The sequence below is a fragment of the Vigna umbellata genome, chromosome 4 (genome assembly GCF_029865625.1).
Source record: "Vigna umbellata cultivar VRB3 chromosome 4, Vumbellata_1.0, whole genome shotgun sequence".
NCBI lineage: Eukaryota > Viridiplantae > Streptophyta > Magnoliopsida > Fabales > Fabaceae > Vigna > Vigna umbellata.
Genome location: NC_142168.1, coordinates 40,929,035 through 41,068,785, shown reverse-complemented (window position 1 = coordinate 41,068,785; position 139,751 = coordinate 40,929,035). Strand labels below are relative to the sequence as shown.

The 139,751-nt window shown below is 36.0% G+C and overlaps 8 protein-coding genes and 1 pseudogene across 9 annotated transcripts; 2 read left to right on the top strand and 7 right to left on the bottom strand.

The window, feature by feature from the left end:
• Positions 1 to 36,217: 36,217 nt before the first annotated feature.
• On the bottom strand, positions 36,218 to 38,236 carry LOC124843522 (protein VAPYRIN-like). The gene is made up of 2 exons (XM_047320280.2): positions 37,288 to 38,236; positions 36,218 to 37,205 (listed from the first exon to the last, which is right to left on the bottom strand). The coding sequence occupies exons 1-2, from the start codon at positions 38,195 to 38,197 to the stop codon at positions 36,499 to 36,501; spliced, it is 1,617 nt and encodes a 538-aa protein (XP_047176236.2). The 5' UTR covers positions 38,198 to 38,236; the 3' UTR covers positions 36,218 to 36,498.
• Positions 38,237 to 40,253: 2,017 nt separating this feature from the next.
• Positions 40,254 to 40,674, bottom strand: LOC124834205 (uncharacterized). Its single transcript, XM_047308849.2, has one exon. The coding sequence runs from the start codon at positions 40,629 to 40,631 to the stop codon at positions 40,269 to 40,271; it is 363 nt and encodes a 120-aa protein (XP_047164805.2). The 5' UTR covers positions 40,632 to 40,674; the 3' UTR covers positions 40,254 to 40,268.
• Positions 40,675 to 44,470: 3,796 nt separating this feature from the next.
• LOC148200212 (cleavage stimulation factor subunit 77-like) lies at positions 44,471 to 95,360 on the bottom strand. Of its 2 annotated transcripts, XM_088112119.1 has the most exons (23): positions 95,201 to 95,355; positions 95,047 to 95,112; positions 94,910 to 94,972; positions 94,667 to 94,776; positions 93,752 to 93,852; positions 92,008 to 92,069; positions 91,771 to 91,911; positions 91,549 to 91,677; positions 83,462 to 83,508; positions 79,734 to 79,797; positions 78,317 to 78,437; positions 74,745 to 74,803; positions 74,477 to 74,545; positions 73,934 to 74,074; positions 73,152 to 73,216; positions 71,281 to 71,377; positions 67,403 to 67,462; positions 62,418 to 62,564; positions 60,852 to 60,918; positions 60,681 to 60,776; positions 49,714 to 49,800; positions 48,888 to 49,139; positions 44,471 to 45,095 (listed from the first exon to the last, which is right to left on the bottom strand). In XM_088112119.1, the coding sequence occupies exons 1-23, from the start codon at positions 95,201 to 95,203 to the stop codon at positions 44,932 to 44,934; spliced, it is 2,211 nt and encodes a 736-aa protein (XP_087968245.1). In that variant the 5' UTR covers positions 95,204 to 95,355; the 3' UTR covers positions 44,471 to 44,931. The 2 variants fall into 2 exon arrangements, with proteins under 2 accessions (XP_087968245.1, XP_087968246.1); XM_088112120.1 differs by lacking the exon at positions 44,471 to 45,095 and having other exon boundaries at positions 48,954 to 49,167; positions 95,201 to 95,360.
• LOC148200213 (uncharacterized) lies at positions 88,542 to 89,954 on the bottom strand (annotated as a pseudogene).
• A 6,293-nt stretch (positions 95,361 to 101,653) lies between the features above and the next one.
• On the top strand, positions 101,654 to 106,842 carry LOC148200211 (membrane steroid-binding protein 2-like). The gene is made up of 2 exons (XM_088114639.1): positions 101,654 to 102,135; positions 106,184 to 106,842. The coding sequence occupies exons 1-2, from the start codon at positions 101,816 to 101,818 to the stop codon at positions 106,458 to 106,460; spliced, it is 597 nt and encodes a 198-aa protein (XP_087970765.1). The 5' UTR covers positions 101,654 to 101,815; the 3' UTR covers positions 106,461 to 106,842.
• A 7,769-nt stretch (positions 106,843 to 114,611) lies between these two features.
• LOC148200210 (chaperone protein dnaJ 72-like) lies at positions 114,612 to 119,579 on the bottom strand. The gene is made up of 3 exons (XM_088111306.1): positions 118,976 to 119,579; positions 117,684 to 117,753; positions 114,612 to 114,938 (listed from the first exon to the last, which is right to left on the bottom strand). The coding sequence occupies exons 1-3, from the start codon at positions 119,371 to 119,373 to the stop codon at positions 114,861 to 114,863; spliced, it is 546 nt and encodes a 181-aa protein (XP_087967432.1). The 5' UTR covers positions 119,374 to 119,579; the 3' UTR covers positions 114,612 to 114,860.
• A 9,059-nt stretch (positions 119,580 to 128,638) lies between these two features.
• On the bottom strand, positions 128,639 to 130,521 carry LOC148200209 (cation/calcium exchanger 1-like). The gene has a single exon (XM_088112060.1). The coding sequence runs from the start codon at positions 130,469 to 130,471 to the stop codon at positions 128,729 to 128,731; it is 1,743 nt and encodes a 580-aa protein (XP_087968186.1). The 5' UTR covers positions 130,472 to 130,521; the 3' UTR covers positions 128,639 to 128,728.
• A 6,162-nt stretch (positions 130,522 to 136,683) lies between these two features.
• LOC148200208 (uncharacterized) lies at positions 136,684 to 137,749 on the top strand. The gene is made up of 3 exons (XM_088112864.1): positions 136,684 to 136,844; positions 136,916 to 137,173; positions 137,254 to 137,749. Exons 1-3 carry the CDS (start codon positions 136,684 to 136,686, stop codon positions 137,747 to 137,749), a joined length of 915 nt encoding a protein of 304 aa, XP_087968990.1.
• A 963-nt stretch (positions 137,750 to 138,712) lies between these two features.
• On the bottom strand, positions 138,713 to 139,253 carry LOC148200207 (uncharacterized). Its single transcript, XM_088112330.1, has 2 exons — positions 139,062 to 139,253; positions 138,713 to 138,985 (listed from the first exon to the last, which is right to left on the bottom strand). Exons 1-2 carry the CDS (start codon positions 139,251 to 139,253, stop codon positions 138,713 to 138,715), a joined length of 465 nt encoding a protein of 154 aa, XP_087968456.1.
• Between the last annotated feature and the right edge of the window lie 498 nt (positions 139,254 to 139,751).

Below are 139,751 nucleotides of genomic sequence, written 5' to 3'. Positions count from 1 at the left end.
ATAAATACCTTCAGGAGTACATCTTTACCCGAAACTATGCAGACCCACGTAATTTCCTTTAACCCCCATTGTTATAAACCAATAAAGTTGGAACATTTCGATCTGGATAGTTTAGGATACAATCTGTAGATATTATCTTAACAAATTTTGTTGCAGGATATTTTCTTGCGTCACCATAAGAAACATGACCCTAAAAAACTATAGATTATAGAATCAAAGAAATTCCAAAATCAAATCATACCCATCCTTGTAAAGGATGACAACCACCCAAACATCAGATGGAGCCTGTGACACCTCTCGAACAAAATCAGAAATAGGAATCACAGATCCAAACCTAAGTACTTTAGCTGCCTCTTGAATCTCAGCCAACCTCTTCTTCCTGTCACAACAAAATGATTCAATTAAGAACATGTAGAATAAACACACACGCAAGTAAACCAAATTTTGCTTTCTCATAATCTCATTTATTCCTATTTTTCAAGTAAGTTCAATGCAAAAAAAGCCATAAACAAGAGCGAAAATAGGCTCTTAAGCTTTAATTCACCATAAAATATTAATCCATAAAACTAACAAAATCGTATTGATAACATACAAAATATAGAACAAAAGGGTAATTAAACAGACTCCCTAAGCATTAATTTGCTCTAAAATATCAAATCCACAACAATTCCCAACCAAGTTGTACTCATCAACAAATAAAATAAACACACAAATACAAGTCTCATACACTTGTTCTCAAGCAAACAATACAAAGAGTCCCATCAACAAAATCCTTATAAGCTTCAAATTTTGTTCAATCTCGACCACCTTAGAGAAAAACAAAACCAACACACGAAAGAAAAACCTTGAAAAAACCAAAAAGGTGAAGGAGAATCTATATTCTTGGAGGAATCGATCATCGTCGAGGTCGTCTTCGAGGTCTTCGAGTTCTTCGGAGGTTTTGGAATCGATCTAGGTTTTGTCTTTGGTTGGTCATCAGAGGAAGGGGTGAAAGGTGGGGGCTTGAAAGCGGGTGGCTTTTCGGTCAAATTTCCAAGCTTTCTCTGGATATCGTCCCATTGAGTAGAGGCTCCTTCTACGTCCTTGTACACGAAATGGTAATCGCCCATTCTTCTAGCTTTTCTTTCAATCTGGATTTTGATTACAGAACCAATTTGGGTGCCTCGATGTCTTTCTTTTAAATCATGCCCAATGCAATATGCAATCTAAAGACCATGAATTTTTGTTATAAAATCAATTAAAAATTTCAAGACAAACAACTAAACTATTAATTTCAAAATTATTAGTGTGAATTTATTTTTTATGGGTAGGTTGTTTATTTAATCGAGGCTTAATAGCACTAATTGGATCAATTTTTTAGGTTTATTCAGAATTATCCTAATTTTTTTAAATGTACGTCCTAAATAATATAGTCCTAAAAAATATAATTTATATTTAATTTAGTTTTTTTTAAAAAAAGAATAAATCGTTAACCGTGTCTTGTGTAATTAGTGAATGAGATATTATTTATTGGCCGACTTGGAGACTTCAAAAGATACACTGAAGTGGATTTATGTTTTTTGAAAATGTATTTCTGTATTAGGATTTTTCAACGCCACTGCAAGGTTTCCACACCCGCCACTGCTAAGGTTTTCCATCTTCCATGCTGTCAACACCATCAAATGGTCAGAGATTGAAGGTCGAAGCCGTATTTTTTATAAAAAATGAAAAAAAATCATTTTTGAAAAAAAAAAGGAGACACCGTCAAATTAAAATAATGATTTTAAAAAAAAAATAACCGCAATAAGATATATTCTGAAGGCTTTGGAAAACCCTTTGAAGGTGGTGAGGGAAGAAAATTCCAGTTCTATGCGGCTCAGAGCAACCTCTTCCAGAGGTTCTTGGAACGCTCCTACTTTGTTTGGGAATTGGCGTCAGAGTTCTGGTGCACATGTACACCGAAGTAAAACGCTTAGTTATTTGATAGCCCTTCTTGTGTCATTGCTGAAGAACCACGTTGCTGCTGTGATAAAGTTTGCCATCTTCTTCTCCATCTACTAATCTCCAAAACAATTGAACTTTCACTCATCACAACACCAAGCCCGGCAAATGTAGCAAGAAGGATTGACAAAACCGCATGCTTAGTGTAACATCCCATAAAAACAGTAAAACCATATAATAGAATTAATTACATTAAAGGATAAATCAATTCAATTTTATATTAAACAAGCGAACGCTCTTGGCTGAACGGCCTTACATAGAGTTGTCAAAAATAAACTGTACAAGATTAAAGAAAACATGACCGAACGACTTACAAAAGTCCAAATACCGATCGGTCAAATAACAAAAGGGAAAGAAAGTGACCGAATGGTCACTTCGTACTAAACTACTAACTACAATCGAACGTCTTACTGTTCGGCCTTCACTTCCACATCTATGAGGTTTGTGTCCTCCAAAACTTCTTCCAGCGCCTCTTCAAGAAGTGCGTCTCCCTCTGCTCACATCCACATGGATGATCATCGCAATGACAAGACGAACGTACAGGACACCGTCCGGACTGTATGAAAACTGTGTAGCTACGACGTTCGTGCACCCGGGTGATGTAGTAACTGGAATTCTCATCAGCTGCCACCCGAGGTTAGTCCTATCTGTCCACAGTACCCCTAAGGACTAGGACCTCCTGCCGTTCCCACACATGACATACCCCCTCTACGTGAGGACGAGTATTCACGGAACATCAGGATGAATCGACAGCTTAGCATTGCCACAGTCATACTTTTACAATATCAATATTCATCCAAGAGTCGTTCCTCCCTGGAACGCTCGTTCAACTTCACATCATTTCATTCATATCACATTCCCTTCTTATTTCATACATAATCATTCTCAATTCCATCTTTCATTATCACTTTTCTCAAATTCATCTTTTATAATCTTTCACTTTAATATCATTTCCATCATCCATTCCAAGGACATAAAATACAGAACGTTCAGCCCTCTTCATAATGAGGACGAACGTAGGAACGAGACCAATAAATCTCACGTTCCAGAATAGAATAAGATCGATTACATCAATATACCCTATATGACGAACGTTATTTACCACGTGAATCAGTTGAATGAACTGACTCTCGTGAGTTCAGACCCACACTCAAAGAATAGAGTAAGTACGTAGGCTCTAGGCCGATCCAAATGAATGTAGACACATCAAGACCTTAAAGAATCATATTTAGAATAATTCAATTATAGAAACCTAATACCCGTCAATGACCGAACACGGTAAAAGGATTTACTGAATTTGGACGAACGCTATTTTTCATCAATATAGATTATATAAGAAACGAATACGAGCGCTTAGTGTAAGACCGAGCACTACTCAGTACGAGCGCTAGGTGTAAGATCGAGCACTACTTAGTACGAGCGCTAGGTGTAAGACCGAGCACTACTTAGTGTTAGAATCGCTGCAGCGGAATTATTAGCGTGGTAACAAACCAAGAGGGGGGGGTGAATTGGTTATATACTTTTATTTTGCCTTTTTAATATTTTTCTCTTAATTCTTTCTTACTAAGCAGATAATTGAATGTAAATAACAGAGTAAGGGAAAGAGAAAAATTGCACAGGTGATTTTATCCTGGTTCAGATCACTAGGATCCTACGTCCAGTCGCTTATCTCAAACGAGATAAACCTTTTTCACTATCACAAAACAGTTACAAATATTAGTCACACAGAAAAACAATTTGTAATAGTTTAGAAATTACCACCTCTCTTGAAACCACAAGAGATGAACTTACACCTCCTTTGAATCTTCACAAAGGATGACCACCTCCTTCGAATGCTTCACGAAGGATGAATCTCTTCCAGACACTTCCTCAGACACACCAAGGATGAACAAGCTATTCCTCTGTCACCACAGTACCACTTCAGAACTTTGCAGACAAGAGTTTCCTTAGCTTCAGCAAATTCACAGAGTTCTCAAAGAATTCAGAGATCTTTAGCACAAGGGAAGAGTTGTTTATGAGAGAAAAAGTGAGCCAATTTATAGACTCAGCCTAATACCCTTCCATTCTTCGAAAACGGGCCATCTAACGCATTTAATCAATTAACATAAGTATTAATCGATTAAAATGAGTACAACGGCTAGTTTTTCAAATCTGAAATCCCCAACGGTCAGTGTTAATCGATTATTCTCAAGATTAATCGATTAGCTAATCGATTATTATACACTTTAATCGATTATTCCAGTGGCACTTGGGTTTTCAGGGCCAGCCTCGGTTTTAATCGATTAAAACTAGGTTTAATCGATTAAAACAGAATGAGGACGAAACTCAACAACATTTAAATGTAAATTACAATAATCGGTCCTAATACATTTGTGAGTACTACTTCATCAACTTTGATTATTACAAAAGCTTTATAAAAATACATAAATCTTCAATTTGTCTTGACTTGTGCAACTCTGTTCATCATCAAAACTTCATAGTTGATTTTTGCCAACACTTAGTACGAGCACTTGGTATGAGACCGAGCACTGTTCAATACGAGAGCTTGGTATAAGACCGAGCACTTACGAACGACGAAATTATACCATTATATATATATATATATATATATATATATATATATATATATAACTTTATCAAGGGATATTCGGATACAACTATGCTTGGCCGAACGCTCAAACATAGTATTACCACACGAGGACGCTCGTCCTCAACTAGGGTTCTCTCCAAATGGAAGAATCCCATTTTTACTATGTTTACCAGGAAAACCGAACGGTCAATGACCGTTCAGTGACGAACGTACTTTTTCATATGAGACTTTCATACCAGAATTATTTCTTTCCAACAATCATTTCTTAATATATATATACTTTCATAACTTTATACATTCCTATCAGATTCAACTTTCATACTTCAAACAATTCATATCACATAAATCTCATATAACTCATACATCATACATAACTCAACCATATTTCATTTCCACTCATTAAATAAACGAACGTTCATGAAATCCATTCATTTTCAATAAGCGTACAATAACATTCAATTAAATTAGATAAGCTTCCCTTACCTCTAGTGTGAACGGACGTCCTACGGTTTGCAGATTCGGTTTGCAAGAGAACTAATATTCCTTCTACCCTTAACAGCTCAACTACTCTACGAACCAAAATCAAATAACAGATCAACAATGATTCAGAATTAAACTAAGGACTCATGAAACCAGAACTTGGTTTGCATGTTGACAAGAACGAACGGTGTTAAGGAAAAGAAACTTACCAGTTTCAGAACGCGGAAATGATCGGTTCAAACCAAAGCTTATATCGCCGGGAACACTTCTACGGTTTCTGAAATGTGATCGGTCAAGAAGAAGGGTGAGTTTTCTTAGAGAGAAGGTAGGGTTTCTAGAGAGAAGGAGGAGAAAATGAGAATGTCGGAGTATGGGAAGAAGGTTGCATGCAGAAGAGAGTGGGACGAAAGCGTTCAGAAAAATCAGTTTTCTTCCCACGTCAAAACGAGCGTTCGCTCTTCTGCTGACACCTGCATCCCACTACCTGATTTCTGATCCTCGTTGCTTGACACCTGGCGTCTGCTCAGAGGGATTTCTAAGTGCGTTTTTAATGAGTCTGAGCAGAGGGTTTTTGGGTGCATTTTCCGAGGTCTGACATTCCCCCTAACTACAAAAATTTTTGTTCGCGAAAATTAAAACTTACCCGCAAACAGATGGGGATACAAGTCCCTCATGGCATCTTCCACTTCCCACGTAGAGTCGCCCGTCTTCTCGTCCCACACCACCTTCACCAATCTGATCGCTTTCCTTTTATAGTACTTGGTGCGGTTGTCTTCAATGCGGACCGGCTGCATCTCCAGTGTTTGGTCTTGACGAAGACGAACGTCTTCCAGCTCCAGTATGAGAGGGGTCGGCTATGTACTTCCGGAGTTGGGAAACGTGGAAGACTGGATGGAGGTTGGACAGTTGAGGAGGCAGTGATAGTTCGTACGCCACTGGTCCGATCTTCCTTAAAATTTGGTAAGGTCCGACGAACTTGGGAGATAACTTCTTGGGTCGAACAGCTCTTCCTACTCCGGTAGTTGGGTTCAGTCTCAGAAACACATGGTCTCCCGCAGCGAACTCTAAAGGCCTTCTTCTCTTGTCAGCGTAGGATTTCTGCTTGCTTCGAGACGTTTTCAACCTTTTTTGTATCAACTTCACCTTCTCGGTCGTCTGTTGGATAAGCTCCAGTCCGGTCAATACCTTCTCCCCTTCTTGGAACCAACACAGTGGCGTTCGGCACTTCCTTCCATAGAGAGATTCGAAAGGAGCCATCCCAATGCTGGACTGGAAACTGTTATTGTAGGTGAACTCCACCAAAGGCAAGACTTCATCCCAGACGCCCATGTGATCCAGGACGCACGTCCTCAGTAAGTCTTCAAGCGTCTGGATGGTTCTCTCGGATTGACCGTCCGTCTGGGGGTGATACGCCGAACTCATCTGTAGTTTGCTACCGAGCTCGCCTTGAAGGGATTGCCAAAACCGAGAAGTGAACCTTGTGTCTCGATCCGAGATGATGCTAGAAGGTACTCCATGTAACCGTACGATATCTCTGATATAAAGCTTAGCTAGGTTGGTCATAGACATCTTCAGGTTGACCGCTAGGAAGTGAGCACTCTTTGTTAAACGATCCACTATAACCCAGATGGAGTCGTGATTCTTGACCGTACGCGGTAGGTGGGTCACGAAATCCATGGAAATGCTGTCCCACTTCCATTCAGGAATCTCAAGCTGTTTCAGTAAACCGCCTGGCCTTTGGTGTTCAGCCTTCGCTCGCTGACAAGTTAAGCATGATGCTACAAAACGAGCGACATCATTCTTCATTCCCGGCCACCAGAAGGACTTCCTGAGATCTTGATACATCTTAGTCATGCCAGGGTGCATACTAAGACGACTTTGGTGCCCTTCCTCCAGGATAATCCTCTTCAGTTCTCCATCTTTTGGAACGCACGCCCTGTCCATATAACGTAAGAGGTCGTCCGTTCCAGTGTTGAATTGTTTGGCCTGATCCGTACCAAGCGCGCTCAAAATCTTCACCAGATCTTCATCCTCGGATTGCTTCTCCCTGATTCGGTCAAATACATCACTGGAGATTCTAAGGTTACAGCATCTAATAACGTTCGGTCCTAAGTCGAACTGCAACCTTAGGTCTCTAAAACTTTCCACCAAGCTCAGCTTTTTGACCATCATTGCCGAGACACGAACTGCTTTTCGGCTTAAGGCGTCCGCCACCACATTAGCCTTCCCGGGATGATACAGCAGTTCAAACTCATAATCCTTCAAGAACTCAAGCCACCTCCTTTGTCTCATGTTCAACTCCTTCTGATCAAAGAGGTACTTGAGACTCTTGTGATCACTGAAAACTTGGAACGTAGATCCATACAGGTAATGCCTCCAAATCTTCAGTGCAAAGGCGACTGCTGCCAACTCCAAGTCGTGCGTCAGGTAGTTCTTCTTATGGATCTTCAGCTGCCGAGAAGCGTACGCCACCGCCCTCTTCTCTTGCATAAGGACGCAGCCCAAACCTTGATGAGAAGCATCGCAGTAGACTTCGAACGGTTTGGCTGTGTCCGGAATAACCAACACTGGAGCGCTCGTCAACTTCCGCTTCAGTTCTTGGAAACTCGCTTCACACCGATCGGTCCAAGCGAACGGGTGATCTTTTCTGGTCAGTTGAGTTAGCGGAGCTACTATCTTAGAAAATCCTTCAATGAAACGCCTATAGTAGCCCGCGAGTCCCACGAAACTTCGAACTTCAGTGACCGAACGTGGACTCTCCCATTCCACAACTGCTCGCACCTTGGCCGGATCCACCAAGATGCCTTCAGCTGAAACTACATGCCCCAAGAACTGCACGCTCTTCATCCAAAATTCACACTTGAGTAACTTGGCGTACAACTCCTTTTCTCTCAAGACGCCAAGTACGACTGATGAGTCGATATTTGATTCACTCCACTTAGTTTATTGTGCTAGAATTAACCAGGGAATTGTGCTTAAATGTCCGTTATTTTCCCGTTTTTACTAATTGTGCTTAAATGGCCCAGAAATTCTTATTTTGTCTAATTTGAATGATTTGAGCTAATTATTTGCATTATTAATTACAGGAAAAATTTGGAAATACATTTTGGGACAAAAGGAGTATTTTATTTTGTCTTTGGAAAAGTGGACTTCAAGTGGTGTGTTTAGAGAAAAGGGCAGTGCAACAAGAAATAAAATGGAAGAAAACAACAATTGGATTAAGAGGAACTTTCGGACCAGCAAGCTAGGCATGGAGGGGGGTGTGCAATCGGAAGAAAATCAAATTAGGTGCTGCCACGGTTCACATTGGACAATTGGGCTTTGGCAATTTAAGGAAGCAGCTACTGATTCACTTGAGCTTGGGAGGGTGCACTCGGTCCAAACAGCTGATGCTTGTCCAGCTTAGTGAAGCCACGGTCCAACACAAGATCACGCATCCAGCACCAAGGCAATGAGGCCCACGGAAGAAGGGAATGTATCACTCCAGCCGAAGAGAAAACAGAAGAAAGCAAGAAGTGGTGTACACGTGATGTGGAGCTGGACACGGTGCATTCCATTTTGGAACAAGAAGCACACTACACGTTGGAGGCAGCAGCAGACACTCAAGGAAGCATGGAAGATATTATTTTCTTTGGTTCAACTGGAAGACGCATGGCCTGCACACTGACGCCCCAAGAGAATAACAGGCACATCCAGCATGGTTCGGAAGAAGAAAATAGAAAAGAAAGTTACACGCTTGCTGCCACTACATGGGAAACGTCTCTTGTTCAGGATTTCTCTGAAAAGAGGTGTGGAACATTTATTTTTGAAAGAAAAGGTGGACAGCCTAGAGCAGAGGAGGTTCTCTGACATCCAGCTAAAGAAAATCTGCACATGTGAAGGGACGGATTGGCACCGAGAGTTTGGTAAAAAAGGAAGGCCTTTTTAAGTCTAGCTGAGTGGTTGAAGAGGGTTGTTCGTCCAGAAAGCAGCACACGGACGCAGAGGTGAAGAGATGGATCACGGATGAATGGAGAGCTTACATCAAGCTGCCAAGTCTGGACACATGACTTTCGGTTGCATCCAGCTGCCAACTTGGAGGCAAACGTTCACTAGCCACCACCAAAGGAAGAACACGGACAACTAGAGGAGAAAAATGGTGGCAGTTTGCAGGGAGAAACAGAGCAGCAGTTACATCATTCCTGGTTTGCTGGTCCTTTAGAAATTCATTTCTTCTATTTGCTTAAGCAGTGTACACGGTTTGGGTTTTGCTCATGCTGGACCTAGAAGGATTCATGTACCCCACATGTTAGCTCACTCATGTTGTTTTACTTCATTTAAGTGTTTGCCTTTACTGCCATTTTGCTGCAACGTGTTTGACTTATTATAGTAGCTTGAATGTTGTATTTTAATTCTTGAACTGCTGGAATGTACTGCTATTTTACTGGTTCATCACTGAAGATTTACTAGCATTAGCTTATCTTTGCAACTTAAGTTCTTTACACAAGCATGATTCAAATTTGGTTCTCTTTGATTTACTGTGTTGCAATTTAATCTGTGCTGTTGATTGTGCAATTTAATTTTTCCGTTCGTTCGTACTAATGTTTATTTATGTCTGCACGTTTACTTTTACTGTCATACCGTTCGGTCTGTTACAGACCGAACGGTTCCTTCATTTTTTTTACCTCTACCGTTCGGTCTGATAGAGACCGAACAACTTATGCGTGTCGGTTTTCCCACTTCATTTTATTAGTTTGCTTTGAACCATTCGGTGCTCTCATTTTATTCTTATTACCGCTCGGTCAAAAAAGTTCGTTTTTTTTTAGGTTTCGTTTTCAATATCATTTTCCAGTTTGTCTTTTCGGTCACCTATTACCGTTAGTCTTTTCCCTTAGCTGTTTAATCTGCTTTTAACGTTCGGCTTTATTGTGCGCATTTCTGTTTTACTGCTGGAACCGATCGGTCCTCACCTTCAACGTTCGGTTTTGGACGAACCGATCGGTTTTCGACACGTTAGTTGTCAAAACCGATCGGCACTGTTAAAAGAACCGTGCTTGTTTTGCTTCTTGTTAGGACGCTCGGTATTTAGCGTTTGCTCGTTTGTTGTTGTAAAGCTCGGTATTACCGTTCGGCTTGTCAATGTGTATGACCGAACGTTTAGTTTTCCATCTCATTCTCAATGTGTATGACCGTTCGGTTTGTTTGTTGTTGTAAACGATCGTTCGCCGCATGTCAGGACGTTCGGCCATTTCTCTGTTTTGCTTTTTATTATTGTTGCTCTGTGACGTTCGGCTTATCTTGTTCCTTGTTAGGACGCTCGGTCTTTATCGACCGTTCGTTCAATTTCCTTTTCAGAGACCGTTCGGTCTCAATGTTATTACCGCTCGTTTTGTTTTACTTCTGTGCAATGTGCACCGTTCGGTCTGTGCTTTAGACCGTTCGGTCTTTGATATTACCGTTCGGTTTTTCTGCTTTCAGCTTTTAATTTTGTTAATGGTTTTTAACTTTTAATTTTTATTTAATTTTAATTTAATTTTCTGCCCAAAACAAAACATTTCAAAACCCCCCTTTTTCGTGTGTGATTTGAGACTGAACCGCAATATTGGTCCTTGAGAGACGACCTAGGAGTCACTTCCTAGTATCTATACTGCATTATTTATCTGTATCAAATTTGTATGACCGTGACAGTCGTATCAACGACCCTCAAGTGTTCCTCATGTTCTTCATGGCTCTTGAAGTAGATGAGGATGTCGTCAATGAACACCACTACGAACTTGTCCAGATATGGCCTGAAGATACGATTCATGTAGTCCATGAAAATTGTTGGTGCGTTCGTTACACCGAACGACATCACTACATATTCGTAGTGTCCGTAGTGAGACCGAAATGCCATCTTCTGGATATCTTCTTCCTTCACCCGAATCTGGTGATATCCCGATCGTAAATCAATCTTGGAAAATACGGTCGCTCCGTGTAGCTGATCCAACAGATCGTCAATTCGAGGTAACAGATACTTGTTCTTGATGGTTAGCTTGTTTAACTGACGGTAGTCAATACAAAGCCGAGAGCTGCCATCTTTCTTCTTCGCCAATAGCACAGGCGTTCCCTAAGGTGATGCGCTCGGTCGGATGAACTGCTTATCCATCAAATCTTCAATTTGCTTCTTGAGTTCAGCTAACTCCGCAGGCTACATACGATAGGGCGCAACAGAAATGGGGCCTGCTGTTGACACCAAATCCATCGTGAACTCAACCTCGCGAGGAGGAGGTAGTTCTGGTACTTCATCCAGAAAGACATCCGGGAATTCATCTGCAACCGATCGTCCTTCACTCAGCTTGCCACTAGACGACCGCTCATGACGCAGATCTTCAAACTCTTCGTCCGCATGCGTCATAATCAGAAAACAGCTTGCGCCCTCCATGATATCCTCCTTCAGTTGACCGAGCGTCACCGTTAATTCTTCTTCTTCTTCATCCGAAAATACCAACTTCTTCTCCCCGCAATCTGAGAATGCGATTGGTAGCTAACCAATCCATTCCTAAAATCACTTCTATCTCCTTGAGAGGTAAACAGATGAGGTTTACCTTATATCTACGCCCTTCTACTTCAATAGGACATCTAACACACATAGTAGACGTCCTAACCTCACCAGCCGCTGGGGTTGACACCACCAGGTCGAACTACATCTCGCTCTCATCTAACCCCAGCTTCTCAACGCACGCCTTCGAGATGAAGGAGTGAGTTGCCCCCGAGTCATACAATACACAACAAGGCAATCCATGCAATAAGTAGTTGCTGGTGATAAGTGTACCTGAGCTTGCTGGTGATAAACCAATTCAGTTTTATATTAAACAAGCGAACGCTCTTGGTCGAACGGCCTTACATAGAGTTGCCAAAAATAAACTGTACAAGATTAAAGGAAAACATGACCGAACGGCTTACAAAAGTCCAAATATCGATCGGTCAAATAACAAAAGGGAAAGGAAGTGACCGAACGGTCACTTCGTACTAAACTACTAACTACAACCAAACGTCCTACTGTTCGGCCTTCACTTCCACATCTATGAGGTTCGCGTCCTCCAAAACTTCTTCTTCCACGCCTCTTCAAGAAGTGCGTCTCCCTCTGCTCACATCCACATGGATGATCATCGCAATGACAAGACGAACGTACAGGACACCGTCCGGACTGTATGAAAACTGTGTAGCTACGACGTTCGTGCACCCGGGTGATGTAGTAACTGGAATTCTCATCAGCTGCCACCCGAGGTTAGTCCTATCTGTCCACAGTACCCCTAAGGACTAGGACCTCCTGCCGTTCCCACACATGACATACCCCCTCTACGTGAGGACGAGTATTCACGGAACATCAGGATGAATCGACAGCTTAGCATTGCCACAGTCATACTTTTACAATATCAATATTCATCCAAGAGTCGTTCCTCCCTGGAACGCTCGTTCAACTTCACATCATTTCATTCATATCACATTCCCTTCTTATTTCATACATAATCATTCTCAATTCCATCTTTCATTATCACTTTTCTCAAATTCATCTTTTATAATCTTTCACTTTAATATCATTTCCATCATCCATTCCAAGGACATAAAATACAGAACGTTCAGCCCTCTTCATAATGAGGACGAACGTAGGAACGAGACCAATAAATCTCACGTTCCAGAATAGAATAAGATCGATTACATCAATATACCCTATATGACGAACGTTATTTACCACGTGAATCAGTTGAATGAACTGACTCTCGTGAGTTCAGACCCACACTCAAAGAATAGAGTAAGTACGTAGGCTCTAGGCCGGATCCAAATGAATGTAGACACATCAAGACCTTAAAGAATCATATTTAGAATAATTCAATTATAGAAACCTAATACCCGTCAATGACCGAACACGGTAAAAGGATTTACTGAATTTGGACGAACGCTATTTTTCATCAATATAGATTATATAAGAAACGAATACGAGCGCTTGGTGTAAGACCGAGCACTACTCAGTACGAGCGCTAGGTGTAAGATCGAGCACTACTTAGTACGAGCGCTAGGTGTAAGACCGACCACTACTTAGTACGAGCACTTGGTATGAGACCGAGCACTGTTCAATACGAGAGCTTGGTATAAGACCGAGCACTTACGAACGACGAAATTATACCATTATATATATATATATATATATATATTACTTTATCAAGGGATATTCGGATACAACTATGCTTGGCCGAACGCTCAAACATAGTATTACCACACGAAGACGCTCGTCCTCAACTAGGGTTCTCTCCAAATGGAAGAATCCCATTTTTACTATGTTTACCAGGAAAACCGAACGGTCAATGACCGTTCAGTGACGAATGTACTTTTTCATATGAGACTTTCATACCAGAATTATTTCTTTCCAACAATCATTTCTTAATATATATATACTTTCATAACTTTATACATTCCTATCAGATTCAACTTTCATACTTCAAACAATTCATATCACATAAATCTCATATAACTCATACATCATACATAACTCAACCATATTTCATTTCCACTCATTAAATAAACGAACGTTCATGAAATCCATTCATTTTCAACAAGCGTACAATAACATTGAATTAAATTAGATAAGCTTCCCTTACCTCTAGTGTGAACGAACGTCCTACGGTTTGCAGATTCGGTTTGCAAGAGAACTAATATTCCTTCTACCCTTAACAGCTCAACTACTCTACGAACCAAAATCAAATAACAGATCAACAATGATTCAAAATTAAACTAAGGACTCATGAAACCAGAACTTGGTTTGCATGTTGACAAGAACGAACGGTGTTAAGGAAAAGAAACTTACCAGTTTCAGAACGCGGAAATGATCGGTTCAAACCAAAGCTTATATCGCCGGGAACACTTCTACGGTTTCTGAAATGTGATCGGTCAAGAAGAAGGGTGAGTTTTCTTAGAGAGAAGGTAGGGTTTCTAGAGAGAAGGAGGAGAAAATGAGAATGTCGGAGTATGGGAAGAAGGTTGCATGCAGAAGAGAGTGGGACGGAAGCGTTCAGAAAAATCAGTTTTCTTCCCACGTCAAAACGAGCGTTCGCTCTTCTGCTGACACCTGCATCCCACTACCTGATTTCTGATCCTCGTTGCTTGACACCTGGCGTCCGCTCAGAGGGGTTTCTAAGTGCGTTTTTAATGAGTCTAAGCAAAGGGTTTTTGGGTGCATTTTCCGAGGTCTGACACTTACCAACCTGAAGTTCACACATCAAATTAACATCTGAACCAACCCTCAATTTAACTATTTACTTCCCAAAATAATGTCACCAATATTTTTTTTACTGTGAAAATTTAGCAGTAAGAATTTTGCAGGTATCAAAATCTTTTAACCTGACGAAAATGGCGCTAATGTATGTTCACATAAATGTCCATAAAACAACTTATAAATACAAAGCCAGGACCGCAAGGCCAGGTAAGTCCTATTCACGCTCATATTTACATCAATAGATTGTTTACAGCCAAAAAGTATTCAATCAAGAACTACGGTTCGTTTAAAATTCGCCTAACTTGAGCGTCGGAGTACCTTTGCAGTACCTCCCCCCTCGGTTGGAGATTGGAAAGTTGCTGAACTATCGAAGTGCAGAAGGAGCGAGCGTTAAAAGATAAAGGACCACCGAATGATCAGAAATACGGAGAGAGCGAGCGTCCGGTTCAGTGTCAAAGTTGCATCTGCCAGGTTAGTATCTCGGTCCCACTAAATTCATACCGAAACAACTACTGTTCTTGATGTTATGTGTTGTATGTTTGGTGACTCTGTAATCTTGATTTTTTTCCTTTAATTCTGTGTTCTTGATCGATGATGTGCGAGCATTTCTTGTGTGTGTTGATTTGAAAATGAGTTGAACTCGTAGCTCTGCATATTGTAATTCCTTTTTGGAATTAAACGACCCCAAGGTGGGCATGCATGACCGAGATGTCTTCTCGAGTCAGAGTTTTAGGTCAACGATTAAAAAAAATATTGTTTTTACATTTTGTAAATTCTTAAAAAAATCTGATTTAGACTATGTGACTCCACATAGTTGATATTCCTTAGGGAATTACATGACTCCATAGTGAGCATGACATACTGAGATTTCTTCTTGAGTTTGGAGATGAGTCTAATGAAAGAAAAAAAAAATATTGTATGTTTTAGAGTAGATTGCATATGTTAGTAAGTTTCCATCTCTGACATTGATTAGAAGCATGAATTGGATTTAGATTCATTGTGATTTGGATGAACTGAGTGATGATTATTGACCCTGTGATGGGCTTATTTTACCAGGATGTCTTCCTGATATATGATCAATCACTCTGTACACTGAATCTATATAAATTTGATTCCAGTTCTTGAATCTAACCAATTTTCCTTGCTGATTCTTTGATTTTTAAGATTCCTTTTGATTTTAATGTTCTGCTAGTTGATTTGCATCTATGATAGTTTGATTTGGTATTGTTTTAAATCTGCATATTTCATTTAGTTGTTGATTTCAGTTTTAGTTTATAGTAATAGCATGATTGTTTTGATTAATTCTGTTTAGAGTATAGGATTTGATGTTTACTTTAGATTTTAGGTCTTACCTTTTGATTCAGATTTTATGCTTAGTTTAGGTGTATCTCTTGATTGTTAATTCATTCTTTTAGAATTAGGTTTAGCTTCTGTTATGCAGTTTTGCTTCAAAGAGTTTCTTTCCTTATTTTTTTAGCATTTGAGTTCTGTTTAGATTGTATGATATTTGTTCTGTTTAGATTGTAGGAAGTTGTAGTAACTAGATTTTGTTGTTGTTTTGATAGTGTAATTTTCTTCTATTTCATTACATTTCAAATTCTTTATTCTTTTAAGCAGATGTTAGTTTAGATTAGTTTCAATTCTTTTATTTTAGTTTCATTCATTTAAAATGTCTCCACCTGTTTAGTAGTAAGTAAATAATTAGTAAATAACTACAAGACCTTAACCATACACTTTAATCATAATTAGCAGAGTTCTAGGATTCATACCTAGGTTGTCCCTATACTTCATTAGTGGGAAACTTAGTTTGTTCTGATTTTGTGCGACCAAATATCAGTTTAACAAATGACGCCGTTGCCGGGGCTCGACGAGTTAAGTTTTAGAGTGTTAGGTTAGTCTTATCTAGTTTGTTTCTTTTTTTTTTGATAGATTTTTGCTTGAGTTCTGTATTAGAAATTTTAGAGGTGGATTGGTGTTCTTCCATTGAGCCTTTGGTAAGCATGAATTACTACTCTGCATATGATAATTGCTATTTACCTTATAATGCTCAACCACCACAATTTATCTTGTTCTGTGAGCCTTTTTGTGAGTAACCTCCCTGCTTTCAACCTTATTGTGAGCAGCCACCCTGGCCTGTTCAACAAGAGTTGTCTCATTGGGACCAGTATGCTGAACCTGAGCAGGAGAATTATCAGTCGCTGCAGCCATGGCAGGACCAACTCTGTGACCAATTGTAGCAGGGAAATCCAGCTGCTGAACTTCAAGGGATGACCAATCAAGTGGCTCAGTTGGTAGCTGCTGTCCACAAGCTGACAGGGAGATCTGAAGAGGAAGAGGGCACACTTGCTGCTATTGAGTTTCAAACTTTTGAGAGTCAAACCACTTCAGTCATTGTGAGCTCCACACCACAGTTTTATCAAGACTCAGGTCAACCTTGGCAACCTCAATTTGGTGAATCAGAGCAACAAGATGCATACTCTCCAAATTGTATGGCACACATGTGGAAGGTAGCAGCAAAGTTTGCTAGGAATGAACCTGAAAAGGTAGCTGGTGAATCAAGAAAACAGGTTTTCTCTGAACTGAATATTCAAATTAATATTGATGAGGTTCAAATTCATTTTAATGCTTTTGATCTAGTTAAAGTTGAACCCATAAAACCTGCCATTGATACTACTGTTTTGATGCCTGCACACACTCACATTTTAGATTCAGTCTTTCACGTAGAACACATTGATATACCTAATGTTGTTTATGATGTGTGCACTGAGCTTGATCATAGTTTTGATGATAATTTTGTGCAATGTGCTGACTCAATTGATTTCGTTGTTGTTGCTGAAGACAATTTCTATGAGTCAATACAGGTTTATTCTAACCTTGAAACTCCCACTGCCACATCTGAATTTCCTATGTCATTTAATGCATTTGATTGTATGTGCTTAGATCTTATAGAGCCTGTTGTTAACACTGCTGAACTTATTGCCTCTAAGGTTATTAAAGCAGCATTTGAAATTGAGCATATTGATGTGTCTATTGCTGTTACAGAGTTATACACTGATTTTGACACTATTTCAATTGATGGTAGCTGTGCAAAATGTGATGTTGTGGCCACTGAATCCTCTCATACTGGTGAGGTTGTCTTTGATGAATTAGTCCAGGTTAACTCTGAATTTGATATTGCTACTGGTATAGCTGAAATGCACACTATTTTTAATCCTTTGCTTGAGTTACCTGTTGTGCCTGATGCTCCTTATAATTCTGAATTGGTAGAAATAATATTTGCTGTGAGTTATACAAATGCATCTACTGATGGGTGCTTTGATTCTGATGCTTATATTCCGGATGATTTGTTAAATGATTCTGATTTTTCCTGTGACAGTTTTGCACAATGGGATGATTCAATTGTTCATATTAACTTTGATCTGGATGTTGCTGATGATATACTTAGTGCAGGTACTGATATTGAGGAGGTTGCATACACTGAAGGCACAAAGGTTATGTTAGGACTTGGAGGGTTTATGAGAGGCGAAAGGTGCTTGGAGGGTTTATGAGAGGCGAAAGGTGAGGCAGAGTACTTAACTGTAAACAGTTAAGTGGGGCGGGAAAAAGGTCTCTATAAAAGGACCTCTGTTATTGTTTTCAGTTAGACAGTTTTTTACTCTTGAGTTACAGACCAGTTTAGACTTGGTGAGGGAGGTTAAGCTCCTGGTTTCCCAATTGTATTCTTGATTCTTTGATGTGAATACAAATCATTTCTTTTACAATTGCTTTGTGTTAGAGACTGAGGTGTGAGAGTAAGGGAGATAGATAGGATTCTTACAAAGGTTCCTAACAAAGTGGTCCGACCTGCCGGATCCAAATCGAAGAGAGAACGCGATGGAAGGGAAGTTACATGCTCTGGAGAACAGAATTGAAGGAAAAATGAACGTAGTTGAAGGACGAATGGAACACCTAGAGATGGCAGTAGACGGGTTGAAGGCGGAGTCAGCGGCAAACCGGCAAGACTCGATAGCGATGCGTAAAGACATCCAAGAACTGTTACGGTTGATGGGTGTGCGAAGCAAGCCAAACGGGGAGAGCTCTGACGGAAGCCATGGGTCAGTCAATGATAATGGGGGTGGCCGGCGCGATGAAGCCGAAGGAGAAAGAGAAGGGGAACGATCAGAGAACCAACCAAGTTAGAGGCGACGAGTGGAGTTATCAGCATTTGAAGGAGCCGATCCTTTGAATTGGATTAATAGAGCCGAAAAATTCTTTGAGATAAAGAAGGTGGCGGAGGCGGAGAAGATCGAACTGGCTCACATCAGTATGGAGGGAAGCGCCGGTTATTGGTTTAAATTTTGGAAGGAAGAGGCGAGCGGCCGAACATGGGAGGGGCTCAAGGAAGTGTTGTTGATCAGATTCGAGAGTCGATACCGGGGCGGCATTTTTGAGAGGATGGCGGCGATCAAGCAAACAGCCACGGTGGAGGAATATGTGAAGGAATTTGAAGCTCTGGCCGGACAGACGAAAGCGTTTTCGGACGACCAGTTGTTGGGATACTTCCTAGCGGGCTTACGGGAGGAATTGCGATGCCAGGTGAGACCCCACGACCCACGAAACTTGATGACGGCAATGAAACTAGCGCGGGACGTCGAAGAGGCTCTACGCGGGCTAGGTCTGATGGGGTGGACGACATCCAAGAATCCCCCATCATGGGGACGAACGACAGGAGGAGGAGCAGAGGTGGTAAGAACCGATCCGCCGAGGAGCCAGTCGATGCGAACCACCCCGACCGAGAGCGTCGGGTCCGTCAGACGTGACAGTGGTACGGGAGGCGGTCTGGTGAGAGGCAGAATGCACGGAGGAAGTGATAGCCGTAGAAGAAGTTCAAGAAACCTGCCTTACCCGGAGTTTCTGAAACGCAGAGAAGAAGGAAGGTGTTTCCGATGTGGGGGGCCATTTAGCCCAGGGCACCAGTGCCCGGAGAAGAGTTTACGGGTGGTGATACTGGCCGAAGACGAAGAAGAGGATGTTGAAGGGGAAGAGGTAGAGTTGGAGCCCCCCTGCATGGAGTTATCGGCGTTCTCGGCCGGTGGGTTGACGCAACCTAAAACATTGAAGTTGTAGGGGAAAGTGGGAGGAAAAGACGTGCTAATATTGGTGGACAGCGGCGCAAGCCACAACTTCATCAGTAAGAAATTGGTGAAGGAACTGAAGCTCGGAATGGAAGACACTCTTCCATATCACGTAAGCTTAAGGGACGGTCATAAGAAGAAGACCCGAGGATGTTGTCCGAGGGTGGTGGTCGACATGGGGGGAGTTGAGATTGAAGAAAAGTTCTATTTGTTTGAGTTGGGAGGAGTAGACATGATCCTCGGAGTTGAGTGGTTGGCCAAATTGGGGGAGATCACGCTGGATTGGGGGAAATCCACCATGTCAATCCGACAAGCAGGGAAGAAGATTGTCATAAAAGGGGATCCGACGTTGGAGAGAAGGGTGATTGAACCCGAAAAGTTGTTGAAAATAAATGAGGCCGAGACATGAGCTCTAGTTTGGAGCTTGGAAGGTAGACAAGCGGGACGAGAGGAGGATAGAGAGGAAGAGGGGCTGACGGTGGAACAGAAGGAGGAAATGACGAGCGTATTGAAGCAGTATGAGGGGGTATTTAAGGAACCCCGCGGACTGCCTCCTGACAGGGACGAGCGACATCAGATCATTTTAAAAGATGGGGCCGACCCTGTCAACGTACGTCCATACCGCTATCCACATGTCATGAAAGAGGAGATCGAACGCCAGGTGGCAGAAATGTTGCATGCAGGGATTATTCGACCAAGTACAAGTCCCTACTCCAGCCCAGTGATTCTCGTAAATAAGAAAGACGGAAGCTGGCGATTCTGCATAGATTACCGAGCGCTCAACCGAGCGACCGTCCCCAACAAGTTTCCCATGGTGTTTTTGTGTTTCAAGTAGGTGATGGTGGCGCAGTGTGGCCTGAAATGGTGGGGCCAAAGAAGAAGTTGATGAAGAAGAGGTTGGTGAGACCCACTATGGCGTCGTCAATAGCGACTCTATCGCCGTCAAACTCTGGCGTGTTGCAGTGGACGGAGGAGAGTAGTGATGGAGGAAGGAGCTCGTCGTCTTCATCAACTAGGTCGTGTGGGAGCAGTAACGGTGGTTTCTCATTGTTCTTTGGCAAATTCATGACTTCACTTATGAAAATCGATTTTTAACTTGTTTCAATTAATGAAACTACTGTTTTCATGAGATTTCAACTTTGAATATTGTCCTGGATTGTAGCGTAGTCCTGTATCTCAACTTTCTGTATATCTTGTATAGTTATTTGATCTCTTGGGAATTATTTATCTTAAGTTGTCTTCAAGTAGTATGAACAAAATAGCTCAATGGTTATCCGTTTCTATTCCTCTGTGTATCTATCCATCTATCTACACACACACACACATATATATATATATAAAGATTAAGGCAGAGCACAGTAGCACCTTGGATTCTCTGATTCAATAATACCATCTCACCATTAGACATCATATGGTAGGCAAAGTACAGATAGAAAGTATAACATCCCAAAATATAGTAATAACCATAAATTAGAATTAATCACATTACATAATTAAACAGCGCAGTCTTAAATTAAAGTCAGCTATCAAAAGCCGAACGTCGCTAAAGTCAGAGTTAATAATTTAATACAGAAGTAACAAAGGTTCAAGACGAACAGTTTTACAAAACCAACAACCGAACGTCATAAAATAAAACTAAACGACTGACAACTACAAGTATAACGAGCGCTCTAAGGCTCGGCTTTGACTTCTACTTCTACTAAATTCGCGTCTTCCAAATTTTCTTCTTCCAGTATTTCTTCAAGTGACGCACCACCATCTGCTCACATCCACACGGATGATCATTGCGTTGACAGGACGGACGTACAGATACAACACAACACAAGGAAAGAACACAGGGTAAGCTTATATAACTTAATTCATGCGTCATTCATACAAATCAACATATCAACATTTATAAGAATATCTCAACACATATAATCATAAAATAAGTCTCATAAGACAGACCGTCCGGACTGTATGAATCTATGTATCTACAGGCGTTCCTGCACCCGGGTGATGTAGTAACTGGGAAACACTCAACAGCTGCCACCCGAGGTTAGCCCTATCAGTCCAAAGTACTCCTAAGGACTAGGACCTCCTGCCGTTCCCACACATAACCTACCCTCCTCTATGTGAGGACGAGCACTCACGGAACATCAGGATGAACTGCCATCAGTAGCTTTACCATAGTCATACTATACAAATTCCAATATTCAATACATGAGTCGTTCCTCCCCGGAACGCTCGTTCAAAATCCACAACCATAGTTTCACCTCATATACTGTTCATTCTTAATAACTTTCCAACTTAACATCATTTTCATATTCCGTTCTAGTTTCATAAAAAAGATGAGCATTCAACCCTCTTCATAATGAGGACGAACGTTAAAGACGAAACCAAGAAAGACTCATTTACGGGTAGAATAAAGCCGACACATGTGATTTGACGAACGTCGTTACCACTTGAATCATTTAAATGAACTGACTCGAACATGATCCGAATAATACTTAGAATATGTTAAGTACAAGACTCTAGGCCGAATCCAAAAGATATAAGCACCACTAGACGAATAAAGAACTATACCGAGATCAACTCGCTTAAGAAAACCGACTGCCAGTCAATGACCGAACGCGGTAATATGTATTTATTGAAGTTTTGGACGAACGCTACTGAACTTTTGGACTAACTCTATTTGCACTCGTTTGTTGATTCAAGATAAGAACGAGCGTTCGGTATAGGACCGAGCGCTACTCATAACGTACGCTTTGGGTCGAGACCCATCGCTGTTTCAAAATTAAAGAAAAAGGGATTTATATAAGACGAGACGGTAAAGTTATATTTTTAACAAAATGACTATGTGTCCGAATGTGTATTTTCAAGCTTCTCAATTTCTCACACAACACTCAGGATATCTACGTTTGGCCGAACGCTCAAACGTAAGACTAATATAAGAGGGCGCTCATCCTCAATAAGTATTCTTTCCAAATGAAAGAATTCTGTTTTTCAAAGGAATTACTAAGACTACCGAACGGTCAAGGACCGTTCGATAACGAACGTTCATTATCATAGAATTTCATATTCAAAATCTCACTTACAGTAAACTCATTTTTCAGTATAAACTTTCATACATTTAACTACTCATATCATAGCACATTTCATAATTCTCATACATCATCTCATAATCACAATCATATACCAAAGATCAAATAATACAGATTTCATGCTTCATAAAAATCATATAACGTTATACAACACAAAACATTCACAAGAATTAAACTTAATAAGCTTCCCTTACCTCTTAAAGTGAACGCACGTTCTCAGATATATGCTAGGGTTCTTCTTCTAACAGAGGTCTCAACGAACAACAACACCCTCTACAAACTATAACCAACATAGACTAGACAACTACTCAGAATGCTAGACCCAACTCATGAAACCGAAAATCTGGGTTTGCATGTTACAGAGAAAGGCACGAGTGGAGAGAGGATGAACTTACCAGTTGAGAATCTTAAACTGATCGGTTCAAACGATCGTCCTCTACGCCGGGAGTGTAGAACTGGTGCCTGAATGATGATCGGAGAAGAAGAATGGTGAGTTTTCTTAGAGAGAAGGTAGGGTTTCTAGAGAGAAGGTGGAGGAATTGGAAAGTCAGAATTTTGGGGAAGAAGAAGAAGCATGCAGAAGAGTGGGAAGAGGGTTTTCTGAAAAAATCATTTTCCCTTCCCACGTAGAACGAGCGTCCATTCTCCTACTGCCACTTGTATTCCACTAACTGATTTTCGAATGTTCCAAATTGACACTTGGCAGCTGCATGCAGAGTGTGTGAGTGCGTTTTAATGGCACTGAGCGTGTGACGTGGGTGCATTTAATTGTGATTAGACGGTGGGGTTTGGGTGCATAATTACGAGGCTTGACAGAAAGGTAACTATATCTTTCTTTAAAGGGTGTTACTCCCTTCACCACCACACCTTTCTCCCTCCACCTCCCCAATTTATTTTAATTCCAATTATATCCTCATATTAAAATTTTTTACTTTTACTATTTTAATTTATTTCAAACCTAGTTCTCCTACTTTATTCCTGCACCCAATCTTTCCATCTCTCATTTTCGTTTAATAATTTGTCTTTCGTTTTACTCTACAACCCAATCTGTCTTCTCCGTTTCACTTCTCCTCCTCCGTTTCTTTCTTCTTCATTTTCCTTACATTATTAAAATACATTAAAAATATATTCAAAAATAATAAATCAAAACATTTAAATTAAATTATTAAAATATTTCCAAAATAAAGAATAAACTAATAAAAGAAACCCTAAAATAAAAAACGTAACTTTTAAATGGAGGTGACATCCTTCAACGGATGTCAACATCCGTTTAAGGAAAAACGGATGTCGACATCCATTTTACCTTAAACGGATGTTGACATCCGTTGAAGGATGTCACCTCCGTTGAAGGATGTTGACATCCGTTGAAGGATGTTGACATCCGTTGAAGGATGTTGACATCCGTTGAAGGATGTTGACATCCGTTGAAGGATGTCTTAAAGGTTATGTTTTTTATTTTAGGGTTTTATTTGAAGGTTTATTTGAATACGCACCTTGAGGAAGCAACACACACTGCACCACTCCACACACTGCACTATGATAGCGACACTACACCACGAGAGGAAGATTGCTTGATAACTCTTTCCACCACCACCAACCTTTGCAACTTGTAAAAGAAAGAGAAAGAGAGGAAGAAATATAATGTTAAAATGAAAGAAAAATATTTTACTCATGTACGGGACACTAGAATAGGTTATTAGTGGAATAAGTTGTGAATGAGTAAAATTAAAGAATAACCTTAAAAATAAAATTTTACTTAAGGGCAAAATAGTAAATGGGAGGTGGAGGGAGAAAGGTGTGGTGGTGGAGGGAGTAACACCCATCACATATTTGAGTCAGATTTGGTTAATTTTTTTTTATAAATTTTAGTATAGGCTTAGTATAGATCCAATCCATTAAGAATCTCACTGGCTTGAATTGAATTCATAATGAATCGGGTTGAGTCACCAATTCGAATATAAAAAAACTCACATCATTCTTAACTTAATCGTCTTGCCCAAAACACAAACAAACTTTTTTTTTTTGAAATTTTGAGGGACATAGGCTCCCGTCCATGACACTTCATTCACTATCTGTCTTTCATTAATCATTTTTTTTTCTTACCGTAATAAGGTATAATCTAGATTTTATTTAGAATTATGATTTAGTTGTTGGGATGAATGATTTATTTATTTTCTAAAATAAAAAAAACAAATTTTTAAAATAGGTTTGAACTTTTTGGATTATAGTTACATATTAAAAAAGGTTTAAAATAGGTTTTAACTTACTAATAAGTGAACTATATTGAATTGACGAGAGTTGCTTCCTCCACCATCCCAAGTGCTCCTTACACCTCCCCAATATTTTTTTATTCCAAAAATACCCTACATTAATTTAACTTTTACCATTTTATTTTATTTACCTTTTTTAAAACCCTAAATCTCTCAACACCCCTACACGTCCACGCTCTTACACACGTCCACGCTCTTACACCTACATATACTGCAGAAGGGAGTTCCACTCCGCCCAAGCTCTCGACGGCCACATGAACGTCCACTGCCGCGACCGTGCACGCCTCAACCAACCCCCTCATCCCTCCACCGCTGTAAGACCCGTGTTTGTGGGGGACATGGTGTGACATGGTGGTCACCCACCATTTCTTATTTTCGGGTGGTTTATTGGGGTACAATTATTGGAGGTGCTGATTGCAGGGAGCTTAGCAAGGTGGGGGGAAGGTTTTCATTATTGGCATGTGAGAGGGAGAGAGGGAGAGCAGCGGAGGGAAGGAACTCTTCTCCTATTTCCAGCCGCCCAAAGAGCACCCAAGGGAAGCAATTCAAATTTTACAGGAGGTGAGAGGAAGGCTAGGAGGAAGCAACAATCAGAAAGAGAAAGGGAGAAAGAAAAAGAGAAAAATGGAGCCAGAGGAGAAGGAGGATTCCACTGGAGAAGGATCGGAACCTGTGGGGGAAGATCAAGTTCTTAATGGAAGTCTTCAAGAGGTAAGGGGAATTAGATTTTTCGTTTTGATTGTTGAATTATGCTGTGTTTGATGCAAATCTGGGAATTTTGGGGATGAAAATGGGTTTCTGCGTTTTCTGGAAAACTGTTTGCGATTCTGCAGAATTCTGCAGAAACGCCGTTCGTCCAATTTGATTTCAAATTGGACGTTCGTCCAAAATAGCTAACGTTCGTCCAAAATGGATGAACGTTCGTCAAGGTGAAATTGGACGTTCGTCCAAATTGTTCGGTGGTCGTGAGCGTTCATCCTAAACTTAGTATTTTAGTGGGACGTTCTTGAACGTTCGGCCTTGGTCTCAAGACGAACGTCCATAGGTTGTAAGTATAGCGTTCGACCCTTGAGTTTTAGTGAACGTTCGGCTTTTTAGTGTTAGTGAGCGTTCGGCTTTTGACTATTAATGAGCGTTCGTCCATAAGTGATATAGTGAGCGTTCGTCCATAAGTGATATAGTGAGCGTTCGTCCATAAGTGATAGCTTGAGCGTTCGTCCATAAGTGATAAAGTGAACGTTCGTCCATATAGTGAGCGTTCGTCCATAAGTGATATAGTGAGCGTTCGTCCATAAAGTGATATAGTGAACGTCCGTCCATATAGTGAGCGTTCGTTCAAATAGTGTTCGGACTTGATCCTTGAGCGCTCGGTCAAACAGTGTTTAATTCAATAGGGTATTCGATGGTTTAGCGTTCGGCCTGATGGTGTAGGATTTGATAACGTTCGCCCAAACAGTGTTCGGCCTGTTGTTTGTTAATTAGCGTTCGTCCAATGGTGTTAGGTGTATAACGTTCGTTCTAAGGGTGTTAGTGTTCGTTCAGATAGCGTCCGTCCAGAAGCATCCGTCCAAATGGTTTAGATGACGTTCGTCCAAAGCATTTTGCTGACGTTCGACGAAATAGTGTTTGGATGAATAGTGTTCGGATGAATAGTGTTCGGATGAATAGTGTTAGGATGAATAGTGTTAGGATGAATAATGTTCTGTATAATGTTGGATTCTAAGTTCCTTTCGTCTTGAGTTGGATTATGTGTACCAATGGGTTGAATATTGTTTGTGATATGATTTATTTGATAATATGTGAATATATGAGGTATGTTGAATTTACTGTGATAATATGGTGGTATTTGTTTATTTATGATTTGGGATGAGGTTTAATGTAACAGCATGATTCATGGACGTAATTCCATGATCCTCAAGGAGAGGATACATGGTGGTGTTTTGGGGTTGTATAGAATGATTACATGGTAGCTCAGTTTTGGGGGTCATCCTGAAACTTCAATGGTCTTTCTTCTCATGTAGAGAGGATTGAATCATGTGGTGAGGAGTAGCAGGAGGTCCTAGTCTTGGGTGTTTCCATATGATCCAAGGTGAGTTATAACGGATTAACCTCGTGACTGTGGCCGGGCGGTAGTGCCCAAAGTTCCACCAGGCGGTAGTGCTAGAGCGGTAGTGCTCAAGTTCCATAAAGCCACCACGAGTGCAAGACCCGCCATAGCTCGGTAATCATTCTAGTCCGGACGAGTCGGGATATAAAGTAACAAGTCTTGTGATGTCAGTTGATCATGTTTGGATGACTTTTGCATGTCGTATGAGTGGATGAATTGTGATTTAATAAGTATGCTCTAATTGTTCTTTTATACGAATCTAAGTATGATAACATTGAATTAACTGTGCTATATGTATAACATGCTTTTATATCTAGCTCACCCTTGCATTGTTTTATGTTGTGTGCTGTTGGGTATGTTTCTTTGGCGATGATCATCCACTTGGATGGGAGCAGATGTTGTCGCGGAGTTTCCCTTGGAGCAAGAGCTGGAGGTTGCTGATATTGCAGAATAGTCTTCTTAGAGTTTCCTGATTGAACACTTGTAGTGTTTAATCCTTTCAACTGTTCAAGTTTAAATTTTCAGTTTCTTTTATTTCTGGATGACTGTAATTTCACATTTAATTACACGTCATACTCCGACTGTTCTCTATATTTGGATGTTAACGTCTTTATTATATAATATTGGTTATTATATAATCGGGATGTTACAACCGCCACCTCTTCTCTTCCCACTTCTTCACCCTACATCATCAAAAGGGAAATATTCAGAATAAAAAATCTCTGTTGGCTGTTTGTGATTATTTCAGTATATAAAGAAACACATGACTCTTCTATGACAAGCTACCATTATCCTCAGCACAAAGTGAGTAACAACAAGAAGCTGTTCTTGGTGGAAAGAATGTGATGGATTTGATAACTTTTGATAGATCATAGAAACTAGCTTTTGTCATGTGTTTTTAATTGGATTAAAAAAATGAAGCGGATTGAATGTGATTTTTGGAGAAGAGTGTGATGCTTATTGGCTAGTTTTCTCTTTAGATATGGATCTGATGGGATTTTGTGGATGCAGGTTGGAAAGAGAACATTATGTTGAGGAATGGATGATTTGAAAACCATGGTGCTTTGGGATATTAGAATGAGGGGGTATAACACACAAGTGATGATGAAAGGAGCGGAAACATGCTTACACGAATACATATTTCATTTTTGAACATTCAAGCAAGGGCAAATATCTCATATAAACGGTTTTTGCACGAAAGTAGGCAAATATGCCCTATTTATTACCAAAATGGGCAAATTTTGACCCAAAGTGAAGTCGTGGGGGGCCAAAACGACTTCAATTGAAGAAGTCGTGCCCCCCTGCACGACTTCACACTGTTCATATGTACAGTGTTGAAGTCGTGCACCCCAAAAATGACTTCTGGGTCTTGTAATCGATTACATTGATTTGGTAATCGATTACAGAGTGTTGAAATCATGACCCCTGCAGGACTTGAAATGAGTAGGCAGAAAACGTACTGGTAATCGATTACGACATTTCGGTAATCGATTACCAGGTTTGTTGTGTTGCAAGAAGCGTTCGGTCTTGATGATGTTTATTCTCAGTTAGTGATCGTTCATAGGGAACGTTCGTTCTCGATGATGTTTATCCTCAGGAAGTACTCGTCAAAGGTAGTGTTCGGACTTGATGAGGCTTGATCTTTGAGCGTTCACCCAAACAGTAGTCGATTCAATATGATGTTCAGTTTTAGCGTTCGGCCTAATAGTATTTAATCCAAGATGGTGTTCGATTTTGGCGTTTGGCCTAATAGTGTTGAATTCAATATGGTGCTCGGTTTTAGCGTTCGGCCTAATAGCGTTGAATCCAATATAGTGCTCGGTTATAGCGTTCGGCAAATAGTGTTCGACCGAATAGTGTTTGGCCAAGTAGTGATCGCCCAAATAGTGTGTTGAGTCTCTGCGGATACTGAGGTTCGAGTGTGATGGTAATCGATTACACAAGTCTGGTAATCGATTACCAGTGCGATTTTGGCATACTGATTTGAAGTCGTGCAGGGGGGTCACGATTTCAACACTCTGTAATCAATTACCATTACATTGTAATCGATTACGGTCATCAAAAGTCGTTTTTGGGGTGCACGACTTCACCACTGTAGATATGAACAGTGTGAAGTCGTGCAGGGGGGGCACGACTTCTTCAATTGAAGTCGTTTGGGCCCCCCACGACTTTCCCATTTTCGTAATTTTGGTTGAATTTGCCCATTTTGGTAATATTAAAGGCAAATATGCCTAGTTTGGTGCAAAAACCCATATAAACAATATCACAACATTCTGTTCAGCATGTCATACATGCAGCTAATTTCATTTACATATTAAAACCAGATATCCAAGCGTGTATGAAGAGTGTTACTTACCTTTTGAAGCTTTCTTTTCATTTTCCCTCTGATCCAGACTTCCCTTTTATTGTTCCAGACTCTTGTTTTCCTCCCCCCTCATTCCATATTCTTTCTCTGATTTTCTTTTTCTTTTGCTTTGCTTTTTCTGTAGCTTTGCTTTTTCTGTAGCTTCTTCTCTTCCCTTACTGTTGCCCTCATTGTGTCAATGCTTCCTTTTTCCTTTTCTCCTCCGTTTTCCAGTTCCCCTTCCCATCTGTTCTCTTAGTTTTTTATTTTAATCAATTTTCCAAAATGAGTCTGTGTAGCTCGTGGTTCTTCAATTTGGATGCTCGTGATCTTCTTTCCAGCCAAGCCAAGGAATAAAATAAGTAAAAAATGTTACATTGTGGTGAAGTGATTGATGATATGTGGGCTGTGATAGTACATGTGGCTGAACGGATGTCAACATCTGTGGACCCTCGATTCTTAAACGGATGTCAACATCCATGGACGGATATTGACATTCGTTTGTCCTTTAACGGATGTCGATATCCTTCTATGAATGTTGACATCCGTTTAAAAATACGGCAAAAAAGGGATGAAGAGATGTAGGGAGCAGTGGTGATGGAGGGTGTAACAAACCCACTTGACAAATTACACATTTTGATAGCTCTACTTGATAATACCATTATAAAAATGCACAACACATAATAAGACTAAGGTGAAAATATATTTTAAGATTTTTAAGAAAATAATGTGAAAATACGAAATATTTAGTGAAAGAAAATGTCAAATTATTGATTTCAGAAAATTTTGAAGATCTTATTCATATGAACAAAATATAAATACATATAATTATGAATTATAGAAAAACAAATAATACAGCATATATCAAACATATAAAAAATACATTAAACATAAAATAAATACTTTAATATAAATATACAAACAAATATTAAAAACATATATATAAAAATTTAAAATTTTTATGAATATGGAGCGTAAAACTAGTTGTTACTGGGTTTTCAAATGTTTAGAGTAAGAAGTGAGTAATTAAAAAAAATACAAAAAAGCATTGCCTTATTATATACCAAAAAATAAGAAAAAAAATTATTACAGGGATCTTTGACTTTTGCAATGGAAAGAAGTGATTTGAGGGTAATGAAACGAAAAAAATGGGAGAATATATAACGATAACGACACAACGACAAGGAAATGAAAAAGAAAATGAGAGGATGAAAGGAAAATGGGGAATGTAGAATGAAAAAGGAAGGGAAGAGAGAGGAGAAAGAAGAGTGTCCGAAGTGTGGAGGAAGCAGCGCCAACTGTTGCAATCAGTGATGAACAATGTAGAAGATGTTCAAAAATGGTGTTGCAAAGAGAACAATAATGACTTTGTAAAAAAATTTCATCTAAATTTACCTTAACAAATTTTGACTCCAATTATTTATAAAATCAAAGTAATAATACCTCTATAGCTTCAGTTTTATTAACTTTTGTGAACAAAATAAAAAAGTATTAATTTCTTTGACAAATTTGAAAATTTCTTTAAGTCTCGGTTCTGAAAAAAAATAAAATTTCTTGCAACTGAGGTGAAATTCCTTTTCTTAGATAAAATATTTAAATAAAAGAGTGTTAATTTTGAAAATTTCTTCGACTTTTTTATTTTGGGTCTAGAAAAAATTCAAGCCGTAAAGGTATATGACTTCATTTTTTTGGCTTTTGAGACCAAATTCCCCTTTTCCAATAAAATATTTAAATAAAATGGACTGACAATTTTAAAATTTTATTCAATTTTTTTATTTTAGATCTGCAAATATCGAAACTGTAGAGGTATATTGTAAGGCCCTGAAAAATAACGTACAAGTACGCGTGGCAGCCGGAGAGCGAAACACCTCAGCAACGCACGTGGCGACCGCAGAGCGAGGCACTTCACCAACGGACACTAGGTGTCACGCTGCATGGAGTCTGGAGTGACGAGCGCAGTGCAGTCCGCGTGTCACTCGGAGAACGTGACTTTTCATTTACGAACGCCAGGTGTCATGCCGAGGGGAGTTGGAAATCGGTAGTGGAAAGCACGTGTCCGCCAAAGAGAGGACGTTCGTTCGGCGCTGGAAGCAAAACTGAAATTCTCAGAAAAACACTCCACTCTCTGCACGCAACCCCTTTTTCCGATTCTGAAGAGAACTTTTCTCTCCTACTTCTCTCTGCGTTTTCTTAACCTTCTCTCTAAGAAAACACCCGTTTCATCTACTCCGATCACCGTTCAAGCATCGTGGAAGCATTTCCGGCACCTCAAGCTTCATCTTGATCCGATTGAATATCCAGTTTGAACTGGTAATTATTCTCCCCTTAGTCATTAGTTTTTTTTGTTACATGCAAACCACGTTTTGGTTTCATTCGAGGGTGTAGTCTAAGTTATTTTGGCTTCTTACTGATTGGTTTAGTTTGGAAGAGTTTGGTTGAGCATTGAGAGTAGAAGAAATCTTAAGACTGTGAAGTGAGATTTATTCTGAAGGACGTACGTTCACACTAGAGGTAAGGGAAGCTTATTTGATTTAATTCATATGCTATGCTTTGTATGAACGTTCGTCTGAGTTGATTAAATGAATATGATGCATGCTGATTGACATGTATGATGATGTTTGAGATGTATGAATGCGAATATGAGTTATCACTATGAAGTATGAGTTATTAATGTTGAATTCTGTAAAGTATGTAAATTGATATTGATATGAAGTTATAAGATATGAATTGATGGTTAAAATGTGAGTTGAAAAGTAGATGAAAAATCTGAATATGACATTCTTACTATGATAATGTACGCTCGTCATCGAACGGTCCTCTACCGTTCGATTTTCTAGTAAACTGTTTGAAATGGAATTCTTTCATTTGGAAAGAACTTTGGTCGAGAACGAGTGTCCTCCTGTGAAATGCTATGTCTGAGCGTTCGGTTCAGCCTAGCGGTATCCGAGTCTCTGAAATGAAATAATAATATTTATACCCTTATACTTTAAAATTAGTAACGCTCGATCTTATACCTAGCGTTCGTCATAAGTAGCGCTCGGTCGTATACCTAGCGTTCGTCCTAATGAGCTCTCGGTCTTATACCTTGCGTTCGTTGTAAGTAGCGCTCGGTCGTATACCTAACGTTCGTCCTAAGTAGTGTTCGGTCTTATACCGTACGCTCGTCCTTACCTTTGATTACCAAACGGACGTAAATAGCGTTCGTCCAAATATTTTAGAAAATGAGTATTACCACGTTCGGTCATTGACTGGCATTCGGATTCTTGATGTAAATTTAAATAAGCTAAATATTCATAAACGTTCGGTTTTTTCATGCAAATGCTTCTAAGTATTATTATTGGATTGTCATAAAGTGTCGTTGGTTCCAGCATAGAGTCGTAGCCTTTGGCGAGATCTTTTCAGCGTTCGTTTAGAGTCAATTCACATAAATGAATCCTCACTACAAGGAACGTTCGGTTCATTCGTTCCCTGCTATATCTATTACGTTCAGTCTTCCCTCAAAACGACCGTAAACCTCTCGGTCTCATTCTATTTTGGAACTGGAGATCTCTATGTCTCATTCCATGCGTTCGTCCTCGTCCTGAGTGAGGATATAACGTTTGATATTTGGTGTCGTCTTAAACTTTTGAACAAAGATGAAATTTAACTTATTGGTAATAAAGATGAATTTGAGAATAATGATAATGAAAGATGGAATTGAGAATGATTATGAATGAAATAAGAAGAGATTGTGATGATGTGAATGAAATGATGTGAATTTGAACGAGCGTTCCGGGGAGGAACGACTCTTGAATGAATATTGGAATTTGTAAAGTATGACTGTAGGCATGCTAATGCTGGCTGTTCATCCTGATGTTTCGTGGGTACTCGTCCTTACGTAGAGGAGGGTAGGTCATGTGTGGAAACGACAGGAGGTCTCGTCCTTAGGGGTACTTTGGATGAATAGGACTAACCTCGGGTGGCAGCTGATGAGAGTATTCTAGTTACTACATCACCCGGGTGCATGAACGCCTGTAGCTACACAGATTCATACAGTCCAGACAGTCAGTCTAGTAATAGGTTTTGAATGATATGTTTGATGAAATATACCTTGTTTTGTTGGATTGTTTGAAATACATGTTTATACTTGAATTAAATTACATAAGCTTACCCTTCGTTTTTCCTTGTGTTGTCCCTCGTCCTTGTACGTCTGTCTTGTCTTCGCGATGATCATTCGTGTGGATGGGAGCAGATGGAAGTGAGCTACTTGAAGAGGCGCTGGAAGAAGAAAATTTGGAAGATGCGAGCCTCGTAGATGTGGAAGTAAAGGCCGAGCCCTAGCGCGCTCGTTTGTTTAGTTTTGAATTGTTTAGTCTTATTAGTGAACTTTCGGTTATTTGGTTTTGTAAAACCGTTCGTCCCTGACTCTTCTTATCTCTGCTGTAGTGTATTTTGGTTTCTGTATTTTAAGCCGTTCGGCTTTTTGAACCCAGTTTTAATGTAAGACTGCTTTGTTTAATTGATTAATGTAATTAAATTCTAATTTATGGTGATTACTGTATTTTGGAATGTTACACATATGGCCTTAGTTTTATAATAATCAAAGCCATATTACATCGTCTCAGTTATTTAAAAATCGAAGCCAAATCTCATCTCTTTTGATAAAATAATTAAAAAAATATAAAAAAATTAAATTTTTTTGCATACATTTCCATTTTGATTCTGAAATAACTGAAACAAAAAGATATATAGACTTCGAATTCAAAATTGTCTTTATATATTTTGGTTTTTTCTAAACCGAAACATATAATCGTAAATAACTATTAAGAAGAACATATTAATAATATGATAAAAATGCCAAACATCATGGTATTCCTAATACATATATGTACATCGAGCATAATATCACATTAAAAAGCTACGGTGAAGGCAAAGAGTGCACTGTTTTCCCATTCAAGACGTAGACTCCTCCTTTCTGGAAACATACTAGTTATTCTTCATTTCGATTCTGGCACAAAAATTGTGGGTTAAATCAGTATTAAAATGTGGTTATATAACTTGTACAATTGGTTAAAGAATCATATGGCCTTGGATAAGTACTACGACTTGCATAACAATATCTATAAATCTTTCAATTTCATAATAGTTGATTGGTTACCAAATGATTGAGTGTTTCTATAAACACACAATTATAAATCTTGATTTAGATTCGTGCACAAAATGGTGGGTGAAATCAATTAAAAAAGCTGGTTATGGTTATTTACCTGGTTACATGTTATTTATCTCTAAAATTAGTTGTTATTTAATGATTTTCTTTCTGTATATGTTCTAAGTCTTATTTGTAGATTCATGGAATGTCCAAAAGTGTTAGTGGCCAAGATTAAAAGAAAATAAATTCATTATCTTTAAGATAGGATCAAAAGTTGTGCTACAAGCTCTATTTTTTTTATGATAGAGTGACAACTAATTGCATACATGTTTAAACAAAAAACTCTCCGACTTGCATTATTTCAAAAGTTGAGGCAGATACATGTAGTTAACAAGATACAAAATTCTAAGTTTAAAACTAATATTAAAAAGTAATGTGAGTTTATGAGATCGTTATTAAGATATTTTCAGATTTGTTATGATTGATGTCATACAAGAATAGTTAGTATTTTTCATGTCTTTTTTTTACAAAAGTAGACAAATATGAAAAGAAACTTACATGAATATAGACAAATTTTAAAAAAGTTATGAAAATAGTGAAGTTGTATAGTCTCGTATAATTTCAAACGAAGAAGTCGTATATTTTTACAAAGACTTTTGTTTTTGTGCCGGTCAACATGCATTCAATTTTGGAAGTTGTCAAACCTCTCAACGATTTTTAATTACATTTTATGAAAGTCATCCAAGAATAATTTATAACCTAGCTAATCTTAATATATAACCGAATTATCATAATTCTAGGTGAAATACATATTGTAACCGAGCTGATCTCATGGAGCTCGAAAAAAGATAGAGAGAGTTCGATGAAACATGTGAATGGAAAGCTCAACCATGTGGAGAGAGCTCAACCGAACTCTTCACATGCTCCACCAAACTTTCCATATCCCTTTTCACATTTCATGAAGTAAGCTGAATTATAATATATATTCCACTTGGATTCATGATAACTCAGTTACATGATGTTAGTTCGATTATAAGTTATCCCAAGAAGATTTCATAAAATATAAATTATAACTTAAATTCATTGGAAGACTTAATTACTACCAAATAACTACGTATTGATCGAAACCGAAATAAAAGTCCAAATGTATAACTTCTTCATTTCAAATCATCATTAAAATCATATAGAACTATCTATTCTCATTATTTTTTTTTAAATTTGTCTGTAATTTTCCTATTAGATTTGCCTACTTTTATTAAAAAAGAAAACCCCCTTCCTATTTGTTCGTGCAGCATTTATAAGACTTTTCCTTATTGAATAAAAGCATAGTGTATAGTATGATATATAGGCCGAACGATTAGCATCCAAGACCGATCGATCTATCTACTGTAGCAGCGCTCATCAACTCTATTGTAGCAGCGCTCGTCAACAAACCAGGTTAAATGATGTTGGGCCACAACGCTCGTCAACCAGGTTAAAAGGTGTTGAGCCACAATTGGACCAACATTTAAGTTATTGGATAAAATATCTGATTAAAGATATTCATAAAGTTGTTTATGAGCAACTGAATTTGAAGGTAAGTCTGTTTATATTTTATTAGGCTTGTCATAACCTATAAATACAGGACCAAGGCTAAAAGCCAGGTACGTTCCACTTACACTAAACCCATGCTCTATTGAGTTCATAATACTCAATTACATTAATATTCATTTGTGAGCGACAAGACGCCTAACCACGACATCCAGAATCCAACCGAACGACATCCAGAGTCCAAGCGAGCGGAGCACTCGATTCCAGCATCGGAAAACAGAAAAGCCACGTCAACAAAAGTTCATCTTTCGGTCCGAGAAAATATCTACCAAATATCTATCAAACACATAGTATTTTCCCAAGCAATTTTTCTTTCATTTTTCATTTCTACTGTTCATATAACACTTTCTGCACAACGAGGATCAATGATATTAACCATTTTAAAATTTAAGAAACTAACATTTTGTCTTAAACTAACAATTCCATTGCCAAGCTTAAAATCACAGCCATGCAAAACCCAAAACCAGTCCCAAATGCTTCTCTATCAAACGAGCCAAAGCCGAAAATCGGTCTCAATTCCTCTCATTCTAATGTACCAAATCACTAGCAAGAAAGCACCATTAATGAATCAGCATCTCTGTCATTAGAGCACAGCCAGAGCCAATGAGCGACCAAAACCAGCACCATTATTCAACCCTCTGATATTACCTCTGTCACCACCCCTCCTCTTCTTAACAACACCCCCACCTTCCATTATCTTACTCCCAAAAGCAATTGCACCAAACGCAGCGACTCTATCAGAATTTTCCCTACTAGCCCCACCGTTAACAAGAACCCTCGTGATCCCCACGTAGTTCAACGACTCTGTTATCTGCAACGCGCTCACGCCCTTCCTAGTCCTCGCCTCAACGTCCGCACCTTTCTTCACCAAAAACTCCGTCACGTCTGCGTGCCCCGCCTCCGCCGCACAGTGCAGTGCCGTGTACCCTTCTTCGTCCTTCGCGTCCACCTCCACCCCTCTCTCCACCAGAACCTTCACCACGTCGATTCGCCCTTTGAACGAGGCCCGGTGCAGCGCGGTCCAACCGTGCTGGTCCCTCCCGTTAAGGTCCGCGCCGTTCTCCAGAAGCTTCTGGATGGTTCTCACTTCGCCTTTCTTTGCAGCCGTGCACAGCTTGTCGCCCAGACTCAGGGCGTCAAAGAGGCGCTCGTGGCCGTTCTCCACCGCGACGTCGTAGGCGGTTTTTCCTTGTGCGTTTCGAACGTCCTTATTGGCATTGCCCTTTTGCAGCAGGAGCTTCACCATGCTCTCGTCTCCTGCTGCTGCTGCCGTATGCAAAGGGGTGTCACCTGTTAGACATGATTATCATTAGAAATTATAATATCAAAAGATGAAGGGTTAAGTTTATAATGAATTATCAACATTAATTACCTTCTCTTGCGTTCTTAAGGTCAGTTCTGGCACCGTTGGCTAGAAGAAGTCTAACACAGTCTCTTCGACGCTCCTCAACTGCAACGTGCAAAGCAGTGTTGCCGTCTTTCGTGAGCGAGTCCACTTTGGCGCCTTTGAGCAAGAGCAGTCTCAGGACCTCCACGTGTCCTCCTCTAGCCGCCTGATGAATCGGCCCAAACACGGCCATTTCAGCTCGCTCCGTGTTGGCCCTGCGAGCCAGAAGAAGCTCCACGATCAATGTTTCGTTACACGATGCTGCAGCCTCAAGTGGGGTCAACCCAGAACGGTTTGTTGCCTCGGTATCGGCCTCGAACTCCAGAAGCAGCTGAACGAGGTCAGCTCTTCCCTGTGCGACCGCCAAGTGGAGCAATGTCTGGCCATGTGGGTCGGTGCTGTTTACAATTCCCCATGAAGGGTCGCTTCTCTCCAGAGCTTCCCTAACCTCATCGATTTCGCCGAGCGAGACCAAGTGGGCCAGAATGTGTGACCCTAAAAACATGACCCTTATGCCGCTGTCGACGAAGACTTGTTTTTTCTTAAACCAGTCGGAGGGAACAGCGTCGAACATGGAGGAGGGTTCTCTGATGGCGGCTCCTGGAACCAAGACACTGTGTAGGAGGAAGGAGTCGTTGGAGTGAGGGAAGGAATGGGGGAGGGTGGTGGTGGAGGGTGTATGATAGGTGATTTCTACAGTGAGCGTGGCTAAGGGGGAGATAATACCTGAGTGGGGCTTAACTACGTAACGAGTTTTGATGAGGGGTTGAAGCCTGAAGGCCACCGGCATTGTGTGCATGACGTTGTGTAAGGTGATTTTGCCTTGGCACTTTTGGCCTGGTTCTACTCTTATTACGACTGTGTTTGAAGGCTCTAACTTTATGAGCCTGTCCATGTTGTTTTCTTTGGGGTGGATTGGTGAGGAAGGAAAAGCATAAGCATGAGGAATTAAATGAAAGTGAAGGTTTGGTGGTAGGTTTTTAATTTATGGGAGAAAGTGGGGAGGAGGGGCCGGCTGAATTAGAGTATGCCAAGTGGTGGTGGAAAGAACAATGGGACTTGTTCTATTCGGTGTTTGAAACTCGCAAAACATATAGTTCTTGAACAAGGCAAAGGATCATAAATCAATACAAATGTTCCTTCCCTTATTTTACAATATAAGTTGGTACGGTTTAAACTTTATTATAAAAACAATGTTAAACGTATAATATTAATCTATTAATGTCAATGACCATAACTTACATCTTATAGTATTTTCAATATGCTTAATAAGTTATGTTTTTAGAAATATTTTTTTATTAAGTATTTATATATTTATATTTTTTATTTGAATCTTTATAGCTAAATTTTATCACTAATTGGAGTGAAATAATTGTTATTTTATATAGTTGTTCTTGTCGAAATTAATTTTATATAGAATACTCATTCATAATCAAACTATTTCATCCACTTCACATTTCAAATTCTCTCATACTTTATCATCCATATATTCAAATGAAATAAGATCATATGTTCTTATCATAGTCCAAGTACGACTGGAATAACGCTTCTTAGAAACTAACATGACTGAGCGCTACTCATCATTTCAATAAACAGACACCTAAGAGTTCAAAGTGGACGCCACGAAGCCTAGGACGAGTACTAAGGCTCTAGGCCGAACACCTTTTAAAGACCAACACTGTTTGACACTAAATACTAATACTGATAAGAAACTATGAAGTAACGAACACTATCGAGTTTGAATGGAGACTCTTATTCTAAGAACGATAATAATATATTACAGAAAACAAGACCCAACACTTGGTTTAAGATCGAGCCTTGTAGAAACTGAACACTATTGAACGAGCGTTGGTCCAAGTCCTAGTACTTATCAGGAACGAGCGCTACTGAAATCGAACACTTGGTTCAAGACTGAGCACTAATAAACTTCCATAAAACGAAAGAATATATATATATATACACACACACACACACACAATTGCGCCACACTTATTTTTAATGAAAAAGAACGATAACGTCAATGACCTCAGTATATAATACATTAACTAAACTGTTTAGGAAACCTAAGGAAAGACTACACTTTGGCCGAACACTCATATATACATATCTAATATTATAACACGATCTTCATTAACGAAATCCTTTCTAGAAGAACTTAATCTGGACAGACGTTCAAAGGAAAAACTGAACTTTTAATACGATTTCTCGGTCACAGTTTACCTAATTCTATATAGTATTACATAAAGACTCTTAGACATTATCCCTAAAGCATGAGAAATCAGGTAAGACCATGCACTCCCAAGAAGAACCGAACTCTCGCTAATGACGCTCGACCATACTATCACCTTTACTAATAACACTACAGTTTGAAGATCAAGCCCTTTTTCAACTCGATTCACAACATGTATCAGTCATCCATCGACACGTCCAAACAAGTAGTACACGCATATTTCATATTCATCACATAATCAAACAACGTATCATGCAAACATACCAACATTCAAAAAGAAATTTAAATCAAATTATATAAGCTTCCCTTACCTCTATACGTAAACGAATGCTCAACGAGGCAGAATAGAGCTCCCCACTACCACAGTTTTAAAATAAATCCTCTTAAGATTTAAAATAATTATACACAGCAGCATGATAAAGAGAAAAAATTACAAATATAAAAAAGAAAATGCAATTAAAAAAATATGAGAAATATTACAGTAAATGATGTTACAAATTTCTGAACAATTGAATAAAGTAATGATGAAATTTAAAAGAGCAAACACAAAGATTACCTTAACAATTAGAATAATGATATACATTTACATTTGACACAATTAATAATAATAAAATAATCATAAAAAAGTGAATTTTTATAATTAAAAAAAATGAAAAGTAAGAAAAAAATAGTATAAAATGAATGTATAAAAATTATATATGTATCTTAAAGTATATTTTTGTAACATATATTATATCTAATCGCTGTCACTGCTGCTACTACCGTCACCATGTTTTTCATGTCCATGCTCATGCTTCTTCTTGTCCTTCTTCTTTTTCTTGTTCTCACCCTTGTCATGTTCATCACCATGGAACTTGCCTTTCATCTTGTCCATAAATCCTTCTTTGTGTCCTTCTTCGTGCCCTTCTTTGTGCCCTTCTTTGTGACCCTTGTTATGCTCATCACCATGCAATTTGTCTTTCATCTTGTCCATAAAGCCCTCTTGCTTGTGTTCGCCTTTGTGTTCACCTTTGTGTTCATCATGGGGGTTTCCTTTGTGTTCCTCATCTTTTTTGTGCCCTCCAAAGCTCTCTTCAATCTTGTGCATGATTCCAGACATGGTTTCTTTCTCACTCTTTTTTTAGGCCTTTTGCTTCGGTTTGTTTGTGATATCAGACAATGAAAGAATGTGAAATAAGTGTATTTATAAGGCTAGAAAGGGAGGATAATGACACAAGATTATCTGGTTTTGGCTGGAATTTCGGGAGTGTTCGTGTTCGTGATCGTCAACGCTGTGCTATTGATTAGAGAATTTTGGTTTCAAAAATAGATGAGGGGAAAAAATGGTGTTGGTCTTGTTTGTGGGGAAAACGTATGTGTTCATTATTTTCTGTGTGCGTGACACGTTTGTGTTTGTAGATGAAACTTGAGGAATTTGTGGTCAACTCATTGTGACGAGGTGATGCAATTATTATATTACCATTTTAATATTTTAATTTACTTAAAAAATTTTAGACTAAATTTTACTTATAGTTTTCTTTCTTTTTTTAGAAAATTTATCATTTTCATAAAATATTGGTTTTATATAATTACTTTTATATTTTAATCAATTAATTAATATGTTTTCTTATTTAAAATAAATATGTTAAATCTAAAGTTGAATTGGATAAATAATAAGTGACAAAAAATTTCAGAAATTAGAGAGAAATAAATAATTTATTCAAATATTTACTATTTTAAATTTCTGAAAAAAATATTTTGTTTATGTTATTTATTTATTAGTTTCTGATTTACATATTAAATTCATATATATATATATATATATATATATATATATATATATATATATATATATATATATATATATATATATATATATATATATGGTTCGCTAACTCAATAACATTTGAAATTTATATTGTTGAATGACTAAAATGGAAAGAAGAGATAATGTAAAAGAAACAATGTATAAAGCAATATCAAGAACTTCGAAAGCAAAGAAGAATGAGAATATTTGAAGATATGAAGATATACAAAATTAACTCTACATCGACTATGTGTGATACAAGTGCAACTTATAAATCAAGATCTAGATGAAGAAAAAGTAAAAGACAAGATAAAATGAAGAAGTGTTGAAATATTGTCAAATTCATTATTGAAGAGAAAAGATAGAAACACTTTGAAAGATTATATTGACATATTCATCTTTATTAGATAGTGTTATTGGGTTGAGTGTAATCATGATAAACCCTTCAATGTGTGAAGTAAATCTTATCAGCTTTATTGTGATTTTCCTACTTGCGTGAGAGAATTATCATTATTGTAATTATGAGTCTTGATCTTAAAGGAGACTAAGAGAGGATACCTAAAGATGTTAGGCATAGGTACGAGTATACTTTTTACCTAGTAGGAATGAGAATGAAACAAAAGTCTCATACCCATTAGGTATGAAGATGAAGATGTGTATGAATTTTTACTTTGCATATGGGAATGAGATAAAAAAAACTCATCCCCACCCTACTGTTTCCATCCTTAAATACAAATGAGTATTGTTAGAAACTTCATCATTCTTGGCTAAAGAAAAAATATTATTTAGATTCATAACTACTCCTAACTAAAAAGTCAAATACTGTTTGAAACACAATAACTCTTAACAAAAACTCAAGTATGTGGTTATAAAAGTTTGTGATAAAAAAATTATTAGCTTGCTAACTAAAATAGGTGTTATGTGCTTATATAAATACAAGTTAAGCTTCACTAATTTAGGTTCCCTATAAACAAAGCAATGTTATTTACAAAACTTTAAGACAGAGAGAGATTTTTGCTTAGAGATTTGATATCACACATTATTGTTGCTTTTAACCATTCATCATTAAGAAATCTTGTATATGTAGAGATTTAAAGAAAGTAGTAATTGCAAATCCTTTTTCTCTATAGAGAAATTTTTGAGAATATCTTACTTTTTAGCTCATGTTTATTCATGCATAAATAAGATGTATTAAATGTTTTTCATTAAACATTAAATGCTCTACATGCATCATTAAATGATTACCTTCTTTTCTTGGACCGGTATTCCTCTTCTTGATCCCTTGTACCACACACAAGAATACATGGAATGATAGATATATGAAATAACATGTTAATGAACTTTTAAAACAACTAAGTTCCTTGACTACTAGGAGCATAATTAGAAGGGGTGCCTCTACTTTAGCTACTTCTTTGACTTTATTTAGTATTTCTCTTTGTCTTGTTGTGTTTACTTTGTTTTATAAACTTTGATCTTAGCACCTTGTTGGGAGATATACGCCCACTTAGAGAGAAGAGGGCTAAGTTTAGCCCAAGAAGAGTGGAGCAACCAAGAGAGCTTTTAAGAGGCATGGTTATCATATAGAAGATCAATTCGCATGAATAACTTGGATAACAAGAAGTCTTTTATGCCACCTTTGACTCTCACGATGACCTACTTTCTAAAAGTTTTTCGTATATTTGCTAAAAGATCCTTCCCATTACTAACCTCTACCTCTAGGAAAGGGATTAAATATGAATGTTTATATATGTTTAATATAATAAAAACTATGTATGATATTAATCTCTTTTGTATTAAAAATACATATAAGATACTCTATTCATAATAAAATAAATATAAACTAAATTCAAAATACAAATAAAAAATAATAATAAATTAATTAAAAATAAAATAAAGATAAATATATCATATATAAAATTATACATATATTTGTCCAAAAGCATAGTTCTCTTCTTCAATGTCTTCTTCTCGAGTTTTATCTTAAGTTTTTAGATTCAAGTGTTGATATTACCACTTTTCTTGGGTGACTCAGTAACCCAAGCAGTGTGATCACCTTTTCTTCCCTTCTCCCCTCTTTTACTCCATTTCATTTTATGTTCTAGTTTATTTTATGTTTTGTGTTTCACACTCGTATTCTTTAGTTCTTTATTTATGATTTCATATTGCTTAATTAAATTCTCTTCTTTCCTTTAAATTGTTGAAAGTGCACGTTAATTTATTTCTAGATAACTATTTGATTATATGTCTAATGGAAGTCTTCGTTGAATTTTCTTCACTTAAATATCATATTAAGAAAAGCTAAAATGAGTCTACATCATCAATAAATAACAGTGTCTAACGCTCTCAATTTTAACATGTCTAATCATTGTAAATTCACCTATCGTCTGCTTTATGCATTTTACATATAACATCTACCTTTAACACACCTCTCGTCTAACACTCGTCTACACAACACCGACACTACATAATCTACCCAATTCAAGTACACATCGTCTATGTGTATTTGCACCTAACATCTACTACACAACTAGAATACCCCACTTTTAACTACATTACACCTTTTAAATAAATAATCCAAAACATGAACCAAAAAAGAGATAGCAAAATATAAAAAAATACATAAAATATAGTTATTTCACAATTTTGAAATTCCTTTCTATAAGTTCTAGAATAAGTGTTTCAAATTGGTCAGAGTAGTGTGGTTTTCTTGCATAATCCAATTTAAAAAGATCACCCATATAAGAATGAATTATACCATCCCAAGTGCAATTTTTCCATTTTGATTATACAATTCGTAATTTTAAAAATTATCACTTACGACAGTTATGAATTGCCCTACTATCCAAACACTACTCAATAGTTATACTCAAGAATTCTTTACCACCATTAACGCACAAGGACACTAATGGATGTTTTAGAGGTTGACTGAATTATAAAAACACAGGGCAAAATAGGTATCTTCAAATATATTGGGGGTGTAGAAAGAGAATAACGGGATGAAGGAAGATCCTATTTTAAATGGAGAATAAGAAATTGGGTTTTAATCTTCAGCATCTTATCATGCTCTATGCAAAGAAAGTGTTTCAAATCTGTGATCCTAATTAATTTGCAAGATGCAAGATTACAGTATGGTGCTAATCATGCTCATAAAATAAACATAGAAAAATGGCCATGAACTGGCACAAATTTTAATATCGACATATTGTAAAATCATGATACTAAAAGTTGAATCCTTCTGTTGTATAGCAAAATAAAAGTGCATATAGTAAATCTTATTTTAGATGACCTAGTTTCATCCCTGCAAGGGGAAAATAGTTTCAGAAGACCAATCTCTACTCTGGCAATTATTGACAAGTATCATCCTTCCTTGCAAGTTCATGTTGTTTCGAAGTATCAAACCTCCCAAAAGCTGCGCTTATACTCATGCAAAGATGGTAGTCCTTTTGCGTTGTCAGATTTTAGTAAACATGACAATGGACGAGGCATGAACCCTGAATATACATCATGTTCATAACTTATACATTACGCTATAAGCAAAAGGATAGTGATATATGAGTTCATGGAAGGTCTTTTAATTTACAACAGCCTCCAATAAATGCTTAAAAATATTTTATCAACCAGTGCTGCCAGATAAATCGCCAGAAAATGCACTTCCATATGAAACTGATCCCGTTTGAGAAGCACTGCTGGCTCGAGCTTTCTGATACTGTCGTATCCTGAAAGCATCTCGAGGAAGTGGTTGACTTTGGACAGTAGTGGTATCATCATCCTCTTGCCCTAAACATTTTTACAATAACATATATAAGAGGAGGGAAACTTAACTTTAGAGTAAAAACATAAAGAAAGCTCTAACAGTACAAGTATACACACATTAGAAAAATAGGACAATGAAATTTACAACCACCAGCATTTAAGTATTCTTGGTGGTTTGGTGTTTACATGTACTGTGAACAATATACACGGTTAAATCTAGGCACAAAAGAAAACAATGGCCCAAAAAGATGGAGGATTATGAGTAAGCTCATTAAATTTCTGTAAATCTTTCTATATGGTATCATATTACAATTCCTTGCCTTTCGTTACTTGCAAATGGCTCTCAAGTTTAAGTTTGAGGCACCGGTCAAATCCCTCTGCTACTAGGGTGATGGAATTCTTATCTCCCGTTACTTAATCAACTGCATGCTCTAATCTGTCCTCCAATTGCAACATGACTTCGTACTCAATTTTGTACTCTCACAATTTAGGGTAGAATCTTATATTATTATTATGTTGAGAATACAATCCATATATACAAGGCTAGGAAGCTATTTTAGGAAGCAATAATAACTCTTAGACAACCAGATCCCTATGATTCAGGGATATCTCCATTATTCACAATAATTATAATCTGTTAAATAAGGAAAAAAAAAATACCTAATAACAAAACAATAATTCTAACATAAATAAATCAGATTCTAACATGTACAAACACACATGACCCCTCAATCTTGTCCATCTTTATTTATTCAATTGCACTTATTTTATTCATGATCTTACTCCAGGTAAAGATAAACTTTTTACCGAGTTTCTCAAATGTATATTTCTTAGTTACCACCTTTGGCAATCTCAGACTACCCATAGGTAAAGGGGGAGAGGGGCATGTTTTGAAGGGAAATCCTACGTTAAAGAAATCTTAATCCACTTTGAAGACATTATGGAACGATTTCAAACAAGAGGCAAGTTTTGTTCTCAAATGGGCCGTAATTAAGGAACTTGGGACCACCTCAAATTCTGGAAATGCTGGATGCCCATGAAGAAGTTGTCCAAGATTTAGCATTGTTACCACCTACCAAACCTCTTGATCACTCCATACACCTACAACAGGGGGCTTCTATTCCTAATTTGATGTCCTAGAAGTATTCCCACCAACAAAAGAATGAGATTGAGTGCTTGGTTCAAGAAATGTTACAAGGGGGCATTATCCGACCAAGCATCAGCCCTTATCCCAACACAATTATCTTGGTCAAGAAGAAAGATGGGGGATGGAGATTTTGTGTGGATTGTAGGGCTTTAAACAAGGTAACTATTCCTAATAAATTTCCTATTGCAGTCATATAGGAATTATTGATAAATTGGTAGAAGCAACCATGTTTTCCAAACTAGACTTAAAATCAGGATACCATCAAATTTTGATGCGGTAACAAGACACTGAGAACACAACTTTCTGCACCACGAAGGCCATTATGAGTTTCTGGTTATACTTTTTGGCTTGACCAATGCTCCAACCACTTTTCAAGCCTTAATGAATCGAATGCCTTTTCTACAAAAATTTGTCCTGGTTTTTTATTTTTATGATATAACTATTTATAGCCCATATTTAGATGTCCATATCAACCATCTGGCAAAGGTGCTAAGGGTGCTGCATCAGAACAAATTGAAACTCAACAAGAAGTGTGTTTTTGGCCAACAACAGTTGGAATATTTGGGCCATATCATATCTGTTAAGAAGTGGACTTTAAGCCTAACTCAACCCCAAAAAACCGGCTTGTAAGGGGAGGTTTATACCCACTTATATACTATAAATTGACCTTATCTCTAATCGATGTGGGACTTCCAGCACACACCCTCACATTGAGGTATATACATCTCGAGCGTGAAACTAGACATTTATGGGTGGTCCGATATTGGCCCAATTGCGGGTGGAACAATATGTCCAACAAACAAAAAATATTGCTAGGTCTAATGGAAACATTATCTTATGGGCAGCCATTTTATCATTCTCACAGACTAGCAAAGTCTAAAATTCCTCACGGATCAAAGATTGTTGACAGAGGAACATTTCATATGGGCCTCCAAACTCATTGGATTCGACTTTGAGATTCGTTTCAGACCTGGAAAGGGACGCCCTCTCTCATAGAAACTATTTTATGGCCATTTCTGTCCTACAACCAGAACAATGGGACTCTTGGGAAGTGGAATCTAAACAGGATGCAAGCATGGTTTCTATGATAAACCCTACATCCCATGAAAGGTATGAGCTCCGACAAGGTCATTTGTTTTGCAAGGGAAAATTGGTGTTACCGAAAGGATCTTCGAGCTTAGTAGCAATTATTAAGGAAATGCATGAGCCCCTACAGGAGGCCATAGTGGTTATTTTCGCACCTTTAAGCACATAGTTAGGGTCCATTACTGGAGGGAATGAAGAGGGACATTAAGGAATGGGTCCGACAATGTGAGGTGTGTCAGAAGAACAAATTTGAAACCCCCGCTCCAACAAGCTTGTTACAGGCTTTACCTATTCCTACACAGGTTTGGTCTGACATTTCTATGGATTTCATCAGTGGCGTACCTAAAGTCCATGGGAAAGACAATTCTGGTGGGGGTAGATCGATTAACCAAATATGCCCACTTTCTTGCACATTTGTTCATCAGAGAAATTGTGTTGCTCCATGACTTTCCCTTTACCATTGTATCCGATAGAGACAACATTTTACTTAGTAATTTTTGGAGAGAGTTGGTTGGCACAAAACTCAAATTCAGCATAGCCTACCATCCCCAATCAGATGGCCAAATAGAGGTAGTGAATCACTGTCTCAAAACCTATTTACGTTGCATGACAGGCTCACATCATAGGAAATGGTCACAATGGTTACCTTGGGCAGAATTATGGTTTAATACTAACTACAGTGCTTCTACACGAATGTCCCCTTTTAAAGCTCTTTGCCAGGACCCTCCAATGTTGTTAAAGGATACTACAATTCCATCCAAGGTACATAGTGTGAATCAGTTACAACAGGTTTTGTTGTCTCAAACTTTTATAAAAGTCTGTGTAGGCGGTTGTTTTGGAAGTTTTTTCTATGCTTTAGTAAATTCTGAAAAGAATAGGAGGAATGGAGAGTCTGATTCTTTCGAAAAAGCAGAAGTTGAATGTGTGTTGTAATTAGAGAAGATATCTTTAGAATCTTCCTAATTAGAGAAAATAGATATATAATCTTCTATTTTATTTTGTTTACCTAGTTTTCCTATTTTCCTTTTTAGGAGAATTGGATTGTTACAAATAGAGGATATGAGAATGTATTTTTTATGATTGAGAATATAATAAAATCAGTCCTTTTTTCAACTATGTGTTTGATTTCTTCACATTGGAGGAAACCTGGTGTATTGTTGGAATAAAGATCTACAGTTTCTAAAGCTTATTTCGTTATAGGTCTGAATAACTATCACATATATTGGTTGCAATGGTTGTCATCTATTGTTGACTACTTTACCAACTAGACATTAAGAATGCCTTCTCACATGGAGAGTTGCAACAAGAGGTTTATGGAACAACCTCCAAGTTTCACCATCTTTGACTAATCTCACCTTGTATGTGGCCTTTGACAATTTCTATATGGATTCAAATAGTGTTAAGCATTCATAGTACATGTTCCAATATTGAGAGTAAGGTTATTCCATATTGAAGAGATGTTCCAATAGTCCCACCGCATGGCTCACATACACACAACTCTACATAAGTATATTGCACACATATAAATTAAAATGAACAAACAAGAATGTATCTATAAGATCCTAAATAGATGATGCACATACTGTCTGACTCCTTCCTTTTCCCATATTGCCTATTACTTCCCGGTTTCAAAGACACGCCACTTGCAACAGGGTGAGACTTGCTTGAACCAGAAAGTTCACTAGTAGCAGGAGCATAACCTCCTGGCAACTGTGATGGAATCCCCACTTTCCCAGTTTGCACTTGTGTTGAAATCCCTGTTTTTGTACTTTGTCCTGTTGGTAGATCACTCTGCAAGCAAATTGATAGCACAATATCCACATTTGGTGTTGGGCCTGGAAAATTTAAAACCATATTTTTCAACTGCATTCAAATACAAATAATAAGGAAACAATTTAGTTGTGGTGGTAAGCCCAGAAAAGTAGGTTCGTATATAATTTTTTTCCTTAACCAAGCACTTAGCTTCCACCATTCTGTAATCCATCAAAACTATATTATTTTATGAACACCCTTCTTAAAAACCATGAGAATTCATGGAACATTCATCAAAGCTTATCAAATAAAATCCTGCAGGAAAAACTTCAGTGGCAGTTTCAGTAGATAGCACTATGTATTGACAATCTAAGAATGAAATGGTCCATGGTTGCAGAAACTCCAGAAATGCATTGCTTAAACTCTGTAATAATAATATTCTTAGGGAAATAGACAATATGGATGAAAGAAGAAATAAATTAAAGAACCAAAGAAAAAAAAAAGAGCATTAACATAAACTACCTCTTCATATTGGCTAGTCAAGTAAAACTCACCCTAGTTGGCTTTTCACCAAATGATGACAGATTACATATAAAATTTCAGGAAATACATACAGTAAAATGGATAAGAAATCACTTAAAGAAATTTGTAAAGTACCTTCAACGGCTGGTAGATTTGCCAAAAATGCTACCAAGGCAGGTGGTGTAGCTTTCAGAATTTCATCAAATGCATTAGTTCCTGCACCTGCATCAGTCCAGGTGTAGTAGCATATAGGAAAATTAACTAGCTACCTTTTTCCAAATTGTTAAGTGAGGAAAATGAAATAATATGGAATTAAAAAAAAAAAAAAAAAAACAGGAAACAATACTTTGAGGATTTGTCATTTCATTTCTCCATTGTCATATAGGACACATGTCATTTGACATTCTTAAGTCTATGTTTCATTTATTTTCGAAAGAGATTGTTGAGTTATTCAAGTGCGATGCATGTTAGTTTCATCATGCCATATTTATTTGCTTCATTATGATGTATGAGCATGTCCAACAAATTCTAGCGCATCTAGTACTAAATGGTCTGTCTCTTTATTCATGATTGCACTCATGTGACAAGGATTTTCCTCACAAAAGAAAAATCTAAAGTGTTGTTAGTAGGATATTAAGTGTGTGTTCTACTAGAAGTTGTTAGACGTTGCTAGAAGCTATTAGAAGGTTCTAGAGATCTTTTTGTAATTATTACTTTAAGGTTAGAGTTCTCTATATATTGCCGTTGATGTACTATTTCAAATTAATCAATTTTGAATAAAATCTTCTTTCTTTTTGACCCTAGTTGGTGTCAGAGCTCCGATCTTGAGAGTACTGCTTCTTCATTTTTTCTTTGTCATGTTAGTTATAGTTCTTTTTAGGGTTGCCTAAAGTGTACCCATTTCCTTTAACTGTTATCGTTGTTGTGCCCCATCAGCTGTCTGTTGGAGCCACTGCCAAACCTTTGCTCAAGCAATTGCTGGACTTTTCACGAAGTCGATGTCGGATCTATTGCCATTCTCGTCGCAATGTCTCTACTGTTGTCATTGCCACCACTGGAACTTGTCATATTACCAAGGAATCCCCATTATTTATTTAAGCATGACAGCTCCACCAAGCAATGTTAATGTTCTAACTTTAGAAATACGTATACTACATGCTGAAATTGAACCTTTGAAATCTCTTAAGGAGGCTATCAATAAGTCACCTTCTAGTATTTGTTCTCTAGCCATGTTGAAAGACTCAATTGTTTTGTTTCATTGTATTAATCATTATGAGAACATAGGATTAACTTTTTCTTACACTACTATATTATTTCTTGTTTCCTACAAATTCTCAAAAATCTAATAAGTTGCGACACTCATAGTGATGTTGGACAAGTGTGGATGAAACATCAATGAACTTGAGGAGGATCCATGAGACAGAATGGAAACAATGTTGAACATGGAGATTGGGAAACGAATATAAACCATCAACCCCAATAGTGCCTTTGAGATGGATTTCATGGGTGGCGTGAGATTTAACACTACAATAGTGAGGATAAAATTCAAATGGCATTTATCAGGGGCAAACTTACTGTCACAAGGGAGATATTTGGTAGTTGTTGGAAGTCCCACATTGCCTAGTGCTAGTTTACTTGAATGGATGCAATCCTCACCTTACAAGCCGGTTTTGTGAGGTTGAGTTAGGCTTAAAATTCACTTCTTAACACGGTATCAAAGCCATGGGTTTAAACTTATCCTAACAAGATTTGTTATTTGTTGGGTTAATTATTCCACCTGCTATCTAACCATCAATTAATGTCTAGTCACATGTTCGAGATGTATATTAGCATGAGGGGGGATGTTTTGGAAGTCCCACATTGACTAGTGTCAGTTTACCATATATAAGTGGATGCAAACCTCACCTTACAAGTTAGTTTTGTGTGATTGAATTAGACTTAAAGTTCACTTCTTAACAATAGTGATAGAAAGAAAAATTTGAGTTGGTAGGATGGCTAAAACACGTAGAAGTAGAACTAAGAACATTCAAACCTTTACCATTGCCAATGTAAATTTGATCAAATTGCTTGAACTGTTGAATATTTTGAGAGTCTCCAATAACATGGAAGAAGGCTCTAGAATCAGGGATCCAAGTAGTAGCAGGATCAGGAGTGGAGGCAAGACAGGCAGAACAAGGAGCTAGCACGAGTGGCCAAAAAAGGGGATTGAGATGAAGGATTGGAGGTTGTGGCCGAGATGTGGAAAGGTTGATTAGTGGCTCAATCATAGAGAATCAAAGATTCATAGGGTTGATACACTAAATCAAAACAAAAAAATCATACATTAGAAGTGTGACCATATTTGAGGCAGATCTAACATTGAAAGTTAGTGAGACAACCACCATGACCATATCCACGAGAACTATGGGCACCACCGAGTAATGGATTGAAGGAGGAAAAAGGTTTTTCCAGTGTTGCTTGGTGGATAACTTATGAGCAAGGAGAGCCTCCACCTCAATGATCAAAGGTGTTTCAAACTTAATTTCAAAAACTGAAATGACTACAACATATTTTGGTAGAAGACCTTCAAGAATAGAATCAACATATTCATCAGGTTTTACTAGTCACCAATGCCAGCATGAGTTGACCCAAAAACTCCGACTTGGACTTGTTCTTAAGGGACTTGTTCAACCTGCTAGGTAATTGGATTCATCTAATTTAATACCATAGAAATTGGAAAAAAACTGGGTGGGGATGGGAGGGAATTTGGATCAGCAATTATGTACAACAACTGGATCTCAATACCATTTTAGAGTTTGATCACAAAGAGGAAATGCATAATCTGGAATCCATGAATAGTCAGTCTTGTGACTGCAAATATACAAAAAATTAAGTGTAGTACATTGTCATTGAAAAGGAATTACATGCTATTGATGAAGTGGCACTTACTGACGGTTAATAAACATCTATTGATGGTTACGAAACAGTGTAACCTACTAATAACTACAACAACTAAAAATAAAGTATGGAGCAGTCCAGAGCAGTGATGAAGTGGCACAACCATTACAAGGTTAAAAAATAAAATCTAACTTAGATATAGCACTAATAAAGTGCACATTGACACAGATTATGCAGGGTTTGTTACAGATAGGAAATTGTTAGACCATTAAAAGTGTATATGAGGAGGAATAAAAGAAGAGAGAGTTAGTGGCGGGTAGAGGGGAAATCAGTTAGAGGAGAGAGGGTGAGTTTGTTAGAAGAGAGAGAGAGTATAAATAACAAATGGTTTGAGAGAGGTAGGGGATTTTTGGATTTTGGAATTAAGACTGGACCTCTTGGCCAGTGGAGGAAGGGAGGCTTCCTTGGGGGAGAGTGAGATACCTGTATTCATCTTTTCTTATCATTACAGAGGAAATATCAATACATATACATACATATTTCTTATACTGTTGAGTGTGTGTGAGTATTATTTGCTGCTGTTCGATTCCTTGCATAAAGGAACCTAACAGATTTGGTCCGACCTGCCGGATCATTTCGGAGGGAAGAGGAGTGCGCGTGATCGGAGAAGAATGGAGGGGCGAATGGTGGCTGTGGAGTCGACAATGGAGGAGTTGAAGGCAAAAATGCGAGCGATGACTCTCGAGTTTCGACGAGCCCTCGGAAGACGTTCTGGAACCCGCGATAGGAGTTCTGAGGGGAGTCGAAATTCCGTCCAGGGTGATCGAGAACGAAGGTCGACAGAGAGCTCTGATGAAGAATCGGAGGAGGACCGGAACGACGTACAACGCAGTTGGATGAAGCGAGTTGAGCTTCCAACTTTTGAAGGTACTGATCCAACGGGATGGATAGCGAAGGCTGAGAAATTTTTTGACATCCAAGGAGTGACGGAGAAAGAGAAGATGAAGTTAGTGTATATCTGCATGGACGGAAGCGCTAACTACTGGTTCCGCTTCTGGCGGAAGAAAACCCGACATCCAACATGGAAGGCATTCACGGAGGCGTTGACGAGGAGGTTCGACGGATTAATTAGGGGAACCGTCTTTGAGAAGTTGGCCGCGGTGCGACAGAGAGGGGGCGTCGATGAGTATATCCAGGAGTTTGAGGTACTCGTGGCGCAGGCGACCGGAGTAACCGAAGACCAATTGCTGGGATATTTTTTCGCGGGTTTGCAAGAGGGATTACGAAACGCTGTGAGACCGCATGACCCACGCGATTTGTTGACGGCGATGGAGAGAGCTAGGGACATCGAACAAGTGGGATGGACGTCGCGAGGAAGTAGTGGAGTGGGAGGAAGAGGCGGAGCGACGTGGGGAAGATATTCCGCGAGTTCAGGGACGGTGGCAAGGACAGAAACGTTTCGCGGACCGTCAGAGGGAACGGTGAATGGCGGCGGAGGGCAAGGAATGAAGAAGGACGCTAGTGTGAATACTATGGCTTTGAAGGCTGGTAACAGTGGAGGAGGAACCGCGGGACGAGGCATTCGGACCCTGCCTTATCAAGAATACATGAAGCGGCGAGAAGAAGGACGTTGTTTCCACTGCGGCGGACCTTACAATCCAGGTCATCGTTGCGCTGAACGGAGCATGCGGGTGATGATATTGGCGGAGGAGGATGAAGATGAAGAAGCGGAGGCAAGTGTCGAAGTAGAACATAAGGCTATGGAGTTGTCGGGATTGTCCGCGGGTGGCCTCTCGCAATCGAACACGATGAAACTGCAAGGTTGGGTGCAGGGGAAGAGAGTTCTGGTGCTTATTGACAGTGGAGCTACCCATAGTTTTATATCCACCCGATTGGTGGAAGAGCTGGGTCTGGAATGCACCGACACACGCCCTTATAAAGTGTGTTTAGGGGATGGACAAAGGAAAGAAACCAGCGGGTATTGCACAGGAGTCTCGGTGTTATTAGAAAACTTAGAAGTTAGAGATAAGTTATATCTCTTTGAATTAGGCGGTGTGGACATAATATTGGGAATGACCTGGTTATCCTCCCTAGGAGAGATCAAAGTAGATTGGGGACAGCTCATCATGAAGGTGGCGCATGGAGGAAGAGAAGTGGAGGTAAAGGGGGATCCATCATTGACACGTAGGGTGGTGACTCCTGAAGCTCTTATAAAAGAAAAAGGGATTGAAATGCTGTCTTTAGTATGGAGCTTAAGCCAAACAGAATTGGTGAATGAGAAGACGGAAGAGAGTGGCTTAATGCAAGAGGAGGAGGTAGAGCTGGAACAAATTCTGAGTGCTTTTGAAGGGGTATTCCGAGACCCCCAAGGCCTCCCACCCGAGAGGAGAGTGGATCATAGAATCCCTTTAAAAGAGGGTAGTGAGGCCGTCAATGTGAGGCCATACAGGTACCCCCATGGAATGAAAGCTGAGATAGAGCGTCAGGTGGAAGAGATGTTGAATTTGGGCATTATTAGGCCCAGTAACAGTCCCTACTCTAGTCATGTGATATTGGTAAAAAAGAAGGATGGAAGTTGGAGGTTTTGTGTGGATTATAGGGCATTAAACAGAGTAACAGTGGCTGATAAATATCCCATTCCAGCCATTGAGGAGCTGCTGGATGAACTTCAAGGTGCGTCATATTTTTCTAAAATTGATTTAAAGGCTGGGTATCATCAGATAAGAATGAAGAGGGAAGACATTCCAAAAACTGCTTTTCGGACACATCAAGGGCATTATGAATTCCTTGTGATGCCCTTTGGATTAACAAATGCACCAGCCACATTCCAGGACATGATGAATTCAATTTTAAGGCCGCTATTGAGGAGGTTCGTGTTAGTATTTTTTGACGATATACTTATCTATAGCAAGACTTGGGAGGAGCATTCTCAACACCTCACTCAAGCCTTAAAAGTCTTGGCTGAACATGAACTTTTTGCAAACAAAAAAAAGTGTGAATTTGGGAGAAGACAAGTGAGATATTTGGGGCACAAGATATCGGCAGCAGGGGTGGAGATGGACAGGGAGAAGGTGGCAGCTGTCTTGGAATGGCGAGAACCCAGAAACATCAAGGAGTTAAGAGGGTTCCTTGGATTAACTGGGTATTATCGCAGGTTCATTAGAGATTATGGAAAAATGGCTAAACCCCTTACTGATTTGTTGAAAAAAGGAATGTTTAAATGGTCTAAAGAGGGGGCCATGGCACTGCAGAAGCTTAAAGAGGCAGTGACTACAGCTCCAGTGTTGATTCTCCCTGATTTTGAGCAACCCTTTGTTGTAGAATGTGATGCTTCGGGTACAGACGTTGGGGCTGTTTTGTCCCAGAAAAACAGACCCATAGCCTTCTTTAGTAAGGCGTTATCTGACTCTTCTTAACCAAGTCCATTTATGAGAAGGAATTAATGGCACTTGTGCTTGCTATACAACATTGGAGGCCGTATCTATTGGGTCAGAAGTTTGTTGTTTTTACTGATCAGAAGAGTTTGCGTTATTTACTGGAACAACGCATCACAACTCAAAGTCAACAAAATTGGCTAGCTAAACTTTTGGGGTACAAATTTGAAATCAAATATAGGACAGGTGCTTCCAATCATGTGGCGGATGGGTTATCCAGAAAAGGCATGGAGGAGGAGGAAACAGATAAGATGCTACGGATGATATCACGACCATATTGGCTTGAATTTCAAGAGCTCATGGAGGAGGTGGAAAAAGATGAGAGTTTGCAGAAAGTGTTGGAGGAATTAAGGGTAGACCCTAACTCTCATCCAGCTTATACGTTGGAACATGGAAGATTACATTACAAGGGGAGACTTGTATTATCAGCAAAATCTGTTTGGATCCCTCGCTTGTTGGCTGAATTCCATAGTAGTGTCACGGGAGGGCATTCTGGGGTTTACAGAACCTATAGACGGGTGGCCCAATCTTTGCATTGGATAGGAATGAAGAAAACTGTTACAGATTTTGTGGCTGCATGTCTCATATGCCAACAACATAAATACTTGGCAGCTTCTCCCCAAGGATTGTTGCAGCCTTTGCCAATACCCAAAGCCATTTGGGAGGAGATTAGTATGGATTTCATTGTAAAATTACCCAAATCTCAGGGGTTTGATACTATATTGGTGGTAGTGGACAGACTTAGTAAATATGGCCATTTCATCCCAGTCAAACACCCTTATACAGCCAGATCCATCGCTGCATTGTTGGTGAAGGAAGTGATTCGGCTTCACGGGATACCCATGACCATTGTAAGTGATCGCGACTCAACATTCATGAGTGTTTTTTGGCAGGAGATTTTCCGCCTGCAGGGAACTCAGTTGAACATGAGTACTGCTTATCATCCAGAGTCAGATGGCCAAACGGAGGTGCTGAATAGGGTGCTGGGAACGTATTTGCGTTGCTTTAGTTCTGAACAACCAAAAAATTGGAGTATAGTCTTGCCTTGGGCGGAATATTGGTACAATACTAGTTACCAAGGAGCTTCAAAATGCACACCTTTTGAAACTGTGTATGGAAGACCCCCTCCAACTCTCACACGTTTCATTCCTGGTGAAACAGTGGTGGAAGTCGTTGCACAAGACTTACAAACAAGAGATGAGGCTTTGACACAACTTAAATATCATCTGGCCAGAGCTCAAGATCAGATGACCCACTATGCCAACAGGAAGAGAATGGACACCAAGATTAAGGAGGGAGATTGGGTATTCTTGAAAATCCAGCCTCATAGACAAACTTCTATGCCCACACGCTTACACCCAAAACTTTCTGCACGGTATTATGGACCATTTTTGGTGGAGAAACAATTAGGACCAGTTGTTTTTCGCTTGCAGTTACCTACAACATCAAGAATCCACCCTGTTTTTCATGTTTCCCAATTGAAGCTAGCTATAGGGGATCATTCGGTGGAAGGGCAGCTTCCCACTGAACTGCAGGTTGACAACCCTATGTACACACCTCTAAAGGTATTAGAGCGCAGAAACCAGCTGCAACAAGGAGAGGAAATTCCCCAAGTTCTAATACAATGGCAAGACGGTGGGTTGGATGGAGCTACTTGGGAAGAGGAACAATACATTCGACAGCAGTTCCCTGATTTCAACCTTGAGGACAAGGTTGATCTTGGGGAGGAGGGTAATGTTAGACCATTAAAAGTGTATATGAGGAGGAATAAAAGAAGAGAGAGTTAGTGGCGGGTAGAGGGGAAATCAGTTAGAGGAGAGAGGGTGAGTTTGTTAGAAGAGAGAGAGAGTATAAATAACAAATGGTTTGAGAGAGGTAGGGGATTTTTGGATTTTGGAATTAAGACTGGACCTCTTGGCCAGTGGAGGAAGGGAGGCTTCCTTGGGGGAGAGTGAGATACCTGTATTCATCTTTTCTTATCATTACAGAGGAAATATCAATACATATACATACATATTTCTTATACTGTTGAGTGTGTGTGAGTATTATTTGCTGCTGTTCGGTTCCTTGCATAAAGGAACCTAACAGAAATCCACCTCAGGATATTCAGTAACTTGGAGAAGAAATAAAATGTCATTGCAAGGTCTTGTGCAAAGACTAGATTTTGAGCTATGGTACATGTAGTGTGTGAATTATGGTTGATAAATATTCTAAATGATCTTAAAGTTGCATCAGCTATTAGCATTACTCACAATCCAGTTCAACATGATATGACCAAACACAAAGATAGATTGACACTTTATTCAAAAGAACTTCAATAGTGAATCTTCATTGACTCATCACTCTGTTAGATTCTGGCATTTTCATCTTTGTCTTGTTTTCGCATTCTTCTTTGATTTTTTTTATTTATGCTATGGGAGGAATCAAATTGATAAATGATCAAACTCTATTCTGGATAGGATTGTATCATATGGACAACTATCAACTGCACTGAGGTCGCCTCCTTCTCCTCTTTCAGTATTCGTGCTTATTGCCTTGATGGGAGAACCTTGGTTTTTTAGGGTTTTTTTTCTCTCTCCATGGCTTCTTCCTCTGCCTCTTCTAATAGCAGAGACCAATTTGCTCTTTTCAATGAATTTCTCAAATGGTATAAGGATCATCAAAACTATAGTTCCACTATTTCTATTGCACGCCCAAGTATATCTTTTGTTGGCCTAACTCAAACTTCTTCTCTTGAACCTTGGGTTCTTAACTCAAGTTCCACAGATCATATACTGGTAACAAATCTTTGTTTTCTTCTTAATCCTCTTCGGATAATTTACCTAAGGTTACAATGGTCGATGGGTCTAAGGTCTTATCTCGTGGTGTTGGTATTGTTAATCTTTTTTCATCTTTAACCATTGATAATGTTTTTTATGTCCCTAGGTCCCCCTTTAACTTATTATCCATTAGTTGTCTAACCCGTTCTCTTGATTGTGTTATTTCTTTCACCAAAAATTTTGTTTGTTTATAGGACCGGAGTTCAATATAGATAATTTGCATCGAATGTGAGTCTCATGGCCTTTATCATCTTCATCCTTCTACATATGTTGGCACAGTTATGGAGTCTCCATCCTTTCATACTTTGTTAGGTCATCCTAGTCTTGCCAGATTGTAGCAACTTGTTCCAAGTTTGTCAAATTTATCTAATTTATTATGAATCATGTTAGTTAGGGAAACATAGTCGTAATTCCTTTTCTCGGAGTGCCTCATAACATGCTTCGTCACCTTTTGCATTAGTTCACTCTAACATTTGGGGACCTAGTCGTACTAAGTCTAATTTAGATTTTCAGTATTTTATTACTTTTTATTGATGATTATTCCATATACACTTTGTTGTTTTTGATGAAAAATTGTTCTAAATTATTTTTTACATTTTAATCCTTTTATAACGAAATTAAAACTCAGATTGAAATCTCTATTCAAACTTTGTGAAGTGATAATGGTAGTGAGTACATTTCTCATTCTTTTAAACATTTTATGACTTCTTATGGCATTTTTCATCAAACTTCATGCGCTTATACACCTCAACAAAATGGGGTGGCTAAGCGCAAAAATAGATATCTTGTTGAAACAACTCGCACATTTTAATTCATGGTGAGGTTGCTTAATTTTTTGGGGTGATGTTATTCTTACTACATGTTACCTTTAATCTTGGTCTTGATAAGTTATCTCCTAGATCACACAAATGTGATTTTTTTGGATTTACTCAATCAAAAATAGGATATAGGTGGTTCTCTCTTTCTCTTAACCACTATTTTATTTCCACAGTTGCCACCTTCAATGAGTCTTCTTTTTAATTTAAGGATCCTTCTCCTTCTTCTGATGTGTTTGCATCCACTACGGTTAATATTCCTATTGTCTGGGATCCTCCAGTTGTGCTTAGTCCACCATCAAATTCTCCTCCACTACTACTTCAGGTTTATAGTTGAAGATATCATTCCCAACAACCACCAAGTGACTCACTTCAAGTACCAACTATTTTGTCCTCCATAAAGATATACGTTTTACTCATAATCACTCTCCACATTATATTGCTTTGAGTTACCATAAATTATCTTCACCTTTTTATACATGCCTTTCATTATTTCTTTTGTGTCCATTCCTAAATCTATGAGTGGTGCCTTACCATTTCTAATTAGTGTCAAGCCTTGCTAGATGAACTAAGTGCTCTTCAAAATAGTGGAACTTGAGAGCTCGTCCTATTTGGAAAAGTTGTTGTTGGTTGCAAGTGGGATTTTGCTATCAAAGTTAGTCCTGAAGGTACTATTAATTACCTTAAAGCTCGATTTATGACCAAAGGTTACCCATAAATTTTAGGATTGAATTATGGTGATATTTTTTTCTCTAGTGGAAAAAATGGTTTTTGTTCGTTTATTTCTAGCCATGACAACTCTTCAAAAATGGCCTCTTTATTAACTTGATGTGAAAAATGTTTTCCTCAATGGAGATTTGCAGGAAGAAATTTATATGAAGAAACCTTCCGGACTTGTTTAAAGGGAGTTTCCGAAACTAGGATAATTGATTCCTTATTATTAGGCAATTATTTATTATTTTTTATTTTGTAAATTGGTATAAATACATACCATGTGGTCTGTGCTAGACAAACAACATTTAAATAACGCTTTCTATATCTCTATTCATATATAAATCAGTATGTGTGGGTGGGATTAAACCCACATTATTCCTGTAACTTTATAAAATGCTTATTGCTAAAAAGTAATCAAATTTTAAATAGGATGGGTTATGTACCAGGTGTATGCTTCGGATCATAGATCACCATCTTTGAAGTATCGGGATAAACGATCTTTGGTGATGTAGTTGAAATGTTTGTCATAGATGTCTTATCTGCATTACCATTTCAGCATTCACCATATAGTAATATGTAAAAACTAAACGTTTGAATGAATATAATGTCAGTACCTATAAGAATCGTTCCATTAGCCAAAATACACTTCTCTACTTTCTTATTGATATTTTTGGTAAGCCACTGAAGAGATAGAAATGAAAATTGAATTACTGAATAGAACACAAAAACAGAACAATTCAAGAGAGGCAGGCTAATGTTGGCAAACTAGTAAAGGAAAATGGTATAGATTAGTGATTTGATGACGACTAATACAATCATCACATTAAAATCTAATCATTTGCAATCCATATTACACAAATTGCTACAACTGGGCAAGCCAATGAAGTTGTATCCTTGGATGAATTGTAAGTCAATTGTGATTTCACATCACAACACAAATTACAAAATTTAGCTTTTCATTAATTTTGCTTTAATCATTTCACATAAAAGAAATTGAAGAGTTATAGACACATAAAATATGAAAATAAATTGGAGTATGACTAAATACTTAATATCCCGATGTTCTACTTTTATTCATTCGTCTAAAGAGGTTGACAATTACACTCACTTATTCTGTACACTACACAACACGATTTCATTCTGTTTTCCGTTCTCTAATATAGAAGCTTCACACAATCATTCATGCATGATTCAGTTTTGTAAGACATATAATAAGTTCTTTTGTCAATACCTAATTTAACATTATCATTACTCAACATCATTTATGTGATAACTTTGACTTACCTTTCAATATTTTAACCCTACAATTAACAATTCAAGATTTAAAATTTGCACTTGTGATTCATGATTTTATGTCCTTGATGATCATGCACATTATTAATATAGGGATAAAGTCCAACAGGTCGGTTCAATTTGAAAGGATCAAAGCAATTTCATTAAAATGACTTAGTGATTCATGATTTGACATAATAGATGATATGCACATTGTTAATATAGAGATAGAGTCCAACAGGTTGGTTCAATTCGAAAGGATCAAAGCACTGTCATTAAAATGCGTAGGTCGATCAATTTCCCTTGTTAACAATTTGCAACATCATAGACTAGTCCTGGTTTCATAATATTGGCATATCCCACATTGACTACCAAAATGACCAAAACAATGTGTATAGGGTTAAACCCTCACCTCATGAGCTAGCTTTCGGAATTTTGCAATATGACGAGAGAAGCCTAAGATCAGAACCGATTAAAATATCTTATAGAGAATATTCCCTTTAATTTTATTAAACTCATTAGGCTTTTGAACACAAACATCCCTTATTCAAATGCTTTAGTTCAAAATTCGCATTTGTATCTCAATACTTAATACTTAATAATTCCTCCAGACCATTTACTAAATAGGCACAACCAAAGGTAAAAAGGCACAGCCAGTGACAAGTTCTAAATAAAAATTTATCAGTGATTCTTGATGCATTATTCTTCTGTGTAAAGGTTGAACTTCCACACAGTATATGGTAGGCCTAGGTATTGTCTACCATTAAAGCTTAAAAGGTGTTTGAGTGATGAGCCATATTAGATATAAAACCATTTGAGTCTTCACCCAATGACTTAAGCCTATTGGAGAGTTAGTGCTTGACCACAAGCATACTATTTATCTCAAAAAATATACAACTGAGTTGTACCTCTTGCCGAGCTAAATGATCAAGATCATTAGAAGAGCACGGCCACAAATCCATGAAACTGTATCGTGATACAATGTCTTGCAGAGAACTCTCTAATGCTGTTCCATCTTCAGCTCCAGAAAGTGCTTCTTTCCTTCTTTGCTCAACCTACATAATTTGACAAGGATAAATCATAAATTACAGGCTGATTACAGCCCTTCCATGTTTAATCCATTCTACAGTCATGAGCAACTACAAAAGTACACTCATTAGAATATTTTAGAAAAGGTACATATCATGGACATGATTTTAAAAGCATTTTCTTGCCACCCTCAAGAACTTATTTCAAGAAATGTTATTATTAAATGGACTTTAAGCCTAACTCAACCTTACAAGAAATCCTTCTTTGCTCAACCTACATAATTTGACAAGGATAAATCATAAATTACAGGCTGATTACAGCCCTTCCATGTTTAATCCATTCTACAGTCATAAGCAACTACAAAAGTACACTCATTAGAATTTTTTAGAAAAGGTACATATCATGGACATGATTTTAAAAGCATTTTCTTGCCACCCTCAAGAACTTATTTCTAGAAATGTTATTCTTAAGAAGTGGACTTTAAGCCTAACTTAACCCCACAAGAAAGTGCTTCTTTCCTTCTTTGCTCAACCTACATAATTTGACAAGGATAAATCATAAATTACAGGTTGATTACAGCCCTTCCATGTTTAATCCATTCTACAGTCATAAGCAACTACAAAAGTACACTCATTAGAATGTTTTAGAAAAGGTTGATTACAGCCCTTCCATGTACATATCATGGACATGATTTTAAAAGCATTTTCTTGCCACCCTCAAGAACTTATTTCTAGAAATGTTATTGTTAAAAAGTGGACTTTAAGCCTAACTCAACCCCACAAAACCGGCTTGTAAGATGAGGTTTGCACCCCCCTTATATACTATAAATTAACCTTATTTTTAGTTGATGTGGGACTTCCAACACACACCCCTCACGCCGAGGTATATACATCTTGAGCGTAGACTAGATATTAATGGATTTCCGATAGTAGCACGATAGCGGGTGGAACAATATGTTCACACAAATCTCGCTAGGATAGGCTCTAATTTGGCTTTGATACCATGTTTACAGATAATCCTATCAAACTATGATGTAGAAACATCTAATCTACTATCAAATTCCAATTGCAATCTGCACAAAAAAAAGAACTTCCCAACAAAAAGCAGATAAAGCAAAAGGAACAAAAAGTAGAGTTTTCACAGTTTTCGGAGACTATTCTCATGGGTCAGTCAAAGTCTACCCCTTCCAGCCGCCACCTTGGCCGAGGAAAATTCATCCCACAAGCTTCGGCAACTTCCAATAAACTAAGATTACTAAGATCTTCTCTCTTACTATTTTAGATTATTGAACCTTAATTTGAAGATCTAACTTTTTTCTAGTAAAACATAATAATAATAAAATATATAATCAACTAGAGTGATGATTAAAGTGCAATAATATTAGAAAAATATTTAAAAATAATATATAATATGATAACTAATAATAATATTATACTAAAAAATATAAAAAAAAAATTATAACCTCATATATCAATAAATCATTATCTTATTTATAAATATTTTAACAAAACTTATACGAAGTAAACTCTTACCAATTTACGATTCGAGTCCACGATCTAAGTTTATGAAGCTTTTGCGAGTTTACATAAACTCTCAAGTTTGATAACCTTGGTTATATCTCAAAGGAAGTATGCATTGGATATTTTAGCGGAAAACGGGTCAATGAACTCAAAATCTTGACACACCCATAGATCCCAATACCAAACTCCTACCAAGAGGAGCCTCTCTCATATCTTGAGAAGTACACAATATTAGTTGGAAAATTAAATTATATTATTGTTATTCGTCCTAAAATTTCCTTTGAGGTCACTTTGGTGAATCAATTTCTTAATTCCTTATGTATAGATCATTGGAATGTAGTCATTTGTATATTAAAGTACATTAAAGGATCTCCTAAAAAAGGTTTGCTATATGGTCATTGTACTAATACTAAAGTTGTCCGCCATTCAAATGTTGATTGTGCAGGATCTCCTTCTGTTTGAAGATCTACTTCTGAATATTGTGAATCAGTGGAGGTAACTTGATTTCTTGGAAGAGCAAGAAACAATTTATTGTAGCAAGATCTAGTGCAGAATCAGAATATAGAACTATGACATTAGGCACTTGTGTACATGTTTGACTTAAACAATTACTTAAAAGAATTTCAATTTGGAGATGTCACTCAAATGACACTTGTATACAACAATGAAGTTGCTCTTCATATTAGCACTAACTCTATCTTTCATGAAAAGACTAAACACATTGAGATTGATTGTTATTTTATTCAAAAAAAGATTTTATTTGGAGACATAGAGACTAAGTTTGTTAACTCAAGTGATTGGTTAGCAAAATATTTTTGGAGACTTAGAATTGAATATATTTCTAACAAACTTAGTACATACGATTTATATGTATCAGTTTGAGGGGAAATGTTAGATATAACAAGCTTAGGCTCATCATTTTTCTATTTATAAATGCATAACCTTACGTGGTTAATACACATTAGGGTTTTTGTTAGGATATAGGATGATAGAATAGATGGGTTTAGAAGTTAAGGGTATGGGGGTGTCGGTTGTAAAGGGGGGAGCGGGTCAGAGCTGCTATAAATAGAGCTCTTGTAACTCTGTAGGGGGTATCGAATATTCATTGTCATGGCCGCTCTTCGACAATGGCCTCTTTACCAACTTGATGTCAAAAATGCTTTCCTTAATGGTGATTTGCATGAAGAAATTTATATGGAGCAACCGCCTGGCTCTGTTGCTCAGGGGGAGTCATCTGGATTGGTATGTCAGTTTCGCAAATCCTTATATGGCCTAAAACAGTCTCCTCAGGCCTGGTTTGGTAAATTCAGCTGTGTTGTTCAACAATTTGGTATGTCTCGCAGTGAAGCGGATCATTCAGTGTTCTATCGCCACTCAAGTGTTGGATGTATCTACTTAATAGTGTATGTCGATGATATTGTTCTCACTGGAAGCGACTATCTTGGCATCTCTCAGATGAAACAACACCTTTGTCATCATTTTCAAGCCAAAGATATTGGCAAACTCCGGTACTTTTTGGGTATTGAAGTAGCACAATCCAATGCTGGTATTGTCATATCTCAGAGGAAGTATGAGTTAGACATCTTGGAGGAAACAGGGTTAATGAACTCTAAATCTGTTGAGACACCTATGGACCCTAACATCAAACTCCTACCAAATCAGGGGGAGCCTTTCTCAGATCCTGAATGGTACAGAAGATTAGTTGGTAAATTAAACTATCTTACTGTTACGCGTCCTGACATTTCCTTCGCAGTTAGTGTGGTGAGAAAATTTCTAAACTCCTCATGTGAAGACCATTGGGATGCAGTTGTTCGCATACTGAAGTATATTAAAGGATCACCTGGAAAAGGCTTGCTATATGGTCCTAACAACGATACAAAAATCGTTTGCTATTCAGATGCTGATTGGGCTGGTTCCCCTTCTGATAGGAGGTCTACTTCTGGATATTGTGTCTCTATTGGTGGCAACCTGATATCTTGGAAAAGTAAGAAGCAAAGTGTTGTGGCAAGGTCCAGCGCAGAAGCAGAATATAGAGCTATGGCATCTGCTACTTGTGAGCTTGTGTGGCTTAAACAATTACTTAGTGAATTGAAATTTGGAGATGTCACTCACATGACACTTATATGTGATAATCAAGCTGTTATTCATATTAGCTCTAACCCTGTCTTCCATGAGAGAACCAAGCACATTGAAGTTGATTGTAATTTTATTAGAGAAAAAATCATATCCGGAGATATCAAGACTGAGTTCGTTAACTCAAGCAACCAGTTGGCAGACATATTCACCAAGTCCTTACGAGGACCTAGAATTGACTATCTTTGTAACAAGCTTGGAACATATGATTTATATGCTCCAGCTTGAGGGGGAGTGTTAGATGTTAAGTTGTGTGTTTATGTTAATTGGGCTCAGCCCATTCTGTATTTAGGGTTTAACCCTTATCTTACATTATAAATAAACTACAGTTTGATAGGGGGCCAAACGGGTATGGTTTTGACCATTAAAGGACGAAACTCGAACGGGGTTGCCCATTATAGGATGAAACCGAACGGTGTTGACCAATAAAGGACAGAACCGAACGGTATTGACTAAGGTGTTCAATCAAGGAGGGAAGAAGGTATTCAGCAAGGGGGATCCAACACTAGCTAGAAGGTGAGGGGAGCAAGAAGCTTTGTTAGAAATAAAGGAAGTAGAACCGTGGACCTTGGTGTGGGATTTGGGGGTGATAGGAAGGAAAGAGGAAGAATGGAAGATAATGGAGGAGGAATTGCCACCACCTAAGCCTCCCGACCTGAATTGGTGGGCAGTAGCCAGTGGATTCTCTTCAGATGATAACAAGATGATGAAGAGGAGCCAAGAGACCAAATTTTACGATTCTAACCTTGAGGACAAGGTTGTTCTGCAGCGGGGTGTAATGTTAGGATATAGGATGATAGAATAGATGGGTTTAGAAGTTAAGGGTATGGGGGTATCGGTTGTAAAGGGGGGAGCGGGTCAAAGCTGCTATAAATAGAGCTCTTGTAACTCTGTAGGGGGTATCGAATATACTTTGTGTAAAGTCAGGCGTTTTAGCTTGTAGAGAGGGGTTATGCCCTCAGCCAGGAAGGTTATGCTCCCAACTCATTCTTGTAAATAGGTCTCTTTTACTGTGAATAATACAGGAAACCCATTGTTTCTTTCTGTCTCCATCTTTTGATTGAGTTCTTGTTAGGTTCCAAACCCAGGAACCTAACAGTTTTATTCTATGTTTCTCTTTCTTCTATTTCAACACTAATTATGCACATGACACCCTGAAGAAACAACTTGTGATTGCATGGAGAATAGTGTATAATAACATTTGAAGAAACCTTCAGCATGCTTGCAAGATCCCCATAAGTTTGCTCAAACTGAGTGAACTTTTTCCAGACCTACAATAAGAATAATTACACATAAATGAAAAACCAGTAAACAACAATCTCTTGAATTCTTCTATTGAATGAGTATATATAAGCAAAATTAACACAAAACCAAACATGTGGAATAATATCGGAAAAAAATTATGCATTTCAATCTAAAAATGTACTACACTATTCATTGGTTTTCTACTTAGCCTATCTTTGGGTTTCAGCTCATAGATTGTGTTTGAATCTTAAAAATATATCTTAACCGTGGATAATAAGATTAATTGGGTGATTCTATATCTATATGTTGAATATCCTATTTCCACTAAAGATAAGACAAATATATAAGTGGATGCAAATATCATAATAACAAATCGGATCGGTTTTGTAACATTGAGTTAAGTTCAAAGTTTACTTTCTAAGATTATGTTATTAGCCTAGAATAGGGTAACTAAATAATTTTTAATTGTGTCCTCAATATTTTGTAATTATATTTTCTCCCTTGTAAATGCAATAGCTCTTTGTCTCTCTTTCTTTCTCTCTTCCTTAACATGGTATCCTATCTGTTGAAACAAGTGCCAAATTGGACATTTACCATACAATAAATATAGATTGATTGAATAATAAATATACATTGATTGTAAGAAATCCCTAAAATTAAAGGATTGGGACCAGGAGTTTATTTTGTAGATTTGCTCCTGATTTAGTCTTTACTTAAGGACATTTACTTCCTTTATTCTAGATATTCATTTCCTTTATTTTAGGAGATTTATTTCCTTTTATTACGATTTTGTTTTTCCATTAAATACCAATGTATTATTTCTTTCTAAAATCAAGAAAAGTAATTCCACAATTATTGCTTGTTGCCTACACATTTGTTCAGATACTACCAAAGCAACCTTAACTGCTGCAATTCACCCTAATAGCCACTATTGTTGTTTTTCTCTTCTTTGTAAAATCAAGCATTAGACAGCCAGTTGCTGATTTGCATAGACGACGTCTATTCCAAAATCAACAAAAAGCAGATTCCAGCTTTTCACAAAAAGACTAGTGAACTGGAAGGCATTAGAGCTTCATACATTTCTCAAATGGTCATAACTTGTGTGAACCTATCCAAGGGAAAGGGGTGCCTTTCTCATATCCTTGAAAAGGGTCCCAGGAGAATCCAACTTTTCCTTCATGGAATGAAAAGGATTCCATGATCATGACCAGGTGGTGGGATTCCATGGAGCCCAACATAAGTGACCCATGTATGTTTCTTAAAACAGTGACGGATATATGGATTTAATCAATCACATGTATTCTAAGGCAATGATGTTAAATAAAGAACCAAAGGGGTAATGTCAGAGATAAAATAGGTTGTTAATTATTTAATTTAGAAAATTTACTTTATTTAAAAAGATTATGATGAAAGATAAAATGGTTTATTTCAACGCTTTATTTGAAGATTTTCTAACAAATAAAAAGGTTTAGTAATTATTTTAAAAGATTTATTTTATATAAATATTTTCTAAAAATTAAAAGGTTTAGTAATATTTTTAAAGATTTATTTAATTTAAATGATTTTCTAAGAAATAATAAGATTTGTGTGAATAATATTTCAATTAAAAAAACTTGTTGGGAAGCTCATTTACTGTGAATAAAGGCAAATATCAAAAACTTGTTGGGAAGGAAAATATCAAAAACTTGTTGGGAAGGCAAATATCAAAAACTTTTTGGGAAGCTCATTTACTTAGCTCACACTAGACGGAACATAGCCTATAGTGTGTGACGTTAGGGAGTTCATGCATGATCCAAAGACATTTACAAGCTATAAACAAAATCTTTCAATATTTGAAGACAAGTCTACGAAGGGGATCATTACTCGAGAGAAATGAAAAATTAAAAATTAAAGTGTGTACAAATGCAGATTATGCAGGGTCTGTTACAGATATGGAAAAATCTACCACATGATACTGCATATTCTTTGGTGGAAATTTGATGAGTTGGAGAAGTAAAAAACAAAATGTTGTTGCAAGATCTAGTGGAGGCTGATTTCCGAGCTATAGCACAGGGGTGTGTGAATTGTCATGGCTAAGAAATATTATAAATCATCATAAAGTGGTGTTATATATTGTTAGATATTATATTTATTTACCATATTATGGGCATTTGGGCATAGCCCAAATTTTCCTGTATTATTCTTCATTATAAATATATTACCCTATGTGTATTTTCTACAAAAGGGGAATTACTCCTATATCTATTTTTCACTAACCTCAACAAGTGGCATATGACAAACCTATCGTTTTTTGTGATAATAAGTCAGCTATTAACATTGCTCACAATCTAGTTCAGTATGAAAGGACCAAACACATGAGGAAGACCGACACTTTATAAAAGAGAAACTAGATAGTGGTCTTATCACTACTTCCTACAATCCCATATGGGCTTCAGCTAGCAAATTTGTTTAAAATAGGAATACCTATCGTTTTTTTGTTGCCAATGGCTCTTTAGCTACAGTTGCAGGATATAGGGATACCTATTTACCCTCCAAAGTCTTAAAAATGTTCTGCATGTCCCAAAACTTTTGACAAATCTTATCTCCACAAAAAAACACTAACATATGACCTCAATGGCTTTGCAATGTTTTGACCATCTTTGTGTGTTTTTCAGTATAAGGACTGAGGGAGGAGGATTGGACTTGCCGAGGAAAGAAATCGACTCTACTACCTAGAACCATCCCAAGAATCCAAATTTGTCCAACCCATGTCTCTACTCAGCATATCAAATGAAGACACTCTTTGGTTGTAGCATTGTCATAGGACATCCATCAATTTCTGTTTTAAAAGTATGTTTCCCATTTATTTGAAAACCTAGATACCTCAAAACTGCATTGTGAGGGCTGTGAATTAGCCAAACACACTCGTGTGTCCTTTCCCATTAGCAATAATAGAAGTTCAAACCTTTCCAATTAATCCACAATGATATATGGGTACTATCTACTATACCTAATATTTCTGGAGCACATTGATAGTAATCTGTGTTGATGATTGCACTAGAGTTACTAGGATCTATTTGCTTAAACAAAAATCTGACATGAGCATTGTTATTCCCATCTCCCATTCAATTATTCAAAATCAATTTGGGATCCACAAAAAAAGATTTAGGTCTGACAATGCTAGGGATTATTTCAACCAAACTATGATTGCTTATTTTCAGTCCAAAGGGATTAATTCATGCCATTTCATGTCTCTATACTCCCCAACAGAACAGAGGGGCAGAGAGGAGAAATAGGCACCTGTTTAACACTACCCAAGCACTTCTCTTTCAAGGAAAAGTTCCAAAAAGTTACTGCGGAGAATCTGTCCTCACTGCTGCATATTTGATAAATAGACTTCCCTCACAAATACTAGAGAACAAGTTCCCTTGAAACAGTTAAATTGATTTCCCTCATTTAAGATCTCAAATGGCCTCATTCCTAAAATATTTGGGTACTCAACTTTTGTACATATCCATAACCAAAATAGAGACAAACTTGATCTGTGGACTGTTAGATGTGTCTTTCTTGGTTATTCAACAACTTGTATCCATCATATGCTGCATTCTTAGAAATATTATTATAGGGAAAAGAAATACAAAAGTGTGGGAAGCCAAAGAAAACCCACTAAGAGAAACAAAAGTGCAGAATATAGTGGTATCACATACATATCTATTTCAATATATTGTTCCCTAATGAGCTAAAATCTAGTATCATGTACCTGATTTAAGCAGAAGTATAACCTACATGTTATTAACTAAGCTTCTAGTAAGGTTCCAACAAATCTTTTTTTTCAAAGAACTAGAGAATAGGAAGCAAGGCCTACCTCAACTGACTCTTCTGGTGGAAGTGAACTTAACGCCCTCTCAAATAAAGCTCGTATGTTTTGGTCATCATTCATTCGTATCAAGAAATCAGCATATCTGATATATAGTGAAAATAGTCAATATTCTTTTTGGTACGAATGGAATTATCGTTAATAAAATGAGGATGTCACACCCATATACAATTTAGATAGATAAAATGGAGGAAAGCATTGGAGTTATTTGGGTCACAAACTACCTAAGGTTTATAGTACTGCTATACATCTAGTATTATATGATAGTAAAAACTGGAATTTAAAGAGATAAGATGAGAGTAGCAAAAATGAGAATAATAAGAAATGTGTTGCCACACAAGAAAGAACAAGATATAGAGAGAGACATTGATTGGACATTATCGGAAACAAGCAAAGTCTATTCTAGTAATAAGACTGTGGAATTGATATGCTAGTAATAAAACTAAGATACAACCAATGTACAAAATGAAAACTAATAGGAATAAAATCTAAAACTTCCTAAAATATCTTGACATTACAGAAAAATTCACCAACAATCTACACTCCACAGTCAATGCCAATTATAAGAGACAACAAATAATTGTGAAGGAAGAGTATGACAAAGATAAATGCAGAGAGGAGCCTCTCAACCAAAGTTGAAACTAGAGAAACAATGGTCAAAACAAGGAAGAGGAAGTCTTTTGCAGAGAAGACGTGCAATTGTCCCAATGACAAAGGGTGGCCAGTGATAGACAGAAGACAGATGCAGCCAAGGATAATGGTGGATGGCAATGAACATTAAAACTAGAAGAGAGGGATCAACTCATTCTGATTCCAACTTAAGACTGAAAATTTGAGAAAAATAACTTAAGAGATTGATTATCTCTCAACTGATTTTTGTTATTTATACAAGAAAATTACATTAGGAATATCGAGGTAATTAATGTTAATAAGTAAACAGCTCATAGGTAAAGTTTCCAATACAACTACTACCTATATTTAATACCTATTCTAACACCACTAATTCACCTGGTACATTAATTGGAGATGAATCCAATGCTCCCAGAGATAAAGAGTTGAGTCTACTGAAGATAGCAGAAAACCCAAAAGGAGGCAAAATAATTACCCAGTTCCAAAGCAAAACCAAGGTTTTGACAAAATTTAAAAACTTAATAAATACTGACAAGACACCCTTTCTTGGTTTAGCATCAAGTTTAATAGACAATATTTGAAATCTTAATGACTTGGACATACCTACTTGCCTTGAGGAAAGGGGTTTAGGTCATGCCTCCATCACAATTGGAATCATTTCATTTTTAAAGGTTGTCGGAGAGCTTTTCTCACCACCTTGGACATTAGCACTCAATAGTGGTAGAATTTAAGTCACGAAGATGTTAGCTCTGAAGGACTTGGGTATAATAACAATTTGTATGGGATGCTCAATAGAGTATTTAAGTATTTGATACCCAACACATTGGAAATCATTTGCATTTTGAAAGGTTGTCGCAGGGCTTTTCTCACCACCTTGGACATTAGCACTAAATAGTGGTAGAATTTTAAGTCACGAAGATGTTAGCCCTCAAGGACTTGGGTATAATAACAACTTGTATGGGATGCTCAATAGAGTATTTAAGTATTTGATACCCTCCCTCCCACCCTCACCAACACCCCCTACACAACTAAGTCCCTACCACATTCTGACAACTTATGTGTTAAGACCATTTGTGGGACTGCGTTGTAAAAAAAGAGTACTTTGGAAGCATGCATACAGAAAAAAAAAATGTTATTTGTTCCTGTGACATGAAAAGAATAAAGAATCAAGCAAATATAGGTGTGCAACCCCAAGGAAGCATAAGAGATATCAGAATTGTAGAACTCACTCGAGAATATAAACAGGTTCATGCATAAAGCGTTTTAGTCCAGCTTCAAAAACATTATGAGCCATCTGCATGGAATAAACGAATAAAACAATAATATTTATTGTTACTTATCAGAACAAACAAGAAATATTTAATTTCTCAAATTCTATTTTCATGATACAGCCCCTTATTTATGGACAAAATTAGTCTCAGAAGAAACCAAATCTGCCACAATCAGGGAGAAAAATCAGAAAGCAACAAATAGCCTATCACCAACGATCTTTTATCATAATTCAAATTTCATTAAGTCTCATCCTGGACATATGTATTGCAAAATCAATACAACACATAATTAGGAAACAATTGTGACAAACTTTCCCGTATCCATAAAGTATTTAGTAATTTACTAGCTAGAAGTAAAAACTTAAAATATATATATATATATATATATATATATATATATATATATATATATATGTTATTGTGTTAAATCTCAATGGAAAGAATGAGCAAGAAAGGCAATCCTTGGACATTTTCCTTATTGTAAGATAATTACTTCATTTTGAGAGCCAATGACACCAACAACAAAAGGCATTTTCTTAACTAAAATTAAGTATATTTACAACAGCTTGCACTTCCATATATGTATATAAACATATTCAACTAATGCAAACACCAAAAACATTTCCAGGCACACATACAGCAGAATCATTAGTATAAAAAAAGATTGTATGCGAATAAATAATTGTACCACCTGTCTAAAATACATTGGTCGACAAAATTAAAAAGGGAATAGTACGAACCTTTGGATCCTTATCAAGACAAAATGCCATTGTAGCATAAGCAACATAAACATGATAAGTACAGCTTGGGGATTTTCGCGCATCCAGAAAGTACTTCCTAGCAGCTTCAACACCTTCAGTCCTTCTAAGAAATCGCATGAACTGTAGCAAGAAAAAGAGGTCAAATTTGCTGCAAGAAAATCTATCAAAGAAAACACTAAAATGAACTGCACAAATCCCATAACATTGTCAACTAAGGAAGCTAAAGCAGAGAGAAAAATACAAATTTATGTTTCTACACAAACGTGATTTCCATGGATGAATGTCTATTCAAGATAAACGTGTGTAGAAGTAGAATCCACCACTATAAAATGCAACAGAAAAAAAAAATCTGTAGACAACTCTGTAAATTCCTGACAATCTCAAGCAGCACTACTTTATGACTTGTTCAATGATTTTCAAAACTTAATATCATAATACAAATTGATTAACATATATATACATGTACGAAGCATCCAACACTACCATTGAGCCCTAAAAGCATTAGCAAACTATTTCACGTACTTGAATATGAGAAAGTGAGGTTGCATTGACACCGTCTCCCAAAAGGCTTTCATATATTTTCTTTGCAGCCTAACATAAAAACAAAGGAAATTAATTCAGTTAAATGATTAAAAACGAAGAAAAATAATAAACAAACAAATTTTATATTTACAAGAACAATACAAAAAATTTAACTATGTACAATGACTCAATCTTTTTAATAATGCATAACCTCCAATAATACTAAATGACATTCATCACTGTACGTTTTGCAACACAATTACAATACCTGAATTGCTCCACGAGACTCCTCAAGCTCTGCACAAGCATATCGCAGCATTTCTGAATCTGTTAACAAATGAAATGACAAGGCCTTTTTATGCATAATTAAAAGTCACACAGTACCCAAAAGAAACATATAAGCCTTAATTTTCACAAAGATCAGATAAGTTAACACAAGAAGTTCTGGAAAAAAAAAACGAATGTCATCGGTAATCATGGAATTTCATACTATATGTTGAAATGAAAGATATAGAGAGGGAGAGAGAAATAGGCTAAATCCCATGTGTAAAATACACGGTAATGTATTTATAATAAAAAACGAGATTAGACCTAATATAGGCTAACTCAATGGGTTTGATCCTTTGATGAAAAAGAAGATTAGACCTAATATAAAAAACAATCTAATTGTCACATATAAGTGTTATTCGAATGACATCACCAAATAGTAATTCCTCAAGTAATTATGTATGCCCATAGCTCTATATTCTTCTTCTTCCCTAGATATTGCAACAACATTTGTTTCTTACACTTCCAAGACATCAAGTTACTACCAATGGAGACAAAATACCCAGAAGTCGATCTTCTATTAGGAGATATTGCTCAATCAACATTTTAAATAATAGACAGCTTTAGTATTGTTATTGTGATAGCAAACATTCTCCAAGAGACCATTTAATGTATTTCAATATACAAATGACTACATTCCAATGATCTACACATGGGGAATTAAGAAATAGAATCACCACACTAACAGCAAATGAGTAATATTAAGATAGGCCTTACTGTACATCATAGGATTTGAGAGAGGCTCCCCCTATTGACGTAGGAGCTTGGTATTGAGAAATTGGACATTCACACTCAACTATAAGAGCCAAAGGGGATGGAGGAGTTGCAATGTTGTTAAACTCAACAATCAAATAAAGGGATCAGAAAGACAAGAAAAGATCTTAACTTGAGGATTGTAACTCAACTCGTATGACGAGTTAAAAAAAAAAGTATATTCATAAAGAAATATTATATTCATAAATAGGTTTTTTATTAAAAATAATATATAATGATAAAAATAACTTACACATAATAATAAGTTTAAATACTAAAATTTAGTACATAAATCCACCATAAAAAGAACCAATAAGTGGGAATGATATATTTTCTTTCAAAACTCGACCCAACAAAAGAACCAAGGGAACCAGATTAGTAAAAGGATCCCTAGAAGGAACAGAGGTGGAGAGCAAATCAAAAAGTAGAGAAATAGAGGCTAAGTAACGTTGACTGCAAGTGTGCCGAGTGTCGACAACTACGAGGGCAGCTAGCACCGACCATTGCGAGGGTGGTGATCACCGATGACTACGAGGGCAGCGAGCACCAGCGACTGCAAGGGTGGCGAGCATCGACAACTACGAAGGCAAGGAGCTTCAAAACATGCAATGGTGATGCTTTTGTATGCGAATGTAACCCTAGTTGGAAAAGGTAAGAGTATTGGGCTTCTCATGGGTTGGGCCAATCATAGGACCAAAAGGATCAACACGGCCCACAATCCCCTATTCAACGAGCACCCTCGCATACTCGCTCCAATATGCACCATTTAAGATCCGCCCTCCGCGTTTACTCACTTCGTGGTCCAAACTCACAAGATCGTGCGAGTTTACAATCTTACCCGCAATTTTAACAACACTGAGGAGTTGGCCCTAAAAGTGAGTAATTTGGTGAACAATTGGATAGTTGCAGTTGAGTGTACACCTGGAGTGTTGGTGGAGGTGGGGGATCTTTAAGGGCACTAAATGCAACAAGAGGATCACAGACAAGAGAGATATTGACTATAAAGGAAAAACTCGGTGAAGGTGACATGCTAAAATGAAATAGCAAGTAAGAGAAGGCGAGAAGCTTGTGTATCCTTTTATATGACCTAGTGAATTCAAAAAGGACACATTTGTCTAACCTAAGACATAATTCCTCAACATCAGGACTAAAATTAGAACAAAGGATGTGAACCCAAAAACTTTAAGAGGTAAGGGACGGAAAGGCTCATGAAGAAATAAAATAAAATGAGAAATTTTATCATCAAAGACCGAAGATGAAATGCGATTAATGAGATAACATGCACTGAGAAGAGCCTCACCCCCAAAATCATAAAGGAACCTCACTAGGGATTAAAATTATACGAGTTGTTTGAACAAGATGTCCATTATTGCACTCAGGCACGGTATTTTGTTAGGTGTATAACCAAATGAGGTTTGATAAAAATGCCATGAGAAATCACAGAATTTTAAAAAGAATGAGAATGATACTCACAACATTAGTATCATTTTATCATCTAAGATCGAAGATGAAATGCGATTAATGAGATAACATGCACTAAGAAAAGCCTCACCCCAAAAATCGTAAAGGAACCTCACTAGGGAGTAAAATTGTACAAGTTGTTTGAACAAGATGTTCATTATTGCACTCAGGCAACGTATTTTGTTAGGTGTATAACCACATGAGGTTTGATAAAGAATGCCATGAGAAATCATAGAATTTTAAAAAGAATGAGTATGATACTCACAATATTAGTACTATACAAAGTTCGAAAAGAAATTCCAAATTGATTTTTAATTTCATTGTACAATGATTGAAATTGTAACAATTTTTCACTAAAATCAGCCAAGTACATCTCAAATAATCATCAATAAAAGTGACAAAATATTGAAATCCTAAATTTGACTTAACACAACATGGTCCCTAAATGTCAGAATGAACTAATACAAAAGGAAACGAATCACGTTATGAGACACTTCTAGGGAAGAAACTACAACTGTGTTTTCCTAATTGACACAACTCACAAAAAAAACCTGGTAACTTAGACAAACTACTAAATCTTGGCAAGGCTAGGACAACCCAATTGAGCATGAATAAGAGGGAGATGAGTCGGACGACAATGACTGCCACGTGTAGTGAGAACTGATAGCAACGGTGAGCATTGGCGTAGCACTTGGAGGCACGTCAAACCTCCAATCACTGTGATTTTTGCAACACAGTGATCACCTGACTAGCTCAAAAGCAGAAGCATAGTGTCACCAATCCAAACAACAGTGGTGGCAACAATGGTGAGAACGATGGCAATGATGATGGCTACAATGCAGCAGCAAGACCAAACTGGGTGGTGGTGAAAAACAATGGCCAAAAAAAATTAAAATCAATGTCGGAAATAAAAAGATTTCAAAGAAAAAAAAAATAGCATGGGTGAACTATTCACTAAGTAGGCAAGGATTAACCCTAGCTCTATATACTATGTTGAAATAAAAGAGAGAGAGGCATAGGCTTAATCCCTTGTGTAAAGTAAAAGAGAGAGAGGAAAGGGTAATGTATTTATAATAAAAAAACATACAAAAAATATAGGCTAGACCCATTTCATGATTAATACAAATGGCATAATATCTAACACTATAGATGACAAATTTCTTTATAACAATTGTATCATGGCTTAGAATAACTATTTTAAAACAAACAAAAAATCAAGAATGTCGTGAACACAAATATAATATGCACTCATGTACATCAAAAAATTCAGCATAGCTAGAGAAAGAAAACATTACAAACCAGGGAGAGCCTTCAGAGCCCTTTGAAATACTTTGATTGCTGCATCTATGGAACCACCTTTTGCATGCCATGTAGCATAGTCATACCATATATCAGGATAATGGTACATATACATCAAACACTAGATAATAGCAATGTAGTTAGATATTTCATAAACAATGGAACAAATCAACACAAGATATTCCACATTAGCTTCTCCAAAATCTTATTTTTAACTCATTCAAATTAATTTTAAGCAATGGAAAAAGTAGTTTCATTTTTCCTTCACATATTTCTCTCTACAAGTGTCTATTAAAAAGTTCATTAAAATAGTAATATGAGACCTATATCTGTACAATACAAACGTAACCTATACAAGTCAACTATATTATACTAACAGACCCCCTGAAAACTCAATAGGAATATTTTTCAGAAGAAAAATTCTTCACATTAAGTTTGCCCTGAAGAAAAACAAAGCAAGTTGAAGAAAGAGACTTAGTTAAAACATATACCTAACTCACACTAATAAAGATAGATAACAAAGCCTAGATGGGAAGAATAAAGTCCACCAAATAATAAAGATAGATATCAAAGCCTATTTGGGAAGCTAATCTACCTAACTCACACTAGGCTCAACATTGGATTTGCTGTGAGTTTAGCTAGTTGTTATACATCTAATCCAATTGAGTTCCACATGAAAAGATAATAGGTAGAACGAAAGGCATCACCCCATGATGGATAGGTACAACACCAAGTAGAACGAAAGGCGTCAACTAAGTATCTATTCTTTCTCTCTGCTTTACCATTTTGCTAAGGTGTATGACAACAAGTGAAATAGTGTAAAGGAACTTGCATAGGTAAAACAGTTCCTCCAAGAACTAAAATTTTGTAAGATTCAGCAAATGATGTAATGGGATAATCAAACAATTACCACATTGCTTCCAATCATGGGTTGCATGAGAAGACCAAACACAAAAATTGACCATTTATTCAACATAACTTATGGCTCAAGCATATTTGTCCTAAGTTAGTCCGATCCAATGATCAACTTGCGGACATTTAACAAAATCTTGAGACAACCTTGGATTAAATTTATTCATTCCAAGTTTGGCACCTTCAATCTTTATGTTCATATTAAGGGGGATTGTTAAAATAGGTTCAAAATAGGCTTACTAAAAAGTTGCTTTTAATTGTACTTATATCTACTAAGGTCCTAGAGGTGTCTTTACTTGGTTTCTACTTTTTTCTCACTTTCATTGTATCTCAGATTAATATATAATTTCTATATAATACGAGAACATACAAGAGACTTCGTACAAGCTCTCTAAAATATATTTTTTTATCAAGTAAAACAAATTATTTGTTTCCCCACATTAATGATAAAATATAATAATAAAGGGATAAAGAATTAAAAACAAATAAATATATTTCTTAGTACCTGCTCATAAGTAAATATAATTCGTTTGTTGGAGGAGGCGGTATCTATTCTCTGTGGATTTCCTCTGAAATAAAATAATGATTAAGTTAGATAGAAAATACAAACTAAACATCATAACATATAACATGATAAGAATATAAAGACATAATGACCAAAGGCATTAGATCCGGGCTACCATAATTTCAAAATGATAAGTATGGCCAAAGATGACAACCCCCTAGAAGGTTATAACTTTTAAATCCAATATGAAGTCTAAAGAATGGTTTTACATCTTTTATTTTATAACAAGTGCATTTAGAACTTTTGAACAATACAGTAGAACACAAACATGTAGTTAACATACAAGACCACTCTAGAAGCCCCACTTAACAAGGTAAGCTTTATGATCTTAGGCATGATATCAAAGCCTTTTCTGGTTTTTGGCATAATATTTGTCTCAACAGAAGTGCATCATGAACATTATAGTTAAAATCAATATTTCACTCATAAAATAGTAAGATCCTACGATTTTATACACTAACATCGCCAGGATTGTCAAACAAATTCGTAAAATCATGAGAATCAGTGTTTTTTTCTAAATTTTTCATTGAACTACATCTTCACCTTCTTGGATGAATGAACTCAATTTAAATAACACCTAAACCCAATCAAATGTTAATCCAATTAAAAGCTCGCCTCGTTATGTATTGCCAACCGCATCACCACCCAATTAAAAATTAATGCAATTAAAATTTACCTTTTTTCTTGCAACTGCAACACCTATTCACTTTCTCTGGTGAATAAGGTTTCAAATAAAACAAAATCCAAACTCAATTAAAAATTAAGGGTGTTTTCTGTTGCACCCTTCACCTTCTTGATTGAATGGGTATCAATTAAAATAAAACTCGATTAAGGTACTTTTAACTTCTAGACATCTCTTCACGTAACTTGCATTGGTTACATGCACGTTCATCTCTTCACCCAAATCCAATTAAATGTAACATTAAAAACTTCAAAACAAGTTTTCTATCATTGGTTATGTATATGTATATGTGTGTGTATGTCTATATATATATATATATATATATATATATATATATATATATATATATATATATATATATATATATATATATATATATATATATATATATATATATGTGTGTGTGTGTGTGTGTGTAGAAAGTAAAACTTACAATCAGGGTTATGATCCCATGAATTACGATTTTTGAACCTTTCACAATCCTAAACATAATTTCGATTTTAAATACCTTGCTCTTGAGTTCTCCTCTATAAATCTACAAGTTATTGTGTGAATTGTTGTGGAGACAAATATCACTGATAGGCCAATACTTAACAATTTAAACTTTTGGGAATTTGGACTATGGCACATAATTCTCCAGACAGTTGATCAGCTCACTTAAAAACAATTCTCCTGCTGGAGCCCAACATGTTTTTAGGCCGAATGAGTCATTGGTCCATGACAGGCATGAGGCACTTAACGCATGGAAAGTATATGTGTGTAAAAGGAAGAGTGGAAATCCTAAGGTTGAGGTGGCATGAGCAATGGAGAGATTGTTACAAGGTTGAGGTGGCATGACTAGTGAAGAGGTTGTTAAATGTGAGTGCTTTAATATTTAGACTCTTGAGGGAGAGGGGGATATTCATTAGTTAAAGGAGCTAGGCTTTGGACAATTAGAGGTTTCCTTCACATGTAGTTTCTCTTTTATTGCAAATTGTGAGAAATAGAGAAGATTGGGAGAAAATATCCCTTGTGTCTTTTGCATAGACATAGGATAGTTTATTTATAATGTAAAATATGGACCAATGCCCTTAATACAGAATGGGCTGAGCCTAATTAACAGAAACACACATCTTAACATCTAACACAAATAATACATAATTCCTCAGTTCTTTCATCTTGTTTTTATTCTACATTTATAGCCATAACTCTAGTCAATAACATCTTTGAAAAACTGGTCTATCAAAAGAACTGCTAGATGTTGAAGTTTTCTCAATTCTTTCTACCCATTTAAGTTGTACTTGAACGATATGTCACCAATCATTTTCACTCATCTTCAAATAATTTTTTCTTTTGTGATCATCCCTCTAAGAGTACAGAAAAGAGAGAACAGATCTCCTATGCCCTGCAAGTAGGGTTTCTTGCCAACACTATTGCCCTTGCACATTAGGGTTTTCTTTTCCTGCACCGCTGCCTCTGCAAACTAGGGTTTTCTTATCCTACACCGGACCTTCCTTTTCGGATGCAAGTTGTGCCTCTACCATCTCCACCATCTCTTTTTCGCACCAACTAATTATGATGCAAAAAACGGCCCCATAGACCGCCATGAGAAACCTGCATCGCCACCGCTGTTGTGGTGGCAAACTGCAAAATTGCCCCAATTTCCGTCATGGCACCACCATAATTGACTTTTGATAGCACTGCTTGGAGGAGCAAAAAACAAAATGTAGTAGCAAGATCAAGGACTAAGCAAAATTTCGAGCAATGGCCTAAGGAATTCGTGAACTTCTATGGTTATAGATTACATTGGAAGACCTACGGATAAAGTAGGGTGAACCAATGAGGTAAGGCATGACAGAATTAAACATATTGACGTAGACAAACACTTTATCAAGAAAAAGCCAAAAAGTAGTTTGATTTGCACCCATATGTATCTACTCAAAAATCAACTTGCAAACATATTGGGACTGTCAAAACTGTGCTACTCATGTATTTCAGGAAGTTTTGTTATTATATCCTTGCTACAATTTTATTCTTTAGTACAAGTGTATCTTGGCATTAATACTAGGGTAATGAATTTAAAAGCAATCCCAAAATTACAGGGATTTGTTTCCTTAGAATTACTCTCTATTTCCTAAAATAACAAGCAAGCTCGTTTATTCATAGGTCCAATGGCCTCATTATTGAAATATAGAATACTTATACTATTCTTTTTAAATCTAACAAGGACTTTAATTTCTAAAAATAACCCCACCTGTCCTGTTTTGCTACCCCCTCTCCGAAGTTTTTGCATGATTGCCTATTTCACCCACCATTAAAGATAATAGCTCAGTCTTAAGTAGCTTCAAGTGTTACAATGTGAATCATGCCAACTAGAAAAACATTAGGCCATCAGTTCCAAAAAAAACCAAAAAACTAGAAACAGATGTGACTAAGTTTTCTCTACCATTTTATTCAGATATTTTGATACGTAACTGTGTCATACCTTTAGGTTTTAGATATTTTGTAACCTTTATTAATGAATTCTACCATTGCATTTGGATTTATTTAATGAAAAACATATCTAAACTTCTATCTACATCCATGTCCTTCTTTAATAAGATTAAGAACCATTTGGCAAAAATAGTTGAAGCCTTTCGAAGTGACAATGCTAAAAAATATTTTTTTCTATTGAGCTTTCTTTCTTCTTATCCACATTGAGTATTTTACATCAATCCACTTGTCCTCGAGCACCACAATAAAATGGCATTGCAGAGAGAAAGAATAGACACCTTATGCAATGCAAATGCTTTTGTACATCATTGGGGAGAAACAGTTCTCGTTGTTTGTTCTTTAATTAAAGCAAATTGGTGCAAAAGAAACCGTAGATAAATCCAATACTTTGCCTCAATTGCTTCATCAGTTTGATCAATATCAAGTAGCAGAGATCTAATAAAAACTTATCAGTGAAAATGTTCATGTAATACAATCCAATTACTGGAAAAGAAAAGAAAAACATGTTACTTACTTTTCAAAAGATAAAAGCCTCTTCCATGCAATCCACTGAATTTCTTCCTGTCAGAAGTAATCATGATTTTAGACACGTAACAAGCACAAAATCATGTTGTAGCTTCACTTAACACTTTGTTTTAGGATAGCCAGTTCATGGCATGATCTAAACACTTTCTAACCAAGTGGTCTAGATCTAAATCCTTAACACCCCTGTTCTTTGAAATAAATTTGAATTTCAGCTCAAGACGGGCCTATATATTGTCAATGATTAAAACTCAAAGGGCTCACTTATGTGAGAATGCAGGTTAGAGATATAAAAGTGTAAAACCACCAATATGCTTCTGCGTAACAGAAAGCTTTTTATATAGTTTGCATTTTGGATAAAAGTTTTTATTCTATATAGCATAGAGATTTTGAAAATTTTGTATCAACTTATCAATAACAACAACCCTTATAATAGAATAAGAAAAAGAAAATGAATTGAACTTCTCCAAAATTAAAAACAACTTATGCTCCTCAATGCATTCCAACGGTAGATGACAACACGTATGAAAAAATTGAGGTGCACAAGATAATTTTGCAGAAGTCTCGATCATTCTACACCCTTTGCTCAATTTACTTTCTTCAGGCTAAAATCCTGTCTTTACAACAAATTCACTCAATAATCCCCCCTATACAGAACCCACTCCCTATTTATAAAGTTTCTCTTCCCCTTCCCACTAACTAACTGTCAAATAACTCTTCCCTCCTAACTGCCCTCTCATTTTCTCTTCCTTCTATCCTAAACCCATTATCACCTATTACCCTATATCCTATCAGAACAACCTTGTCCTCAAGGTTGGAACCGAAAAGCTTGATCTCATGGCTCCTCTTCATCAACCTGTTACCATATGAAGGGAACCCACTGGATGCTGCCCTCCAATTCAGGTCTGGAGGCTTGGGTGGTGGCAAATCCTCCTCCAATGACTTCCACTTTTTTTGGATTCTTTTAGCCCAATTTTGTGAAGTCCTCAAAATCTCAACTCTGACTTCATCGGCTCTTGTAACACTTTTGGCAGCTGCTCCATCTACTTGCAAACTCTCATGTAAAATTTCCACACTCTCCATCTGTGTTATTGTTGCCCAGTTCTCACAGAGACTGCTTCTTCTGTTCCCTTCAACTATCTTTAGTAGAGTTGGGGCCAAATTTTTCCAAGAAAGGTGCTTGAATTTTTTATGCCAAGTCTTGCACCCTTGGGCTACATTTTCTTTGCTGTTTGGGTATGCTTTTGTTTATCCCTTGGTGTTTTGAACTTTAGAAGCATTTGTTGCCCCTGTTGTTTGATCTTGGGTGTCAATCCCTTCATAAGTGGTCAACTCTTCTCTTTTCACCCACGAAAAAATTGGTGTCTCCTCACCCTTCCTAGCTCCATTATTGTCAATGGCATCCTCTTCTTTTTGCTCCCAATTGCTTGAATTTTCTCCTCCACCTGAGTGTTTCTTTCCTTTCTTGATATCTTGCAGCAGGTCCTCTCTTGCCCTATAAACAGACTCAACTGGGTTGCTCTTTGACACCATTGTTTTAACCCAGGCCTCAACAATTCTTCCCCTTTCTTTACTGTTTTGACATTCCCAACACAACCTACCACTCTATCTCCACTAAAAACAACAACTTTTGCAACTTTACTTGGAGAAACAAGAGTCACAACCTTCCCATCATGATCTTCACCTGATGTATTTTCCCTCCCAACATGTCACGTTATCCACCCTTGCATCAGAAACTTCTACAACTTTCTCAGAGGCAGCTTCTGTAACTCCTGTAGTTTGGGCTAACTTCTCAAAAACAGAGACTCTATCTCTTCCTCTGAACCCCCATATCAATGCCTCTTTCAGCCCTTTCCAAGAAAGGTTCTTGGTTTTATTTTTCCAGGCCCTAAACCAATAGAGGGTGCCTCCCTCCATGCAGTTGTAAGCCAACCTGAGCCTCTCCTTCTCTCTGACATTTTGGATGTCAAAGAACTTCTCTGCCTTAGAGATCCATCCCAATGGGTCCAGCCCCTTAAACCTGGGCAATTCTTCCTGCTTCCTCCAATTTTGTTCACCCCTGTCTTCCTCCAGCTCTTCTTCTGAACCTTCTTTCTGTCCTTTCATGACAGATTTCTCACTTCTTTCTAAGCCCTTTATGTGAATCTTGATTTCTTGCTTCATTTCTCTCGTTTCTTGCATATTTCTTCTCCATTCTTGCATATTGCTTCTCCATTCTGCCATGCTCATTTTTAGTTTGTTGGTCCTCCTCTCCAAGGTATTGTCTCTTCCTTCCATCACCCTTCTCTCCCAAAGATCCAACACTCCTCTCCTAAGGATATCCGATAGTTCTCCTGTTGATACGGCAGCGCTCTGGATGATCTGACCGCTTCTCGAAACGAAAAGTCAGACCAATTTGTTAGGTTCCTGAGTTTGAAACCTAACTAAGAACACTAACCGTAGGTAAAAACAGTAATGAAAGAATGGGTTTTTCTATTATTCACAGTAAAAGAACTCTCTTTACATAGAATGGTTGGGAGCATAACCTCCCTGGTTAGGAGCATAACCTCCCTCTACAGGCTAAAATCCTGTCTTTACAACAAATTCACTCAATAATCCCCCCTCTACAGAACCTACTCCCTATTTATAAAGTTTCTCTTCCCCTTCCCACTAACTAACTAACTAACTAACTAATAACTCTTCCCACCTAACTCCCCTCTCATTTTCTCTTCCTTCTATAACCCTAGATCCTATCACAATACCTAGAAGTAGACTTTTTGACAGTAATAGAACCTGCATAGTTAGCATTAGTATATATTTTCATAGTCAATGTGTCTTCCCTTTTAAATAATAGCCCCTTTCCAGGATTTGACTTCAAGTATTTGAGAATTTTGTCAACTGCTTGCATGTGTCTCTCTCTTGGGTCATGCATAAATTGGCTCACTACACTAACTGCATATTGGGCCTTCTCTACAGGAGCACTTTCCTCACTTCCAATTTTGTGATTTTGTTCTATAGGAACTATTGACATTCTACATCCCAATTTTCCTATTTCTTTGAGGAGATCAACTACATATTTCCTTTGGGAGATGAAAATTCCGTTCTTGGAGTAAGCAACCTGTTTTCCAAGAAAATGTTTGAGTTTTCCTAGATCTTTCATTTCAAATTGGGCTGCCAATTTTTCTTTTAACGCCAATTTTCCTACAATAATCATATCATCCACATAGACAAGCAATAGAGTGAGTTTACCTGTAGAAGAGTGCTTTATGAATAGTGTATGATCTCCTTAGCTTTGTCTGTATCCCAAGGGAAACCATTGCTTTTGTAAATCTTCCAAACCATGCTCTAAGGGATTGCTTAAGACCATACAATGCTTTCTTTAGGAGACATACCTTGTTTTCTTTCATTTTTCACTTCAAAACCTGGGGGAATCTCCGTGTACACTTCCTCTTCTAGATTTCCATGAAGGAAGTCATTCTTTATATCCAACTGGTGTAAGTCCCATCCAAAATGAGCAGCCAACGCGAGAACAACTCAAACTGTATTCATCTTTGCCATTGGGGCAAATGTCTCCTCATAGTCAATCCCGTAAGTTTGGGTATATCCTTTTGCCACCAATCTAGCTTTATATCTTTCTATTGTCCCATCTACCTTTATATCTTTCCATTGTCCCATCTACCTTTTGTTTCACTGTGAATATCCATCTACACCCTACTGCCTTCTTGTTTCTTGGCTTATCAACAATCTCCCAAGTGGAATTTCTTTCTAATGCATTCATCTCTTCTTTCATGGCTTGATTCTAATGTTCAAGTTTCATGGCCTCCTGGATTGAGGTAGGAATTTTTGTGGCATCAATGGCAGCAATAAAGCTTTTGTGCTTATCAGAGAGATTGTTAGTGCAAACCTTCTGAGAAATAGGATATTTAGCACATGACCTTCTTTCCTTTCTTAATGCAATGGGTAAATCCTCAGTAATACTTTCTCCTGGTTGTTTTCTTCTTTCATATTTTTTGCCAAAAAATTTGTCTTCTTTACTATGGACTATGGTAGCTTCATTGCTTAGATCTTGAGCATCCTGCAAAGACAAACATGGTAATGACGAGAAGGAGAGTTCATCCACTTCAAGTGCTTTCTCCTCCTGAAGTGGTGGACTAACATAAAAGGATTGTGTTTCATGAAAGGTGACATCCATGGTGATAAAGACATGACGACTCTGAGAATGATAACATTTGTACCCATTTTTATTAGAAGGATACCCAATAAAGATACATTTAAGAGCTCTGGGATCTAATTTACTACGGTTAGATGATAAGAGTGAACAAAAACAACACATCCAAAGACTCGACTAGGTAGCCTCGTTATTAGGGACGAAGAAGGAACAAAAGACAATAGAGACTCCATAGGACTAATGCCATTTAAGATACAATTGGGTAACCTGTTGACGAGATATGTAGCAGTTAACACAGCTTCTCCGCAGTAATTTTTAGGAACAAACATTTGAAAAAGAGCTCTAGTTACTTCAAGAAAATGACTATTCTTTCTTTCTGCAACCCTATTTTGTTGAAGGGTGTTTACACAGGTTAGTTCATGAACAATACCATTATGAGACAAAAACTTGAGAAATTCATGATTCACATATTTAGTACCATTATCAGACCTGATTCTTTTCATATTTTTTTCCAAATTGAATTTGGACAAGACGGAAAAAATTAACAAAAATTTGGAAAACTTCTGATTTATTTTTTATAAGGTATGTCCACGTGACACGTGTACAATCGTCAATAAAGGTAACGAACCATTTCGCTCCGGAAATAGATTCAATGACAAGATCCCAAATATTAGAGTGAATTAAATCAAATGGAGAAGTACTCTTTTTATTACTAATAGGATAAGATGCACGATTGTGTTTTGACAATTGACAAATATCACAACTAAAAGACTCAACAAACTCCTTGGTAAACAAATGGGGAAACAAGGACTTGATAAGACTAAATGAAGAATGCCCAAGCCTTTGATGTTGTAACCACATTTGGGAATTTGCCCACATCTCAGATGTAGCTTGTTGACTCATGATTTTTGTGTTGCTTTGGTCATCAAACTCCAAAAGATACAACCCACTTTGCTCCGTAGCAGTTAAAGTCGTTTTCCCCATGGCAAAGTCCTGAAAAACACAGTAAGTTGGGAAAAATGTTACTAAATAATTTAAATCCTTTGAGTTTTTGCACAGAGATAAGACTATTAGCTAATTGAGGAACATGTAAAACATCCTTTAATACAATGGATGAGTCAAAAATTATATTCCAAGAGCCGCATATAGGTATACCTTGACCATTCGCAACTGTAATAAGTTGTTCTCTATTTCTTTTATCATGAGTCGAAGGACACACAAAAAGGTGTCATGATCAGTTGCTCCTGAATCAAGTATTCAAATACCATGAGACACATGACCAAAAGTATTGAGACAAATCTTACCTTTCATGGATAGAGTACATGATCCAAAGGGCTTACTCATTGATTCAAATATTGCTTTAAAGCGCTCGAGTTCCTCCTTATAAGCTTTCATATCAAGATCAGGTGATGGTGAAGGACTAGAATGTGAAGGACTAGATAGATTGGTGGCTTCCTGTTCTGAGGTAGTATGATTTCCCCATCTTTGAGTACACCCTTTGTTGTTTCCCATGCGCTTGAGAACATTCTTTCTTCCATGGAGTTTGAAGCATGTTTCCTTGGTGTGTCCAGATCTTTTACAGAGTATGAACAATAGTCTCCATGAGTACCTTTTTCAAACGACATTCCTCCAGCATTTGTTCCTTTATGGACTCCCTTTTCCAGTCATCATGGCAGTGCCTATGTTGGAGGTCCCCCATCAAGAATGACAATTCTACAAGTTTTTTTTCCTCTTACCATAAAAAAAATACTTCTGATAGGGATGGTAATTTTTCTCTTCCTAAGATTTGTACCCGAATTGGGTCGTACTTAGGATTTAGGCCATGGAGAAATTTAAAGATTCTTCCTGTTTCCATGACTTTAGCAAGTGTGGCAGCATCTGTTTTACACATCTTTATTGTTTGGTTTTGATCTAATTCCATCCAAAATCCATTCATGATTCTGTGATACTCTGATACGGAAAGGGAGCCTTGTTTTGTATGAAATATCATGCTTCCAATGTCATAGCATGCAGCAAAATCCTTTTTTAATGAAAAAGTACTTTGTAAATCATCCCATATTTCTTTGGCAGAAGAAGGAAACATATAATTTCTACTTATCTCAAGAATCATGGACTGCCACATCCAAGTCATAATTAGTGAATCTTCATTCTCCCAAATTGGAAAATGAGTGTTGTCTGGTCCTGGTCCTCCTCCATCTATGTGATCTAGTCTTGAAAGTCCCTTGAGAGTACTTCGAATATACTGGCTCCATTGTAGGATATTCTGACCATCCAACCGAGCACCCACCAAATTGGGTAGATCATTAGGACCCAAAGGAATAATTTTTACTTCAGACATCACATAGAAGCAATCAGGTGTCTCAGGTGACCTTATCTGAGGCGACGACGACGTGTGGGTTACACCGAGAAAAGGAGCATAAGTGAAATCTCATATCTACTCAAATCTGGGCAAAATGGGACGTCACCGACCCTTGGAATGGACTTAGGAGGCTCCAGCGACCTTGTCTGTGACAGCGGCGACGAGTGGGTCTCGCCGGAACAAGGTGTGTGGGCTACACGCACCGGCGATGATGGCGACGCGTGGGCTACACGCGCCGGCGGTGCGTGGTGGCTCTTTCCCGAAGCGATTTCCGGTGTTGTGATCGCCAGAGTTGGGCGCACCTTTCTGCTCTATCAACAACCCCAATCGGCTACGGCGGCATCCGTGGTGGTCGGACAGCGACGGCGGTGGCTACTGTTGCAGCGAAAACAGATCTCCCAAGATCAGGAGGTCTGATACCAACTTGAAAAAGAATGATTTTATTATTTTCATTCATAGTAATTACATTCTTCTTACCTCTATTTTAGCAATCTAATCTTCTAGAAAGGGAAATAAGGAAACAAAATAATCTAGAAGATCATACACATGTTTTCTGTAATTAGGAAGATTCTATAGATATTTTCTCTAATTAAGAAGATTCTATAGATATTTCCTCTAATTACATCAGTGTTCATCTCATTAACATCAAGCGTAGAGCTTTGTCTATGTAACCAGCACCTTCCATAAAAATAAATATCAAAATTTACATCAAATTGTGCTTTCACACACAGCCAACTACTGCAAACAGGACCATGAAATCAATATCAGCATAAAAGAAACATCAAGTTGCAATTTGATCAACATTTCCAAAGGCAAATCCCACTTTCCTCTACTTTCTCTCAGTAAGTGAGTTTATGCCTAATGCAACCATAACAAACTAGCTTGTAAAGTGATGATTGCACCCCACGTATTTATTAAAATTTGACCTTATTCCTAGTTGATATAGAATCTCCAACACACTTCCTCATACCGAGGAATGAACATCTCTAGTGTGAGCTTAGATATTTGTGGGTGGTCTAACAGGAGCCCGATCACACCATCTCACACCAAGAAATGAACATCTCAAGTGTGGAACTAGATATTTGTAGGTCATCTAGTAGGATAAGCTCTGAATGGTTTTGATACCATTTTGGTAAGGGGGTTTATGACTATTAGGATATTTACCCTATTTATCATCATTATATTGTGTCAAGGGTTACCTTATTTATCATGATTATATTGTGTCTAGGTTTATCCTATTTATCATGATTATATTGTGTCTAGGGTTACCCTATTTATCATGTACTCTTGTATCAATTTATTCTTATAAATAGAAGATTATGAGAGGGATCAATCAAGCCCTCAAGAATTATTTTACAGTTTCAATCTCAAGTATGACTATCTCAATCTCACCAAATCGACTTGTAAGGTGAGGATTGCATTATATATTATTATCTGACTTTATTCCTAGTCAATGTGGGATCTATAACCCTTTCATAACCCAAATTACAATTTTTAGAGATCCATAGTTGCATGCTTAAATAGGAGAAATTATCCTGTAACAATCATCACTAATAAGAAAAAAGAAAGTTACCTTGTAGGATCCACTTGGTGGTACAGCAAGCATATTCCAATCAATTTCATCAACATACTTCTTCCTCTCCCGGTAAACTGCCCTAGCACTATTATATTTGGGTTGATATTCAGATATTAGTCCTTTAGCCTGCAGAACATCTTTATCATCAAATTGCATGCAACGAAGGAAGAAAAACTACAAATTAATAGAGCAAGCATTTTACTATAATCAATATCTTACCAACTGACGACTAACAGAATTTTCAAAGTTTTCATAGTCCTTCCAAAGTTGTTCAATGTGATGGGTTGGAGTAACAATAGCCTTCTGATAGACTTTCCTCACAGTAGTCATCCGGTGTGACTCTTCTTGACCATTTATAGCCTGGAAGAGATCACAGAATTTGACCCAAATTATGTAACATAATACCTAAGTATGCTCCAAGAATTGCAGAAAACAGAAAAGGTTAACCAAACAAACCGGCAATGATTTTAGAAAGGCTATGTACTCCATCCACACAGGACCAGATGCTATGTCTGCTCCTGTTATCACATCATTAAGTGTGAAGGTATATATGTATATATATAACGTATAGATGCATTTATTCATACATAAATATAACAAACAGTCTTCCCTTTCCCTCCTAATTTCCAAATAACATCAAACGAAAATAATGAATTTTGGCATTAATAGTGAGTTCCGGCAAAAACATAAGTGGTAGAAGGCTTTCAAACATAAAATATAAGTGAAATCTAAATCAGAAGCTAAAGCATTAACTAGGACGCAATTATTTATAAAAGAAAAATGTTGGCTTCAACTATACTAAAATTACTAGTGAATAGATCTACCAAATGGTTCATCAAATTACACAAGAAATTTGCGACTATAGTATGTTTATTAAGAAAATTTATACAATTACCAATAATTTCTTAAAATTCAAAATTTATGAAATTCCCCAATAGCCCCATGCCTGAATCAGACCAGTTAAACTTCAATCAATCTCTTAAAGATTTCTATTTTCTTTTACTTTGAATTCTGCAATAAATAGGATTTCAAACATGCACCCAATCGGTAAAAAGACAAAAGCCACTAACATATTTATAAATGCATTATAAATTCAAAAACAGCAACAAAGCCTTAACTGATAAGGTGGAATATGCAACACGGATTTCTCATTGCCAATAGGCTCTGACTTAAACCAATCAACTCCTACATTCAAGTCCCCATTCTAAAAAAAAGATAACCTTTTATGTACTATTCTTAACTTGTAGTCATGTGCCTTCATTTTGAGGATTTATGGCACATGTCTTTTGAGTTCATATATCAAACCAATATTTTTTACCCTTTAATAATCTATTCAATCAAGAAAGATTTGTAGTTTTCTAAATACTCAAACTTCTTTCAGTCAACATTAAAATGAATTATTTGCAAAAAATGACAATCAACATTTCACCAGTAAAACAAAATTTCATCAAATATTTTTAAAATTTATATTTCCAGAGTTTCTTGTATTGAAATATGTATGCAATCTACTGATATTTTCCAGTTATCACAAAAGAACATGCCATTGGTTCAAGGTACATAAATGGTTTCATATGTAAAACTCCTCCTCACACAAAGCCCCTAGGGCTTGAATTGCAGACAATAAACAGTCCAACAATAACAGCCCAACCCTACGTTGAAATCCACATATAAAATGAATGGAGGAAGCAAGTATCAAATTCTAGACCACACGACCATTGAAGCCTTATACAATTTCAAACAACAACTCTTTGACCTTGAAGCATGGGTAATGCATGAAATAACCCTATTGTCTGCTGAAATCCAAGTTTTATTTAGAAGAATAGGAGCAGCAAGGATTGACTCTAGATATTTGGTAATAGAACTCTAGTATCAAGTTAGAAACCAATTACCTAACAACTTAAAATATTGGAGGAAGACAGAAAAATGGTTTTATATCAAACAAGTTCCACCAAAAAGCATGTTTCCAGTATTTGTGTCTCCTAATATCTTTTGTCTGTTCTACACCCATCCAATGGACTAATTTTAATGTCCACTTCAACAACTATGGGCCTCTAATCAATGTTCTTTTCACCAAAGTCTCTACTGGATACTCCTCACATGACCAAATCATCATGCATGAGTTTCCCCATCTAAATAGTTGATACTTCAATCCAACAAAACAACAAAGATAATTCGAACAGGACAAAGGAATAAAACTTACCCACACAGTTAAGCATAAAATCAAAAGCTTTTCTTGTCTCTTCCTGACCCTCCATGCCCTTCTTGTCATTGACCTTTCTAATGAAACGAATGTAGCATCTCCTGTATACCAGAGGATAGATTGAAACAAAAACATCATTTGCATGTACCACAAGACCAGCAAAATAAGCAGGATGTTTCATCCATTTTCACAAAAAACGAACTATCTTATGAAAATTTAACACCAAACATAATATAGGATAGAGAAGATGGGACACATTCAGAACACATGCAGCAGAAATTGAGAAATTTTGAAGACCTTCTATGATTTAACTATGTCTGTGAGAATACTGCATTAGAAGAGCAGCTAGTCACTGTCTCTTAGGCAGTTAGTTGTTTGAAAAGTAGTTAAGTCAGTTACTCAACTAACTACCACTATCACTATGACAATGTTTGAAAAGTAGTTAAGTCAGTTACATATATGTTGTTAAGTCAGTTACTCAACTAACTACCACTATCACTATGACAATGTACTGATCCTATAAATACTTCAGTGTAACCTCTGATCTTTAAGAAATAAAATCAGATTACTTTTCTTCCTGAAAACTCACTCTTACTTTGAACAATTTCTAACAGTTACATGTAAAATGACCAATATTTTAAAGAGGATGCCCTTGCAAGAATATCTATGAATAGCAACAAGACAAGTCCCCTCAAGTAAGCAAACCAATAAAACCTTACAAGATAGCCAACTGAAAATAAGTTTACAAATATTAGTTGATTGAACAGAAATGCAGCTATACATATGCAGTAATTTTGTATCCTGTACTCTCCCAAAACCTCTCTATCCCCAACCGCAGCTGAAAATTATCCAAAAGAGACAGTAAAAAAAGGTACATCAGCCAATGCCATAAACAAGATTAAGCAAACAATATACCATAGAGGAATCTGAAGACAATGCAACAAACACCGACTAAAAATCTGTTTTGTAGCATCATCATTATTTGTAGCCATATATGCCTCCACATATTGCCTCCAAAACTTGGCCTGAGCACAAACAAGCATCAACAAAAATCAGCCCCATAGCAGAAGAAGCGACATAATTTCAATCACAAAATACAACCAAAACCATAACTTTCTTCCAATAACAACCACCGAAGCTATCAACAAGAACACTTACAGCAGTTGGAAACAATAGCAGAAGCTGCTCGTATATGGGTGTGGCCTCTGCAACGGGCAAATGCTGAACAGCACAGAAACAATATGAACCAGCTAAAGGGTATGCAAAAAATATGAACTGGGGAATTGGATCCGAACCTGAGCCTCATTTGCCAAGATTTCCGCGGTTTCAATGTTGTACTTGTCTCCGCCACTGGTTTTATCCTAAAAAGTTAAAATTAAAATTAAATTAAAAAAAAAGGTTAAATTTTTATGCTCATCAAAAACGTAGAAGGAAAGAATGAAGGTGTACCATGTTGGGGGTTCGAAAGAAAAGAAGCCAGTGACAGTCACGCTTTCATGTTGCCCAGTTTGAAAAGAGTAGGAAAGGGGAAGAAGAAGAAAGCGGGTATTTTTGCTTCTTGGAGAAGACGACGATTAATCGAAACTATTTAAATGGGGATTGAGGGAATTTTGCCGTTTTTGTTTTGTGAGGTTTAATTAACAGCTAGGTTACTCAGAGAATCTAATTAATTTAAGAAGTTACATAAAACTTAGGGATAAAAGAATAACTCTGTAATATTTTTCCTGCTATTATTTTGTTCGTAATTTATATTATAAATTTTAATACTTTTAACTTTAAAACTATTATTATATTGATATGATAATTAACATACACTCTTCTTACCCACTTCTATTATTATGAAAAAATATGTAAACATTTATTTTATTATTTATATTTATTGTGCAACAAGTGTTTCAAAACTTATTTTTTTAATCACTTGAGATTGTTAATTTATTTTTTATTTATTTCTTTTATTATATATATATAAAAGTTATTTTAATTTATTTATTTATTTATTTTATTTTTAAAATTAATTAATTATAAAATGAAAATATATTTCATACTGTTTTGTTTTATTCTTAATTTTATTCTTTTATATCTTTTATTTATTAAATACTTTAATAAATAACTAAAAATAAGTTATATTTAAAGTATTAATAAAATTAAATTTAAAAAATATATTTCATTTTTATATCTTATAATAATATTATTTAAAAAGATAATATATTTTTTAACTATACAGATTATTTACACTCATAAAAAAATTATCTCTGAGTTGTTTACTCTTTTATCTATTTTGATTTGCTTTTAAACGGATGTATCCCGCAAACATAAATATATTTCAGCTTTATCATATAATATTTTATAAACTATTATTTAGTTGTTAAATATTATAAAAATTTAGAAAATTGTGTTTTAAAATTAATAATATATTTAAAATATGAGATTTGATTATTTTAATATTTAAAGTTTAAATAAATAAAATTTTTATAAATAAGTTTTATTATTTAAAAACATGCAACCAATGTCAATACGCTTTCTATTTTCGAGTCTTTGTAATCTTTTGCATTCCTCGAGTATTAGCACACATTGAAATAGTTAGATCATGGCCTTCGAGTCCGGTTGAGAAATAGTGAAATTGAGTAGCGGGAAGTAAGTATGAGTAAGGTTCGGGTTTGGTTGAGTAACTTTTTCTTTAAAGTTCTAGGTTTTTATATCGTACATTCATGTGTTTGAAGATAAAAAAACGGGTGATTCTTGAGACGAGCTTTCCATTTTTGTCCAATTAGTTTCTCCAACATAGTAAGTTAGTTTTATGTCATTTTCAGTTTGTATGTTTTTTTTTTGTACATGTGGATCATCTTGGTTCACGTGTAGTGTGAGGCCTTGGAAAATTAAACCGTAAGTCTTCTGTCTAATCAAATTAATGCACTGCTAAGTCACCTGTCAGCTCTCATTAATGCACCGCGACACACATTCAGTCTCATTAAAAAAGCACTCACACACTCTGATGCACGCCTGCCAAGTGTCAGTTTAGAATCTTCTGAATTTGTAATGGAAGACAGGTGTCCGTGTGTGAGAGAACGTCCGTTTGACTTGGGAAGAAAACTAATTTTCTGAAAAACCTTCTTTCCACTCTCTGCATGCAGTCGTCTTCTTCCTCAGAACTCAACTTTTCATATTCTCCAACTTCTCTCTAGAAATCCTTCAACTTCTTTCTACTGTTACTCACTCATTTCTTCTCCGTTCAACATTCAGAACCGTAGGAACGTTCCCTGCACCGTGAGCTTCAAACTGAACCGAACAGATCCAAGTTCTGTAACCGGTAAGTCGCTCGACTCTGGACGCTAATTTCTGGGTTACATGCAAACTAAGATTCAGTTGCATGCAAGGGTATAAACTGAGTTTTCTGAGTTTTCTTTGGTTAGACTTAGTTGAAGAGCGTAAGAAAGATCATGGAGGATAGAAAGCCATAGTTGGGCAAAGTCAAAGTCATACTCTTAGGACGTACACTGCTATCCAGGTAAGGGAAGCTTAGTAATTTAATTGATACTTGTATGTTGTATGCAAGCATGATATGAACTGAATGTATGAGATGTATGCTGGTTGAGTATGCATGAACGAACGTTGTTGTACTGAATGAATATAATATATGTTGGTTGAAATGCATGTTTATGGTTGATACGTATGAATATGAGATGATTTATCCCTTTGAAGTATGAATGATTAATGTGAATCATATAAAGTTTGGAAATTGATATTGATATGAAGTATAAAGTATGAACTGATACGTTGAAAATTGATAATTGAACTAGAAGGAAATCGTAAATATGGAATCCTTACTATGATAAAATACGTTCGTCATCGTACGGTCTTATACCGTTCGGTTTCTAATCAATTGCTTAAAAAGGAATCCTTTCATTTGGAAAGAGTTCTGATCGAGAACGAGCGTCCCGTGAAATACTATGTTGAGCGTTCGGCTCAGCCTAGTGGTAACCTTATAATTTAAATTAAGTTATAATGTATTACCCCTTATACTTACAAATTTGTAGCGCTCGGTCTTACACTGAGCGTTCGTCCTCTTTAGTACTCGGTCTTATACCAAGCGTTTGTCCTAATTAATTATCGGTCTTATATCTAGCGTTCGTCCTAAGAAGTGTTCGGTCTTATACCGAACGCTCGTCCTTACCTTTGATTTCTGAATTGGCGTAAATAGCGTCCGTCCAAATTATTAGTAAATGTATATTATCGCGTTCGGTCATTGACTGGCAGTCGATCCTTTTAAACAAATTGTTCTCAGTATAATTAAATAATTGTCTTGTCGTATCTTTATCCATTTGGATTAGGCCTAGAGTCTTTATACCTAAATTATTCTAAACATTGATTTTATATCTCTAAGAGTCGGTTCATTCAACTGATTCGAGTAGCAGTCACGTTCTTCATATAATTATGTGTGGACTTATTCTGTTTGACAGCGAGCCTTCTAAATCTAGCCTTTAGCGTTCGTCTTCGTTCTTCAGAAGTATGAACGTTCGTTATTTTATACTTTTAAAACTGAAGATAAAGATAATGATAAATTATAAGTAGTTGAAGTGTGAACACTATATTGAATGATTATACGATTATGGAATTTGAACGAGCGTTCCAGGGAGGAACGACTCTTACATATATTGAGTATTAAATTTGGTAAAGTATGACTGTGGATAAGTTAAGACTTGCTGTCCATCCTGGTGTTCCGTGAGTACTCATCCTCATGTAAATGGAGTATGTCATGTGTGGGAACGACAGGAGGTCCTTAGTCCATAAGTTAACATGGGCGACGTAAGAATGGACTAACCTCGAGTGGCAGCTGTTTGGTGTATCCCAGTTACTACATCACTCGGGTGCAAGGACGCTTGTAACTACACAGATTCATACAGTCCGGACGGTCGGTCTAGTATATATTTATATATATATTTCGGATGCTGTTATATGATTGAATTATGTACTTGTGTGGATTGAAATGTTTATGGTATATGCTGATGTATAAATTAAATTACATAAGCTTACCCTTTCGTTTTCCTTGTGTTGTCTGTTGTCTATGTACGTTCGTCCTGTCATTGCAATGATCATCCGTGTGGGTGTGAGCAGATGGAGGTGCGTCTCTTGAAGAAATGCTAGAAGAAGAAAATTTGGAAGACGCTAATCTGGTTGAAGTAGAAGTTAAAGCCGAGCCTTAGAGCGCTCGCTAGGTTCTTATCTATTAGTCTTTCAGTTTTATTTTGAACGTTCGGTTAAGTTTTGTAAAACCGTTCGTCTCTGAACTTCTGTTACTGCTGTATTGTATCTAATGTTGTACTTTAAGCCGTTCGGCTTTTTGAACCCCGTTTAGTAATGTAAAGACTGCACTGTTTTACTGTTAAATGTAATTAATTCTGATTATGGTTATTACTGTATTTTGGGATGTTACATGTAGTGTTTGAGTCTTTTATAAGAGATTATGTTGATCAGCGATACTAATGGTGAGTTATGATCATGTTTGTGTTATTCAAAGGAATATGTAAAGCTTTTTGTATGTCTACATAGGAAAGTTAATTTCATTATTTTTAATTGATTTATAATTTGCAATTGCTAATTATATTTTTGTATGATATTTGGTTTGTGTAATTTAGTTGTCTAAAGAAATATGAGATGTGGAGTTGAGTTAAAATTTAATTTGGTTTACTTGAATTGTATTTTGAAATTTGGTATGTTGTTTGGTTAAATATTGTGATTGAGATTAATTGAGTCATTGAGTAATGTACAATTTGATAGTTGGTATGTTTTTACCATAAGTTGTTGTTGGACCGATTTGTAGGGTTGAAATGACATAAATTTACAAAATTATGTTTTGCATAATTATGTAGACTCGATAGGTGATAATATACTTGTTGGACAAAGTCAAAGTCAGAGAGTTACTAACTTGATTTGGGCAAGACAATACTCGTTAGGGTAGATCAAAGTCAAAAAGCTCACTGACTTGAAAGTCGCTAAGGATTTAGGTGTCTCTAGGTCGTGTCTCTAGTGCAAACAACAACAGTGTGGGGTAAGTTCCACTTTGTTGTAATTGTCGCAGTTTTCATTGTTGTCATCTTCACAACTGAGGATCTTACTAGGTCATCTTCACTTTGCTCACTACTCATCTACCTGAACACCGCGAGTAGCTCCTACAAGTTTGAGCCGTTCTACTATTTGGTGACCTCGTCACTACCATTGCCGATACTTTTTTTATATGTGTTCGTTATTACATTGGCCACTCCTCCCTGGCGACCCTTCCCTGCTTAGGTTCACGATCGTCATGGAACTCACAATATTGGCAACACCGACGAGGTTCGTCTACTCCATTTTCCTTTTTGTTTCAATTTTTCCTATCTTTATGGTTTTGGGTTCTAATGTTTGTTGTTTCAAGAGAGAATGATGGTGAATTGAATTTGAAGGGTTATGGGATTTGGACTTTTCTAATTTTGTTGATGTAATTTTAATTGAATTTAATTTTTATGTTTTGATTAAGTGTTTTGTTTGAAACCAAATGGAGCCAATGTTGAATGTTGGAGATGAAACCTAGTTTTAATGGGAGAGAGGGCGTTTCTGGTTGAAAGTTTTGGGAAATCATTGAGTTTAATTGCGTAAATAATTTAATTTCTCCATTGTTCGTGTTTTTTGGTTCATTTATATCGTGTTATTGTTGTGATATTATTGGTTTAGTTAATTACATGATTAGATTTGTGTGTGAAGTATCTTAGCTTTATGTTCTATTGTAGACTTATTGATAAGTCCCTAATATGAGTTAGCTTTGATTATAATTTGGCACTTGTCTTGTTTTGATATGTTAAAAATCAATGTTAATCACTTCAAATTTACTTGTTTTGCAGGTTTTGATAAACTTTGAGAGTCAAAGATGTAATAAGAAGAAAACAAAGGAATTATGACCAAAACACAACAAACTGACTTAAGCGTGGTTGCAACGTGGAATTTGAGGCTTGAGTCACATGAAGAAAACTCACCTTAAAAGGAAACCTCAAACCTTTACCTAAGGTTAAGGCCATGAAGAATCATTCACCTAGAAGTAATCTTAAGAGGCTTCAACACAAAAACACAAAGGCTAAGCTATAGAGGAAACCCACCTTGGGAGGAAATCTCACAATTGAAGCCATGAATGGCACCGCTAAAGCCACACTATCATTGTCTATAAAAACAAAATTTCCTCTCTATTTCAGAGAACCTTTTTGGATACTTTTCACTAGACTTTCTAGACAGGTTTAGAGAGACTTTAAAAAGTCTTCTCATATATTTCCTCTGTACTATAAAGAACATCATTAAAGGATTAGGAGACAAAGTTCCTTCCTTGTATTAACTTCTTCCCATCCATTATGAGAAAATAAATCTCCTAGGTGTTGGAGTGAAATGTAAACCACTTTAAAACTCTCTTGTATTCAATACTATTTTATTTATGAATGCTTGCTTTTAAATACAAGTTTGTGAATTGGTTTATACTTGTTATTGGATGAATCGATTACTCATTTTGTTTCACTAGCTTAAAACTGAGAGGAAACTAATTTCAAGTTGTGGTCCAATCAATTCTTCTATATGCTTTTATATGCTAAAAATAGATCTAAGGTAGTAGTTAGCTATAGAATCTCGATCTTAATACAAGATATCCATTCAACTAATTGTAAAGGAACCATACTAAAAGTTGGTGATCTTAGACTTTAGGTGTGAAATGTACCTAAAGTTACATCTAAAAAAGACCCCTGAGGACTTGATTACTTGCATCCTCGTATTAACTTATTTTAAATAAAATTAAAATCAAATTAATAACTTTTAAATTATCGAAGTTAAGGTTTAAATATTGGTAGGTTTGATACAAAAGTATATATGGTGGAAAATCAACACGTCTATTTATTCCCACATAAGATGTGCACTAATACGCTTCCAAAATCCAAAGAACAAAAGAACATAAAACCCAAACAACCAAATCCAGTTAGGTGGCTTCATTTCCATTCTCACCTACCAACGCTTACTACTCTTCCTTTTCAGAAGCCATTTTGAGAGAAGTGTTCAGAAATGGGTCTGTACACGAGCGTGATGGAAGAGATAGCGTTTTACACGGGGCTGTCTCCCGCCGCGTTTTTCACCGTTTTGGCTATGATGGTCGTCGTTTACAGAACCGTGAGCGCCATGTTTGTGTCCCCCGAAGACTACAACAAACCGCCCGTTGTTTCGGCCCGAACTCACCCCCAGTTCGAAGACCCCGAACCGCCTCGCCAACCGGTCCAGTTGGGTCAAGTAACGGACCGGGAATTGCGAGCCTACGATGGTTCCGACCCCAATAAACCGCTTTTGATGGCAATCAGGGGTCAGATCTTTGACGTGTCCACTGGCAGGTACAGCTTTCGTTTTTGTGTGCTGGTGTTGCCTATGAGAAAGTCACTTGTTTTTTAATTATGTAAATTTTTTATGAATGTTTTTTAACTAACTTTTCCATAATCATTCTTAAAAATATATAAAGGATTTTTTTTTTTTAAATTTTAGATAAAAGTAATTAGCCTCAAACAGAATTCTTTTTATAAAAAATTATATGAAATACCTTTTATTAATTAATTTTCACGAGAAAGAATACTATTAGTGAGACCTAAATTTCAATAACACTGACACTGTTGCTTTAAGTTACTTCTAATCTTGACGTGGATGAGTGATGGTTAATCTTAGATAAAACTAAGAGTTACTTAGAGTTCAGGTATATACGGGGAGCATATGCTGAAATAAGTCTCGAATTAAAACATCTTGATATCTGTTAGAATAATTAGTTGTGTGTGAGCTGTGTATTAGTTAGATGTGAGTGTGAGTGTTTCCAACCAGATTGAATTGTCTAGGTGTTACTGGTTGCTTTCTACTTAAATGTAACATTAAGATTAGATGTGTAGTAAGTCCTCTAGAAATATATGTTTTTGCATTAACCTTAGTTGGTATCAGAGCCGGCCGCTCTGGTTTTTTTTTTTCTTGATTTATCTGTCGGACATGGCCATTGCTGTCCACCATTATCAGGCACTGATTGCCGTTGCCTGGAGCAATTTTTGTTGCTGTCCACCTATAATCTGCAGCCATCCACTGTCTTTTAAAATTGTCACATTGTCAACAACTATTTTTAGTTGTTCACTGCTGTCCTCCGCCACAGTTTAGTAGCGGATCTGAATCCTCCTTGAGCGACGACCATATCCGCCGGAATCAGGGCAAACCTCCAGTCGCCAAGCGCCACCTTTCTCCAAAGTTGAATGACAGGTGCTTGGATTAGAGTAGCCTTTAAATTTGTAAAGCTATTCCTACCTGTGTAGACCATGCAAAAGCTGACAATTTAAGGATATTTGTAAATGAAGAGGCAAGAGTGACATAACCTCAAATAAATATGGGGTAAAATCTGGTAATTAAATTAGGTGTTGACCAATCCTGAATAGCCTGAAATTTATCTGTATATAAGGCCATTTTGCCTTAATGAATAATATGGCCCAAGTAGGAAATTGATGATTGTCCAATTGAACACTTAACAAAAAATTGATTATCCTTGAGCAAATAAAGAATAACCAGTAGATGATGTAAGTGTTCTATCACAGATACACTGTAGATAAGGATGTCATTAAAAAATCGTGCACAGTCTGTTGGAGGTGAGGTCTGATTAGGTCATTCATGGTTGCATGGAAGTTAGAGGGAGCTTTAGATAAATCGAAAGGCATCACTAAAAGTTATATTGACTGTCAAAAGTGTGAAAAGTGATTTTATGACAATCTTTAGGGTCAACATGATTTTGGTGATACCCTGAGCGTTGGTCTAACTTAGTGAAAACACAAGCTGTAGTGAGTTCATCCAATAACTCCTGAATAGTAGGGATTGGAAAATGATTCTTAATGGTGATTGCGTTTAGTGCTCTGCAATTCACACAAAATCTCAAATGTACTGTCCTTTTTTTATAAAAATAATTGGTGAAGAAAAAAGGCCTGTGTTGGATCGAATAATTCCTTTATCAACATAATGTTGATGAGGGAGGTCATTGTTTGTTTATGAGCATGAGGATAACAATACAATTTGATGTTCTAGGATAGTGGGGGCGGTTGGGGGTAATTCGTGAGGGACCAAAAAATAGTGTAGAAAGTTGAGAATAGGCTGAATTTCTAGAGGAATGGGTTGTATGGCGGGGGATGTGGAATTGAAAGATATTTGTTGAAAAGTGAGTAAGTGGAGGTATGCAATGACATTTGTATGTGTAAGGTGTGGCAAAAGTGGTGAAAAGAGGTTGGACGAAGGGTAGTGTTGGTGTTACCAATAAGAGTGATGTGTTAGCCGCCATGAGGGGTGGAGAAATATGCTTGGGGGTGGGGAGGGGGGGGTCCCAAATAGCTAACCAATCCATTCCCAAAGCTACATCAACTCCGTCAATCGATAGTAGGTAAAAAGGAATAATGAAAGTTGAGATTGAATGGATACAAGGACTTAAGGAAAATTAGAATGAGCAATGTATACGGTCACCATTGCTTATCATAACAGACAATGGTGTGGTGGGGACAGTGCATAATTGAAGGTGGGAAGCTAAACGAGTTCGTAAAATATTGTGGTAAATAGTGACAAGGAGGTATTCAATGTGGCCATGAAACTTGAATGCATGTAGCCAATAGGTGCTTGAGAAAGCTTGAAAAGAAAAATGAAAATGGATAGATCCATCTAAATCAGTACTAATGCAGTTTCCATACATGTGTGGTAAGGATTAAGGGGATCATAATCTCCTTATAAAAGTAGGAAACGCTTGGTAGTGCACTTATGACCGGGGTAAAACTTGTTATCACAGTTATAACACAAACCTACACATCGTCTCTCTTGAAGTAGGTTGAAGTCAAACATTTTGTAGGGGGATTGACAAGTTTAGGGTTCGGTAAAAGGTTAGAAGATGGTAGAGGGAGGATAGTTTGGCGCCTAGTGTATTTTGTTTGGAGTCATGGAACTTGGATTCAAGTAACTTAGTCAAACCTAAGGCTTGGGCAATGGAAATGGGTTGGAGGACAACAAGCACACAACATATTTTTGGAATGAGTCTAGAAATAAAAAAATTCAAAATCATGTCAGGGGTTAGCCCAATAACTATTGCAAAGTTTTTCAAAAGCTGGTTGGTATTCTGTTACTATGTTGGCTGAGTTTAGAGTTTTTCTTGATGATTGACATACGTGGAAGGGCCAAAGTGAAGCTCTAAGGCATGAGTGAAAGAACCCCTATCTACAAGTTGGTAATTTTGATAGATCCATATACCAAATAATAACTTTCTTTTTTGCAATTTTATTCCGAATGACAGTATGGAGACCATGTTTACAATCTGTAGTCCACCTTAGGGTGACACTTGTCTCTTATGCCAACATAAAGATTCCGATTATAACGTTCATAATTTTGGTTAAATATAGTTCATGAACTTCATAGGTTTAATGATCTTTCTAGTGGATCTCGTATAGTGAGGTCCACTATTAAATAGACTCTACGCTCATGCTTGAATATTGTGTATTGATGGGTCATATGATCTAAGTGTTATAATGGCTTGATAGACTTTAAGCTTGCACTCGGGCCTGAAGGATCATATACCAATAGGCCATTATACGAATGTTATAATCGGCTTGATGGACCCTACGCTTGTGTTCGAGCGTAACGGGTTGTGTATCGATGAGTATGAGAGGTTTTATACGATATACTCTGAGGAGTGACAGACCATGATTTTGGAGAACCAATTGCAATTGTAGAAAGGAAAGTCTCACAATAAATAAAGAAAATCAAACCTTGGAAAGTAGACAAAATATTGAATGATCTAGTTGAAGAGATCTCGCAAATCCTTGGCTAAAACAATTACATACACTACTGCTGTAGAATACTTTTAAATAAATGATCGATTTGATCTTTAAAAGTGACTAATTTTCAGTTTATTTCTTAGAGAATGAAATATTTTTGTGAAATTTTGAGATTATTTTGTTTTTAAAATATACTGTTAAGGATCTATTGTTAGTAGAGCAGAAAGTCTTTTGTCATTATGCTACAATATTAGGGATCAGTTTGAAACTTTGGCACATTACGAGACTATGATTATTATTTTTCATTTTTTAAAAAGCTAATAACTACAACTTGCATTTTCATCAAATTGATCATTTACTTATTATTTTTACACAAACATCGTTTCATATTTGTGAATAGAATGATGCGATAAAGTGGTCAAATATGATTGAATGTCTATCTTACAGGGACGGTATATGAGTTAAACTCTTGAGTTTTTAGTAATAACTGAAAAGATGATTTGTTACTTGTCATATGTCATCTTGTGATACATTTCATTCACCTCTTAACACATTTTGTGTGTGCTTACTTGGTATGAGTGATAACACTGACAAACTCTACTTGATTATGAACAAGCAGGAATTTTTATGGTCCCGGAGGACCTTATGCAATGTTTGCAGGAAAGGAGTGTAGTAGAGCCCTTGCACTTCTGTCTTTCAAACCTGAAGACATTAATGGGGACCTCGAAGGTTTAGGTGAGTCAGAGTTTACAATATTAGAGGACTGGGAATTTAAATTCATAGAAAAGTATCCAAAGGTTGGCCTCCTCATTCCAGAAGAAAGAGCACCAAAAAAAGAGGAACAAGTTCAAGACAGTTTGGAAAATTCCAATGAATACAAGGATGAGACAAAATAGAAACCGTTATATTGTATAGGTTGCTTGTAACCTAGGGATTTCTATAGGGCTTTTGAATCACTGATAGTTTCAAAGTACAGCTCGGTAAGTAGCACGAACACATTGCGAGGCATATTTGTCCACTGGATAGTGGTCATGATTTCAACATAAACCTCTTGCATTTGGCCATATTAACACATCTCCCAAGTTCATATATGTAAATGGATATCGAAAAAGAAATCTAGTTATCATAGCTTGTTGTACTCACTATTCTGCCTTTGAAATGATCTCTTTTTGGTCGTTTTTGTCAAACTTGGTCCCAAATTTGCGTGTAAGACTGAGTTGTTTAATAGTTAGCTTTTACCCTTTTTACATTATTAAGAAAGTGTTTATTTAAGGTGTATCATTCTGTTTTCTAGAATTACTCTTTAAAATATTATTTCTGGATAGATTTAAAGTATGTTTATTTAATATTTAGTTCCAAATTTTAAATCTTAGAGTAAAAAAAATAAGAGTAGAAATATAATAATTGAAATATAAAACGAATTTTGATCCTCTCATGCTAGTTTTGTCTCCAACCCTCTTTGGTGTTACGTACGTATATGGTCGGATAAAACTAATAACTGGATTAAAGGTGTCAGTTTAAACAAAAAAAGAAGAAGAAAAGTTAATTCCAAATGATAGGATTTGCTGCAATAATAATTTGGGATTAGATTTAAATAAATTACTTGTTCCTCTTTTTAGTTTTTTCTTTAGAAACTCATATTATACATTACTGTGAAATTTGATATCATAGATAGGTTGACACTCTAAAATTTGCAAATGTTTTTTCCTCACATGAAACATATCATAAAAAAAGAAAATAGAAGATGCAAACACATTTTAAAAACACATGGAGGCAATACACCAAACCTACATAAAAAAAGAAATAGTCCCTTCTACACAAAAAAAAAATACCTATAAAAAAAATAAAAATCCAAACTAATACTATTAGGAACGAAAAAAAACCATTTATATTCTAACTTATTTTCAATCCTCAATGTTGGCCAATTTATTAGTAGAGTGATTCTCTTTCCCGTGTGAAAACTCAAACTCCATATCAAAACATATCTTTGAACACTTTTTCCATCTTCCTCTAAGATATTAAAGAACCAACAATTGCAAGTATGACACCCATAATTTCAACATACAAAGCATTTTGGATGCCTAAATAGAAGAAAAGCTCCCAATGTACTCTCCTTTGCTCCCACTAAAGATCCCAACACAAGTAGAAATCCTTGGACTTCATCTAGCAGCATCATGAGTATTGAGAATTTGATCCAATCCACTTGAGGAAAGTCACAAAACACTTGAATAGGTTTGGAAAATTTTACAGACGTAGTTTTGATTCCAAAAGATATCAAAACAGAAAAGTTAGACATGATTATGAATAAACTTATTAGAAACATTACATGTTAATCTAACATCCCTTAATTTGATGTATAGTCATGTGAATCTAGAATGATTTCTTATCTTCCAAATCATCTTAAAGAGTATGTAGAAAAGACCAATCTAATAAGTCTCACCAATGAATTCATTCCAACTCTAAGAAAAGGAATTAATTGTAATATATGATGAATAGTTTCCTCTGTTGGTATAAGATGGTCCTCGAAAGAAAGTGGGTGTTGAATAGAACCTGTAGACAATTTATACATTTCTGCACATATATAGAACCATTAAAAAGAGTATAAAGGATAGATATCACATTGAATTCATATGGATTCACTAGGGCTGGGAAAAATAACGCAGGAATGTTAACTATGAGTATCATATTTATTTTTTCTCTTTGCTTTCTTAACGAATTTGTTATTTCTTTGTGAATAAATGTTTTTTATGAAGCCAAATGTGAGAATTTTTTATAAGGCATTTTTTTTCACCTTTAATGTTCTTATGGTTAATAGGATCATATTACTATTAACTTTTCTGCTTATTTTCACCTTTTCTATGGTTAATAAGTGATAGAAAGGAGTGAAGTATATTAAAGCAGGCTTTATTCTTCTTCTTCTTATGGTTACTACTGTTATATAATTTTTTTTTATCCTTTTTCAACAAATTTGTTGCTCTTCTGCTATAAAAGGTTCTATACAAAAGCAGATGTGACAATCGACTTAATGAGGTCATAGAAAGAATATCAGCTGATAAATATGAGGTATCTTTCTTTAAAATTGAATGTGTTATTTATTATCTCAGTAATCATAACATTTATTATTTGCTCAAAATATTAATTTCAAGTTGAGGTTCTAGCAAAGAAATATAAATATAAATATAGGCAAGTAGGAGATTTATCATCCAAATTAACTACTGAGGAAGCCACATTTCGTGACATACAGGTGCAATGAAATCTGACTTTCTCTTCAGTTGATCGGTTATAAGCATATGTACTAAATGGTTTGTTTTCTTTTGCCTGTTATGCTTCATTGCTGTCTATTAGAGGTATTGATGCAAAACCATTATTCAACTGGATTGCTGTCTATTAGAGGTATTGATGCAAAACCATTATTCAACTGGATGTTAGTTTTCTGTCTTTTGTATCTTGTACAGTTTAGTGCCTATATGTACTAGGCTTGTATTCTCTATTTCTAGTCAAGTGAAATAATATACAAGATCAGTCTTTGTTTATCTTCTTATCTTCTCTTCATATCGTTTTCTGATATGGTATCAAGGGCTAGAATTTGATCTGCAATGGTCAATTCAAGCTCACACCCATCTGCTTCCCAGTTTTTTATGAATTCCATAGCAGAAAAACTTGATGATTCCAATTACCTCCATTGGAAGCAGAGTTTAAGGCCTTATTTGCATTCATAATTTTATTCTTCTAGCTGATGTTTCTAGTTATCTCTCATGTGATTTACTTTCGTTTCACCTTAGATACTTGATCAAATTCTTAGTTAAGGTTTTAATTTCATTTTATAGGTTTCAATACTTGGAAGCTGGGTTAGTTTAGATAGATGATTCTGATAGTTGATAATATAGGTTTTAAGATGTGCTTTTAGATTTTATGCTTGAATTTCTTAGATGATTCTGATAGTTGATAACCTATTGTAGCACTTCCTCATATATTTTTAGTTTTAAAAGATTAGACCATTAAATCATAGATATTAATTTGAACTCTTAATTAATGTAGTGACGTGAATGTCAGAAACGGTAGAAATCCTCGCACCAAATACTTCTAGAATGGATCATTTACCTCCTTGTATCGATTCATCGTCAACTGAGAATAGTAAAGGTCGATCAGATGTGTGGGGATATTTTACTAAACAAGAACCTTATTCTGAGAAGAAGGCTAAATGCAATTATTGTGGTGATTTGATTAAATATTTGGGTGGAACAAGCGGGATGAGGAATCATTTGAAGAGATGCAAAGAAAATCCTAATAGAGAAGCATTCAAAAGGAAAAAGCTTTTATCATCAACTACAGAAGTTAGTGTTAGCCCTTCACCAACTATTTATAAATTTGACCAAAATGCATCTCGAATGAAGTTGGTGAAGATGTTTGTGAAATCCGAGCTTCCTTTTCGATTTGTTGAAAAGGAGGACTTCCGTGACTTTGTATGGTCCTTGTAACCACGATTTGAAGTCCCATCCCGCACTACATTGAGGCGTGAAATGTGGGAACTCTATGAAGAGGAAAAAGAAAAGTTGAAAATGTTTCTGTCAAAGCAGTGTGAGAGGGTTTGTTTAACTAGAGACACATGGACTTCAATCCAAAACCTAAATTGCATGAGTTTAACAGCTCACTTTATTGATAATGATTGGAAACTTCAAAAGAAAATTTTGAACTTTTCTCAAACAACGGGACATTCAGGGGAGCTCATTACTAAACATGTTGAGGCTTGTTTGAATAATTGGGAGTTGAAGCGAGTCCTAGGTATCACCGTGGATAATGCTACGACAAATGGTGTTGGGGTCCAGTACCTCAAAAGAAGGATTTTATCATGGAATTGTCTTGTATTAAAGGGAGAATATGTTCATATGCGTTGTTGTGCTCATATATTGAATTTAATTGTGAAGGAGGGCTTAAAAGAGATCAAAGATTCGATTTCAAAAATCCGAAGTGCAGTTAAATATGTGAAATCTTCTCCGGCTATATTTGCTAGATTCAAGGCATGTGTTGAACAAAAGGGAATTTCTTATAAAGGTATTGTTTGTCTTGATGTTGAAACCAGGTGGAATTCAACTTACTTAATGTTAGATGCAAGCTTGAAGTACAACGATGCTTTTGTTTTGCTAGATATGCAAGATAACTAACAATTCATAGGATTTAACATTCCTTCACTGTTTGGTTTTCATATTTGATGTTTTTGTTCCAAAAGAAAGTCCTAGAAATCTGGAGACTTGCATTGAATTTGATTTACAAAACTCGTTTATTCTCCAAATGTGTTATTTAATTTTTTGCAGGAGTATGGACATGCTGGTATGCTACTATTCAATGCAGTGTCTTGTGTTCTTTTATTGAGGTTAATCAGGTTATATTAACATGTTACAGTCTGAGAATGAGACATTCCAATCCTTTACTTCATTTCCATACTAGTACATAGGCATGTGTGTGGCACTGAATGTGTCAAATCAGCACTGTAAATAGTGTTAACTAGTGAGGTAAGATTTTTTGCTAACATGACAAATGGGAGCCGATTTTAGTGCCTTTTTTGAGTTCTGTTAATTCCATGCTAAGTTAAGGTGTTACAATTCAAAGACCAAACTGATGGTTTTCTCTTTCAATTGTATGGAGATGTCTGTTGTGTGACAGCATATCAAGTCTGCTTGATTCTTTAGATAATGTGATGATTATTTACATCAAGTCTATGGTTGAAGATGATGACAAGGAAGTGGTTGCTCAAGCATGCACTAGTCTGGCTGATATCATCATAGATTATGGTTTTGCAACTCTTGAGCCTTGTAAGCATATAATTATTTTACCAATTTGTAAGAATCATTTTGCTGGTGAACTGATGCTAATGTTGAGATTTCTATACTTTCAGACTTGGCACAACTTGTTGATGCAACTTCATTGTTGCTTCGAGAGCAATCTGCTTGTCAATAGAGTCAGACAGTGAAATCGATGATGTTGATAATGCACATGATGAAGTGCTGATGGATGTAGTGTCTGATATTCTGCCGGCATTTGCAAAGTCCATGGGTGTTTTAAATTAGTACAATTCAGTTTAAAATTAGTATAGTAGTAGTTCAGTTCAGATTAAAATTAGTATAGTTAGTAGTTCAATTCATTTTAAAATTAGTATAGTTAATAGTTCAATTCAGTTTAAAATTAGTATAGTTAGTAGTTCAGTTCAGTTTATATTGTAGTTTAGTACAATTTAGTACAGTACAATTTGATAAAACAAAAAATAGTTCAGTTTGTTTGAACTGTTTTACAATTCAGTTTAGACAAAGTAGTTTTTAGTTCAATACAGTTTTTAGTAGTGCAGTTCAGTTCCATTTGCCCACCTCTAGTGTTTTCGCATACAAGACTTTTTTTCGGATTTAACTCTACATGCTCAACATCTCTTTCTATTTTTTCTCTTTTATTTACCCTTTATGCTATTTCATTCTTGTATATTTTTCTTTGTATCTCTATTTCGAGTTGTTCAGTGTTGCTGCTGACCTTCCCAACTGGGTTGTCGAGCTGTTAATATAGTTGTCATGGTGGTCAAGATGGAGATGGAGTTGAAGTTGAAGGAGAGGGAACCAATTAGTGTGATGAGATTCAATTGTTAGTTGATTTAACATTTGAATCTTGTACTCGTTCATATCAACTATCAATTATTCCAATTGATTCTAAAATTTTTGATGTTTGACAATAGTGGATTCCATCATTTCTTTCAAATCATTGATTTGTTGTTGCTTTGTTTGTTTCATGACATCTATCATTTGTATCATTTCAACCATCATTTTCATCTTAATTTTTATAAAGTGGCCTTGTCAATTGTATCATTCATTAGTAGCTTACGTAAATCATCAAACATTTGTTATTTGTTTCGCTTTAATAGCCAACTTTAGAAACACGTCCTCTATGTCATGACGAAGTATTTTAAATCCTATAGTCTCTGTAAATCTCTGATCGGATTAGAGAATGGTATTAACGGTTATAACTAATTCTACAAAGTTGTTGTTTCTTGCATCCTCCATCATGTCACATAGTATTTGCTCATTTTCATACCATTGCCCAATATTTTTGCATCGTTGATCACTTGTAACCTTTCATCTATAGCAACTGCTCTATAGGATGGTCTATTGGTTGCTGCAAGTTGTAGTGGTAGTACATGTTTTTGAAAATATGATTGATTTGACTCCTTGAAATAATAATTATATGGAAAATTATTTTGTAATTTTAAATTATTTTGTAATTTTAAATTATTTTGTAATTTTAAATTATTTTGTAGGGAAAATTATTTCGAAAATTACATTGTTGACTATTTGCATATGGAAAATTATTTTGTAATTTTAAAAAAGATGTTATGAAAAAAAATAAGTTTAAAGGTTATTGAATAGACTTATAAGAAAAACAGGTACATCTTAATGGACAATTAAGTATTTTTTTAATAAAGTGTTTTCTAACTAGTTTCATAAAAATTATATAAAAAAAATACCAAATTAAAATAACTAAATAAAATAAATAAATGTTAAAAGAAATATGGAAAAAGAAAATGTTAGTAATAAACAAAAATAAAATGAAAATAACAAAAATAAAACAAGAACCAAAACAATAGAAATTTTAATCATATTTTCTGACAATGATACTAAATTTGATAACTTTATCGTTAACACGATCAAATTAATATTACTAAACTTATCAATTTGGCTAAAACAAAATATTCTAACTTTTTGGTACTAAAATATATAACATAACCCATTTAAAATTTATTTATTATAACTATATAAATTTTATCTAAAACACTTTCAACTCTTTAATATCTCAACCATATCATACATAACTCATGATATTGTCATCAAGAAACATTTAATCAATTTACATATTGAACGACCATATTAGCAAAAGGAAAATGATACTTGAACAACCATTTTTGACAACATTTAGACACGCGCACACGTGTTAAAATCTGAGTGGTTCATTTTCATTTAATTTTTCCAACTAGACCACTCAGATTTTGACACGTGTGCGCGTGTCTAAATGTTGTCAAAAATGGTTGTTCAAGAAACATTTTCCTTAGCAAAACATTCATCTCAAGATTTAAACAATTTGAATATAATAAAAGAATACACAATTTCTGCATAAAATCAAACTGGATCAGTCACTTTCACATTTAGATCATATTTTCTAAAGTACTCTATAAAGAAACATACTAACTTCATTTACCCTTTTAACTTGTTTAAATCAGGTTTAACCTCCTAATTTCACTACACTTGCAAGAAGGCTAAATATGTACATAAAACATTAATAGCCTATCCTAGCCCCCCAAAATAGCAACGCATACAATTCCTATCCTAGTCCTGCAGCCATTTTCATGAAACAACTCGAGAAAATAGCAAAGAGAAACTTACTAAAAAAAATTATTTCTGTTTCGAGATATATATGTTAGGTTTGTGGTTGGACTCTAACCTGGAATACGGTTTTGTCCGTGCCATTCTGGTGCTCAAGCAGCTTTTTGTAGTCGAACGGTGCAGAGAACAAACACATATTTCCGCTTCATAAATAGTTCCGAGTCTAAGTTATTATTAGGGACATTGATTATGTGTTACGTTGTTCTGTACGAATTTCATTATCTGTACGAATTTCATTATCTTGAACTTGGTATTTTTAACTAATATACACATTTTATTATGAACTTTTAGAGTTTAACTAAAGTATTTCGGTTATTGTAAGCACAAGTTGTTAGCAGTGCCTTTAAAATCAAATTGGTGATTGAAGGGTTCATAATTTAATGATCTAACAATAATTGAATTGACAGAAATGAAATTGTCATTTTTTTACTTTACATCAGTGAGATGAAAAATGTCCCAGTCCCATCCCATTTTAAATTTTTAAATAACTGGCTTTTAGTCTATTTTACACAGTCCTCCTTTACTAATATCTTGTAAACATACCCAGAACCAACCAACCGTTACAATGTCATAAATGAGCATTTACTTTTATTGATAATAATAAAATATAAAATTATAAATGAGGCATCTAAATAAACATGCTAAAGTATCAAGCACTATGTATATACTACTGTAATGCTCTATTTACAAGAATTTTGTAAGTTACAAAGTATCAGTCATAGGCTAAACAAGTAATTACATAGTAAATTTCAGAGCAATTAAAGGACAAATGGAACAGACAGATTAACGATCGCACTTCTCAATACTCTTTTTGCAACAATCATTCAATAAACACGAAGAAGCTTTCAGGTGACAAACAAAATGAGAAACAGAAAAATTCAATCAAGGACGTTCCTTCACGTTATCTTCTCTATACGCTTTGGCTTTCTCAATGGACTTCATGGCTTCTTCAAAAGATTTCTGAGTACAAAATTTAGTGCCAAGGAACAATTCAGTATCTCTGCACTTAATGTTAACATGGAAGCTTAAAAAATGACATAAAATTTACAAGAATAAATTGTTACTTGTTTCATACACGTAAGCAATTACTTCATGGGTTGAGTTCTTTTAATTCCTACTCTTTTATTTTCTACTCACTAATACCCCGCCCATTAAAATCAATCTTATGCCCAAGGTTGACAGAAGATGCAATTCATCCAATTTCTTGGGCTCTCACATGCCAAAATAGAATTCAAAATGAAGAGTGGGGAAATGAGTTGGTCTTTTATGATGATCCCACACTTAATTGGGCAACTGTTTATGAAGCTACTACGGGTATTAGAGAACCCGTAGTCTATACAAGGAGACAAGCAATCCATAAAAGAAAGCAACCATCAAGTGGTGGTATTGTTATTGGATCTTCTCAAGCTTCTAAGAAAGGTCCAGGTGCAACTCCAACTCAACATCGAAAGGTAAAGAGAAGCTTCAAATTGGGGTTCAAAATGAATTGCATGATAGCTCTAATTTGAGTTTGAAAGATTACTTAACTTTGACAAGAGTTTCTCCAAAGGGGAACAGGAGAAGGGTTGTTCTCCACTGGATGATAATATTGAAGACAATGTTTTGAACTTCAAATTTGTGATGTTTTGATATGTTATTATTATTTCAATTTCTAGACATAATATGTTAGGATATAGGGTATTTGGGGATATAAGGATATAATGGGAAATGGGATTAGGATAGAAGGTAGAGGAACTGTATAAATAGATTGTTTGGATAGTTAGAAGGGACTTTTGGAGAGATCTTTGTTGACAGGTATTGACCTGTAAAGAGGGTTAAGCCTCTGTATTCAGTTGAACAGAACATTCTTTCTGTGAATAATATTCAGTTTTTCCTATCTTTCTTGTGTCTTTTGGGTGAGAAAGAGAGTTCTTGATTAGGTTCCCAAATTAGGAACCTAACATAATATCATTACTTTTTGCATTAAAATTATATGAGGTGGTATTATATTTCTTTTGATTGCCTTGTTTCCGTCATAACCTGTTATAGTTTCCATTATAATTTTATACAGGATTTTTGGGTCTCCCAAAATTTTCCATTATCCAATATTGATACCACTGGTTGTGATACATAATATATTGAGTGCACAATAACTGTCTCAAGTAACTTCAACTTGTAAGAAACAGCTCCCACCTTGGCCAGCACTAGGAATGGTCCATAATAACGAGGTGCAATTTCGGATTAATGCGACATGTCATCATCTGCTGCCTATGTGGCCACAATTTTACAAATATCCACTCTCCTACCTTGCGTTTCCTATCTGCATATTTCTTCATCTGCTGTTTAGCACGCAGCAAATGATATTTTAATTGTCATAGAGCTTCATCTCGATCTACTAATTTTGCTGCCACAGCTTCCACATACGTTTCTCCTTCTGTAAAACGAACCAAAGGAGGAAGTGCTCTCCCATATACCACTTCAAATGGCGTTTTTCCAGTATTCACACGAAAAATGGTTTTGTCCCATAGTTCAACCCATGGTATCCAGTCCACCTAGTGTTTAGGTTGCTCCATTACAAAACACATCAAGTAAGTCTCCATACACCTATTCATAATTCTGTTTGACGGTCTGTCTCGAGATGATAATATGAACTCATCTTCAATACATTGCCTTGTAAACGAAACAATTCTTGCCAAAATAAGCTCATAAACAAGGGGTTTCCATAACTCAATTGATTTAGGCACCCCATGGAGCCTCACAATTTCCTTAGCAAATATTTCCACCACTTGTATACACGGATGCTTGAGAGGTATAACATGTACATGTTTTAACAACCGGTCTACTACTACAAAAACAGCTTCAAATCCCTTTGATTTGGGCAACCGCGTTATAGAGTCAAGGGAAATGTCTTCCCAAACGCGGTCAGGGATGGGTAATAGTTGTAAGAGCTCAGCTGAAGATGTCAGTGCGTACTTTTTCCTTTGACATATATCACATTTCTTAACAAATTCTTGCACCATTTTTTTCGTGTCAACCCAATATAGATTTCCAGCAACCCGCTTGTTAGTTTGTAGAAATGAGCAAACATTTGGGAAAAATCACTCAAAAACAGAAAAGAATCAGATAGTATATGGAAAATTGTATTATTGAATATATGTGAAATGAGCAAGCAAAGGCTCAACACGGTATATTATCTTTTTCAAAGTCTATGACTTCTCTAGAGAGATAGCTCTCCTTACACTATTCCATAACAAACTCTCCATACTTCCTTCTCTTTCCCCCCTTCTAGACTTTGGGTCTTACACTAACACGGTCTTCTCCACTACTTTTTTCTAGCTGTATCAGTCCATCCTCAAGTGTTCTATCACATTCCACCAGAAATCTACTGTCATGACTCTTGATTTCATAGTTTTGAATCATTTGATTGTCGTTATGTTCCATAATATGTGGTATATGAGTCAATAGCAATTTGTGCCAGAAATAAATTTGTATCTTTGAGTCAGTTACATCTTTTACGCAGGATTTATTACTTGAATAAACATTTTTTGACATTGAAAATAGAAATCATAACTGAATATGAAGAAAAAGTTCATGCTTATGGATCAATTATGTATTACAATATAAGAACTTACATAACGAACCAGGATAGAAAAATGAAATAACGGCTACGATTAAGTTGTGATATTGTATAGCAAAATTAGATGGCTAAGAAAATTAAAATCTTACCCCAGAATTTTGCATTCTCCATAAGGATTCTCGGCTTGCATCAATGACAACTATCCCACATAATATAGCCCTGGGCGAGAACTAACATTAAGTTATTGAAAATATTTTTATATTAAATGTCTCTTAACACTTGATAGTTATCCACAAATGAAAAAAAACAAGGAGGATGATAGCATGTAGAGATAGAAGAAAATTTGATTTAGAACTTGTGCAACATCCCTTATCCTTTTGCATTATCTATCCTCAACCATGCATATATCTAGATACAGCTCATTTATGTTCAGACTAATAGGAACTTGAGTATTATGAGGTACCTAAGTACCACATCGACTTGGTGGAGTACGTGAGTGCTTGATTATCCCTCCTCAACAGTTAGCTTCTGTCGGTAGGTTCCCCATGTGCTTGAGAATTGGTAGCAAGGTTGGTTGCCCATGTCTCAGAAAGGGCTACCAACAAAGGTTCTGACGGTGGAGGGTTCTAACCAATGGGAAGTTGAAGTGTCTTAGAGAGAAATCCACCTAGGACTGTGCTATGATTGTAAATTGGGTATTATGGAGTGTTTAACTTCCACATTGAGTAGTATGTGATACTCAGTGGAGTAATTTGAGTGTTTGGTTATACATCCTTAATAGTTAGCTCAGGTGTTTGGGTACATAACCCAGACACAACTAGTTTTTAAGCTCTTCTATCATCATGTATCTCAAATTTAAATATCAAATGTCCAGGTATAGGCCACTACATATGACAAGAAAAAATAATTAAAGTAATGAAGATAAGCATAGTATATAAAAAATAAAATTAGGGAGAGTAGATTGAGTTATTTTCAAGATGTACCTTGATATATTATATAAAGATAAAAAGCATGAAAATATCTAAACTTGAAACAACCATTATATATATATATATATATATATATATATATATATATATATGTATATATATATATATATATATATGTATATATATATATATATATATGTATATATATATATATATATATGTATGTATGTATATATGTATATATATATATATATCTCGTGAATTTGTTGATATATGTAATGTAAAAGCTTTTACATGGACACGCATGCCTGTTAATCTTAATCAGCCGATAACTATTATATATAAATAAAACCTACTCATGTAAGAAGTTACGGTAATATATTTAAAATTAAACTCTGAATCAATTAACAAACACAATCTCTTGCATCTTGTAGATCTTCCTAGCATCAAATTTTAACTCGAACAAACAGCAATTAACAACCAAAATCATGAGATAAAGGAAAGTGAATTACCCTGCGAAGCCAAGATAGAGAAGTGAAGACCGCCCCGTCAAAAATCGAAGAGCCATTTCAAAATTGGAAGCTAAGCCACCACCAGCACCAGACCCAGGTTTGTAGTCGTACCTGCTCCCGCTCCTACTGTATCCGTAGCTGTAATGAGAATAGTGGTTGTTTCCGCCGTGGTTGCCCGAGCTCCGCCGGAAATTGTAGTCGGCTCGCTTTCGGTCATCCATAAGGACCTCGTAGGCCTCCGATACCTGCTTGAATCGAATTGTGGCATTTTCCCTAATGGCCCTCGGCGATTGAGAATGCTTGTCCGGGTGGAACTGAAACGCTAGTTTCTTGAAAGCGGTTTTGATTTCCTCCTTGGTCGCGGTTCGGTGCAACCCGAGAACCTTGTAGTGATCCATTTCGCTGGACCGAATTGGGATTGAGCTTGTTTCGGTTTTTGTTGATTGCTAGGGTTTATGGAATTTTCCTCCCCTCTCTCGTATGAATTTTCTCCTAGAAGTGGCGAAGGGGAAGTACAGGAAGATGATCTTCCGGTTTAGAAGATTGGGGATTTTGTTATTCATGGCTTGAAGGATGACGAATCGTGGCCGTGTTGTGCCCGCTGCTTTCTATGAGAGGTACAAGTTTAAAATGTTTTTATTAAAGTTTAAATTATGTCTTTTGCTTATAATAAACATTAAATATTTAAACTAATTAAATATTTAAATTTAAATTTAAGATTAAGTATTTTTTAGTTTTTAAGATACGAAATTGGAATTGGAATTCGTCCTTATGGAACTGTGAGACATCTTAATTTTAAAAATAATAAATATAACTTTTTAATTTGATAAATTTTTTTAATAAAATTATGATATATATGAATCTCAAATTTTAAAAATGATAAATATAGTTTTGTTAAATTTTTTATATATCAAACTCATGATACATTAAAACGAAAGATATTAAAGGACATAAATCATTCGAAATTGTTTAACAATAGTTAACTTTTTTATAATGCCACGTGGCACGTATTGATTGGTCATTTTGAATTTTTTTTAAAAGATATAATATGTCGTTGATGACATTTTAGGAAGGAAAAAATGGTTTCTTGATTTCAGTTGAGAAAATCCTATGTATTTTGCATCTTTTTTTCTTTTACTCTCTTTTCACCATTGCTCTTATTCTCTTTTTACCATTGCTCTCACAGGTCTCTCCACTAAAGTTCTCTCTCTCCGTCTCGCTCTTCCTCTCTCCATCACCGGCGAAGTTGGTCTAATAAGCACGGTTCTCGCTCTTTTCTTCCACCATTTCCCCATGTTCTCTCTGTTTTCGTTGGAGCCATTTTCCCCTTCTCTCCGTCTTGTGATTTTGACCTCCCCCAATGTGTCAAGGTTGGTAGCACCATGAGAAAGTGCGAAGAGAACAAGTGCTGCACGACTTAGGATTATTATAGGTTTTCAATTTATGTTAATTACATGTGTAGAGATTTTCATTGTATGAGCATTGTACAGGTTTTAGTATACAAAAGATTATTATTATTATAGATGTTGGATAATATGTACTTATCTGATATTATATGAATAAAATTTCAATTTTGATATATTTTGTCTGTGTTTTTGGGTGACCTTTTCCACTTTTTCGGATGGATGATTGAGTTTATTGGTCATGGGTGGTGTTTACTTAACCAATGAACAACATAAGTCATTCAATTGTTGAGAAAAATGCACATTTAGGTGGTTTACACCAAGTTAGGTGAAGTCCATGACTATTGGTGCCCATGTCATGCCCTCGTAATTGATTACAGGGGTCTTGTAATTAATTACCAGAGACTTGGGAGACAATTGTACAGAAAGTTCAACGTGACTCCCTAGTTGGAACAACAACACTCCCCATGATGATTTTTGCTCTGTTTTTGTTTAATTTTTTCATTTTTTGAGATGAGTGAGTGAGTTCAATGCTATTGGGTATGTAACCTGCATCAATGATGATGTTAGGCCATTTATTTCTTCAAAAAAAAAATGTCCATTTAGGTGGTTTTCTCCAACTGAGGTTAGATGTATGACCATTGTTGTAACACCCCTTCTCGGAGTGTCATAATAAATTTTTTTATTTTTTTAATTAAGAAACATGTCATCTAATGTTGTTACAATTGCACAAATTTTAAAAGGAAATTTGAATAATAGATCTGTGAACAAGATGGAAAAATATATGTATAAGATAACGTGATTCTTTTTTATTAGAAATTAGACTCAAAAAGCTTTCCAATAAATACTAATTTGTAATTTTTGGACATCTGAGTAGGTACAGTTAATTCCTTAAAGTTAATGTTTTACATATTCCTGTCAACTCTGACCTTTGTTAGTTGTTTTGCTCTTAACTTTCTCCACCGAACTCCAAATGAGTTGATTCTTTTTTTGTTAGAATCTAGACTCAAAGAGCTTTCAAATGACTACTAACTCATAATTTTTAGACCAGTGTACTAGGTGCAGTTAATTTCCCCAAAACAACGTTTTTGTAACCTTCCTAAATGGTCATAGATTTCACCTACCTTGGTTTAAACACCTATATGGATTGTTTGGTCCCCAATTGAGTATGGAAAACTGTGTTTTGATATACTTGACACTATCAATGATAAGAAACATGAGGTATCCATGAGAAAATTGGAAAAAATCACCCATAGGAACACAAAAATGACCTTGGGGAGTCAAGGTTTCTCAGTTGGGGAGTAATGTGTAACTTTTTGTACAAATCAACAATCAACCCCTGGTAATCGATTCAGGGTCCCTGTAATCGATTACCAGGGGCTGATTGTTGATTTCTACGAAAAGTTACACATTACTCCCCAGTTGGGAGAACTTGACTCCCCAAAGTCATTTTTGTGTCCCTATAAGTGATTTTTTCTATTTTTTTACATGGATGACTCACGTTGCTCATCATTGATGGTATCAAGTGCATCAAAGCACAGTTTCCCCCACTTAATTGTGGAGGAAAAAACTCCTATAGGTGTTTGAACCAAGGTAGTTCAAGTTCATGACCATTTTTGAACAACTCATGTCTTGGTATGCCATCTAATGTTGTTACAATGCAGAAAATTTAAAAGGAATTTTCAATAAGTAATAGATCTCTGAACAAGTGGGAAAAATATATGTATAAGTTAACGTGCTGTCAACTTTGACCTTTGCTGACAATTTTAATCATAACTTTTCGCATAGACCTCCAAATGATGTGATTCTTTTTTTATTAGAAACTAGACTCAAAAAGATTTCCATTGACTACTACTTTGTAATTTTTGGACTTCTGAGTAGGTACATTTAATTCCTTAAAGTTAACATTTTATATATTCCTACCACCTCTAACCTTTGTTGGTTGTTTTGCTTTTAACATTCTCCATCGAATTCCAAATGAGTTGATTCTTTTTTTGTTAGAAAATAGACTCAAAAATATTTCCAATGACTACTAATTTGTAATTTTTGGACATCTGAGTAGGTACAGTTAATTTCTTAAAGTTAACGTTTTATATATTCGTGTTAGCTCTGACCTTTGTTGGTTGTTTTGCTGATAACTTTTTCCACCGAACTCCAAATGAGTTGATTCTTGTTTTGTTGGAATCTAGACTTAAAGATCTTTCAAATGACTATTAGCTCATAATTTTTAGATCACTTTACCAGATGCACTTAATTTCCCAAAAACAATGTTTTATTAAGCTTCCTAAATGAGTTTACTTCCAAGTTATTGTTTCATGTTTCTTATTTGGTTTAATTGCTTGCATTGTCCACAGTTTGGCTGCAACGTGTCTAGTTAGTCCATCTTTTTAAAAAAGTTTCAATTACGTCCAAACTTGGTTTAAAAGTGTCAATTTTGTCTAAACGTATGTAAAATTTGCTCAATCAAGTCCCTTCCGTTAAATCCACATAAACGGACGTTAATTTTTTTTCTCTCTCCTCTGCTTCTCTGCTCTGCTGCTCTGCTGCTATGCTTTGCTGCTCCTTTAGTAAAATGTTTTTCACTTATATTTAATATTTACATAAATTAAATCATGATCATGATGTAACTAAATGATTTTATCTAAATTATTATTCCACTTTTTTTTTACCAATATGCTACATATGATTTATTAATAGAGAATTGTGCCTGTTAATTGAAAGAAAAAATTAAAGTTATACAGTATCTATTAATTAAAATATGTGTGTATTTTAAAGTAAAATAATTTTATTAATCTCAAATATAAATATCTATCTTATATTTTATTATCTTAAAACTATTTTAGTAAATAAATTAATTAATAAATTATTTTAAATATATATGATTTATCCTATTATCTTATATATATTTTTAATATACTTTTAATGACGATAAATTATATATATATAATTAACACAAAACGTATAATTCTTTTTTAAAGAAAATGAAAATATGTAGAAACAGTTCAACCAATATTATACCAAAATAAATAATTTTGTAAATACCTTTTTAGTTAAAGAACAGAAAAATGAATTATTTGATTTTTAGATAATATTTTGCTATGAATTATAATATTTTAATTATATTTATTGTTATTATTTTAATATAATATTTTACTACGAAAAGCAATTATCGAATGAAGCAGAAAATGGGTGTGAAAAGAATACTTTTTGTTTAGATTTAGTTTTCATGTTTTTGTAAGATAAACTAAAACCAAGTATAAATATATGAGAAATGAGAGTTTCATCCACAATCATTACTCTGTGCAGAAGTTCTGTATAACTTAGTCCACGTATACTGTTTTTTTCATTTAATATATATGCATAATATTTTCAAATTTTCTAATAATTGCTTAATGTATTATTTTATATTTTATATTATCATTATATTATTTTATAATGTCCAGAGGAGCAGAGCAGAGGAGCAGAGGAGAGAGAACTAAAAAATTAACGTCCGTTTTGGTGAATTTAACGGAAGAGACTTAATTGAAGCAAATTGTACATACGTTTGGACGAAATTAACACTTTTAAACCAAGTTTGTACGTAATTGAATTTTTTTTAAAAAGATGGACTAACTTGACACGTTGCAGCCAAACTAGGGACAATGCAAGCAATTAAACTTTCTTATTTTATTCTATTTTATTTTATTTCTTTATAAACTTACAACCATCAACAATGACCAACACGAGTCATCCATTGAAAAAAATGGACAAAGACAACCTTAAGCACAGAAAAATCACCATGAGGAGTCACGTTCTCCCAACTAGGGAGTGACTTGCAAGTTTTTGTATAAATAGCCATTAAGCCACTGGTAATCGATTATAAACACCATGTAATCGATCACCAATGCATGTATCAGCTTCAAGTGCCGAGGGACTTTAACTACCTTGCTAAAACACTCACATGGGGACTTTGCTCCAGAGTGGGATGAACAAAGATAAGTTTTGATGCACTTGCAACCATCAACCATGACCAACAGGAGTCATCCATTGAAAAAAATGGACAAAGGTAGCCTTAAGCACCAAAAAATCACCATGGGGAGTCACGTTCTCCCAGTTGGGGTACCTATTAAGCCACTAGTAATCGATTACAGACACCATGTAATCAATTACTAGAGCATGTCATGGCTTCAAATGCTGAGGGACTTGAACTACCTTGCTAAAACACCCACATGAAGTCTTTGCTCCACAATAAATTGGACAAAGTACAATTTTGATGGAGGTTGGAGAGAGGACCGAAATGGAGAGGAAGAGAGGAATGCAATCTAAGTTGAAAATGGAAGGTGCACAAAGAGGTAATTTCGGAATCTCAAAAAAAGGTAAATCGACATCCCTTTTCACTACAGCAACAACAAAAAAATTTCTTACAAAACTAAAAAAAATAAATTCCTACATTCCAATAAGAAGCTAACACGTGACCATTGTTAAATTGTTATCAAATTTTAGTTGTCAAACATATCGCGATCCAAATCATTGAGGCATGAAACATACATACTTAATATATCAAAAAAGTTTCAATACAAAAGAATGAAGTGAGCAAAAAAGTTTCTCCATTCCCTTAAATTGAAATAGAACAATAGATACATCCAAGTAACAATTGCGTCTGCGCCTGCGCCTCCTCAGTTAAAGAAGCGAGAAACAGAAGGTGTTGCTAGCCCTGTATAACTGCGTTGTCCGCATTTGGAATAAATATTTGATGAGTTTTATTATTCAGATTTTAAAAAAATGGTGAGCAAATCAAATATGATTGTCTTCTTCATAGGTTCTTAATTAAATATTTTTATCAAGTTGAGTGTTGGAAAAATGAACCTTCTTATATACAAGTCCAACTCTATTAATAAGGATAGTATTGAAGTCCAAGCTTTATTAAATATGAATTTATATTGATTTAAGTTCATTTAAATGAATTTATTTCAAATTTAAATTTTAAATTTGTACTTATCAATCCAACAAATACACCTAAGAACATAACTTAATTAGGCTCATTCAGTATAATTGACCTAAAGTGACCAATTAATATTAATAGAGATAACTGTTGGTTTATTTACCATATATATCTTGGCAAAAAAAAGATAACAAAAATCATGATATTTTGATAATGATAAAAGCAAGTCCAAGTCCAAAAATTCTAACATGCAAAATGTATTCAAAGACTTGTAGTTTAATATGTGTTTCAAGCTTTTGTAATAAGTCTTAAATGAATAAAATGTGTATAAGACTTAGTTTAGAGAAGTTTCAAAGCACCTAGTACAATATGAGTAAGGAAAAGTTTAAAGTTGTAAAAAATCTCTATGATAACTAATTAACTACAAAGTTAATTGATTATCCAAAATGATTTCAAAAACTTTCAAAAAGTTTTTGTAATAATCGATTACCACTCGCAGATTTTTTTTTAAATATCTGTGATAATTGGTTATCACATGAGGATAATTTATTATCATTGATAGTTATGATAAGTGACAGTTGTGATAATTTCTGTGACAATCGATTATCACTTGAGAATAATCGTTTATCAATGACAGTTGTAACTTGAGTGCTCAAATTCTTGACCTAATTTTGAAAATCCATTCTATAGATAAAGTGGTTGGATTAAGAACAAAAAATACAGAGGAAATACATAAGTTACAAAAGTAAGAAAAGTCTGAGTACTTGAAAAACTATATGTATTTTGAGGCTTTGTAAGACCTAGTGTAAGTAGAGCGAGAACTCTCACCAAGTGTGATATTAAGTGATTGAATGTTGTTGTTGTTGTTAGGAGAAGTCGTTCATCCTTTGTGCGATTCAAAGGAGATGTTTATTACTTGTGGATTTGAAGAAAGGTGGTTCTTCATCTCTTGTGTGATTCAAGATAGGTGTCTTCATCCTTTGTTAGACTCAAAAGAGTTGTTCACCCCTTGTGGATTTAATCTATTTGGCTTCAAAAGAGGTGTTTTCTAAACCTTATCTTTATTCTTTTTGATTGTAAGTTGTGATTCATTTTAGTGATTGGTTAATTCCTCTTTAGAGGGATTAACAACTGGATTAACAACTGGACGTAGAGTTTGTTGATCCGAACCAGTATAAAATTTCTCGTGCAAATCTCTTTTTCGCTATACTCTTTACATTGTCTTATTAATTATAAATTGATTTTATAAAGGGGGAAATTTTTTAAAAGCACAAATTTATTAAAGAAACCAATTCAACCCCTTCTTGGTTTTTGTTCAAATGCAATTATTTCGTTGTTCGACCCTGAAAATTGGTATCAAAGCTTGCTTTGATAGTCTTTAAAATTTTTTGAAAATGGTGGGACAAAATCAAACCTTTGTAGGAGGTGCATCTACTAACAAACCTCTTCTTTTTATTGGTGAAAATTTTCCTTTTTGAAAAGTCAGGATGCAAAATGTTATTCAAGAATTTCAAAATAAAATTTAAAACAAAATATTAAAAAAATTTGGGTTTTCTTCATATAATAGAAAAATAAGATATAAGATAAGATAAGATCAAACATTCAAGAATTTTAGGTTTCTTTATATGCAAAAAATAATATGCAAGATAAAATAAGATCAAACATTAAAAATTGTTAGGGTTTTCTAATAAAAAGATAAGATAGAATAAAAAATTCAAACCATAACATTACTACAGATACCAAAATGATACAATTTTATACATGAAAAGTACGACGTTTCTGACTTTGAATTTCTTCTAAAGTATAAATAAGAAAATCAGATAAAGAACATGAAAATAGATAAAAATAATATCTGCCACAGTCTAGTAGATTGATAAGTATAAGAAGATTCGCCTCAAAGATGTCACTCTTTGATAAGAACCGTTTATAGAGATACTGCAATCCTAAGATTATTATGTTAAGGAAAACTCACCATAAAGATGTTAATCTTTGAAAAATCCTTAAGCTTAAGCCAAGAACAAAGAGAAACATCTCTTTAATGAAATAAATTCAATATATGATTAAAAAGTGTTTATATAAGCTTTTGATACCTTTGTACATAGGCACATAACTTTAAGAAAGTCTAGAAATCCTAAAAGAAACCCTAAGCCTAAAAACATAAAAACAAACTAATTTCTAAAAGAAAGCCCAATGCCTAAAAACATAAACCAATTTCCAAAAGAAATCCCAAGGTCCAAAAACATAAACTAATTTTTCTAAGAATTATTTTTCATTTGTTCTCCAAGTCATGATGTTCATGTTCCTTAAATTTCCAAGTTCTTGGAACATCTTCACAAAGATCTATTTTTCTAATTCTTTAGCCCTTGATCTTTTAGGTCCTCTAAATTGCAAGGTTTCCTCTTCAAGTTTCTTCTTATGTTAGATCAATGGATAACCCCTCTAAATTGCAAGGTTTCCTTCTTTAAATTTCATGCAAATTCTGTTCTGGGATGAAAATAGGAATTGGTTCAAGGAGAAACTTTGAAGCATAATAGTAAAAATCTAATAAAGATTAAATTTTTAATGAACATCAAAAATCCAAAATTTAAATATAAATAACCAAATAATTAATACAGAAGTAAATAAATAATTCATAATTAATATATTTGTCGATAATAATTGAGAGTGAAATTTGTCAATAAATCTTACCAACAACAACACTTATATTGATCAATTTTGTCCATAATAATCCATTAAAAAATACCAATTACCGTATGATTTTTTACAGTTTTCGATGAATAGTTACCATCAGTAAACTCATATTTTTTTATACTGATTTTGAACCACTCTTTCAAACTGAGTTTTGAATTTTGGAATTTCTTCCCATGTACTTTTTAGTTCATTGGAGATGATAAATGTTAATGGTCTAGAGGCAGCAACAAATTATTTAAATGATTTGAAAAGGCTTGAAAATGATGTCATTGGGATAATTCTTCCTATACCCCATTTTTTTTTCTTTCACCTTATATATTTTAAAATTTTAATCATACTCTTACTGAAATTAATAGAAAAGATATTCTAGAGTGTGCTATCCATAAATATTTTAGAATACACAATCTATAATACAAATTTATATTTCGGACTATATAATTCATAATACAAAAACTAATAAAGTTAAACGAGAAAGGGAAATATGTCTACATAATTAAACTATCCTGTATAATATAGAACAAAGAGTTGATTGAATTAAATTTCTATCTGGTAATTCCTTTTCCATGGCCTTAGGCTCCTTGATGAGATGGTGATTATTCTATTCCTACTGTAAGAAGATATCAAAGCATAGTAACTTTACATTATTAATGATCTTAAAAACTGAAAATGTATGATAAAATAAGTCATGTCCATGAAATACATGAAAAAGGGGACCTTACTCCCTCTGAAAGTATTTCTCTAGAATTTAATAACACCAATTGCAATGACCATCCTTATAAACAAAAAGCAGAGGTAAATGGTCAAGAGCCCAATTCCCAATGACTTATCAAGCTTCATATTCTTCTTTGTCAATATCACAAGGGCCCAAAGCACCCCTCCCATCAAGAACAAAAGTGTTGCAAAAAGAGAAGGGTCCTTGGGAATCACATAAGACTCTGGGTATTCAGACCATGCTGAGAGTAGAAGAGGTAAGCCCAAGCCCATCAAAATGTTAAACATAGGGCCTGCATAACAACCAGAGACAGCTATTTGGGCCCCATCAGCTCCTCCATTCTTGGCCATTGCACCATTGGCTATCAAATCTCCTAGAGAATTACCCCAAGCTAGGACAGTTAGTCCAAGGATTGAAGGACTAACTCCTATCACATTCCCAAGTGCAACCAAGAGGGAAACAAGTTCCTCAGCAATGATATAAGTCCATGTTACACTCATGGAAAATCCCCCAGCTAGCCAAGGAAACAAGCATTTTCTGGGTGGACTAGTGCTCTTGGTTGTCACACATGCCATGTTACCCAAAACAATGCCAATCAAAGCAGCTGTCAAGTATGAAACAAGACTACTCCTTGAACTCTCATTTTCCATTTGGGTGTTACAAAGAGCTGAAAATAACACTGGTGCCAATGTGACAGATATAACAGCATATGGCTTTGACCAACCTTCCTCACTCACAACTGGTATAGTAAGCCTTCTTGGCAAGCAAAGAGGTAGCTCTAGTACATGTAGAAACTTGCTCAAGTAAGTAAAGTCAAAAGAATTATTACCCAAACCCTGATGATGCTTCTCCCCTTGATCTTCCATTACCTCTTTGTTTGATCCATTTGGTTTCTCATCATCAACACAGCCTAGCAATGGTACGCCTGACTCAGTCAAGTCATCAGAAGATGAGCCAAGTTCCCTTTCTGTCCTGTCCCCTCCATAGATGAAATGTGTTGCAGACACAGCACACACATACAGGAAGTAAATGGAAACATAAAAAATTGAACCCAACAAGCTGATTTTACCGATAGAAATGATGACAAGGAGAATGAAAAGTGCGAAAAGGAAGAAAATGACATCTCTGATGAAACTAGCCTTGTCAATTGCAGTTTCATTTGCACCAACAAGAAAACTTATGATCCCCAAAACAGCACTGGACACAAAAAACGCCCCTCCCAGAATGCTATTCAGGCCAACTGCACCGTCATTGGATCTTGTGAAAGAAACAACACTGGCAAAAAAATCAGGTGCACCATTTCCGAGAGAAAGCAAGGTTACCCCAGCTATGGTAGGGGATAGTCTCAAGATATTAGACAGACCTTCCAGGTTACTACAAAAGTAATTTGAAGCTGTATCTCCCAAAAGATAAAACAATATCACAAGCCACAGTATAAGCAGGGCATGACCCAAAAATGGGGAATGCCCAAAGCTGCAGTAAAAGATCTGCAGATAATTTATATACCCTTTTGACCTGCACTGAGCATGGGATTTGACATATAAACACTTTGAGTCATTATCCAAGTACTTGTGAAGATCGGCGCAACCATCAACACTGATGTCGCTGAGCATTCTGGCATGGTTGAACACATTTGCGGAGGCATCAACATCGGAACTGGAAGGGTGGAGATAGGCATTGAGGAAGAGACAGACGAGGAAAATGAAGGATATGTTGAGGAGAAGTAGTTTCCTGTGTAATGGTTTGGTGTTATAGATGGAACGTGCCATTTAGAGCATGTTCTTGAGGATGTGTTATTCGTGTCAATATATGGAGGATTCAGAAGTTGTGTCATATGATATGGTGTGAAGTTGTTGTGCCGTGGAATTTCCTCTGCTTCGTTAGAAGAGCATGAACCAGTACGATAAGGTCGAGGTAAAACATGACAGAGATTGAAGGTTCGATTCTCATCTGTTTTTCTAGTACTATAATTGGGGTACCAGTGTTTGGCAGCAAAAGTGTTTGATATGTGCAAAGGGAAATTTCTTAAGTACGTAAAATAACGTTGGGAAAGTGCTTAACAGTTTAGAGATTAAAAAATAATAAATAAAAGTGATTGTTAGTTGAAATAATAACGACCAATTACCAAAAAAATTGAATGTGAACGCAATTAGGTTTCTATCTGGAAAAATGGTCCCAAGATTAATTGACAATAATTAGTCTTAGAATAGATTAATTTTAATAAATCCTGATGAAACTCTGTTTTCATGCATTAATTTGTTGGACATTGAAATCGGACACTGAAACAAAATTACAGAGAAGTAAAAGATATAATGTTTGTAAAAATAAAAAGGAAAAACGACAACTAAAAGAAAGTACTACATTTAATCTTCAAATAAGTTAAAATCTAAAAATTAAAAGAGTCTCAGATAGGACGTAATTGTGAAATTGAAACGTAGTTATCAAACTTAGTTTTTTTTTTCACATTAAAATCATATAAAATAAATTGAAAACCCTAAACTTCTGAAATTTTATAGATGACGTATGGTACAAAATAACTAAATTAAAAAGCTTAATAAAAACAGACATATTCAGAAGTTTCATATGCTCTTTTTTGGAATGATATAGGAAACTGCGTGTCATGAAAAGAACAGAAAGTTTTGTTTTTAGAGCGGGAAAGAATAAGAAGCTATTTTTATCAAGTAGAACTAGAAGAAAATATTATTTAACGTCATTTATATACATATAAAAGAAACCAGACATTTATTTTCTCAGGTTTTTCAAAGACATCACGCTCAGACTTTGTTGTAAAACCTTACACATAAAATTAAATAATTTCTTTAACATTTATTATTTACAAATTTAGAAATGTTATGATACTAAATTAAAATAATTAAATAAAAAATAATTGTAGAGACTAAAAATAATTTAAATGTGGTATTTAAATTAATGTTAAATTTATTTTTAATTTAAAATTAGAGACTAATTTAAAATCAATAATAGTAAAAAATTAAAAGTATTTAATATTAGAGATAAATTGATATTCTAATTGATAAATTAATTATAATTTTTTACTATAATAAAGATTATTTTTAATATTAATAATTTTTAATTTATAAAATAATATTTAACTTAATTAATATAATGATTAATTAAAATTGATTGTTATTTAATGATTTTATTATAATGTGAGTTTAGTACTGTCTATGCATACTTTGGCAGTTACCCTACCCTATGACGCCCCGCAAATTTGCATATCAATTTTAATAGAAGAAAGATAAGAATTTAATAGGTTAAATAACGTTGTTATTATGTTAATTATTATATTATTAAATATAAAATGGTCCTTCAAAAGAATTTCATCCATGAACCTAAAACAAAAACATAATTATACTATATATGGCTCGATGTTATTTGGTTATAAGTTGTTTGTTTGTATTTGGTTTTAACCCGATATGTTTTAATGACATATTATTTTTAGCATATTTTAAATTAAACAATTGATTGGTGAGGTAAATGATCATGATTCATTGAGGGTTTACAAACATATAATTATTCTATAAATAACATATTCATCGAAATAAATGATGGATATTCATATTTTACAGTATTAACCACTACTTCACTGTTTTTATTGACTTGGTTGTCGAAATGTAAGAAGAAAACTCACTTAACGTGTAAAAAGTTAAGGAAGTCCATGAAAATAGAAGACTAATAATTGAATTTCTCGTGCTTACTCCTTTATTAAAAATCTTTGCTATGTGACTATTAGAATGAAAAACATTAACTTATTTATTGTCGATCATCGTAATATAATGAGGGTGTATTAGAATGAAAAAAAGGTTAAATAATAATTTAGGTTTCTAGTATAATATTTTGAATTTAAATGATTTTCATTTCTCTCTTTCTATATTTATGTTTCTTACATCAATTTGAGTGAGGTGGGAAAGAATCAATATGTTCTTTCTAAACTTGTGAATTATTTAAGAACAAATTTGAAGTAGTTACATCCACACAAAATTACATGACATTAAGTTAATAAAAGTTTAAAGCAATAGTAATAATAAATATATGATAATTGAGAGAATATTTATTTATTTATTTCTTAAAAAACTCATAATAAATATTAATATGAAATTTACCATCACAGAACTGTACCATAAAAGGAAAAAGAATGACACCATGATATCAGTATACATGAAACTTTGAATTCCAAGTAGAGAAAATATACCAATATACTTGTATCTCTAAAGATTCAGCACATGTAGCAAGAACAAGACATTCTCCAGCACCACCTTGAATGTTTACCTTCACCCAACCCACCTCATGAAAAGTTCCAACCATCTTGATGAGGAGTAGAAACTTTACTAATATATAGCAGTCGATGAATATTTTGGTGCACCTAACTCCCAAATCAGTCAAAGAACAATGAAAGAAACAATGCAATACTGATTTCAAATCACACCAAAGATACCAAAGTACAAACACAACCTCTCTTTTTGTGTTTCGTCTTCATCTACCACCTCTCCATGACCGTCGCATTCTTGCCACGTCTTTGCTGTGCCTAGCCTCGCATCACCTGGTCGTCGTTGTGCCTCACCGTTGCGACAACGTCTACAACCTTTACACGCTAGGAAGAATTCAGTACACCCAGATCTTCATAAAGAAAGTAATTTGTAATAATGTTCAAATCTAAAGAACTAATTTCCAAATTAAAGTCTTTTTGTGCTTTGCACCATAAATTCTTCTTCTAACATGCGTGTTGACTTCATACCAGAAGTCAGGGCATGATTGTAAATGTCTTTGTTTCTTGCCTTGGTAAATACTCTTGTTCAAAATTTTACTCTTAGATGTACATATATCTGCTGGCTGAAGTTCCTATTGTCTACTGTTATTTTATTCATATTAGATGCAGTTTGTGCTTGCCATAACATTGTATTGTGTCTTTGTGAACATCTAAAATGAAACTTCTCCAACTTATTCTTGATTATGTTGACTCCATTTATCTTTGGTGGTGGAGATGATTATTACTTATATGCTTACTGGAAAAGAGGTCATTTTATTTATTTCATTCAGGAAAGAATTGTATGAACTTACGTTATCACTGTGAAAAAAAAATGTTATTTGATGGAGGTTATTTTGTGCAGGGTTTTAATTTTTTAAGGTTTAATCATTCACTAAGTCCCTATTTTCGCATGAAATCTCAATTTCGTTCCTTTCTTTCTGAAAATATCAATTGGATCCCAATTTTATGAAAATTGCAACAAATGGATCCTTTCTGTTAAATAGTGTCAAACGGCGTTACGGTGTGTTTGACGTGGCACGCTGTTGTGGACTTGTTATCTGACGTGGTTGATTCAAGCAGGAGCAGTGGGGCACGTGGAAATTGAATATTTTATAAGTAAAAAGAAAAGAATTGTTTTAAACGAAATTGGGGATTGAGGTTTCGTGCAGATCAAATTAGGGATTCTTCTCAGTACTTCTAGGGTTCGGTTCGTCCAAAGTTGATTTCATTTCAGAAAATTGGGGTATCAATTTGGGTATTTAGGGTTGAATCGAGGTTGACCTTCAGAGAGTGTGCAGTTGTCGTCCTCATCGGAGTTGTGGGACCTTCTTCAGTTGCAATCTGGAGTGGCCAGGTCAGTAAAAGTTTGGTTTTGTTAGAAACCTTTATCTTGCGATGTTGGGTGGTGGTCCCCGTCTATGTATTGTGTTTTATTTTTGATTGCAATGTTGTGGTCCCCTTGGTCGGATTGTGTTCCATTTTTTATTGCAATGTTGTGGTCCCCCCATGCCCCCCATGTTTAAAGTGATAATTTTTTGTGTGTGTGAGTGTGTTTTGGTTACGGTTTTAATACATGTTTTGTCGTGAATTGATTATATTATAGGTGTATAAATACTTATATATAGTGTTTTGCATCATGGACGAGGATATTGAGGTTGTCTTTCACCATGGAGGGAAATTAGTTAACGATGGGAAGCTTAAGTATGAAGGGGGGGGAGACATCTAGGTTTATGTTTGACCCAGATGTTTGGAGTTATTTCGTGATTGTTAGTATAGTGAAGTCTTTGGGATACGATGGGCTTAAAGATATGTGGTACTCTGTAGGAGGGGCTTCAATTCTGGATGATAAGTTAGAGCCTCTGTGTGATGACACTGGTGCCATGCATATGGTTAATTTAGCTAGGCTGAATGGTGAGATCCATGTGTTTTTGATACACCCTGTTTCTGAACCCGAAGTCATACATATGCTGGAATATGTTGGTAATGATGAAGGAGAAGTTGAAGAGAGGGGTGAAGAAGTGGAAGTTGAGGCTGTAATGGAGGAAGAGGTTGATGGACTTCAACAAGTTGAGGAAGTTGGTGGTGATGGTGAAGAAGTGGAAGTTGAGGCTGTTATGGAGGAAGAGGATGTTAGAGTTGAACAAGTTGGTTGTGTGTTGGAAGAGATGGGTGAACAAGTGGAAGTTGAGGCTGTTATGGAGGAAGAGGTTGTTGGAGTTGAACAAGTTGGTTGTGTGTTGGAAGAGATGGGTGAACAAGTTGAAGTTGAGGCTGTTATGGAGGAAGAGGTTGTTGGAGTTGAACAAGTTCAGGAAGTTGGTGGGGATGGTGAAGAAGTGGAAGTTGAGGCTGTTATGGAGGAAGAGGTTGATGGTGATGGTGAACATGAAGGTGTAGAACAGAATGAAGTTGAAGCAGATGTGGAAATTCGAAGTTGGAATTCCTCTTTTGAGAATGGTAGTGGTGATGGAAATAATGAGTGGTTGGAGGGGCTTGTTGATATCAATGTTGGTTGTGATATAGATGATGATATACATGCAGACTTCGAGGGAAATGTGGAAGTGGAAGTCCAAAGTATGTCAAATGACTCTAGTGGCCCATTAATTAGTGGAGCAGAAAGTGGAGCAGAAAGTATGTCAAATGTTGGTTGTGATAGAGGTTTATCAGATGATGAGTGGGAATCTGAACAATTAATTAGTGGAGCAGAAAGTGACTCTAGTGGACCATGTTCTAGTGTAGAGGGTTATGGGAGTTTTCCAACATTTGTGTTGCCAAAAAGTATGGTTGACTTTAAGTGGGAAGTTGGGATATATTTTGCTGAAAAGCTAGACATTTTGGATAATGGAAGAAATATACACTTTGTTAAGAATGATAAACAAAGAATCAGGTTGAAGTGTGTGGGTGCAAAAGGTAAATGCCCTTGGAAGTTATATTTTGGTTATATGAAGGCAGTGAAAACATGGCAGTTGAGAACAATGGTGGACAACCATACCTGTAGCAGGGAGTTCAACCTTAAATTAATTGATGCCAAGTGGTTGAGCAAAAAGATACAGAAAACTATTAGAGATAATCCTACAGTTAAGGGTGTGGATATAAGGGAAAAAATTCAAAGGAAATGGAACATTGGTATTTCTAGGTGTATGGCCTATAGGGCTAAAAACATAGCAACAGAGCAAATTGATGGCTCTTTCAAAGAACAGTATAAAAGGTTATATGATTATGCCCATGAGTTGGTGGCCAAAAATCCTGGGTCAACAGTGAAACTAAAGGTTGAGGATGTGGGGGGTAAAGTCATTTTCAAGAGATTCTATGTATGTTTAAAGGCTTGCAAAGACAGTTTTATGTCATGCAGGCCAATTATTGGTTTAGATGGAGCATTTTTGAAAGGTAAGTACGGTGGTGAGTTGTTAACAGCTGTGGGCTGAGATGGGAATGAGCAGATGTTGCCAATTGCATACTGTGTTGTTGAAGTTGAGAACAAGGAGTCATGAAAGTGGTTCCTGGAACTGTTGGTAGATGACCTTGGAGGGGCTGAAATTTGTTCCACATTTACCTTTATATCAGACCAGCAGAAGGTAATATTAATTTGTACATTTTAATTTGAGGTTGTTAAGTATTTGTTGCCTGTATTCATTACTTGTATATTGTTTGCAGGGTCTACTTCATGCAATAGATGAATTGCTTCCTAGAGTTGATCAAAGGTTTTGTGTGAGGCATATGTATGCCAACTTCAGGAAGAAATACCCTGGTAAAAACCTGAAGCGTTTAATGTGGAGGGCAGCTACAGCCACACATCCACAAACATGGGAGATGGAAATGAGAAACATAAGAGCAGTAAACGAAGATGCTTATAAGCATTTGATTGCCATCCCTCCAAGGTTAGTCTTCAAAAGTATAACATAATTCCTTATTCATATAATGTTAATAATAATTCTATTATTTGTTGTAGGTATTGGTCAAGATCAAGGTTCACTGAAAGAGCTAAATCTGACACCTTAGTAAACAATATGAGTGAGGGCTTCAACAGTGTCCTCGTTTCTGCCAGGAGTAAACCCATCATTACGATGTTGGAGACGATACGGCTTTACCTCATGCAAAGATGGGCAAAGAATAGGTCAAGCATATCATCATTTACTGGATCCATCTGTCCCAAGATTCTATCCAGATTTAGAAAGGAATGTCATTTAACTCAAAATTGGATTCCTAGGTAAATTTCAGTAATCACTTCTATGTTATATATTAATTTACTACTGTGCCTAATAATTATTGTTGTCTTCTTGTACACAGTTGGTCAGGCAACAAGCTATTCGAAGTTCGTCACATGTCTAACAATGGAGATAAGTTTGTAGTCAACCTAGATGAGTCCTCATGCACATGCAGAACTTGGATGATGACTGGAATCCCCTGTTGTCATTCATTGGCTGCAATGAAGTTCCTCAACATTGATGGAGAACAATTTATTGAGTCTTGCTACATGAAGTCCAAATATGAGGAGACATATTCAACAATCATATATCCCTTAAATGGAGCCAACATGTGGAACATTACTCCATATCCTGATGTGTCTCCACCACACAAAAGAGTAATGCCTGGACGACCAAAGAGAAAACGAAGGCTAGAGCAATGGGAAATGAGGAAGGATGAATCAAGAATGACCAAATCTGGCTTGCAAAAGAGATGTGGCATATGTAGAGAACATGGCCATAACAGAACTCGTTGCCCATCAGCCCAGTACATCAGCACATCACTCTGGGAATCAACCGTAGTAGACAGTAGGAATTAAATTTTGTAATATTTTTTGTCTACAAAACAATATGTAGAAAAGCAGTAGATGCTGCAAATTTGTAATATTTCTGGTACTGTAGTTGATAACTGATGGAACTTCATGTTGATAACTGATGTAATATTCTGGTCTGTATGACAACACTTTTATGTACTACTTCAGCTTAATTAAATTTCAGCAGATATGCTTCATTTGGTTCCATTTATCTGTTGTGTGCATTGATGTTATGTTGATATTAAAGAACTGTTTTGCTGTGCATTGATGTACTACTTCAGCTTAATTAAAGAACTGTTTTGCTGTGGGCATGACTCAGAAATAACAACACATTCTACTATTATACAGTGCTTCAGATTAATGAAGGTGATGATATTGGCCCTGTGTGAATATGGAGTATCCAGCAATAAGGATGATGGTGTTGGCCGTATAGTAAGCTGCTTGGGTCACCCTGGGTGTTAGTGATGAATGAAGAAGCTAAGGACCGAAGATAGTGGGTTCACGTGCCCTCTTCTGATGAGTGATGTCCCTGTTGGAGGTGGGAATCTTCAATGGCGGACGCTCGGTCAATACGGGAAACGGACGACCGTTCACAAAAATGACCGAACGCTCGGACCGAACGTTCACAAGGTAGAACCTTTGATCCAGATCGAACACTAACGGTCTATAACACATATAAGGAACGAACGCCTAAAAGTTACTCGAGTCTGCCGAACGTTACAATCACTAGTATAACAAAACGCCAAAACCGAACGCTCACAAACACTACCACACAGACCGAACGCTTTAAGATTCAACCCAAATTAAAACCGAACGCTAGATACGGACGCTCGCTAACTGAGAAAACATGCAAAATCAAGAACGAGCGTCACATATATGACCAAAAATTACAAACAATACAAACTTTTATAGTCAAAATAACTTTGGTTCATTGCATTCTAAGTACATTCCATCATAAGTACAATGAAATCATGGTGATGGTGAACGAAAAAACACTATTGTAAGTACAATAATGTTCACCACAACAAGAACACAGACAATCCCTAACAGTACATTAATCCTATTTCCCAATTTTTTCACAGAGCAGTCCAAATCACTTATAATCTTCCATCCACCTTCCATTGCTTCTCTGTTCAGCAAACACTCAGACTTGCCTTCACACTTTGCACTGGTTTCCGTTTCAATAACCCCATGATCTGCACACCATGTGAAATAATTGCAACCACCATCTTCACCACCATTCTGTACAACAAAACACCAATCAGGGCACCCTCGAACTGAAAATAAGAACAACGAAAAACCCAACAAAAAACCTTACCTTGAACTTAGGGCAGCCCCAAAATTGCTTGCCTCTGTTCTTGACTGTTCTTGCAGTTCTGATAACACATTTCATCCCACAATAGCACAACGGACTACCATTGCTGTTCTTAACTCCTCGAGCACCACCACAGACCACATTACTATCTTGCTTCCGCCACCCGCTGCATGACGAAGACGAGCAGGGATGCATCTTCAACCGCAACTTCGATTAAACCGTAGAAGTACTCAGAATAATTCGATCTGCACGAAACCTCGATTCAACCCTAAATACCCAAATTGATACCCCAATTTTCTGAAATGAAATCAACTTTGGACGAACCGAACCCTAGAAGTACTGAGAAGAATCCCTAATTCGATCTGCACGAAACCTCAATCCCCAATTTCGTTTAAAACAATTCTTTTCTTTTTACTTATAAAATATTCAATTTCCACGTGCCCCACTGCTCCTGCTTGAATCAACCACGTCAGATAACACGTCCACAACAGCGTGCCACGTCAAACACACCGTAACGCCGTTTGACACTATTTAACGGAAAGGATCCATTTGTTGCAATTTTCATAAAATTGGGACCCAATTGATATTTTCAGAAAGAAAGGGACGAAATTGAGATTCGATGCGAAAATAGGGACTTAGTGAATGATTAAACCTTTTTTTAAGAGGTTTATAACCCTAGCTAATTCATAATAC

Excerpts from the sequence above, each read along its gene's own strand:
- LOC124843522 (XM_047320280.2), bottom strand. The coding sequence starts at position 38,197 with ATGGACAGGCTCATAAAGTTAGAGCCTTCAAACACAGTCGTAATAAGA. Across the intron at positions 37,206-37,287 it reads CCTTAAGAACGCAAGAGAAG|GTGACACCCCTTTGCATACG; the intron begins GTAATTAATGTT and ends CATGTCTAACAG.
- LOC148200211 (XM_088114639.1), top strand. The coding sequence starts at position 101,816 with ATGGGTCTGTACACGAGCGTGATGGAAGAGATAGCGTTTTACACGGGG. Across the intron at positions 102,136-106,183 it reads TTTGACGTGTCCACTGGCAG|GAATTTTTATGGTCCCGGAG; the intron begins GTACAGCTTTCG and ends ATGAACAAGCAG.
- LOC148200210 (XM_088111306.1), bottom strand. The coding sequence starts at position 119,373 with ATGGATCACTACAAGGTTCTCGGGTTGCACCGAACCGCGACCAAGGAG. Across the intron at positions 117,754-118,975 it reads CTCTATCTTGGCTTCGCAGG|GGCTATATTATGTGGGATAG; the intron begins GTAATTCACTTT and ends GTTCTCGCCCAG. Across the intron at positions 114,939-117,683 it reads GGAGAATGCAAAATTCTGGG|AAATCTTTTGAAGAAGCCAT; the intron begins GTAAGATTTTAA and ends TTTTGTACTCAG.
- LOC148200207 (XM_088112330.1), bottom strand. The coding sequence starts at position 139,253 with ATGCATCCCTGCTCGTCTTCGTCATGCAGCGGGTGGCGGAAGCAAGAT. Across the intron at positions 138,986-139,061 it reads GGGGCTGCCCTAAGTTCAAG|AATGGTGGTGAAGATGGTGG; the intron begins GTAAGGTTTTTT and ends TTTGTTGTACAG.
- LOC124834205 (XM_047308849.2), bottom strand. The coding sequence starts at position 40,631 with ATGTCTGGAATCATGCACAAGATTGAAGAGAGCTTTGGAGGGCACAAA.
- LOC148200208 (XM_088112864.1), top strand. The coding sequence starts at position 136,684 with ATGTATGCCAACTTCAGGAAGAAATACCCTGGTAAAAACCTGAAGCGT. Across the intron at positions 136,845-136,915 it reads TTGATTGCCATCCCTCCAAG|GTATTGGTCAAGATCAAGGT; the intron begins GTTAGTCTTCAA and ends TATTTGTTGTAG. Across the intron at positions 137,174-137,253 it reads ACTCAAAATTGGATTCCTAG|TTGGTCAGGCAACAAGCTAT; the intron begins GTAAATTTCAGT and ends TCTTGTACACAG.
- LOC148200209 (XM_088112060.1), bottom strand. The coding sequence starts at position 130,471 with ATGGCACGTTCCATCTATAACACCAAACCATTACACAGGAAACTACTT.
- LOC148200212 (XM_088112119.1), bottom strand. Across the intron at positions 74,804-78,316 it reads GGCTCTGAAGGCTCTCCCTG|ATTCAGAAATGCTGCGATAT; the intron begins GTTTGTAATGTT and ends ATTTGTTAACAG. Across the intron at positions 67,463-71,280 it reads CACCAGAAGAGTCAGTTGAG|GTCTGGAAAAAGTTCACTCA; the intron begins GTAGGCCTTGCT and ends TTCTTATTGTAG.